General features: G+C 41.9%; 1 protein-coding gene across 4 annotated transcripts; it reads right to left on the bottom strand.

Annotated features, from left to right (window-relative positions):
• Positions 1-72,085: 72,085 nt before the first annotated feature.
• Positions 72,086-127,714, bottom strand: alkal1 (ALK and LTK ligand 1). 4 transcript variants are annotated; one of them, XM_048529795.2, is made up of 6 exons: positions 127,303-127,714; positions 126,260-126,520; positions 122,003-122,056; positions 121,815-121,898; positions 80,380-80,455; positions 72,086-73,187 (listed from the first exon to the last, which is right to left on the bottom strand). In XM_048529795.2, exons 2-5 carry the CDS (start codon positions 126,516-126,518, stop codon positions 80,391-80,393), a joined length of 462 nt encoding a protein of 153 aa, XP_048385752.1. In that variant the 5' UTR covers positions 126,519-126,520; positions 127,303-127,714; the 3' UTR covers positions 72,086-73,187; positions 80,380-80,390. The 4 variants fall into 4 exon arrangements, with proteins under 4 accessions (XP_048385752.1, XP_048385753.1, XP_048385749.1 ...); XM_048529796.2 differs by having other exon boundaries at positions 127,311-127,714; XM_048529792.1 differs by lacking the exon at positions 127,303-127,714 and adding an exon at positions 126,731-126,897.
• Positions 127,715-144,179: the final 16,465 nt, after the last annotated feature.

The following is a 144,179-nucleotide window of genomic DNA, read 5'->3' as shown; positions in this document are numbered from 1 at the left end:
AACAAGAAAGGTATTATTTGGGCAGGATAGGTAGTAATTAATGAGAGTTTGTTAAGATGCAGCAAGAAATCTTACTAGGCCTCGCAAGTAAAACAGTCTGTGAAACTTGACGAGATTGACAGTTAGCTTTAAAAACGTATAACTTTTCACCACATTTTTATCCATTAACAAGAAAAAATTTGATCAAATTATTTTAAAACAATGGCAGAAAGTAAACGTGAATTGCTAAATTATAACAAATTCCCACACTTCTTAAAATTCTCATATAATGTAGATACACACAGTAAAGGTAAGTCATAAATATCATAAATGGGGAAAAAGAAATCACAGCAGCGTAGTTTTGGGACCAGTTCAGACCGCAGACGTAAATGTGATTTCTTTGATTCTTTCAGAAATCTACTGACTCTTTGCTGGTAACACAATGTTGTGGGTATACCGAATCTCAACCTTTCATTCATTGGTTGAGAATTTGCCATTTGAGTGTGTCGAAAAACAGTCTTTCTGCTTTCATTTTGAAAAGGTGTTTGCAAAGAGAGAACAGATCACAGATGAATGGCTACATAATCACCTGTCCAGAAGTCATTTAAGAATCTATACTATGCTGGATCCTCCTAATCTCACTACAAAAATTGCCAATTTATCTGGAATTCTCCTTCTTACTGCTTGAATATCAACATTGCTGACAAGTCACAGTGTGAATCAATAAATTTTATTTTAAAACGGCAAACATCTTCTAGCACACATGCCTTGGTTTAAAGCAGTGTCTTTTTCCATTTTTACAAAACAAAGTAGTCCATGAGTGTCCATGGATCATGTTAATGTGAACTTTCAGAAGGCATTTGATAAAGTTCCATATAAGAAACTGTCAACTAAGGTAGAAGCTTGCAAAACTGAGGGAAAATTACTGACATATTTGGGAAGTTTGTTGAGTGGCATGTGACAGAATGTAGATGATGGGTAGTTACTCAAACTGGTAGGATGTGACCAGTACTGTACCACAAGAATTTGTGTTAGGGCCTCAATTATTCACATTATTTATTAACAACTTGGATAATATAATGGAAAACCCTGTACTCAAGTTTGCTGACGATATACTGTTAGGCAGCATTGTAGATACGGTGTGTAAGATTACAAACTGTATTGGTGGACTAAGGTTGGCATGGTGGATTGACGGTCATCACTGCTGCCTCACAGTCCCAGGGACCCGGGTTTGATTCCAGCCTCGGGCAAATGCCTGTGTGTGGTTTGCACATTTTCCTCCTGATTGTGTGGGTTTCCTCCGGGTGCTCTGGTTTCATTTTACAACCCAAAGATCTGCAGGTTAGGTGGATTGGCCATGCTAAATTACCAATAGTGTCCAGAAACAGGTGAATTAACCATGAGAAAAATAGAGTTACAGGGATTGGGCAGGAGGGTGGTTCTGGGTGGGATGCTTATTGGAGGGGTGATATGGACTTGATGGGCCAAATAACCTGCTTCCAAACTGTAAGGATTCAATTATTTCTATGAAGTAAATGGGAATCCTAAGGAAGATGGAGCTCAGTGTGAGATTATCCATTTGACCATAAAAGGATAGACTCAGGACTTTCTAATTGGCATGAAGTTAACTGTGGCGAATGTTCAAATTGACTTGTGGGTTCAGTTGCACAGATTTTTGAAATGTCACTATCAAGTACAGAAAATAATCAAGAAAACAAATTAAATGCTGCCCTTTTAAACCAGAGTTGGCATAGGTTTACAAGGAGAATTCATGTTTAACTAATTTCTTAGCGTTTTCTGAAGAAATAATGGAAAGTGTTGATGGAAGTAATACTTGTGACATGGATTTCCAGAAGGCATTTTATATAGTGCCTCATGTTAGCCTTGTGGGGAAACTGGTATGTCATGTTATAAAAGGGACTATGACAATGTGATAGAAAAGAGAGAGTAATGGTCAATGGATAGTTTTGAGCTGGAGGAAAGTTTGTAATAAAGTTAGAAAAATTGCAAATTTGGAGGAGGATAGTGTGGAACCTCCAGAAGGATACCAAGAAATTGGTGAAGTAGTTCATTGGGTAGCAGATGCAGTTCAATGCAGAGAAGTATGAGGTGATGCATTTTGATAGCAACAAAAATGAAAGGCAATTGAAAGTAAGATGTGCAATTTTGAAGGGGATGACAAAGCAGATGGTTGTGGGTGCATATCTAAACAAATCATTAAAGATGGCATGGACAGAGGAGATAGCAGTAAGCAAAGCGTACAGTATGCTTAGTTTTGCGAACAGGGACTTAGAGCACAGGAGCAGGACGGAATGTTGAACTTGTATCAGACGCTTGCTAGACTTCAGCTGGAGTATTGTGTACAGTTCTGGGTGCCCCAGTATAGGAAAGAATATGAACTCTTTGGAGATATTGCAAAATTTTTTTTTTTTTAAATGTGGTTCCAGCATTGAGAAATTTCAGTTGTGAGGGTAGATTGAAGAGGTTGAGGCTCTTTCCCTTGGAGAGGAGAAGGATGAAAAGAGATCCACTCAAAATTTTCAAAATCATGATAGGGTATATCAAGGAGGTAAGGATAAACTGTTCCTGCTCATAAAAATGAACGAGAATGAGAGGGCACAGATATAAAATGATTTGCAAAAGAAGTAAGCATGATATCTGAAAAAAAGAATTTTGCACTCATTGATTGATTATGGTGTGGAATGCACTTAGAAGTATGGTAGAGACATTCAAAATGATTGAATTATTATCTGGATTAAAATAATGTGCAAGTGTCTAGGGGAGAAGCAGATTGGCATTAGATAATGATAGTTATTTGAAGAGCTGGTGCAGATATAATAGGCTGATTGCCTTTTTCTTCCATTGTAAATCTTCTGTAATTTCCACATTCTACAGAAATTTCCCTCTGGGACAAATGTGAACATTTCTTTGCGGAAAGGCATGCCCCACACTTATTTGTAATGCCTCATGTAATTGCATTGCCAGCCATATTCAGTTAAAACTTACAAATGAATAATAAGCAGTTGTTCAGGCAACTACAGGACATGGATATTTACATGCATCATATGAGCCAGTGCCTCAGGAGAGGAATGGAGGATGAAATTAAGCGAGCCAAAATAATATTTGATGCTTTGATAATATATGCAGCTGCTGCTTAGTAAAACTATGATTCACTTTTGTGTGAAGTTGTGCCATTAATCTTGGAGAAAATAAAGTATGACAGCGATTAGAAACAGTAACAATAACAGAAAATACTGAAAACAGTAGGCAGGTCAGAATTAAAAGTTAACAGTTCATGTATTAATACACTAGGAAGTGGCAGGGATAGTATATATGAAAATATAGACAACTCACTGAGACATCAAAACTATGAAACTACTGTAACAAAGTATGAGAAAAATATTAATGTGAAAAGAGATAAATATGTCCTTAAAGTGGCCAACAGATTTGGCATCCCATTAGTACATCAATATTTTTAAAAGAAGATTTTTCATGGCCTCCTACGACCATTTACCATTAATATTAAGCTTCTATGACTTAGTTAGAATTCTGATTTTTAACTTTAAGTCACATGGGTAATATGCTGCATGTGACTTAGCGATGATGTGTTCCAACATTCAGCAACTTAACTAGCAGTCATTACTTGAATATTTGGTGAATGTTCCAAAAATGTACCCAAAAATTGCATTTCTATGTAATTGGGTGATTCAGGAGACTCCACAAACCCCACAAAAATATAAACAGGTGCTGCTAACACAGACTTCTCTCCTCTATTTCACATAACTGCTGAAGACCTACCTAAGGACAACCAAAGTATCTGAAATGCCTAGCATTTCCAAAGTGTGAAGCCAGTAATCTATGGCAGAGCACCTTTTCAAGATGTGCAATTTGTTGCCAGTCTGGAAATTCATCAACCTTTGGCAGCAAAAGTTCAAACTAATGGTAAAGGATATGTAGGCAATTGTGTAAATGATGAGACCTGGTGAATGGCACAAGAGGGCAAGATGGAATGTTGAGGATGGGGGTGCAGTGTATGAGGGTGGTCAGAGACAGAATTAAAACAGAGTTCATTTGAGGACATGGATGGTAATTTAAACCGCCAAAAAGGATAAATTGGGATGAAGGGTTGTTCATTTTTGTTACAAAAAAATTAATATCTTCAGCACTGTCTGAGAGCCAGAAGGTGAAACGAGCTTACACCATAAAAACCAAAATAACTGTGGATGCTGTAAATCAGGAACAAAGGAACAAAAACAGAAGTTGCTGGAAGCTCAGCAGGCCTCGCAGCATCTGTGAAGAAAATTCAGAGTTAACATTTCAGGCCCGGTGACCCTTACTCAGATCTTACCCTAGCCCACTTCCTGCACCTCCATCACATCTGGCGTGATCTAATTGAAATATTCAAGATTCTTAGAGGATTTGATAAGATAGATGGGGAAAGGTTGCCTCCCTCTGCAGGAGAGTCAAGGAACAGCAGGCAGAATTTCAAAGTAAGAAATTGCCTATTTAGGACAGGGTAACAAAGTGTGGAGCTGGATGAACACAGCAGGCCAAGCAGCATCTCAGGAGCACAACAGCTGACGTTTTGGGCCTAGACCCTTCATCAGAGAGGGGGATGGGGAGAGGGTTCTGGAATAAATAGGGAGAGAGGGGGAGGCGGACCAAAGATAGAGAGAAAGGAAGATAGGTGGAGAGGAGTGTGTAGATGGGGAGGTAGGGAGGGAATAGGTCAGTCCAGGGAAGACGGACAGGTCAAGGAGGTGGGATGAGGTTAGGAGGTAGGAAATCGAGGTGCGGCTTGAGGTGGGAGGAAGGGATCGGTGAGAAGAAGAACAGGTTAGGGAGGCAGAGACAGGCTGCACTGGTTTTGGGATGCAGTGGGGGGAGGGGAAGAGCTGGGCTGGTTGTGTGATGCAGTGGGGGGAGGGGACGAACTGGGCTGGTTTTGGGATGCGGTGGGGGAAGGGGAGATTTTGAAGCTGGTGAAGTCCACATTGATAACATTGGGTTGCAGGGTTCCCAAGTGGAATATGAGTTGCTGTTCCTGCAACCTTCGGGTGGCATCATTGTGGCACTGCAGGAGGCTCATGATGGATATGTCATCTGAAGAATGGGAGGGGGAGTTAAAATGGTTCGCAGCTGGGAGGTGCAGTTGTTTCTTGCGAACCGAGCGGAGGTGTTCTGCAAAGCGGTCCCCAAGCATCCGCTTGGTTTCCACAATGTAGAGGGAGCCACACCGGGTACAATGGATACAGTATACCACATTGGCAGATGTGCAGGTGAACCTCTGCTTAATGTGGAAAGTCATCTTGGGGCCTGGGATGGGGGTGAGGGAGGAGGTGTGGGGGCAAGTATAGCACTTCCTGCGGTTGCAGGGGTAGGTGCCGGGTGTGGTGGGGTTGGAGGGCAGTGTGGAGCGAACAAGGGAGTCATGGAGAGAGTGGTTTCTCCGGAAGGCAGACAAGGGTGGGGATGAAAAAATGTCTTGGGTGGTGGGGTCGGATTGTAGATGGCGGAAGTGTCGGAGGATGATGCGTTGTATCCGGAGGTTGGTGGGGTGGTGTGTGAGAATGAGGGGGATCCTCTTAGGGTGGTTATGGCGGGGGCGGGGTGTGAGGGATGTGTTGCGGGAAATGTGGGAGACGCGCGCAAGGGCGTTCTCGACCACAGTGGGGGGAAAGTTGCGGTTCTTGAAGAATTTGGACATCTGGGATGTGCGGGAGTGGAATGCCTCATCCTGGGAGCAGTTGCAGCGGAGGCGGAGGAATTGGGAATAGGGGATGGAATTTTTGCAGGAGGGTGGGTGGGAGGAGATGTATTCTAGGTAGCAGTGGGAGTCGGTGGGCTTGAAATGGACATCAGTTACTAGCTGGTTGCCTGAGATGGAGACTGAGGGGTCCAGGAAGGTGAGGGATGTGTTGGAGATGGCCCAGGAGAACTTGAGGTTGGGGTGGAAGGTGTTGGTGAAGTGGATGAACTGTTCGAGCTCCTCTGGGGAGCAAGAGGCGGCGCCGATACAGTCATCAATGTAACGGAGGAAGAGGTGGGGTTTGGGGCCTGTGCAGGTGCGGAAGACGGACTGTTTCACGTAACCTACAAAGAGGCAGGCATAGCTGGGACCCTTGTGGGTGCCCATGGCCACCCCCTTAGTCTGTAGGAAGTGGGAGGAATCGAAAGAGAAGTTGAGGGTGTGGACAAGTTCGGCTAGGCGGATGAGGGTGTCGGTGGAGGGGTCTGGTCGGGCCTGAGGGACAGGAAGAAACGGAGGGCCTTGAGGCCATCTGCATGAGGAATACAGGTGTATAGGGACTGGATGTCCATGGTGAAAATGAGGTATTGGGGGCCAGGGAATTGGAAGTGCTGGAGGAGGTGGAGGGTGTGGGTGCTGTCACGGACGTAGGTAGGGAGTTCCTGGACCAAAGGGGAGAAAATGGAGTCCAGATAGGTGGAGATGAGTTCGGTGGGGCAGGAACAAGCTGAGACAATGGGTCAACCAGGGCAGGCAGGTTTGTGGATTTTGGGAAGGAGATAGAAACGGGCCGTACCGGGTCGGGGAACAATGAGGTTGGAGGCTGTGGGTGGGAGGTCCCCTGAGGTGATGAGGTCATGGATGGTGTTGGAAATGATGGTTTGGTGCTCGGGGTTGGGGTCATGATCAAGGGGGCGGTGGGAGGAGGTGTAGGAGAATTGGCGTTTGGCCTCGGCGATGTAGACGTCAGTGCACCATACGATCACTGCGCCACCCTTGTCCGTGGGTTTGATGGTGAGGTTGGGGTTGGAGCAGAGGGAGTGGAGGGCTGCCCGTTCTGCGGGGGAGAGGTTGGAGTGGGTGAGAGGGGTGGAGATGTTGAGGCGGTTAATGTCTCGACGGCAGTTGGAGATGAAGAGGTCGAGGGAGGATAGGAGGCCTAGGGGTGGTGTCCAGGAGGAGGACTTGTGTTGGTGGCGGGTGAAGGGGTCAGTGGAGGGAGGGTTGGGCTCCCGGTTGAAGAAGTAAGCGTGGAGGCGAAGGCGGCGGAAAAACTTCTCTATGTCCAAACGTGACTGGTATTCGTTGATGTGTGGTTGTAGGGGGACAAAGGTGAGCCCCTTGCTTCGGACTGACCGTTCATTCTCAGTCAGTGGGAGGTCTGCGGGGATGGTGAAGATTCGGCAGGGTTCAGTGTGGCTGTCACAGGGACGTGTAGGAGTTTCTCATCTTAGAAAATTGTGAATTGGTCGAATGCTTTACTACAAAGGGCTGATTCATTAAATATACTCAAGGCTGAGATTGACGTATTGTTAATCAATAAGGGAATGAATGATTATGACAAAAAAGCAGGAAAATAGAGTTACAGATGACTCCAAAGTTGGAGGTATAGTGGTCAGCAAAGAAGGTTACTTCAGAGTACAAACGGACCTTGATCAGATGGGCCAATGGGCCAAGAGTGGCAGATAGACTTTAGTTTAGATAAATGTGAGGTGCTGCATTTTGGAAAGGCAAATCAGGGCAGGATTTATACACTTAATGATAAGGTCCTGGGGAGTGCTGCTGAACAAAAAGACCTTGGAGTGCAGGTTCACACTTGCTTGAAAGTGGAGTCACATGTAAATAGGATAGCAAAAAAGGCATTTTGTATGCTTGCCTTTATTGGTCAGTGTATTGAGTATAGGATTTGGGAGGTCATGTTGTGGTTAGGGTTAGGGTTAGGGTTATTGGTTAGGATATTGGTTAGGCCACTTTTGGAACATTGTGTTCATTTTTGGTCTCTCTGCTATAGGAAGGATGTTGTGAAACTTGAAAGGATTCAAAAAGATTTACAAGGATGTTGTCAGAGTTGGAGGGTTTGAGCTTTAGGGAGAGGCTGAATAGGCTGGTGTTATTTTCCTTGGGGCATCATAGCCTGAGGGATGACCTCAAATAAGTTTATAACATCATGAGGAGAGTGGATAAGGTAAATAGACAAGGCCTTTTCCTTGGGTTGGGGAAAATCCAAAAGTAGAGGACATGAGCTTAAGAGGGCAAAGATTTAAAAGGGATCTGAGGGACAACATTTTCATGCAGAGAGTAGTACCTGTATCGAATGAACTGCCAGTGGAACAATATTTAAAAGGCATCTAGATGGTATTTGAATAGGAAGTGTTTAGAGGAATATGGGCCAAATGTTGGCAAATGCAATTAGATTCATCTAGGATACCTGGTCAACATGGACGAGTTGATACAAAGGGTTTGTTTCCTTGTTCAACATCTCTATGACTCTATGACTGGAATTAAAGATGATAAAATTCCATTGAAGAAGAGGTTATGGTGGCAACCAGCAATCATGCTCTGGAATCAAAAAAGAGAAGGAACAGAGTGAGCTGTATTTACCTTTAAGTCGAGAATGTGCTATGGTGTCAATAAAGAAACTGACTTGAGTTAGACCATAGTAACTCTAAGCCAGAATGAAACTGTTCCAATTTTGTGTTGAGTCTCATGGTCAATATAACTTCAAGGGACACACTGAAATCATTACTCTGAGCTGAGGGCGTTGAAGTAGGCAGTATTACCATGCAAAGATAATTGACCTAGTATTCCAGAGACCCAGGCTAATGTTTTGGGAAATATTAAAACCCAACCACAACAGCTAAGTGGAATTTAAATTTAATTAATAAAATCTGGATTTGAAAGCTAGTTGCTGCCTGTTATCATAAGGCTATTGTCAATTGTAGGAAAACTTATTTAGTTCATTAATTTCTTTGAGGGAGGGAAATTTGCCGTCCTTTTCCAGTGGGACTGACATTGGAGTCCTGCTTCACACCAATCTTGCTTTCCTGTGTTTGGGCATGTCACTGAACTCTTACCTGTCCTCTGAAATGGCTTTGTCCGTGCCCTGTGAAAGAATAAAGAAAAATAAATGTTTCATATGACATCGGGCAGTACTGTGGCCTCACAGTATTGAGGCAGGGATCCATGTTCGATTCCAGCCTCGGGTGACTGTGCGGAGTTTGCACGTTCTCCCCATGTCTGTGTGGGTTTGATCCGATTTCCTCCCACAGTCCAAAGATGTGCAGGCTAGGCTGTTCGGCCATGCTAAAATTGCCCGTAGTGTTCAGGGGTGTGTGGGTTATAGGGGGATGGGCTTGAGTGGGATGCTTCAAGGGGCAGTGTGGACTTGTTGGGCCGAAGGGCCTGTTTCTAAACTGTAGGGAATCTAATCTAATCTAGCCTTATTTGGAATAACTTGAAGTATGACATGGTAGAAGAAGTATGCTACTCTTTCTAGCTTGTTTAATTTGAACCCACACACTAATGTGGCTGCAAGCTATGTTAAATGTATGGCAGATTCTTTAATATTACACTCTCTAAGTTACTTTTATGTTATGAGGGATAACCTAAGCATTGCCTTATCAGTTAAGAATCCTGCAGAAGGGAAAAACTAACATATCATGGTTAGCAGCAGTGAACATCCACAAAAAGGCTCCAAGATCTCAATTATTGATATTTGGAAAATTAATTGAAGATTTAATAAACATAAATTTTGGACATCAGAGAAGTTGGGCAATCAACAACAGCATTGTCTGTGAGTAATAACGGCCATACAGATTTGTAGATAACGCATTGACCAACTGAATAAAACTCTGAAGTTACAAATATAACCAAAACTAAAGCATGTAGTCCAGCTCAGGCCAATATTTGATACATGAATTGGAATCCTTTGGAAGCATATATTGAACAAGAATAAAAGACTAAGTCATTGTATGAAGCTTTAGTAGCAGATCAACAATAATTAATGCTTAGTATACGGCCAACATTACTGCTACGATCAACAAAACCCACTAAACAAACAAAATCTGTAACATATACAGTTTGTCACACCAATCCAGGAACTGATATCTCTGCTTCTCCGATATCTGTGAAGCATGTAACACCAAAGGACATACTGAAAGATAATGTAACCATTGTCATGTCAGGTAAAATTTCCTTACAGAGTGCTATGATGTTGTGGCCATAACAGAGACATGGGTTTCTCATGGGCTGGAATGGTTGCTGGATGTTCCAGGGTTTAGAACATTTAAAAAGAATAGGGAGGGGGCAAAAAGAGGAGGGGGTGTAGCACTACTAATCAGAGAGGGTATCACAGCTACAGAAGCTTCCATTGTCGAGGAAGATCTGCCTACTGAGTCAGTATGGGTGGAAATTAGGAACAGCAAGGGAGTAGTCACCTCGTTAGGGGTTTACTACAGGCCCCCCAATAGCAGCAGGGAGATTGTAGAAAGCATAGGTCGACAGATTTTGGAAAAGTGTGGACGCAGTAGGGTTGTTGTAATGGGTGACTTTAACTTTCCTAATATTGATTGGAACCTCCTTCGAGCAGAAGATTTGAATGGAGCTGTTTTTGTAAGGTGTGTTCAGGAGGGTTTCCTAACGCAGTACGTTGACAGGCCGACGAGGGGAGAGGCCATTCTAGACTTGGTGCTCGGAAACGAGCCGGGGCAGGTATCAGATCTTGTGGTGGGAGAGCATTTTGGTGATAGTGACCATAACACTCTCTCATTCTACATAGCTATGGAGAAGGAGAGGATTAGGCAGAATGGGAGGATATTTAATTGGGGAAGAGGAAACTATGATGCGATTAGACACGAGTTAGGAAGCATGGACTGGGAGCAGTTGTTCCATGGTAAGGGAACTATAGACATGTGGAGATGGTTTAAGGAACAGTTGTTGGGAGTGATGAGTAAATATGTCCCCCTGAGACAGGCAAGACGGGGTAAGATAAAGGAACCTTGGATGACGAGAGCGGTGGAGCTTCTAGTGAAAAGGAAGAAGGTAGCTTACATAAGGTGGAGGAAGCTAGGGTCAAGTTCAGCTAGAGAGGATTACATGCAGGCAAGGAAGGAGCTCAAAAATGGTCTGAGGAGAGCCAGGAGGGGGCACGAGAAAGGCTTGGCAGAAGGAATCCGGGAAAACACAAAGGCATTTTACACTTACGTGAGGAATAAGAGAATGGTCAAAGAAAGAGTAGGGCCGATCAGGGATAGCATAGGGAACTTGTGTGTGGAGCCTGAGGAGGTAGGGGAAGCCCTAAATGAGTTTTTTGCTTCTGTCTTTACGAAAGAAACGACCTGTGTAGTGAATGAAACCTTTGAAGAGCAGGTGTGCATGCTGGAATGGATAGAGATAGAGGAAGCTGATGTGCTGAAAATTTTGTCAAACATTAAGATTGACAAGTCGCCAGGCCCGGATCAGATTTGTCCTCGGCTGCTTTGGGAAGCGAGAAATGCAATTGCTTCGCCACTTGCGAAGATCTTTGCATCCTCGCTCTCCACTGGAGTCGTACCTGAGGACTGGAGAGAGGCAAATGTAATTCCTCTCTTCAAGAAAGGAAATAGGGAAATCCCCGGCAATTATAGACCGGTAAGTCTCACGTCTGTCGTCTGCAAGGTGTTAGAAAGGATTCTGAGGGATAAGATTTATGACCATCTGGAAGAGCATGGCTTGATCAAATACAGTCAACACGGCTTTGTGAGGGGTAGGTCATGCCTTACAAACCTTATCGAGTTTTTTGAGGATGTGACTAGTAAGGTTGATGAGGGTCAAGCTGTGGATGTGGTGTATATGGACTTCAGTAAGGCATTTGATAAGGTTCCCCATGGAAGGCTCATTCAGAAGGTCAGGAGGAATGGGATACAGGGGAACTTAGCTGCTTGGATACAGAATTGGCTGGCCAACAGAAGACAGCGAGTGGTAGTAGAAGGAAAATATTCTGCCTGGAAGTCAGTGGTGAGTGGGGTTCCACAGGGCTCTGTCCTTGGGCCTCTACTGTTTGTAATTTTTATTAATGACTTGGACGAGGGAATTGAAGGATGGGTCAGCAAGTTTGCAGACGACACAAAGGTCGGAGGTGTCGTTGACAGTGTAGAGGGCTGTTGTAGGCTGCAGCGGGACATTGACAGGATGCAGAGATGGGCTGAGAGGTGGCAGATGGAGTTCAACCTGGATAAATGCGAGGTGATGCATTTTGGAAGGTCGAATTTGAAAGCTGAGTACAGGATTAAGGATAGGATTCTTGGCAGCGTGGAGGAACAGAGGGATCTTGGTGTGCAGATACATAGATCCCTTAAAATGGCCACCCAAGTGGACAGGGTTGTTAAGAAAGCATATGGTGTTTTGGCTTTCATTAACAGGGGGATTGAGTTTAAGAGTCGTGAGATCTTGTTGCAGCTCTATAAAACTTTGGTTAGACCGCACTTGGAATACTGCGTCCAGTTCTGGGCGCCCTATTATAGGAAAGATGTGGATGCTTTGGAGAGGGTTCAGAGGAGGTTTACCAGGATGCTGCCTGGACTGGAGGGCTTATCTTATGAAGAGAGGTTGACTGAGCTCGGTCTCTTTTCATTGGAGAAAAGGAGGAGGAGAGGGGACCTAATTGAGGTATACAAGATAATGAGAGGCATAGATAGAGTCGATAGCCAGAGACTATTTCCCAGGGCAGAAATGGCTAGCACGAGGGGTCATAGTTTTAAGCTGGTTGGTGGAAAGTATAGAGGGGATGTCAGAGGCAGGTTCTTTACGCAGAGAGTTGTGAGAGCATGGAATGCGTTGCCAGCAGCAGTTGTGGAAGCAAGGTCATTGGGGTCATTTAAGAGACTGCTGGACATGCATATGGTCACAGAAATTTGAGGGTGCATCCATGAGGATCAATGGTCGGCACAACATTGTGGGCTGAAGGGCCTGTTCTGTGCTGTACTGTTCTATGTTCTATGTTCTATGTTCTAGAGGCAAAGCCCAAACCCAAGAATAGACTGGAAGTTACCTGAAGACATCCAAACAATATTTAGATGAGGAATCAAACCACACACACGTGGGTTTTCAGATTCAAAAAGACACAAAAGGTAAAGGAGTGAAATACCCCTACTTATATGATAGCTCATATATTTCTATCAACACAGTTAGGAATTCCTTCCAAATATGTTTATTTAGATTTACATCTCTACAAGGTCTGCAAGTTTCCCAAATAATGTTGTTGAGTCTTGTTAAATCAGGGCTCAAAGTGGGGTCAAGGCCCCAAATAAGGTCTTGAGCTCTAAGATATAAATGATTGAGTCATAAGAGCTGAGCTTTGGTCTATAGACACCCTGTCTGACAGCTACCCCACTCTGACCATTCCCATAGACTTCCTCGCATCCCAACTCTGTTCTTACATTTCCCCACCACATCCTTCTCACTATTTTCCCTGGAGGCTAGTAGGATTTGCTGGTTCAGCAATCCCCCAATAAATGTTGTGAGATGTTTCCAGATTACTGAGTCAAAAATAATAACATTGGTTGAAATCTTATATTTGTGTGTCTATATAAGGCCCAGGTGCTTTGTTACACCCTCTGGCCTCACTTCATGAGCACTAGTGAGCTGCAAAGAATTAAGGAGTATGCTGAGCACCTAATACATCATTTTGAACCAAGGAAAACAATGAATGTGCATGACATTGGGTCAATCCAACACTTTCGACATTCCTGAATGTTCAGCTGGCCATGTCCACAGGAGAACGCTTAGTGAGTTCGCCAACGCTGACTGTGCCTGAGAGGTGTCATGTCTAGAGACGGTCATGCTGCAGGATGCTCATGGAGTAGACACTTTGTGTGCCTGTGTCATGACAGTGCATGGGTCTCTGGCCATAATTCCTTTCCTGTGTGAGCCTAATGATTGGTGGCAAATGCAGCCCCTTCCCTCACATATCAATTCACTTGCCCTTCCCTTTCCAAGTTTGGCCACTGGCATTTTCTTCACTGAAATACTGGAAATTACAGTAGGTCAGATAGCATCCATGGAGAAATTGCCAGTTAACTTTTTGATTCTAGATGCATCTTCATGAGAGCTGATGTGAAGTGTGGAGGAGGCAGCATTTATGCTATAGATGGGCAGGGGCTGGTGAGTAAAGAGTGCTGGGGGAGAAGGGATGTTGATATTTCAGATTAAATGACCAGAATGTGAGAGTGGCAGAACAATGGTGTGTCTAACTGTCAGACTTGAAAGAACAGACAATCCCACTGAAGTGAGGGAAGGGAGAGAGTACGTGGTGACAGAGAATGTAACAAGTAAAACTAAAAGAAAGCGAAGGAATGGGATTTGGTTCACAATTTGAAGGTGTTGAACTCAATGTGAAGTCCAGAAGGCTGTAAAGTGACTAATCTTTTTAATCTGAAGATCAGATGTTCTTCCAGCTTGCATTGTGATTCACTGGAGTACTGCAGGAAGCTGGAGGCAGACAAGTGTGTATGCGAGGAGGATGCTATGTTAACGTGACTGGCTATAGGAGGATCAGGATTATGCTTCCACACAGACCAGAGGTATCCTGCAAAGTGATCACCCAGTCTATGTTTGGCTTCTCCAATATAGAGTAGGCCACATTGGGTGCAGCAAACACAGGATTGGAAGAAGTACAGGTGAAATGTTGATTCACCTGCAAAGACTGTTTCGGCCCTTGGACGATGAGCAGGGAGGAGGTGAAGCGGCATGTGTTGCACCTTCTGTGGTTACATGGGAATGTGCTGTGAGGAGGAGGGTGATGCTATGTTTGTGGAATGGACTAAGATGTCCCAGAGGAAACAATTCCTGCAAAATGCGGACGGGGGACAGAGAGGAAGATGTGTTTAGTGAAGACGTTCTGCTGGTATTTTCTGAAATGGCAGAGAATGATCCTTTGAATGTAGAGACTGGTGGGATGAAAAGTGAGGCTAAGGGGACCCAATATCACTGCTATGAGTGATGGAAAAGTGTAAGAACAGAAGTGCAGGTGATGGGTCAAATACGGTTGAGGGCCCTGTTAACCGTAGTCAATGGAAAGCCATAGCTATGGAAGGAGCAAGCCATGTCAGCAGCACTGTTTTGGAAGGTGTATCATCCAAACACATAGAGCATAGGTGAAACAACTGGGAGAAGGGGACAGAATCCTTCCAGGACATGGGGTGTGAAGACCAGTACTGGAGGTAGCTTTGGGAGTCATTGGCTTTGTAGTAGCTGGCAGTGGACAGTTTATTCCCCAAAATGAAGACAGAGAGGTCATCCTCTCTCCACTTGTCCAGACCTTGCCCATGAAACATCTGCAATTCCTCTGATGCCCTCCCCCTATTCACAATTTCCAGTTCCCTGGCCCAAATGCCTCCTGTTCACCATGGATGTCCAGTCGCTGTAAACCTCTATTCCCTAACAGGATGGTCTACAAGTTCTCGGCTTCTTCCTTGACCAGGTGCCTGAACATTCCCCATCTACCACTACTCTCCTCTGCCCAGCTGAGCTTATTCTCATGAATAATTTTTTCTTTAATTCATCTAATTTCTGCCAAGTCAACGGAGTGGTTAAGGACACCTGTATGGGTCCCAGATATGCCTGCCTCTTTATGGGGCATGTGGAAATAATCCTTGTTCTAGTCCTACTCTGGGCCTCTACCAAAACTCTTTTCTCAGTACGTTAACGACTACTTCAGTGTTGCTTCATGCTCCCACCAGGACCTTGAAAAATGTGTTCCCTTTTGCCTCCAATTTTTACCCCTCTATAACTTTAACATCATCTATTTCTTAACTTTCCCTTCCTTTCCTTGTCCTCTCTGTCTCTATTTCTGGGAATAAACTATCCACTGCCATCTACTACAAAGCCACTGACTCCCAAAGCTACAGCTGCTCACACCCCACATCCTGCAACAGCTCCATCCAATTCTCCCAATTCCTTTGCCTAGGTCGTATCTGTTCAGATGATACTGCTTGCTAAATCAGCACTGCTGACATGGCTTTCTCTTTCCATAACCATGGTTTCCCGCACTCTGTGGTTGACAGGGTCCTCAACAGCATTTGAACTATCAGACGTGCTTCTGCCCTTGCCCTTTCCCAAAAATCAGAACAGTGTGATCGGGTTCCCCTTGACCTTATTTTTCATTCCACCAGCCTCCACAGACAGCAAACCCTACCTCCCATGGCACCTTTCCATGTAGCCACAGCAGGTACACCACATACCCCTTCACCTGCCCCTTCACCTCCACCCTGTTCACCATCCAAGGCCTAAACAGCCTTTCCAGGTGAATCAGCATTTCACCTGTACTTCCTCCAATCTTGTGTATTGTATTTGCTGCACTCAATGTGACCTAGTCTATATTGGAGAAACCAAATGCAGATGAGGTGACCACTCTGCAGAACACCTCTGGTCGGTGCTCAAACATGACCCCAACCTTCCCAACTCTCGTCATTTTAGTACAGCACCCTGCTTGCATGCCCACACATCTGTTATCCACCATTTTCTTGCCCTTGCTTCACAATGTAAGGTGACCTTGATTGGTCTCTGCCAGTGGTTTACAGCTTCAGTCTGATTGAACCAGCAAAACGCCAAACATCACTATCCCATTTCTAAATGCCAATCCCATCAACCCTGCAGGTTTTACACTTCTCTCTCAAAACCTCACCCAAGCCACCGACGTACAAGAATTCCTCCTACCTTGTCACCACAACTATCCACCCTCCTCTCGTCTTCCTCATTATTTTCTATGAATAGACACCATGGCACACTCCCTTGAGTGTCCTGACTAGTCACTGCTAACCATATGTCTATGACTGTGACAACTCTCTCATTGTTCTCCCCATACCAAATCACACAACTCCCCTCACCACCACTACTTTCTGTTCCACCCCCTATGGAGACAATGGACTGACTGTGGCTCACAACTTGGAATGCAGAGTCAGGGAGCCCTCTGCAAAACTACCCTATCCAGATGCCTAACTATTGCTGAGCCCCTGCACTGGTTTGAGGTGCTGCCTTTGACACCCCCATCTCCTGGGGAAAAGACCTTGGCTATTTACCCTATTCATCCCCTGCATAACTTTATAAATGTTTATAAGGCCACCCCTTTGATGCAAACTTACTAACCATACCTCTTATCTTCACATCCAAATCATTTATATAAATGAAAAAAGTAGTGGGCCCAGCACAGATCCATGTGGCACACCACTGATCACTGGCCCCCAGTTTGTAAAGCAACCCTCTACCACCACCCTCTGTGGATGTGAGTTTACGTGCTGAGCTAGAAGGTTAGTTTTCAGATGCTTCGTCACCATTCTAGGTAACATCATCAGTGAGCCTCCGGCGAAGCGCTGGTGTTATGTCCCGCTTTTATATTTATCTGCCGGAGGCTCACTGATGATGTTACCTAGAATGGTGATGTAACGTCTGAAAACTAACCTTCCAGCTCAGCGAGCAAAGTCACATCCAGAAACTCAACCTGAGCTACAAATCTTCTCAAAACTCGCTACCACCCTCTGTCTTCTACCCTCAAGCCAGTTCTGTATCCAAATGGCTAGTTCTTCCTCTATTCAATGTGATCTAACCTTGCTAACCAATCTACCATGAGGAACCATTTTGAGTGCCTTACCGAAGTCCATATAGATCACATCTGCCGTCCTACTCTCATCAGCCCTCTTCAAAAAACTCAATCAAGTTAGTGAGACATGATTACCCACGCACAAGCCACATTGGCTATCCCTAATCAGCCCTTGCCTTTCCAAATCCTGTACTTCAAGATTCCCTCCAGCAACTTGCCTACCACCGATGTCAGGCTCACTAGTCTATAGTTCCCTATCTTTTCATTACCACCTTGCTGAAATCGTGGCACCACGTTAGCCAACCTTTGTATTCCAGTCTCTCACCTGTGGCTATCAATGATACAAATGTCTCAGCAAAGGGCACAGCAATCACTTCTCTAGCTTTCCACAAGAGTTCCAGGATACACTTGATCAGGTTTTCAGGATTTATCCAGTATTATGCCTTTTTAGCCATCTGCCACCTCCTCCTCTGTAATATGGACATTTTTCAAGATGTTGCTATTTATTTCCCCACATTCTATATCTTCTATATACTTTCTCCATAGAAAGGAAAGCTGAGAGAGTAAAATAGCATTCTAGTAATCATTATATAGAATGCACCCCAGCTGTCAGAAACAAATCCTTAACATAGGGAATTATCGGTTCAGAAAATGAGAAATTATATATCAAATGAGTTTTTCAAATGTTCCTTCCATGCTTGGCTGTAATTGGATGTTTCTAGGAGAAGCACGTGGAAGTGAAAAGTTATATGTTATCTTTGCCACCTTGTGAGGATATGTTCAACAGAGAGAAGAAAAATTGCTGAAAGCAGGAAATATGCTCTTAGTGCTAGAATGTCCTAGTGAAGCAGGAATATTATTCTGGTATTCAATTATGCAGGAAGTGTAATGAAACACACTCATTGCCAAAACCAGCTTCTCTTCCACGGGGCTGTATTTGCACTTTTCGTGGACTTGCTTTCGTGGGTAGGAAGCATATGCCTTTTGGCAGCTCTGATAATTGTTGTCTTCGTCTCTATTCTTCACTAGTGAGACTGACAATGGGCAGTGCTGCTTATTGGAGCCAATTTGGTAACCTTTGTATACTGTTGTCAAAGTCACCATTGCATTTAATTTTTCTGTCATCCATTAATTTAATTATTGACACTTGTCAGATCAGTGTCACATTAATATGAGATAACACGGTGTAAAGCTAAATGAACACAGCAGGCCTAACAGCATCAGAGGAGCAGGAAAGTTTGACGTTTCGGGTCGGGGCCCTTCTTCTTCCATTTCTGAAGAAGGGTCCTGACCCGAAATGTCAAACTTTCCTGCTCCGCTGATGCTGCTTGGCCTGCTGTGTTCATCCAGCTTCACACCGTGTTATCTCAGATTCTCCAGCACTGGCAGTTCCTACTATCTCTGTCACATTAATATGATTCTGGTTCACAAAAATAACTGAAGATTTGTTTGTTGGGTTAACACTTCAATCATTTTCTTTGTGGGACAACATATAAGAATCACAAAGAAGCTCATTCAATCAAAATTCAGCTGATCTCAAGTGCAGATGCTTTTATAGTGTCTCTTGACACAGTTCACAATGCCCAAAGTAATGGTGGGTTATGCAAAAGGGATGGATAGTTTCTTCAATACTAGACTACTGTTATTATTAGGATTGATGTGGAATTCTGTTACAGAATTTTTTAAAAATCCTTTATTGTCATGTGTACTTAAGTACAGAAGATGGAGCCATGAGAGGTAACATTGTAAACATTTTACTGGAGTACAGTAAAATGTTTACAATGTTACCTCTCATGGCTCCATCTTAGTTGTAAAGTACTCAGGTAAAAATCTTAGATACAGGTAAAGGAATAAATTACATCACAGTGATTCATAGTATAAGTTAGAAATAAGACATAGCTAAAAAGATAAAAGTTACAGTCAGATAAATAAAGAGGCTTCCACATGTGGTTTGACCAGCCTCGCAAGCTGCTGACTGCCTGCGACAGACCCCAGTACAACCAACGGCCAGCTCCACTGTATGCCTCCACCTGCTCTGCTCTGGCTCCCAGCCTCTCCACACAACTCCAGGCCTCCAGCCGGCACTGCTCTGGCTCTCAGCTGCTCCCAGGTCAGTTTTCTTATCAGAAAAAAAACACTTTCAAATATTAGTTAAAAGAAATGGAAGAGAAAAGGGGGAAAATGCTGAGGAATTCACTAGCTCCAGGCTGCTGTGCCTGAATGCTCCTTACTACGTCACTGCCGTCTTGAAATTCAATGGCAAAAGGACAAAATTGCAGATTGTCTAAAGGCTCTATCTAAATTCTAGCAAGATATACAAGAGCATTAAATCAGGACTTTTGATGACTGGACAGATCTGTAGGAGTCTAATTTTTAGTCTTCAGAAGATATTGTAGTTTATCAGAATTGGACTAGTGTTTTAAGGGTTGGCCATTGTAACAGAGGAATCTATGCAGAAAGAAGGACAGAGAATTAAGCCTATAATAATGGCTGCAGAGAAAAAGAAGATATATGGCCAATTCTGATGTGTAGACTGATGCTTCAAAAAATGACATTTGAGACTTTTAGCTCAAAGGAGAAGATTGAATCCTTCATGAAATACACTGGAGTTCTGTCTGCAGATTCTTAGCAAAATTTTAGCCAAAATCCCTTTCATACATGTTTCTCCATAACACTACTTTCAGGTCAAAGCAGAAATTTCAGCCCATCACGAAGTGAATCAGGATTCTCTCTGCAGATTCTTTAGCAACATAGTAGCCCAAATCCTATTCATATATGTTTTCTAGAACACTATTTTAATCCAAGGTATCAAACTGAAAAATTGCACATATAATATTCATGTAACACCCTGTATCCTCTGCCCTTGCTTTCCCAGTACTTTTCATTGGTGGTGGTGTGGACTGTTTATTGACAACTTCCTAACGTCATTTTCTTTCAAAATGCTTTTTCTGAGGAATAATAGAGTAGATCCACTTGCTTGCATTTTGTCCATACTCCTCTAAACATTTCCTATTCATGTTTGAGGTGATGAAGCAGTTGACTTTGTTGTCAGGCTTACCTTTCTGATATTGATGGCTATGTTTAAGCCAGTGAACTCCAGGAATTCTTGCTTTGCTTTGGAGAAAATGATGGTGTTGGCTATCATTGATTTCTTGTTTCTCAAGTTGATATTATATCCTGTTTGCACCTGCAGAAAGAGAAGGTAAAAGCGGCCGAGAAAGGTATTTGGAGATATAGTTTAGACCAAGGAAACTTGGTCAGTATTGTCAAGTTTGTCTGAAGGGTCTATTTCTGTGATTTATAACTCTATGATTCTACTTGTAAGATAAAAGCCTGTAAAGGGAAGCCCTTACTGAATGAGTTGCTCAAATCAAAGCCTGTAAATTGCTACTTAATTAATTTACTTTTAATCAGCAAAAGTAATGGAAGATGTCATTGATGCAGGAAACAAGAAACAAGAGTAGGCCATTGAATCCATCTAAACTGCCCTGCTACTTAATGTGTTTACAGTTGATCAAATGCCTCAATGATTTTTAACCACTCCCATTCCCACATCCACGTACATAAATAATAATCAAAAACGTATCGTTCTCTACCTTGAACAAACTTAAAGACCGAGTTTCTACAGCCCTTGGTGGCACAGAATTAAAAATGTTCATGACCCTTTAAGTAAAAAATATTCTCCTTATCTCAGACTTAAGTGGCACTTCCCTTCTTTTAAAGTTGTTCCCTCCAGCTCTTCTCTAAGCAGGGGAAACATCTTACTTGCTTCCACCTGTCTATCCTTTAATTATTTTGTAAGCTTCAATAATAACACCTCTCTTTCTTCAATACTCTAGAGAACGTAACCCAGTTTTCCCAATCTCTTTTCAGAGGCGAGTCCCACTATCATGCAAATAAATCTGATAAATTCTTGTGCTATAAATTACTTTGAAAATACATTTACTCAGCTAAAAAGCAGTTCATTGGTGGCCATTTGGGATTCTGTAATATAAACTCAGCTTCTTGTTACAGACTTGATGCAAACACGAAGGATTGCTGAAAGTGCCTATAATTGACATCAAAGTGGTATTTGAACAATTGTGATATCAATGAACTCTAGGAAAACGGAACTCAATGGAAAAACTTTCCATTGGAGGCACAAATAGAATGAAACTGATAATTTTAGATAGCAGAGGCTTTTATTTAAAATCCAAGACATCACTGCAAGATTTCCTCGATAATAGATCGCATCCAGCCATCTTCAAATAACATGCTAATGGCCAGGCAAGGTCCTTCATAAGGTCAGACGATACTTGTTATTGATCGCAACTTAATTTCATTTCGGATACTGAAGCAATCTCTACCTGGTTTCGCAGGTCCTGGACAATACTCAGGTTTGTTGAAAAAGTGAGAAATAAGATTCAAAGTGAGGCGCTTGGTCTCAGTGGGAAGCTGTTTGAAAAGTTGGTGTAGACTTGATGGTCTGAATGGCCTTATTCTGCACTGAAGGTACTCTATTAATCTAAGTGGTTTTGCTTGTAATTTTGATTTTATTGTCATGTGCACTGAAATACAGTGAAAAGCTTTGTTTACAGGCAGATCACAGCAAGCAAAGGATGCACAGATCAAAAAGAGATAATGTGAACTGCAGATGCTGTAGGATCCAAGATAACAAAGTGTGGTGCTGGATGAACACAGCAGGCCAAGCAGCATCTTAGGACCACAAAAGTTGATGTTTCAGGCCTAGGCCGTTCAACAGAAAAACTTTGCTATCTCGGATTCTCCAGCATCTGCAGTTCCCATTATGGCTGATACAATTTTAACCTCACTGCAAAGCCTCTTCCAGGGAGGCCTAACCTGAAGAAATTACCCTCCTCCCTCCTTTTCTGATGAAGGGTCTAGGCCTGAAATGTCAGCTTTTGTGCTCCTAAGATGCTGTTTGGCCTGCTGTGTTCATCCAGCTCCACACTTTGTTATCTACAGATCAAAAAGACTTAGTTTTATTGGGAAGAATCTTGCATTCTCATTGTCTTGCACTAGGAAGCAAGACGGGTACGTAATTAGGTCAAATGGTGGCACAGAATAATCTCACCACCTTTTTGGCAGAATTAAGTTTGGGTCAGGAAGACTCATGCCTGAACTTCTCAAGATACCAGTCATTGAGGCCTTTAAATGGCCAACTATTGACCACTTAAGAGACTCATCCTGCCGCTACTTGTATTAACCCAGCTGTTTTCACATAGTATACAAGCAGACAACTTGTCACCTCCATGGGGGTGGGGTAGTGTATGTTCCATCAATTTCACTGGGTGCCTGATACAGGGTTTAGATAATAGGAAGGGGTCACTGGTCATATTTCTTCATTGTGAAAATCCTTCTTTAATTACTGATACTTCTGGGAACTATTATTGATTAGTTATCCCAAGAATGAAGAAAAAATTTGCCCAGTTTCTGGTTTAATTTATATAGTACTCTGAACAGTAGCTTACGCAATTTTAGGGCTTTGAATGGTGATAAATGGACTTCAGAAATTGTAATTGCTTCTTCCTGAGTGCAGAATTAATCATCAGAACAATAACCATGTTTGTTCAGATTTCATGCTTTCTATAATTCTCAATTATAAGTCCTATATCAACATAAAATCAAGAGATAACAAAATCATAGCTCTAGAACGTTGACCTACTAAGCCTGTAAAAATGTTAGCAAGTTGAATGTGCTCATCTCCAACATAATGGGAAAGGTCAAATTACAGTTCTGGTTTTTAGATTTGTGAATGTTGGTGCAATCATATCCTGGAGACAAATAGAGAGCATTCCACCATACTGTTGGTTATTATTGAACTAGAATTAACATATAGAGCAGAAACAGATCAAAGGGCCTATGCCTATATCTCATTTGGTACCATCCCCCTCGCCTCATCAAATTTAAACAGTGCAGTTCCCTAGTCCATCTGTTTCATATACCATTTACCTTACTCTAAAATGCATCTATACTCTTTACCTTACCAACTCAACTACATGCCACATGATAGGAATGCTTTAGAAATTAAGAAATGAATTACTTATTGTAAAATAATCAACCTATGACTTGATTTGATCGCCTTCAACACCATAATTTCAAACAAATTCATCTTTAAAGTCCAACATCTTTGTCTTGGCAACCACCACCCCCCCATAACTGGATCCTGAATATTCTGACTCATAAACCGCATAAACTGCGGCATGGTGCTCAGTGGTCAGCACTACTGCCTCACAGCACCAGGGACCTCGGTTTGATTTTAACCTCAGGTGGCTGCCTGTGTGGAGTTTACACATTCTCCCTGTTTCTGCATGGGTTTGCTCCAGTTTACTTCCATGGTCCAAAGATGCCAGGGCTAGGTGGATTGGCCATGTTAAATTGCCCGTAGTGTTCAGGGATATGTAGATTAGATGGGGTATAGGGGGATTGGTCTGGGTGGGATGCTTCAAGGGTCATAGAACATAGAACAGTAAAGCACAGTACAGGCCCTTCGGCCCACGATGTTATGCCGAACTTTTACCCTAATCCTAAGGACTATCTAACCTCCACCCCCTACCTTATACTATCATCCATATACCTATCTAATAGCCACTTAAATGCCCCTAATGAGGCTGACTCCACTACCCGCTCCAGCAATACATTCGACGTCCCGACCACTCTCTGAGTAAAGAAGCTACGGGTCAGTGTGGACTTGTTGGGCTGAAGGGCCCGTTTTCACATTGTAGGGATTCTGTGATCCTTGTTAACAACATCTCCTCCATTATAATTCTTGACACTGGTACCCCGCAAGGCTGCATATTCAGCCCCCAACTATACTCCATATTCACTCACAACCGTGTGACCTTACTTGCACACCCTCTCCCCCACCCCAGCTGGCTCCAATTTGACATTTGCTGATGACACTACCATTGTAGAGTGGATCTCAAGCTGCAATGAGACAGAATACAGGAAAGAGATTGAGTTTTTAGCAGCACGGTGCAAAGATAAACATCTGTCCACCAAAGTCAGCAAATAAAGAAGCTGGCCATTGACTTAAGAAAATGGACTAGAGGGCATGCCCTTGTCTGCATCAATGGTGCTGAGACAGAGATGGTTGAGAGTGTCAAGTTCCTGGGAGTAATGATCACCAAAAATCAGTCCTGGTCTACCCATATTGACATAATAGAGGAGAAAGCACAACAACAGTTTCTACACATATATAAAATGAAAAACCGCCTAAGATAAACATTGATTCTTTCGAGGATGAAAAGTGGATTTAATAATGTGAAATGAGGAAAAAACTGAGGCACTGAACAGGCATTTTGTGTTGGCCTTCACAGTGAAAGACACGAATAACATGCAAATAACTGAAGACAAGAAGGTTATGGCTGGTGAAGACCTAGAAACAATTATTATCATTAAAGAGTTAGTGTTGGGCAAGCCAAAGCGGCTAAAGGTAAAACAAGTCTCCTGGCCCTGAGGGAATGCATCTTAGAGTTCTAAAAGAATTGGTGGACAAATAACTAATGCATTTGTGGTAACTTATCAAAATTCTCCTGGCTCTGGGGTGGTTCTGGCAGATTACGAAATAGCAAATGTGATGCCACTGTTTAAAAAGGGAGATAGACAAAAGATGGGTAACTAAAGGCTTGTTTCTTTAACTTCTGTAGTGGGAAAAATGCTTGAATCTATAATTAAGGAAGAAAGGACAAAACATCTGGACGAAAATTGTCCCATCAGGTAGACACAGCATGGTTTCATGAAAGGGAGGTCATGTTTAACTAATTTACTGGAATTCTTTCAGGATATTATGAATGAGATGGACAACGGGGAACCAGTGGATGTAGTGTATCTGGATTTCCAGAGCTCATTCGGCAAGGTGCAGTATACAAAAAAGGCTGCTGCATCAGACAAAGGTGCATGGTATGATGAGTAATGTAGTAGCATAGATAGAAGATTGGTTCAGTAACAGAAAGCAAACATAAATGGGGATAAATGGGCTTTTTTTCTGGTTGGCAATCAGTGGCTAGTGGTGTGCCTCAGGGATCAGTGTTGGAACTGCAATTATTTCTGATTTACATTGATGTTTTGGAATTGGGGATGAAGAGCAGTGTGTTAAAGTTCACAGATCACATCAAGAATAGTGGTACAGCAAAGTGTGAAAATACACTAAAAGCTTGCAGAGGGATATTAACAGGTTAAGTGAGTGGGCAAGGGTTTGGCATTTGGAGTACTATGTTGGTAGATGTGTGGTCATCTATTTTGGTAGGAACAACAGTAAAATTGTCTATTATTTAAATGATGTGAAATTGCAACATGCTGCTGTGCAGAGGGATCATGTGCGTGAAACACAAAAAGTTGGTTTGTAGGTGCAACAGATAATTAAGAAGGAAAATGGAATATTGTCCTTCATTGCTAGAGGGATGGAGTTTTAAAACAGGAAGGTTATGCTGCAGCTGTATAGGATGAAGGTGAGGCCACACCTGGAGTACTGTATACAATCTTGGTCTCCTTACTTGAGAAAGGATACACAGGAACTGGAGGGGGGGGGCAGAGGAGGCTCACTAGGGTGATTCTAGAAATGAGAGGAGAGAGGGTTGGATTGTGAGGACAGGTAGAGTACACTGTGACTTTATTCATAGGAAGGTGATTTTATAGAAACATGTCAAATTATGAAGGGAATATGTAAAATAGAAGCAGGGAGGCTGTTTCCACTAGCAGGTGAAATTAGACCCAGGGGGCACAGCCTCAAAATAAGGGGCAGCAGATTTAGGACTGTATTGTGGAGGAACTTCTTCACCCAAAGGGTTATGAAATTATGTAATTTCCTGCCCTGTAAGGCACTTGAGGTTACCTTGTGGAATGTTTTTAAGGCAAATGATAGATAGAGTTTTGAACAGTAAAGGAATTAAGGGTGATGGTGAGCAGGCAAGTAAGTGGAGCTGACTCCATGTTAAGATCAGCCGTGATCTTATTGAACAGTGGAACAGGTTTCATGGGCCAGAAGGCCTACTCCTGCTCCTATTTGATATATTACAACATCTCTGCATCCTCAGGACGTTAAGAAAATTTGACACTTATCAGTTTCTGTAGTTGCACCATTGAAAACATTCTATCTGGATGCATCGCAGTGTGATTCAGCAATTGCCCTGCCCAAGACTGCATGAAACTACAGAGTCATGAACACAGCCTAGTCCATCTCATAAGCAGTCTACCATCCGTTGACTCCATCCATACTTCCTGCTGCCTCAGGAAAGCAAACAATATAATCAAAATCACCTCCCACCCCCATTATACTCTTTTCCACCCTCTCCCCTCGAGCAGAAGATACGAAGTTTGTATACACATACGAATAGATTCAAGAACAGCTTCATCCCTTCTGTTATTAGGTTTCTGAATACCCTCTCAAATTTTAAATTTAATATTGATCTCACTCCCTGTGCATAGTCTCTGCAACCGCAACATTGTATTCTCCGCACTGTTCTACAAACCCAATGCCCTTTGTATGCTATTATCTCCCTGTTCTGCATGCAAAACAGAACTTTTCACTCTACCTAGGTACATGTGACAGTAATAAATAAAATCACATCATGTCTTAGACTGATTCTTTTGCCTTTGTTGTCAATAGTAAACCTTGACAACATCCCTATTGTGTTACTTAAGATTTATGCTCCAGAACTAACCATACCCAAATTACATCGTTCCTGTAGGGATACAACACAGGAAACTAGCCCCAAAAAGTGAAAGATCGTATATTTTATTCACACACAAAAACATTTAATCTGGACAGTTACCCCACCAGTAGACCGTCAATAATTAACAAAATGATGGGTGGTCTCATTGACAATGCTATAAAGTGGCATTGGTCAGCAAAACAATTTGCCCACTAACGGATCGTTTGAATTCCATCGGTATTAGTAGTTTCTGACCTCATTAGAGTTTTGATCAAAACATTGTCAAGACAGCTAAATTCCAGAAGATGAGTGAAGACCTCTGAGATCAAAGGATTTGATGAGGAATGGTGTCAGGAATACGGGTGAAACTGGTAAAACACTATCTGACAACTATGTGAATAAGTCACTTAACAAAGTGTTCACTCCACTAATTATGATCAAGTAGGCACAGGAGGAATGCTGACTGCTCACGTATTTAAAAAGTTTGGGCAGGTGATGTAGGAGTCTGCTGAGTTGATTTCACTTGCCCAAGAGTTTTGATTTTGGACACGGAGAAGAGCAATGATTCATCTGAGGCATTTAACAGGATCCAAGTTACATAAAGAGTTTCAGCTGTACAATTGGCAAGTGGCGAAGAAAAGTGGAAAAGCAATAGTGGCAGACAATTTGATAATGTGGGAAGCATTAAGGCATTTCTGTGGCCATGAATGAGTCTCTGCAATGATATTTTGCCCTCCAGCTGGCAGGCTGAAGGATATTACAGAGTAGATACAGAATGTTCTTTTGGGTAGGGTGAAGCAGGAGGGGTTATGGCCCAGAAAGGCATCAATGACAGTTAGGAATGAGGTTACATCCCTGAAATTAAAATTTAGGGATCTAGGCAAGAGACTTAAAAGTAGTGACCTTATAGGTAATAATCTCAGGATTACTGCCAGTACGATGTACTCATGAATATAGAAATAGAAGATTGAGCATTCGAACATATAGCTGGAAGAAAGGTGCTGGATTGGAGTCTTTAGCTTTCAGGGGCATTAGTTCCAGTTCAATTCAGTGAGACTTTTGAAAGGAGCACAGTTTAATAGGACTGAAGTAATGGAGAGATTTACTATGGGCTGGTTTGTTTGGGGGGGGGTTGTTAAACTAGCTTTTCAGGAGCATGCAAACTGAAGAAAGAATTCATGGGAAGTAGTAAGTCTGTAAATAAAAGTGGAAAACATCAAAAACAAATCTGAGAATCAATTATGTGATGCGTGCAATTTGAATGAAAGCAGTATTTGCAAAAATATAGGTGTATTGGAGAAGTCAGAGGATATGGTTTAATTGCCATTTTGCAGGTATAGCTGAAGAACGACCAAAATGTGAACTGAATATTAGGAGTTGGGCATACAGATACAGGAGATGAGGCCGTTCTAATAATAAAGTACAGGATCAAACTATTAGCAAGAAAGGCTCTCTGATGAGAAGAACAAGATGTGGAATCTGATTGGATGCATCTGAGAAATAACAAAGGACTGCAAATATTAGTGGAATTGGATTTCTAGGTGGCCAAAGAGTGGTGGTAATGTAAGCATGGTGAACATCAGAAAATTAGAAATGTATGTCACAATATGTGGCAGCAGCTATTAGTGACCTTGATCTAGTTATGGATTGAGTAATGTATTGAGCGTAAGTGCTGTGGATGCAGAATCCCTGGACAGTGTTCAAGGCAGTTTTCTGGATCAATACAGTGAAAAAACATCACAGGCTATTTTGAATCAAGTGTCATGGCATGAGAAAGGCCTAATTATTAATTTTGTTCAAAACTGCCTTTAGGGAATAATGAGCATGGTATAATAGAACTTTCTGTCAAGTTTGAAAAATGATGTAGCATTCAATTTCATCTGAAACTATTATCTTAAATCTGAACAGAATCACAGAATTGTTACAGCACAAATGAAGGCCATTTAGATCATGAGCGCTCCAATGAACATTAATTCTTAATGCTATTCCCCTGCCTTTTCCTTCTATCCTCACACATTGTTTCTACTCAAATTACCAACTAATGCCCTACTGAAGGGGCTCCTCCTGTGGTGCAATGGTAATGTCCCTACTCCTGGTGCAGGAAGCCCTGGTTCAAGTCCCAGCTACACCAGAGATGTGTAAGAGTATCTCTGAACAGGTTGATTAGAAAAATATGTTTAATAATAACACAAAAGCCCTATTAAATGCCTCAATTAAACTTACCTTCACTACACTTCCAGGCAGTGCATTGCAGACCTGAACCACTGAAAATAGTTTTCCTCACACATCACATTTTCAATGTTTGAAAATTACTTCAAATCTGTGTCTACTTGCTCTTGAACCTTTTACTGTTGGAAACCATTGTGCCCTACCTACCCTAACATGCGCTATCATGCTCAAGATTTTGAAATGTTCTATCAGATAGAACATAGAACATAGAACATAGAACAGTACAGCACAGAACAGGCCCTTCAGCCCACAATGTTGTGCCGACCATTGATCCTCATGTATGCACCCTCAAATTTCTGTGACCATATACATGTCCAGCAGTCTCTTAAATGACCCCAATGACCTTGCTTCCACAACTGCTGCTGGCAACGCATTCCATGCTCTCACAACTCTCTGCGTAAAGAACCTGCCTCTGACATCCCCTCGATACTTTCCTCCAACCAGCTTAAAACTATGACCCCTCGTGCTAGCCATTTCTGCCCTGGGAAATAGTCTCTGGCTATCAACTCTATCTATGCCTCTCATTATCTTGTATACCTCAATTAGGTCCCCTCTCCTCCTCCTTTTCTCCAATGAAAAGAGACCGAGCTCAGTCAACCTCTCTTCATAAGATAAGCCCTCCAGTCCAGGCAGCATCCTGGTAAACCTCCTCTGAACCCTCTCCAAAGCATCCACATCTTTCCTATAATAGGGCGCCCAGAACTGGACGCAGTATTCCAAGTGCGGTCTAACCAAAGTTTTATAGAGCTGCAACAAGATCTCACGACTCTTAAACTCAATCCCCCTGATCTCCTCTTAATTTTTTTTCTCCAAGGAATACAGTACCAACCTCACCAATCTATCATCATAACTGACATTTCTCTTCCCTAGAACCAGTTTTAAAAATCTCTTCTGCATTCTTTCTAATTTTGGTGCATTTTTTCTTAAAGTGCAGTACCCAGAACAGTACACAATATTTCAGGTGAAATCTAACAGATATTCAATTTCATCTGAAACTAGTATCTTAAATCTGAACAGAATCACAGAATTGTTATAGCACAAATGAAGGCCATTTAGATTTGCTTCCTATATCCCTATTCATAAAGACCAGGAAAATTTTCATGCTTTATTCACTACTCCCTCAATCTGTTCTGCCACCTGCAGTGATCAATGCACATACTCACCCAAAATCCTTCCACTCTTGCACATCCTTCAATGTTTATTTATTTTATTTTGTATTTATTTTGTATTGATGTCCATGTTCTTCCTACAAAATGCATCACATCACTGAATTGAAAGTCATCTACCATATAGCTCTCCAATCCAAAAACTAATTTATGTCCTTTTGGAGCAAGTTATTCAAATGTGATCTTCCTTTCTGAGATCCATGCTGGCTCTCCAAAAACCACCTCATACTTTTCCATGTGACGACTAATTCTAGCCCACATAATTATTTCTAGAAGCTATGACACCACTAAAGTTAAAATAACTAATCTGCAATTGGCAAGCTATCTTTACAGCCTTTTGTTTTCAAACAAGGGTTCAACGTCTGTAATGTTCTGACCTCTTGCACTTCACCCTTCCTACTTAAGTCATTGATACTAACATGAACCACATCTTTTGGCTGTCCACCACTTCCAAGAAGAATGTCCTACAGCCACTCTGTGATATCTTTGATGCTGGTATCAGGGAAGTAATATGCCACATTGAAATCATGGATGTGGATACAGAAACACATTCTGTTCTACCGAATAATACATCTCACATCACATTGCTCCTCCTCCATTCTTCCTATCCTTGTATAGTTGACCTGTTGATGATGCCACAAACTTGGCACTGAGTGCATTCCCTTGAGGATTCAATACCCTCATCAGCTCCCAAAACAGAAAAGCTTCTTGTGAGATAGGCCCAAGGGGATTCCTACATTACCTGCCTGCTGCTATTGGAAAGCCTAGAGGAAATCCATTTCCTTTCTGCCTCCAGGTCCTTAAGCTACGGAATGACCACTTCACTGAACATGTAATTGTTTAACTCTCAAACTCATGGATACTCCACAGTAATGTCAACCACTGCTTGAACTCTGAAATTTGGAGTTCATGATTTTGCAGCCAGCAACAGTTACAGTAATATCCCTCCTGTGTGGAAACACGCCCTTCAGCCCAACAAGCCTACACCAGCCCTCAGAGCATCCCACCCAGACCCATCCCCCAATCTACACACCGCTGAACACTACGGGCAATTTAGCATGGCCAATCCACCTAGCCTGCACATCTTTTGATTGTGCAAGGTTTCTACAGCACCCAGAGGAAACCCATGCAGACTCAGAGAGAATGTGCAAACTCCACACACACAGTCACCTGAGGGTGGAATTGAACCTAGTTCCCTGGCACTGTGAGGCAGCAGAGCTAACCACTGAGCCACCATGCCACTGCTCCTGACCATGAAGTTATCTAGGATTCATGACTTCTCTGACATATAATAGGCGATACATTCCATCAACTAATCTCGACCGCCATATCTTAAAATTATTTCCCTTACATTAATTTTACTCATCTTTGGGCTACCTGTATTCCTATTGGTTGCAGGTGTGCCCTTCTGGACCAGTCTGCCTTTGCAGGGTATAGTACCAGTGCACTGTAGGATGCCAAGATGATGGTGATGCCTTCCTGAAAGTGCCAAAGTACGTGGTGTGAAGGCACATGAAGCAAATGCTCTGACCTCCATTTTGCCTGTGATCAATATTGAACTCATGGAGAAAGTCGAAAGTTGAGCCCTCCAAAAGCTACTCTGCTTTCCCTGTCATTTTCCCAATGGCTAGTTTTTACAGCAGATTTTGTAAGATCATTACCCAATTAACATGGGCAGTTAACATGGTGTTTTACAAAAAATAAAGAGTGTCAATTGGGAACTTACTGCTCCCTCACGAGATTCCCACTGTATTACTTCAGAAAATGGGGGAAATTGGGCAAAATTACCTCAATGTTCAGACTAAAATTTCATCTGGTCCTACCATTTATATTCACCATAGCCTTCGCCATTCAGAGACTGGTAAAATTTCACACACCAAATTTTTACTATAATTAAGGTCCTGGGCCAGTTAATTAAGGACTGCTGAAAATGTAGAACTGAAATACATTTATTTTAATTTTTTAAAAACTACTGGCAAAGTTAATGGAACTGAAAGTTGACAAATCACCCAGTGAATTGAAAGAGAAGGTTAGAGTTGGTGAATGAATTGGTGATCAGCTTTCACAATTCTACTAATGTTGTAAAGTGCTTGCAGATTAGAAGGTGTAAATGTGACCTGATTATTTAACAAAGGAGGGACAGAGAAATCAAAAAGCTACAGATTAGTTACTTTGATGTCAGTAGCAGGGAAAATACCAGAAAAAAAATTGTAAAGGGGAAGTACAACGAGATCTAGGTGTTCTCATACATCAGTCAATGAAAGCAAGCATGCAGGTACAGCAGGCAGTGAAGAAAACTAATGGCATGCTGGCCTTCATAACAAGAGGAATTGAGTATAGGAGCAAAGAGGTCCTTCTGCAGCTGTACAAGGCCCTGGTGAAACCACACCTGGAGTATTGTGTGCAGATTTGGTCTCCAAATTTGAGGAAGGGCGTTCTTGCTATTGAGGGAGTGCAGCGTAGGCTCACGAGGTTAATACCCGGAATAGCGGGACTATCATATGTTGAAAGGTTGGAGCGACTGGGCTTGTATACACTTGAGTTTAGAAGGATGAGGGGGGTCTGACTGAAATGTAAAAAATAATTAAGGGATTGGACGCCCTGGAGGCAGGAAACATGTTTCCGTTGATGGATGAGTCCAGAACCAGAGGACACAGTTTAAAAATAAGGGGTAGGTCATTTAGAACAGAGTTGAGGAAAAACTTCTTCACCCAGAGAGTGGTGGATATATGAAATGTTCTGCCCCAGAAGACAGTGGAGGCCAAGTCTCTGGATACTTTCAAGAAAGAGATGGATAGAGCTCTTAAAGATAGTGGAATCAAGGGTTACGGGGATAAGGCAGAAACAGGATACTGATTGTGGATGATCAGCCATGATCATAATGAATGGTGGTGCTGGCTCAAAGGGCCGAATGGCCTACTCCTGCACCTATTGTCTATTGTCTATAATATATGATTCCTAGATATTTAGAAACTAATAGTCCAATTAGAAAGATAGAAGATGGATTTAAAAAGGGGAATCACATTTGACAAACCCTATGGACTTTTTCATGAGTGTCATTAACATAATGATGATGGGGGAGACAGTGGATATGGTGTATTTGCTTTTTCTGAAAGCTTTTCGTAAACTCCCACCGGGAAGTTAGTAAATTAAATGGAAACATGCATGATTAGGGGTAATATAAGTAGGAATAAATGGGTCATTTGCAGGTTGCTAAGGAGTGCTTCCACCTGAATTGTTCACAATCTGCATTAATGATTTAGATAATGGAGCCAATTACTTTTATTTCCAAGCTTGCAGATATTAAGTAGTGAGAAGTGTGCAAAAATCTTTCAGTAAAATTTAGAAAGCTGAATGAACAGACAAAAGCATAGTAGATATAATATAATGTAGAAATTTGAGGTGATCCATTTTGGGAGGAGTAATAAAGGTATAGAGTATTATTTAAATGGTAAAAGGTTGGCCAATGGGACTTAGATGTCCTTATTCAGAAATCATTGAAGGCTAGCAGCAAACAATTCAAAAGGCAGATTGTCTGCCTGCTCTTCCAGCGAAAGGATTTGAGTACAGGAGCAAAGAAATCTGGTTTGATTTACTGTTGTCACATGTACTTAAGTACAGTAAAAAGAAGTTTTGTTTTGCAAGCAGTACAGACAGATCATAACAAACAACTATATACAGATCATCGTGTGTTTATACAGAGTGAGGCATACAAGGTTACAACTGCACAGGAGGTGCACAAAAGCAAGGCCAACATTAGATTTGAAATGAGAGAGGTCTATTCAGCAGTATAATAATGGCAGGGAGGAAGCTGTTCTCGAATTTCTGTGTTTTTGCCTGGTAGAAGAGGTTGGAAGAGAGCATTACCCGAGTATGAGTTGTCTTTGATGATATTGGCAGCCTGTCCACAGCAACGAGAAATATAAATGGAGTCCATGGATGGGAGGTTGGCTTCTGTGATGGTCTAAGGCTATGTACGTGCCTTTTTGTGGTTTCTTCCAGTCCTGGGGAGAACAGTTGCCGTACCAGACTGTTATGAGCCCAGATAGAATGCTTCCTATGGTGCCTCGGTTAAGGCTGGTGAGTGCCATTATGGACATGCAGAATTTCCTAAGCCTCCTGAGGTGGAAGAGGCATTGATGTGCCTTCTCGACCGCTACATCTATGTATGAGGCCCAGGACACGTTGTTGATTATTGTTACGCCAAGGAACTTGACGCTCTCGACCCTCTGCACCCCAGCTCCATTCACGTAACATAGAGGAGTGTTCTCCTCCTCTCTTCCTGAAGTCAATGATCAGTTCTCTTGTTTTGCTGATATTGGTATAGATATTGTTATCATTGCACCATGACACCAAGCACTCTATCTCCTTCCAGTATTCTGACTCAACATCTTTTAATATCTGGCCTAAAATGGTAATGTCATCAGCAAACTTGTAGATGGCATTCATACAAAATTTTGCTACTAGTCATGAGTTTACAGGGAGTGCTGTAGGTGGCTATGTTTGCATCCTTGTGGTGTGCCAGAATAAGGATTATTGTGCAGAAGACGCAGTTGTCTACCTTCACTGATTGCAGTCTGTGGGTCAAGAAGTTGAGGATTCAGTTGCAGAGGCAGAACCAAGCCTTGGAGTTGTAAGATTAGTTTGGTAGGAATTATAGTGTTGAAGGTGGAAATGTAGTCGATAAGTAGGGAGCCTGACATGGGTTCTCTTATTATCCAGATGTTCCAGGGATGAATACAGAGCTAGGGAAATGACATTCGTTATGGACCTGTTTCACCAGTAGGCAAATTGAAATGGATCAGGGCAGACTGGGAGGCTAGTGTTGATGTGGGCTATGACTAACCCCTTGAAGCACTGCATGGTTATGGAGGTCAGAACCACTGAATGTTCGTTGTTGAGGTACGTTGCATGTGGTTTTTTTGGTGCTGGGATAATGGTGATCTTCTTGAAGCAAATGAGAGCCATGATGTGGAAGTGACAGTGTGGACTGGGACATGACAAGGTCAAAAATCATAAGACTTTGAAGCAAATGCAGACTTTAGATTGTAACAAGGAAAGGTTGAAGATGTCAGCAAATACCTCCGCCAGATCCCCACATGATTCTAAGTGTCTGGCTGGGGCCTTCCTCTGGGCCAGCCAATTTCCTCAGGTACTCACAAGAAGGACAATCTTATTTCTGCAGCAGTGACAGAGGGAAGAAGTGAGCCCTGGGTTGTTGAGGCAGATGGCACCTTGCCACTGGCATTCTGCTTGAACTGAGCATAAAAAGCATCAGGGAGGAAAGTGTTTATGTTCGCTATTTTGTTATGCAACATTTTGTAACTTGTTATGTTGTGTAGACCTTGCCACAGTTTGCAGGTGTCCGTGTTATTGGTTTGGGGCTCTACCTTGGCTGGTGCTACTTCCTGGCATCTCTAATGGTCTTGCAGAGTTTATATCTGGATTTCCGGTAAAGGTCTGAGTTTTGCTTCATTTTGCGTCAATTGGAAAGAACACTGGTTAGATTATACCTGGAGAATTGCATGTAGTTTTTGACTCATTGCCTGAGGAAACATATACTTTCCATGGAGTGAATGCCGTGGAAATTCTCTAGATTGATTTCTGAGCTGAAAGGACTGTCTTATGAGGAGATATTGAGGAGTCTTGGTCTGTATTCTACGGAGTTAAGAAGAATAAGAGGTAATCTCATAGAATCTTATGAAATTGTTAAAGGGATAGACAGACTAGATACAGAAAGAAAGTTTCTCCAGATAGTTGAGTTGAGAAACAGGAGACATATGCTCAGGATAAAAAGCAAGCTATTCGGGAGTGTGAAGAAGAGAACTTCTTTACTCAGAGAATGGCAAATCTTTGGAATTCTCTCCTTTAAAAGACTGCAGAGGATCTGTCATTAAGTAAGTTCAGGATAGAGATTGATATATTTCTAGTTAGTAATGGAATTAAGGTAAATGATCAGCCATGATCTAGAATGGCGCAGCTGACTGAAATGACTGCATGGCCTAGTCCTGCTCCTGTGTTCCTAGCGAGACAATATGAATCAGAGGAAATGTTGGATGGAGTCATACCTAGCACAAAGGAAGATGGTTGGTATCTTTGGAGGTCAATCATTTCACCTCCAAGACATTACTGTAAGAATTCGTCAGGGTACAAGAACAATCTTCAACTGCTTCATCAACAAACTTCCTTCCATGATAAAGCCAGAAAAGAGCATGTTCACGGAGAATTGTACAGTATTCAGTACTATTCACAACTCCTCAGATATAGAAGTGACTTATAACTGTATGTTGCACAAGGATTTCCCCGTTAAGTGTAAAACAAGTAATGATCATTTCCAAAAAGAAGGAATCCATCCCTTAGTATTTATTTGGCATTAGTGATGCTAGATCCACCACCACCATCAACATCTTGGGGGTTACACTTTGGATGTTATCAGCCAAAAGAAGCTGGATAATCAGGACAAGCACTTCCTCTCCATCACCTTCAACGGTCACTCCCTCCACCACTGACTCAGTGTAGCATTATCATGTAGAATGTGCATGGCAGCAACTGATGAAGCCTCCTTCCGCAGCACTATCGAAATCCATGGCCCTATGAAGGCCAGAAAGGCAAAGGTGGCCGATGCATGGGAATCCACCACCTCCTTCAAATTCCTCTCCAAACCCCACATCATTCTGAGTTAGAACTGCCCTGCCATTCTTTCACATTCTTCTCATCAGCACTGTGGGCATACCCACACCATGCAGATTATAGCACCATCTCCTCAAAGGCAACTAAATTATGGGCATTAAATTTTGACCCTGTAATAAATAGCGATGCATTTCAATGTTTGGAGGAGATGGTTATGCAGCCTTTGTTAGAGATGGCAACTGTTTGATATCTGTGTGACGTGAACATTACAAGGCATTTACAAGATTTAATTTTGATGCTGTCCATGGATTCATATATTGAAATTGTTGCATCGTGAAGGTCCATGATAGACATCAAACCCTCAAATATTTTAACTTCCAAAAATTCTAGTTTTAGTAGAATCTTATGAAATTTAATTTCCAATACTGAGTGTAGTAAAATATTTTGTACTGGTTAATCAAAATCAATTTCATCCACTGTCATGTGAAAATAGAAGAGAAAGAAAAATTGAATTAGTTTTCTTTTCTAGCATTAGTTGAATCATGTTCCAAGAATCTGGTTTGCATTAAGATTGCTGAGGTGAGGCTGAAAATCTTGACAGAATTGGCCATAAAGATGTGTGTACTCAAGCACAAATTGTATTGCAGAGACCAGGCCATCTGTAAAAGATCTAAGGCAATTAGAATGCCAAAGCCCAGTCAAAGAAACATTCCAAATAATCTATTATACAACAAGGGATTACAGTGTCTGGTCATGATTATGTTATATAATATTTTTAGTTTGAAACTGCAGACATCATGCTCCATCGTGAATAGACTAGGTTACTAGGTGTGACAAGTATTTTCTTTTATAACTGATGAGCTCAGAAATATTTTTACTAACAATTACAATAACAATTTGATGAGAAACTTACTGGAGTGCATCAATACAATTGATGATCCAGCATCGTGTTGAAACTAGTATTCAGAGAAATAAAATCAGTAAGATTACATTGGGTGGAGTATGCAGCAGGTCATTCTTGCTGTGATGCAGACTGAGAACAGTGTGAGAAGGGCAATTATGATAGGAGATAAAAATCAACAACGGAGACCTCCTTCAAACTGTTTCTATCTGTTGGAGCCACAGTGCGAAGTCACAGGAAAGCACTTAGGTGGGTATATACGGGTCAATAAATAGAAAGTGGGACATAACACCAGCACTTCGTCGGAGGCTCACTGATGATGTTACCTAGAATGGTGACGAAACGTCTGAAAACTAACCTTCCAGCTCAGCGAGCAAACTGACATCCAGAACTTAGGTGGGTATTTCTTATGATTTGTTAAGATATTTAAATCAGGAAGCATTATTATGTTGTGACAAGATGGTGTTGTCGTTTGTCACGAACAGAGTGCAGATGCTCTACAAAGCGATCTCCGAGACTTTGCTTATAAAGGAGCTCATCAGCGAGACCAAGCAGAGGCTCAGAGGCTGCTTTGTAGAGCACCTGCACTCTGTTCACAACAAACCACAACACCTTCCGATTGTGAAACCACTTCAACTCCCCCTCCCACTCCCTGGGCGACGTGTCCGTCCTGGGCCTCCTCCAGTGACATAATGACGCTATATGGAAACTGGAGGAGCAGCACCTCACATTCCACCTTGGGAGCCTACAACCCAAAGGTCTTAATATGGACTTTACCAGTTTCAAAATCTCCTCACCCCTGCCCTCATCCCATGACCGACCTTCGCTCTCATCCCCATCTCTTTGTCTGGACACGACCTGTCAGTCTTCTCTCCCACCTATCCACTCCTCCGACCTCACTGACCAATTCCCACCACTACCTACCTGCAATCACCTATTACCATCCCACCTACCTCCCACTGCCCCACCCCTCCTGTCTATTTATTTTGGATCTCCCTTCCCCATCTTTCATTTCCGAAGAAGGGTCCCAACTTGAAACGCTGACATTCCTGCTCCTCTGATGCTGCCTGGTCTGCTGTGCTCCTTCAGCTCCACACTGTGTTATCTTTGATCCATAACCAGGGATTGGAATGTGTGATTCTAAGAGAAGCAGTTATTGAGATCCAGAACCTTGTTCTTGTGGAACTTAGTCAATGGGTATGAGGTTCATTGCTCCTGATGTGGACAAGGGTGCAGACCACAGGAAGGATGTGATCATCATACCAACATGGACTAGATAACCAATCAAGTGGAGTGGGTGCAAGAGATAAGTGAATTGTACAGGTAATAAAAAGAGGTTGTCTAGTTAGATGGATATCATTCTCTGCAGTAAAAAGGCATGAAAACTATGTTGCTTACCTGGTGTTTTCTGTATAAATTTTGAAATTGGCTCAAGGTTGCTACTTTCAGATTTGTAAAGTGCCCAATCTACTTCTTGGAAAGTCTTGGAAATGCTAAGTGTCTTCAAAATTTGAACAGATTAAGTAAACATGCAATAACTGCAAGACCACTAATTGTCACCAACAACATTACTTCAAAAAGACATAAGATTCCTATCTGCTGCACAAATGGACAACATTGCAAATGAATTTCTGTGCCAATATGTCGGAGGCCATTTCCAATTGTTGGCTGATTGAATCAAATGACATGTTCCTCTGACTGTTCATAACAGTAAGAGAATAGACCATACTCAGCCACACCGAGTTTGCAAAACCAAAATGCCAACTGGTATTTCTGCAATTGAGCAACACATTGAACTACATTAATAATTACATTCACAGTTGATTTAAGATATTCAGCTGTGTGCATTTGGAGGCTCATTCATACTCGCTAGAAGCAATGTGCACGTAAATGTACATGGGTGCTTATCTCTGCAGACAAAAATAATATTATCAAAACTTGCATATGTTTTGGATTATTCCAGAAGCATAGTGAGCCTTTTTTGCCTCAGTGCAATGGCAGATGTTGAAATTTGAATTCAATAAATATCTGGAATTAACAATCTAATGATAACCACGAATCCATTGCAAATTGTCGGGAAAAACACATCTGGTTCACTAATATCCTATAGGGAAGGAAACTGCCATCCTTACCTGGGCTGGCCTATGTGTGACTCCAGGCCCATAGAAATGTGGTTCACTCTGAATTGCCCCCTGGCGCAATTAAGAATCAGTGATAAATGCTGCCTACCCAGCAATGCTCTTATTCTGTGAATGAATACGGAAAAAAAATCCTTCTCCTGTAATATGAATTGGTATAGTTGTTTGAAATTTGGTATTCTTGTAATTATATTGATGAATAAAGATGAAAAGTATCAGCAATCAGTCTATCACTCCTCAGCAATCTTCCAAATATTTTTGCTATCACACCCCGTTTTCAGTTTTATTAATAAATCTGTGCCAATTTTCCATTATTCAAATTCATTAATATTTTTGATTTAAGTAAAAATATATAAGCAATTATGTACCGTCAATTAAGTAAGATTTTACAAAAGGAGTTACAACAAGAATATGATTAAGCTAATACCATAAGGCATATTTTATCAAGCATGAACGTTAAATGTCCAAAGTATCCAAGTTAGCAGAAATGACTGGACAAGAACATTGAACATCTTAAAGTCTGTATCAGCCTTTGGAGCAGATTAGAGATTGTAAACAGACCCCTATACACAGGATGAGAGAAAGTCATAAGATAAAAGAAGTTCTGTTTACTGTACAAGAATGAAATGGAAACAATATATGTGTTCACATGTGATCATGGCTGGATAAAAGTTAACGGTTTCTGAATGTATCAGACAAGGGTGGGACAGATCTTCTCAGCACAGAAATCAGATTTCTGTTCAGCCAACATTAGACACTCTCTCTCTCTCTCTCTGAGGCTATTTGGATAAATATGATGTTAACCTGCATCACTGAGTCCTCTTGTGGAGATTAGCCACAACAGATATGAACTGTTATGCAGCTTTGCTGAACTGTTTATGGAAAATTTTGCATTTGCGAGTACACATATGCCTTTGAAGAGTAAGTTGATTCATACTTTTGCATCAGAAAACCAATGCAACTTCAAGAGTGAGTTACATGTCACTGCTGCTTTAAGTGCAAAATCAACTGCAATATATTTATAGCTTATTAACTGATCTGTGTACAAGCATTCACTATTTGCGTAATATAAATGAGACTTTGTAAACTTAAAAGGAATTATGCCCATCTTATCTTCAGAAGACTATTTTGAAAGATAGCTTTCCTAATAGCTTGCCACCCCCAGCTTTCTGGGGCGGCACAGTGGCTCAGTGGTTAGCACTGCAGCCTCATAGCACCGGGACCCAGGTTCAATTCCAGCTTCAGGCGGCTGTCTGTGTGGAGTTTGCACATTCTCCCCATGTCTGCGTGGGTTTCCTTTGGGTGCTCCGGTTTCCTTCCTCAGTCCAAAGATGTGCAGGCTAGGTGGATCGGCCATGCTAAATTGCTTGTAGTATTCAGGGGTGTGTGGGTTATGGGGGCTGGGTTTGGGTGGAATGCTCCAATGGGCAGTGTGGACTTGTTGGGCCAAAGGGCCTGTTTCCACACTGTAGGGAATCTAATGTTTTTCTCAGCATTTCTTCCATTTTTCAGTTCTAACTTTGAAAGAAATCCAGAATCATGCATCCCTGATAGAGTCTTGACTTATTCACTTCATCTTTAAATACTTAAAAACCTTTAAAGCATCCCATATTGGATGTTCTTGGCGGCATGGATAAGGAAGATGAACTTCCTTGAATCTTGTTCTATCATCAAAACATCGTGGAATGTTTGATGCTGGCGCTGGTTATGCACAGAAACAGGTTTTCCACTAAATGTCCATTGAATTTATGGTGGTGAATCAGGAGCAAGTTGCAAGACAATACATGATCAAGTTTTCTATTTATTTTGTTGTGATGTTTCCACTGTCATGTTATCACTGTGTTCATTTAAGGTACGGAATAGCTGACATTTCTCCTACTTTCATCAGTGAGAATTCATGGAATTAATTCTAGACGGTCAAGTCTTATTTACTCCATTTTTCTCAAGATCAGTAATCCATAACACACAAAAGATATTGTTTGACACAGGCTGTCTAAATATAGAAATTACTTAAAGAGATTTCCTAAAGTTGGGCATAGTTGTCTTTCCATTTTTTGTGTCTACTTTAGTTTAAGTCATTACAGGACTTTAAGTTCTGTCTGTAGTAGTACTGCTAAGAGTTTGCATCGAGGTGAGACATCTGTGTAAGCCTAATGCTTCAAATCTAAAGGGGTTCTTCTAGCAGGGTGGTAAGGTCCCTACCTCTGAACTAGGAGGCCAAAATTCATGTCCCACTACTCCAAAGGTGTGTAATCACATCTCTAAGCAGTTTGATTAGAACATATTTAGGGGTGTATTGGTATGGGACAAAAGTGTCTGATCCAGAAACCCCAAACTAATTCCTTGTGGCATGGGTTCAAGTTGTACTCTACCCAATGGTGAAATTTAAATTTATTAGGACTCTTTTAGAGTAGTGACATTGTCCCAAAGGGGCTAGAAGGCTGAGCTCAAGCCCCACCAATTCTAAAGGTGTGTCATAACAATTCTCTGCAGGTTGATTAGAAAATATCTAAAGCTCCCAATCAAGGCTTTTGGATAAATGTATGTCAGGATACCTGAGTATAATCAACAGCAATCAGGATGTTAACTATTGTTTGGATGGAGAAATAGAGAGGAAAACCCAATGAATTCATGTTCAATTCTCAATCTGTGCTAATATATTTTCACCTATTCCATGAGCCTATATTTTATTTATTAATCTTCGACATGTATTCAAAAGAAAATTTCTGAAGATCTAAATGTATCACATCTATTCTTCCTTGTCAATGCTACAAATACCATCCGCAATGAATTCAACAAGTTTGTCTTTTCATAAATCTATGTTGATTATCCCTCCATTTAACGCTCTAAATGTCTAATTAGCACATCATTTATAATAAATGTTAACATTCTCCCTGCTACTAATGTCAAATTATCAGGTCTGTACTTATCCTTTCTCCTTTATGTAGCAGTTACTACTTTTCAATCTGCAGGAATCTTCCACAAGTTATCAAATTTTGAAAGATAACCACTAATGCATTCATTATCTCTCTAATTAGTTCCTTAAAAATACTTGAATTACCTGATCTAACTTCAATCCAGCTAATTTTTCAAGCACTATTTGGGTTCATTTCTAATTTCTCCTCAGTTTCAAAAGTCCTTTGGTAACCTATGTTTTCTGGAAGATTTTCTGTATCTTCTATGAAGATAGACATCAAAGTAAGTTTAGTTTCTCTGCCATATCCCAGTTTTCCACCATAAATTCCACTTACCCTACTGTCTTAAAAAATTATTGATTTGACTTTTTTCTGTCACATGTATCCAGATACAATAAAGAGTATTGTGCTGTGTGCTAACCAGAAAAATCATATGTTACATCAGTACATCTGGTTAATAGAACAGAATGCATAATATAGAGTTATAGCTATAGAGAAAGTACAGAGAAAAACTCTTAATATGTGAGCGGTCCACTCATAATTCTGATAACAGAATGGAATTTATTGGTACATGTTTTCAAACATTTGCGTCTTTTGCCCGATTTTAGAAAGTGGAAAAGAGTATAACTGGGATGGGTGGGGTTTTTCATTATGTTGACTGCTTTCCCTGAGCAATGGGAAGTGCAGATAGAGTTAATGGAAGGAAGGCCGGTTTTCTTGATGAGCTGGTCTGAGTTCAAGACTCCCTATGACTTCTTGCAGTCTTGGGCAGAGCAGTTACCACACCAAGCTGTGAAGCATCCAGATATGATGTTTTGTATGGTACATCTATAAAATGTGCAACAATCACTGTAGACATGACAAATTTCCTTAGCCTTCTGAGGAATTAGGGGTATTTGGTGCTTTCTTGACTGTAGAAATGACATAGATGATCAGGATAGATTGTTGGCGATATTTACTCCGAGGAACTTCGAGCTCTCAAACACCTTCACCTCAGCACCATTGATAAACGCAGGGACGCATTCTCCATTATTCTTCCTGAGGTTGATGACCAGCTCCTTCGTTTCACTGACATTGAGAGTCTTTTATACCATGCCACTAAGCCTTCTCTCTCCTTCCTGTACCCTGTCTTTTCATTGTGATTTACATGTGTGCGATTTATAGATGCTAAATATCACCAATTTTAGAGTTTGTGGCTGTCAAGAATCTGGAGTTGCAGCCACAGTCAGATTAAAATGATCTTAGTGAATGGTGGTGCATGCTAGAGAGACCTTATGGACTATTCTTACTCCTAATTCACATATTTATAGATTCTGCTCCTCCTCTAAAACTAGTTCTGTGAAAAACACAATAAGATAACAATGAGAACTCAAGCCATTCAACAGGAACACCAGCACAACTAACTCCATAGATTACTGTTGTTGTATAAACACAACAAAAATTGGGTTGGAGTATCCTCCGCGCTCTTTACCTGTGTTTTGCTTTTCATGCTCTCATGGTTTTCCATTTCCCACAACTGCCATAAGGCAACCTTCACAATCTCCATTCACCATCAAGGTCAAATTGTGGAGCTATGACACAACAGCCCTCAGTCTGAGACATTTCCCTGGAGTATGCATTCTCTTCTCCTATGGTTTGAAGAAAGAAAGGTTTATGAGTAAGTTGCTTTCTCTCATCTTTTCCAGTATGGCATTCACATGAGCTATTGCACTTGTTAGTGCTCTTCACTGTTTAAGAGCATCATTTGTGATAATGTTCCTTATGCATCAGTGATTCAATTGGTCACTTCATCTGACAACTTTAACAGGAAACATGGGTGCTCAGTCTGCTCAGTTCATGTACATGCTGGTGTCTAAATAAGTTAGAGGCCTATTACCTGAGTATCACTACCCACTTAATTTTCTAAATCTTAGCAGATTATTGAAGCCTTTTCTGTATTGAACCCATGGCTTTCTGGAGACATCCCATACAGGTAGCTGCTGGTGCACTCAGGTACCTACTGCATGACTGTATCACTGAATGGTGAATCCAGACATGGGTGCTACTCAAATTTTGCAGTGTCTTCTATTGGCATTCAAGCTAAAAAAAACTCCACCTTCTCAAGGAGGGTTAGAAGTAGCCAACAAATACATCTCAACAACACTTAATTTCTTTACACTGTTACGTTATTCCAGGAAAATTTTGGAATTAAATGCTTACGCATGTGCATACATAAATATCCTAACTGACAAATCAGCAATTACTGTATTTAGATCCGTATGTCAAAGCAATGCAGGTCTTCATCACAAGGTATGCTCAGAAAAATTAATTTGATGAGTTCCATCATTTATGTTTAAGAATGTGGTGGACAACCCAATGAATAGTGTGGGTTAGATGGGCTTCAGATTGGTATAACAGGTCGGCACAACATCGAGGGCCGAAGGGCCTGTACTGTGCTGTAATGTTCTATGTTCTATGTTTGATAATTTCCTAAACTAAGCCATTACTTGGGCTTCCTAAGCCTTGACGCATCCCAATATATAAACAGGGTCAACTGCTCATTTTAGAACACTGCTTACCACTTCATTCTTCAATCTCTGGGAAGTTGCTGGAGAATATTTTAGTCTGAATGGCATCAATCAGCATTACAAAAGATATTTGGTGTGACGAAGGCTGGTATTTCTTTACCTCATGATTTTAAAGAAACTGTCAGTACCTCTTTACCAAATCAACTTTGGTAAGAAACTTAGCACAGTAACTTTATCAATAAATAACCCAAATGATGATTGGGCAGGAGTCTGCCTTTGTTGGTGTATTGAACTTTCTGTAGTCTGAGCTGAATCTGATTAAACCATTAAGTTGAGGCATGAACATGACTGCTGAAGTCATGCTACTTGGAGTTCAATTAAATGGTTTTCCAATGTATACAGGATTTCTGCTTTTATCTGGGCCTATTCTGCCGGGCCTAAACAATAAGAATGCTAGCTTATAATGAATGTTTCTCCTACATCACATACGACTGTAGGTCATAAGATATACAAGCAGAATTATATCATTTGGCCCATCAAATTTATTACACCATTCGATCATGATAAAAAAACTTTCTCCACCTTATCCTCATGACCCTTGATACCCTTACTAACCAAGAACCTAGCTATATCAGTCTTAAATGCACTTAATGATTTGGCCTGCTCAGCCTTCTACGACTTAGATAGACTACTTTGTGGGTGAAGAAATTCCTCCCATATCAGTTCTAAGGAGTTGTCCCTTCACACTGAGGCTATGCCCTCGGGTCCTAGCCTCTCCTACTAGTGGAAACATCTTTTCCATGTTTGCTTTATCCAGGCCTCTCAGTATTCATCATGCACGGTTAAAATTTATATCCTCATCTGTCCCTACAGATCACTGTAAATTTTGTGGGCAGTCTTGTTAGGTGTCTTTGTTGTTTTTGCATTTAAAAGTGAAAACATGAAATTCAACTTCCTTAATAGTTGACTGTTAGCTAACTGGATAGTAAGTAGTTCAATGTGGAAATTGCCTCAGTCTTCTTTGTGTCTCAATCCACTACTTCTTTCATCTTTTACTGTCCTAATTACCAGACATTCCTGTGTTTGCTTATCTTTCTCCAGCCTGGTATGGCATTATTTCAATATATTGTTACAATACAGTCAATTCTTTTTCTGGTAATCTGGGGTGCCAGTCAAATAATTTACTGTACCAATCATTTTGACTACTGAAATGGATCACTGAATCATGTTTTCAACAGTTCACCTTGTAAAGTGACTTGGAAAAATGCTTGAGCTCCACCATTCCCAGGGTCATCACACAAGTTAAAAGTTTAATCAAAGTGTGAAATGTTTCCAATTTATATATCTGATGGAATCAGGTTAACAGAAAACACTGATCAGATTCCTACACTTAGCAAGAACTACCGTTTATTAAAAATGAACAAGCTCTAGCAACAGGTAAACAAAACTATGAATTATGAGTTTTTAACTCTACTAGTTTACTGTGAAGAGATAGAAGCACAGAAACTGCACTTCCAGTGATATGGAGGTTTCTTCTAATCTATTGTAAACCCCCAGCTTGCTCACCAGCCCAGAAACTAATCAGAGGGCTGTCACCCACAACTGGTCACAATTGCACAAACCTATTGCTGGATGAATTTCACTTTGCACACATACCCCCATGGGTATTATCTTGTCTCCTCCATTGCTTCTGTAATCACAACTCACAATTTGTTCTAGTCACTTGTTTTCAAAAGTGCAACAATTCATTCCACAGTTTTTGGTCCTTTTTTCCATCACAGTCGCTAAGTATAGAAAGTTTAAAACATGTGGTTTTTACAAAAGACAGTAATGTCAGCACATCATCCACTGATTGAAATATCCTGGTCTTGGCGGCTTGCCTGTCCATTCTTCATGGTTGTTTGTGTAAAATGTTCTTAAGTCACCTAACAGCTTCTTTAAGACACTTTTGGAAGATGAATACATTATCTAACATGAAGGATTTGTCCCTCTAGTCAACAGGTTTTTCTATGATTAGTTTCAGATGACTTCATACCGTATGGTCATAAACTAAATCAAAAATACTGAAACAATTAGACGCTTTAGGTGAAGATCAGGTAACAAAAAAAAAGTCCGGCCATTTGAGCCAATCATGGGAATATTCACGACAACGCCTTGGTCATTGCTTGAAAGCTTGATGCCACTGTTCTAAACCTGAAAGGTCTGTGGGTGGTATGCTTTGGATTTAATTGATTTACATCCAGACAATTCGTAACTTTCTGAAATACTTCAGACTAAAATTGGGATGTTGATCTAACAGATTCTTCATTAGTAATTCAGAACTGGGTTAACTTCTCGACCATTACCCTAGCAGTATTTGTTCTCAAGGGCATGGTCTCTGGGAACTGGGTTGCCAGATCCATAATAGTCAGAATAAACAGGTTTCCTGCTTTTGTTTTTGATAACAGTCCGGTAACAGCTCTGAAAATTTTTCATCAGAAACCTGCATGTGAATTAGAGGTGTTGGTTTGCTTTCAGATTGTGGCTCTCTCACAAACTGACATGCATGGCGTGTTTTACAAAACCGCACCGCAACTCTCTGCAGGCCCTCAGTAAAATGCCAACTTCTATGTCTTTGGGCCTGCTGGACTCCGAAATGTCATGGCATGATAATTTATTTGACTATTCTTGATGTTTCCTGATGTTTTTCAGTGACATTACTATCAGAATCACTTTTTGTGAACCATTTTAACTCCCCCTCCCATTCCTCAGACGACATGTCTATCATGGGCCTCCTGCAGTGCCACAATGATGCCACCTGAAGGTTGCAGGAACAGCAACTCATATTCCACTTGGGAACCCTGCAGCCCAATGGTATCAATGTGGACTTCACCAGGTTCAAAATCTCCCCTCCCCCCACTGCATCACAAAACCAGCCCAGCTCATCCCCTCCACCCACTGCATCCCAAAACCAGCCCAACCTGTCTCCGCCTCCCTAACCTGTTCTTCCTCTCACCCATCCCTTCCTCCCACCTCAAGCTGCACCTCCATTTCCTACCTACTAACCTCATCCCGCCTCCTTGACCTGTCTGTCTTCCCTGGACTGACCTATCACCTCCCTACCTCCCCACCTATACTCTCCTCTCCACTCATCTTCTTTTCTCTCCATCTTTGGTCTGCCTCCCCTTCTCTCCCTATTTATTCCAGGACCCTCTCCCCATCCCCCTCTCTGATGAAGGATCCAGGCCCGAAACGTCAGCTTTTATGCTCCTGAGATGCTGCTTGGCCTGCTGTATTCATCCAGCTTCACACTTTGTTATCTTGCCTATATTCCTTATTAGCTCTCTGCAATACCAATTTAGCTAATCCTGCTATCTGGCCCTTTCACTATAGCCTCACAATGCATTTCCTTTCCGGCATTTATTCAATTTCCTTCTGAAAGCAACAACTGATTCAGCTTCCAAGCTCCACACTTTGTTATCTCGGATTCTCCAGCATCTGCAGTTCCCATTATCTCTAGTGCATTCTGGATTGTAACTGCTTTTGTGCAAAAGAACTCATCCTACAATCAGCAGTCGTTCTTCGCAATACCTTTAAATCTTTATCCTTTTATCCTTGCCTTGTTCTCCCTCTCTACTCTATTTAGCCCTTGCATCAATTAGAACACCTCTATACTGTCCTCCCATTTGCCCTGGAACATAACTACATGTTTCCACAAGGCTGCTGACAGCAGGTCACAATGTGAGCCCTTTTTTAGATGTGGTGTGCAACAGAAAATGATGATGAGATTAGATTGTGATTTATTTTTCAAAACATCAGAGAAATTAAAAACTGAGGTAGATTGTGCCACACTTTTTGAAATGCATTTATTAATTTTGAATGAAGTCTTAAATCACAATGGAAATGGCAGAAAGAAAAATTTGCAAATTGCATGGAAATTCTTTTCCTGAGGCAGCAGAGGTGATCCTCCAGATTTCAGAAAAATCAAGGCCATAGCAATGAGATTCACAGATTGAGAAACTGACATTTAGATGTTACCATTGAAATGGTTTCAATCAATGTGTCTCCCATTCTGGTTGAAGTGGTACATCTCTTGGAAAGTCAGTCATATTGAAACAGCTTGCTGTGAAACACAGCTTCAATTTACAGTCAAGCTCCGGGTTTCTGTTGTTTTGGAAGTAAAGACAGTTTAAAAGCCTAGAGGTTGTTACTATCAACCAGGAAAATGCTGGTTTATACTTCATCATCATAATTTGCTTTTGTCTTTGATCCGACTGCAATTGCGTTTATTATCTTGGAAACAGAAATCAAGAGATTTCTCAGTCACATTCCCCGATAAAAACTGGTGGGGAATTGACTGGTTATTCCAATAACAACATTTAGTCCAGTTATTCCAGTATTAAATCAACTATTGTTAAGGTGGAATATGATACATCTTGTTAGTTGCCATTAGTAGGAAGGAACAATACCTTCCTGATAGAAGGAATTGGCTAAAGAAACTACAACTAAATTGGCTGAGTTATTTGCAGTAGAGATAACTGATAGTGAGGAAGTTCTAAAGGAATATAAAATGTTCCTTAAGAAAATTATAAAACCGTGTATTCGGATGCTGAAGTTAAGATAGAGGTAAAGCACAACTAGCATTTTGCAGGACTAAGCAAATATCAGCCAGAGAAATTAATATAAAACCCACATGAATATGATGTTCCATAAAGTGGTTAATTATGTTGTGAATAACAGGCCTCAAGATGAGCTGAGAAATTACCAAACAAAAAAATTCTTGTCAATTTAGGATCAAATAGAAGAAATCTATGAAAATGAGTACACGTTGAGACCTTTGAACTGGAGAGGGAAAATGTATGTTGTTTCGTTCAATAACTACCTTGAGAGGGTAAATGTTGAAATTATGGAAGTTTTGAAAAGTTGTTCTGCAATTTATGGGTACAGGTATCGTTATTAGGCAATGACCTAGCACTTAGCCAGAAAAGTTTGAAATATTTTTGAGTAAGAAAAGAGACGATACAGTTCAAAATTCAAAATTTTCCATGTGACCTAGCATTGAATGACAGTGTAAAAATATGTAACGTATACAGAATGTGAAGAAGTCTTTGCTGATGTATTTGCTAACTACTATGGGTGGAATATTCTGCTGTTGATTGTGGGAGTTGAAGGTGGGAAAGACAGATGTGAAGAGATGACATTGCTGATCTCCATTACTGACAGCTCCACTAGATTTATGTTCTAGATGGGAAGGCCCATGGTTGACCCAACCACTGTCAACTGAGATGCTTAAATGGCAAATTAATGAACATTTATAGGCCTCATATTGCTGCCGCTGGGTTTAGTCCAGCTGCAGCCGGGTTTGTCGCAATGCAATATGTACAGCAAGTGAAACTGTGCAAGACATTTGTTAACATGGTGAGGTGTGGAATGAGTCACAGAGTCATCGAGATATAGAGGATGGAAACAGACCTTTTAGTCCAACTCGTCCATTCTGACCAATATCCTTTATAAATCTAGTCCCATTTGTCAGTATTTTGCCCATATTCTTCCAAACCTTTCTTATTCATATATCCATCCAGATGCCTTTTAAATGTTGTAAACCTGGCAGCTCATTTAATAGAGATAACAAAGAGTAGAGCTGGATGAACACAGCAGGCCAAGCAGCATTTTAGGAGCAGAAAAGCTGACTTTTCGGACCTAGACCCTTCATCAGAAATTTAATATGTGCATCACCTCCTGTGTGAGACAGTTTCCCCTTAGGCCCCTTTTCTATCTTTTCCCTCTCATCTTAAACTGATGACATTTAGTTTTGGACTCCCCCACCCTGAGGAAAAGACGTGCCTATTTCCTCTATCCATGCGCCTCATATTTTATAAACCTTTATAAAACCACCCCCCAGCCTTCAACACTCCAGGGAAAATAGCCCCAGCCTGTTCAGCCTCTCCTTATAGCTCAAACCCTCTAACTCTAGCAACATCCTTGAAAATCTTCTCGAAACCATTTCTAGTTTCACAACATCCTTCCCATAGCAGAGAGACCAGAATTGCATGCAATTCTCTAAAAGTCGCTGAACCAATGTCCTGTGAGGTGTGAGTGGAGAAGAGGGTGGAAGCCTGATGTTTGCAGAAGCAAAAACGGACTGCTTGACTCAGGAACTGGTCAGGACATTGGGTAGGGGAGACCTGAAGACAGCTAACTTTGCCCACTGTATCTCTCTCCTCACAGCCATACCCAGCAAGCCCTATGACCTACTTTATTTACTCATTCTCAATGATCTTAGGACCTCAGGGCATATTCTTCCATCAAGATCCATGGCTACCTCAGCAGCTTTGCTGGGTGGAAGAACTGCTGGCCTCTGATAAGTTTAACCACTCTCTATTCCGTGTTGCACATATACAATCTGCAGTTTTTTTGATTCTGTCTCAAACATTTTTGCCTTTGATGTAAAACTCTTTTAATACATCTTGGGCCAATTGCTATTTCAAACACTCAAGGATACATTTACGCAACATTAAACTTAATACTACAGCTAATGGAAAAACAAAGCAGTTTAAAGAGACATAGTCATATAGCACAGAGCAGACCCTTTGGTCCAAATTGTTCATGCTGAACATAATCCCAAACTAAACTAGTCCCACCTGCCTGCTACAGGCCCACATCCCTCTAAACCTTTCCTATTCATATATCCTTCCAAATGTCTGTTAAATGTTGTAATCATACCCAAATCCACAAGTTCATTAAGAAGTTCATTCCACACGGGAACCACCCTCTGTGTAAAAACAATTGCCCATTATATCTTTTCTAAATCTTTCTCCGCTCACCTTAAAAATGCAACACCCCCCCCCACCCCCACCAACCCCAGTCTTGAAATTCCTTATCTTAGGGAAAAGACAACTACCATCAATTCTATCTATAGCTGCCATTATTTTAAAATCTTCTATTAGGTCATGACTCAAACTCCAATGCTCCAGTGAAAATAAACCCCAGCCTTTCCATCCTTTCCTTATAACTTAAACCTTTATACCCAAGGATAGTTGAAGCACCGTCCAGGATATTGTATGTAAAAATAATACTTTCAGTATGACTATGTCAGGTTGTTGGTTAATTAGTCTGCCAGACAGGGTCTCCCAATTTTGGCACAAGCCCCCAGATGTTGGTAAGACTGAGATTGCCAGATTTAGAGGGCTGGGAATGCTGATTTCATTTTCGGTGTCTAAGTGAATGTTGGGTTGTCTGTCTGGTTTCATTTCTTTTTGGATACTTCTAAGCGATTTTGGTTTGATACAATTAAATGGTTTACTGGGTCATTTCAAAGGGCAGTTAAAAGTCAATCGCATTGCAATAGCTCTGGAACCACATGTAAGTCACTCCAGGTAAGAAAGACAGTTTTTCTTCTATAGTACATTATGAACTTTATCACCCCAATTGCACATGTGGTACTTGGTAAGTGTTGTTTGGTGTAGTTCACTATGCCAATCCTCCTTTGTTTTAGTTTGTCCTTAGGCCTATGTAGTAGTTAGTGAGAGAGGATACATCACCATAGAGTATCTGCAGCAGAGGCACTGTTTTTAGATGGCAAAGGAATTTATTGCATGATAGCAAGAGGTACAACTACAACTGGTCAAGCGTAATGCCTAGGACCTTAAGGAACTGGTACAGATCCATCAGCTCCCTGTTAAAGCTAAAATGGAATTGTCTGGCTCCACCCACAGACAGTGACATCAATAGAAAGGATGCTGTCAGGGTAACATGAATATTAACCCTTTCAGACTGTTACCTTACACAATATCATGTTCCTGTCCCCCTCAGTATAAATATAGTCATTGCCCTCTGTAGCTGTAGAATTTTAGTTTTTATATTCTTCAAAAGCATATCAATTTCACAGTGACTAAAATGCAAATTCCAATTTGGCAATACCTAAATACGAGGAGGATGGAACAAACTGGGCATGAAATAATTTCCCACATTAAAATAGGTACACATGCAAAGCTGATATTGTGCAATTAAAGTAAATATATCAACAACAAAGCATGTGAGCCAGAATAAAATAATAACGAGCATCTTATTTTGAGTCTGGTATGCATTCAAGCAATTTAATCCTTTTTGAAATGCTTAATTCAAATCCACCAACAATTCTAAAATATTTTGTTGTGATCATTTAGGGAAGTTAAAAGAAATCAAGAATGCCAATTACCTTTCAGATCTCCGGTAGATTGCTTATTTTGGTGCATGTGTGAACTGTACCTAAGCCCACTTCTGACCGAAGTGGTCAGTAAAGATATTTCGAGTCATGCAGTCATAAAGGTGAGCAGAACAGAAACAAACCCTTCAGTCCAACTCATCCATGCTGACCAGATACCATAAATTAATCTAATTCCATTTGCCAGCATTTGGCCAATACCCCACTAAACCCTTCCTGTTCAAATAGCATCCAGATATCTTTGAAATGTTGTAATTGTACCAGCTCTCACCACTTCTGGCAGCTCATTCCATCCACATGAAAGGATTGTCCCTCAGGTCCCTTTTAATTCTTTCCCTTCTCACTTCAAACCTATGTCCTTGAGTTTTGCCCTCTCTTACCCTGGGAAAATGCCTTGGCTACTCAGTCTATCCCTGTCCCCAATGATTTTACAAACTTCTGTAAGGGTAAGACTCAGCCTCCACCACTCCAGGGAAAGTACTCTCAGTCTATTCAGCCTCTCCTTATAGCTCAAACACTCCAGCCTTGGCAACCTCCTTCTAAATATTTTCTAGAAACCTTCAAGTTTAACAATATCTTTCTTATAGCAAGCAGACCAGAATGAGAGCACAGTATTCCAAAAATAGCATACCCAATGACCTGTATCTGCAACATGACCTCCCAACTCTTACGCTCAATGCACTGACCAATAAAGGCAAGTGTGTCAAATGTCTTCTTTATTGCTCTTTCAACCTGCAACTTTTCCTTCAAGGAAATATGAACCTGAACACCAAAGTCTCTTTTGTTCGGCAACACTCCCTAGGATGTTAACATTAAGTCTATAAATCCTGCCCTGATTTGCTTTGCCAAATTACAACACTTTACATTTATCTAAATTTATTTGCATTTGCCGCTTCTAGGACAATTGGCCGATGTGATCAAGGTTCAATTGTACTCTGAGATAACCTTCTTCACCCTCTATTGCACCACCAATTTTGGTGTCATCTTCAACCTTACTAGCCATTCCTCTGATATTCACATCAAAATTACTTATATTATTGACAAAAAGCAGTGAGCCCGGCACCGATCCTTTTGGTACACAGCTAGTCACAGGCTTCCAGTCCATGAAACAACACTATTATATCACCCTCTGTCTCCTACATTCAAGCCAATTTTGTGTCCAAATGGCTAGCTCTCCATGGATTCCTTGCGATCTAACCTTGCAAATTATTCTACCATGCGGAACTTTGTTGAATGTTTTGCAGAAGTCCCTACAGACAACTTCCACTGCTCTGCCTTCATCAATCTTCCTTGTAATTTCTTCCAAAGACTCATCAACTTAGTGGGATGAAATTTCCGCTCACAAAGCCATGTTGACAATCCATAATCAGTCCTTGACTTTCTAACTGCATGTAAATCCTGTCGCTCAAAATGCCTTCCAACAACATTCCCTCCACTGCTGTAAGGCTCACGGTCTATAGTTCCTTTGCTTTTCCTTACAACTTATCTTAACTAAAGGCACCACTTTAACCACTCTTCTATCTTCCAGCACCTTACTCATGGCTATCAATGATACAAATCAATCAGCAAGGGGCCCAACAATCAGTCTCTTGCTTCCCACAAAGTTTCCACATGATCATATCCCAGCGATTTATCCACCTTTATGTGTTTTAAGAAGTCCAGTGCCTCCTCCTCTATAAAAAGACTCTTTTCAAAATATTACTATTTATTTCTCCCAGTTCTCTATCTTCCATATCCTTTTTCTCAATGAATATTTGCTGTGAAATACTCATTTAGTATCTCACTCATCTCCTATGGTGATGCGTGAGATAGACAGTCTTGTTAATCTTTAAGGGATCCTATTCTCACCACTCTTTTCTCCTGAATGTATTTGTAGAATCTCTTTGGATTCTCTTTAATACTATTTGCCAAAGTTATATCATGCCCCCTTTCTGCCTCCTGATTTCCTTCTTGAGTATACTCCTACCACCCTCATAATCCTTGAGGAATTCAAGCTATCTCAGGTTGAGATATACCTACCATACGTCTTTTTCTTTTTCTTGACCTGAGTCTCAATTTCTTTAGCCATCCAGCATTCCCTACACCTACCAGCATTGCCCTTCATATTAACTGTCCTGGACTCTCATTATCTCATTTTTGAAGGCCTGTCAGTTTCCAACCAACTCTTTACCTTTGAAAGTTCTCAGCTCATGCCATCAAAATTGACCTTAATCCAGTTTAGAACTTGTGCTTTTAGATCAGGTCTATCCTTTTCCACAACAATTTTAACAATAATAGAATTATGATCACTGTCCCCAAAGTGATCCCCCACTGATATACCAATCACTTGCCCACCTTATTTCCCAAGAGAAGGCCAAGCTTTGCTCCTTTTCTAGTAGGCACATCCATATACTGAATAAAAAACTTTGCTTGTATGCACTTAACAAATTATTCTTCATCCAAGCCCTTAACACTATGGCAGTGCCAGTCTGTGTTTGGAAAGTTAAAATCCCATACAATTACTACCCTATTATTAGAGTCACAGAGTCATAGAGGAATACAGCATGGAATCAGGTGCTTTGGTCTACAATGATCCATGTTGACCATGGTGCCCACTCAGCTAATTCCAATTACCTGCATTTAGTCCATATTCCTCTAACTCTTCCCACCCACATAGCTATCCAAATTTTTTTTTTAATGTTGCTATTGTACCTGCCTCAACCACTCTATCTGACAACCCATTCTATATATGTACCACTCTCTGCATGAAGATGTTGCCCCTCAGGTCCTTCTCAAATCTTTACCCTCTCAGCTTAAACATATGCACTCTCGTTTTCAATTCCTCATCCCTGGGACAAAGACTATATGCATTCATCCTATCTATGCCCCACATGATTTTATACACCTCAATAAGGTCACCCCTTTTTCTCCCTCGTTCCAAGGAATAAAGTCCTATCCTGGCCAAGTTCTCCCTATAACTCAAGTGTACTAGTTCTGGCAACATTCTCATAAATCTTCTTCGCACATTTTCCAGTTTAACCATGTCCTTTCTATAACAGGGTGACCAAAACTGCCCACAATACTCCAAATGTGGCCTCACCAATGACTTATACAACTGCAACATAACGTCCCAACTCCTACATTCAATGTCTCAACCGACAAAGGCCAGCATACTAAATATCCTATTCTTACAGAGAACTGAGATCTCCATTCAAATTTGCCTCTCAATATCCTGCTGACTATTATGAGGCCCACAGTATAACCCCAATAAGATGAGCATTCCTGTCTTATTTCTCAGCTCCATCTAAATAAGTTCACTGGATGTACTCTTTGAAATATTCTCCATAAGTACAATTGTAATTTTATGCCTAACCAAAATGCCACTCCCCCTCCTCTCTTGTTCCCCTTTCTATCCTTCCGATAGCAACTATACCCTGTAACATTGAGCTGCCAGTTCTGTCCACTCCTCAGCCATGTTTCTGAAATAACTATATCCAAGTCCTATGTTCCCAACAATGCCCTGAGTTCATCTGCCTTTTTGTCAGGCTTCTTGCTTTGAAATAAATGCAGTTTAATTTATCAATCCTACATTGCTCTCTGCATTGCTCCTGCCTGCTTTGGCTGTTTGACTTGCTCCTCCTCTCAACTGAACCAACCACAGACTGATTTCTTTTCTCGCTATCTCTATGCTGGCTCCCTCCCACCAACCTCCACCTTATTAACTTAAAATCTCCAGAGCAGCTCTAGCTAATCTCTCCGCTAGTACGTTAGTTCCCTTTCAATTCAGATGCAACCATTCATCTTATACAGGTCTCTTCTACCACAGAAGAGATTCCAATGATCCAATAATGTGAATCCTTCTCCTCTGCACCAGCTTCTCCGCCACACACTCATTGCTCTATCTTCCTATTCCCACTCTCACTATCATGTGGATCATAGCTACCTTCAAGGGCCTACTTTTTAACTTGCTGCCTAATTTCTTATATTGTCTCTTCAGAACCTCATCCTTTTCTCTTTCTGTCAATGCGATATCACTTGGTATCAATGTGTACAACGACCTCCTTCTGGTCACTCTCTCCCTTGAGATTATTCAGCATTGTCTATGAAATACCCTTAACCCTAACACCAGGGAGGCAACATGCATTTCTGATGTCTCACTGTCAGTGGCAAGAACATTTGTCTATGCCTTTGATTAAAGAGTCCCCTATCATTATTGCTCGCTTGGAACCTAACATATCCCTCAGTACAGTAAAGCCGGCCTCGATACTAGAAACCCAGCTGTCAGTGCTATATTCCCTTGAGAAACCATTACCCACTACTTTTTTCCAAAATAGCATACTTGTTTGAGATAGGGATAACCACAGGAGATTCCTGCACTACCTGGCTACCACTCCTACCTTTTCCAGAGATATCCACCCAAATTTATCTGCAATTTTTCTACCTTCCTGAAGCTGCCATCCATTACACCCAGGGCTCCTGCAAATTCCTCCATGTCTCTAACTGCTGCTCCAACCAATCCATGATATCAAATAAAATTCACAACCAAACACGCTTACTGAAGATATGAAAATACCATACGATCATGTAACAAAATTGTAGGAAATATATTGCTTACTATAGGAATAGCTTTCTATCTTACACAAAGAAAAGCACACACTACAGCTTCCTGGGCTTGCAATAAATCATTGTCTCTTCCAACATAGAAACAGGACCATTAGTCAGCCATTAATCAGTTAAGCCATTCAATGTGATCATGACTGATCCTCTACCTTAGTGTCATAACCCTACTTTTTTCCCCAAACTCCTTGATGTCTTTAATTTCTAGAAAATGTTACCCCCCTTCCTTGGATATATACAGTGACTTGGTTTTGCCAGCCTTCTGTAGGAGAGAACTAACTACATTTTGGGAGAAGACATTTTTTCTTTATCTCAGTACTAAGTGATCTACCATGTATCTTGAGACTGTGTCCCCTTGTCTCTACCAAGTGAGGGTAAATATCCTCCCTGCATCCAGTCTTCCCAGCCCAGTTAGAATTTTATGCATTTCAATCAGCTCCCATATATTCCTTCTAAATTCTAGTGAGTACAGGCCGAGTCAAACCAATCTCTCCTCACAGGATAGGTCGGTTCCACACAAGTACCAAGCAACTTCACAACAAGAGATATTCTAACCATCTCTCACTAATATTTAATGGCCATACTATCACTGAATATGTGATGATCAACAACCTGCAGAATTACCATTGACCAGAAATTGAGCTGGAGCAGCTTTATTAATACTGTGGCTGCAATAAGGCATCAGAGGTTGGAAATTCTGTAACATGTAACTCATCTCTGATTCTTTAAAGTCTGGCAACCATCTGCAAAACACAAGTCAGGTGTGTATCGAATATGGTCAATTTACCTAGAGAAGTCCAGTTGATGCAACAGTGAAAGAGCACAACAGCACCCCCAGGACAAAACAGCCTGCTTGATTAACAACGCACACATCACCTCAAATACTGACATACCATTACAGAGTGTGTATCACTCACAATATGCACTGCAGCAACGCAGTGTGAGTCAACCAACAGAATCTTCCAAAGTTGTGATTTTGGCACCTAAAAGAGCAAGTGCATTAAACAGATGAGAACATCATTATTTGCAAAGTTCACTCCAAGTCACATATCATTCTGAATTGGAACTACATCCATCAATGCTTCACCAATGCGGTGTCAAAATCCTGCACCTTCCTTCCTTCTGTCATAGGATGCACTGGCAGTATGCATGGACAAATGTACTGCAGCAGTTTAAGAAAGCAGCTCACAACTCTTTCTGTGGAGCAATTAGAGCTAATCGACAAATACTATTTTTTCTTATAGAACATGGACATAGTTTGCTGGCCAGCATTTATCACCCATACATAGCCGCTCTTAAGAAGGTGATAGGTAAGCTAACTTCTTAAACTGGTGCAGACCATATGCTGTAGGTAGACCACTGGTAGACCATGAGGAAAGGAATTCCAGGATTCTGAACTACAGACAGTGAAGTTGTAGCAATTCCAAGTCAGAATTATGAGTGGTTTGAGGGGATCTGTCAGGCATTTCCATGTATCCGCTGCTCTGTCCTTCTCCATGGAAATGGTTGTGGGTTTGGAAGGTTCTGTCCAAAGACATTTGGTGAATTTCAAGAGTAAATCTTGTAGATAGTATATACTGCTGCTAATGATTGTTGGTTGTGGAGGGAGTTGATATTTGTGGATGTAGTGCCAATCAAATGGGCTGCTTTGTTCTGAATGATGAGACATTTCTGGGGACAAAGATGTTTCTGCAGCCAACAACTAGATATTGTTATGGTATGTTGCCTCCCCGGTGCCAGGGTCAAGGATGTCTCAGAGAGGGTGTAGAGTATTCCTGAAGGGAAGACTGACCATCAGGATATTATTGTACATGTTGGTAAGGGAGAATATGGGAAATTAGGCAGGAGATTAAAAAGTAGATCCTAGAAGGTAGTAATATCTGGATTACTCCTGTGTCATGTGCTGGCGAGAGTAGGAGTAGGAGGATAGAGCAGATGAATGTGTAGCGGAGGAACTGGTGCAGAGTGCAAGGTTTCACATTATTTCATCATTTGAATCTTTTCGAGGAATAGAAGTGACCTGTTTAAGAAGGCGGGCTGCGCCTGAATTGGAAGAGGAACAATATCCACCAGAGAGATTTGCTGGTATTACCTAGGAGTCTTTAAGCTAGTAAGGGAGTGAATGGGACCCAAGAGATAGTGAGAAAAGAGACAAGTCTGAGAATGGTGCAGTTGAGAAGAGAAGCAAACACTCAAAGAAGGCACGAACAAAGCAGAAAACAAGGCAAGGCTGATAAATTGCATTTACTTCAATGCAAGTGACCTGACAAGTAAGACAGATGAAGTTAGGACATGGCTGAGACTGGGATATCATAGCTATTACAGAAACGTGGCTCAGACAGCTTAATATTGTTGAATATAGATACAATAGGAAGGATAGAAAAGGGGTCTAGAGAGGCAGGGGAATGACGTTTTTGGTTACAGATAACATTACAACTGTACTTAGGGAGAATATTCCTGTGAAGTTATTTGGGTCGATCTGAGAAATAAGAAAGGGATGATTGCCTTATTGGGATTGTATTTTCGGCTCCACCCCAGCAGTCAGTGAGAAATTAAGAGGCAAATTTGGAAAGAGCTCTCAGATATCATTGTATGATAGCGTTGTAATGGTAGAAACATAGAATCCCTACAGTATGGAAGCAGGAGATTCAGCCCATCAAGTTCACAACAACCCTCCAAAAGGTATCCCACTCAGTCCCACCCCCTCCCCCATCCCTGTTACCCTGCATTTCCCATGGCCCATCTACTAACCATGATGTCTCTGGACTGTGGGAGGAAGCCAAGCACCCGGAAGAAACCCATGCAACCACAGGGAGCACATGCAAGCTTCACACACTGTTTCCTGAGGCTAGAATCGAATCCAGTTTCTGGCTCTGTGAGATAGCAGTTGGATGTTGTTGTTGTCCTGAAGGAATGCCAGTATAGTAATATCTGGATCACTCCTGGTGCCACATGCCAGCCAGAGCAGATGAATGCGTGGCTGATGGAAATGGAGCAGGTGCCAGAGATTCACATTTTTGGATTTGTTAATAGGGTTTTAACTTTCCAAACATAGACTAGGACTGCCATAGTGTTAAGAAGTTGAATGGAGAGGAATTTGTTAAGTGTGTACAAGAAAAATTTCTTATTCAGTATATGGTTGTACCTACTAGGGAGGAGCAAAACTTGACCTTCTCTTGGGAAATAAGGCACGGCAAGTGATTGATGTGCCAGTGGAGGAGGACTTTGGGGCCAGTGATCATAGTTCTAGTTGTTTTAAAATAGTTGTGGAAAAGGATGGAATTGACCTACAAGTTAAAATTCTAAATTGGAGTGAGGTCAATTTTGATGGTATTAGGCAAGAACTTTCAAAAACTGATTGGGAGATGCTGTTCACAGGTAAAGAGATGGTTGAAACTGACAGGCCTTCAAAAATGAGACAGGGAGAATCCAGAGGCAATATGTTCCAGATAATATGATGGGCATGGCTGGTAGGTGCAGGGAATGCTGGATGACTAAACAAATTGGGACTCTAGTCAAGAAAACAAAAAAAGGCATATGGCAGGTATATTTCAAGCTGAGATCGCTTGAATCCCTCAAGCATAAAGATAGTAGGAGTATACTCAAGAGGGAAATCAGGAGGGCAAAAAGGGGACATGATATAGCTTTGGCAAACAGAGTTAAGTAGAATCCAATAAGATTCAACAAATACATTCAGGAGAAAAGAGTAACGAGGTGAGAATAGGACCCCTTAAAGATCAACAAGACTGCCCATGTATGGAACCACTGGAGATTGATGAGACACTGAATGAGTAATTTGTGTCAAATATTCGTTGTGGAGAAGGATATAGAAGATAGAGAACTTGGAGAAATAAATAGTGATATACTGAAAAGCGTCCATGTTACGGAGGAGGAGTTGCTGGACGTCTTAAAACACATAAAGGCAGATAAATCCCTGAGATATGAACTTTGTGGGAAGCAAGGGAATGATTGCTGGACCCCTTGCTGATTGAATTATAACATCAGTAGCCACAGGTGAGGTGCCAGAAGATAGGAGAGTAGCTAATGTGGTGCCATTATTTAAGGAAGGTGGTAAGGAAAAGCAAGTGAGCCTGATGTCAATAGTGGGTATGTTGTAGGAGGGCATTTTGAGGGACAGGCTTTCTGTGTACTTGGAAAGGCAAGGACTGATTATGGGTCATCAACATGGCTTTGTGTGTGGAAATTTGGTCCCACTAACTTGATGAATGTTTTGAAGAAGTGACAAGGAAAATTGATGAAGGCAAAGTGGTGGGCATTGTCTATATAAGCTCTGTATTGAAGATTGATTAGCAAGGTCAGAACACATTGAATCCAGTGAGAGCTAACTATTTGGAAGGCAAAAATTGGCTTGAATGTAGGAGGCAAAGGGTGGTAGTTGATGGTTGTTTCTCAGACCTGTGACCAGCTGTGTGCCAAAAGAATCAGTGCTGGGTCCACTGATTTTTTTCATTTATTATGAATAATTTGGATGCAAAGATCAGAGGAACGGTTAGGAAGATTGCAGATGACACCAAATTTGGTGGTGTTGTGGAGAGAGAAGAAGGTTACCTCAGAGTGCAATGGGACCTTGATCAGACTGATTGTCCTAGGAGTGGCAGATGCAAATAAATTTTGATAAATGTGAGGTGTTGTAATTTGGTAAGGCAAATAAGGGCAGGACTTATTTACTTAAGGGTAGCATCCTGGGGAGTGCTGCTGAACAAAGAGATCTTGGTGTTCAGGTTCATAGTTCCTTGAAGGCGGAGTTGTAGGTTGAAAGAGTAACAAAGAAGACATTTGCTAAACTTGCCTTTATTGGCCAGGGCATTGAGTGTAAGAGTTGGGCGGTCATACTGTAGCTGTACAAGACATTGTTTAGGCCATTTTTAGAAGATTGTGTTCAATTCTGGCCTCCCTACTATAGAAAAGATACTGTTAAACTTGAAAGGGTCCAGAAAGGTTTTACAAGAACGTTGCCAAGGCTGGAATGTTTGAGCTATAAGGAGAGGCTGAATAGACTGGTGCTACTTTACTTGGAGTGGCGGAAGCTGAGACGTGCCCTGACAGAAGTTTATAAAATCTTGAAGGGCATGGATAGGGTGAACAGCCATGGTCTTTTTACCATGGTAGGAGAGTCCAAAACTTGAGGACATAGGTTTAAGGTGAGAAAGGAAATATTTAAAAGGTACACGAGGGGTAACTTTTGCACGCCTAAGGTGGTACGTGTATGGAATGGGCTGCCAGAAGAGATGGTGGAGGCTGCAACAATTACAACACTTAAAAAGCATTTGGATGGGTATATGAATATAGAACGTAGAACATTACAGCACAGTACAGGCCCTTCAGCCCTCGATGTTGCGCTGACCTGTCATACCGATCTCAAGCCCATCTAACCTACACTATTCCATGTACATCCATATGCTTGTCCAATGACGACTTAAATGTACCTAAAGTTGGCGAATCGACTACCGTTGCAGGCAAAGTGTGCAATACCCTTACTACTCTGAGTAAAGAAACTACCTGACATCTGACATCTGTCCTATATCTTTCACCCCTCAATTTAAAGCTATGCCCCCTCGTGCTCGCCGTCACCGTCCTAGGAAAAAAGCTCTCTCTATCCACCCTATCTAACCCTCTGATTATTTTATATGTTTCAATTAAGTCACCTCTCAACCTTCTTCTCTCTAATGAAAACAGCCTCAAGTCCCTCAGCCTTTCCTCGTAAGACCTTCCCTCCATACCAGGCAACATCCCAGTAAATCTCCTCTGCACCCTTTCCAAAGCTTCCACATCCTTCTTATAATGCGGTGACCAGAACTGTACGCAATACTCCAAGTGCGGCCGCACCAGTGTTTTGTGCAGTTGCAACATAACGTCTTGGTTTTGGAACTCATTCCCTCTATTAATAAAACCTAAAACACTGTATGCCTTCTTAACAGCCCTGTCAACCTGGGTGGCAACTTTCAAGGATCTGTGTACATGGACACCAAGATCTCTCTGCTCATCTACACAACCAAGAATCTTACCACTAGCCCAGTACTTTGCCTTCCGGTTACTCCTATCAAAGTGCGTCACCTCACATTTGTCTGCATTAAACTCCATTTGCCACCTCTCAGCCCAGCTCTGCAGCTTATCTATGTCTCTCTGCAACCTAAGCATCCTGCATCATTATCCACAACTCCACCAAACTTGGTGTCGACTGCAAATTTACTAACCCATCCTTCTACGCCCTCATCCAGATCATTTATAAAAATGACAAATAGCAGTGGACCCAACACCGACCCTTGAGGTACACCACTAGTAACTGGGCTCCAGGATGAACATTTCCCATCAACTACCACCCTCTGTCTTCTTTCAACAAGCCAATTTTCCGATCCAAACTGCTATATCTCCCACAATTCCATTCCTCCGCATTTTGTACAATAGCCTACTGTGGGGAACTTTATTGAACGCCTTGCTGAAATCCATATACACCACATCAACCGGTTTACTCTCATCTACCTGTTTGGTCACCTTCTCAAAGAACTCAATAAGGTTTGTGAGGCACGACCTACCCTTCACAAAACCGTGCTGACTATCCCTAATCAAATTATTCTTTTCTAGATGATTATAAATCCTATCCCTTATAATATTTTCCAACACTTTACCAACAACTGAGGTAAGGCTCACTGGTCTATAATTACCCGGGTTGTCTCTACTACCCTTCTTGAACAAGGAAACCACATTTGCTATCCTCCAGTCGTCTGGCACTATTCCTGTAGACAATGATGAGTTAAAGATCAATGCCAAAGGCTTGGCAATCTCCTCCCTGGCTTCCCAGAGGATCTGAGGATAAATCCCATCTGGCCCAGGGGACTTATCTATCTTCACACTTTGTAGGATTTCTGATACCTCTTCCTTGTGAACCTCAATCCCACCTCGTCTAGTAGCCTGTATCTCAGTATTCTCCTCGATAACATTGTCGTTTTCTAGAGTGAATACTGTCAAAAAATATTCATTTAGTGCTTCCCCTATCACGCTGGCTCCACACACCACTTCCCACTACTATCCTTGATTGGCCCTAATCTTACTCTCGTCATTCTTTTTATTTCCTCAAATACCTATAGAGAGCCTTAGGGTTTACTCTGATTCTATCTGCCAACAACGTCTCATGTCTCCTCCAGGCTCTTCTGAGCTTTCTCTTTAGGCCTTTCCTGGCTACCTTGTAACCCGCAAGCGCCCGAACTGAGCCTTCACATTTCATCCTAACATTAGCCTTCTTCTTCCTCTTGACCAGAGATTCCACTTCCTTCGTAAACCACGGCTCCCACGCTCTACAGCTTCCTCCCTGCCTGACAGGTACATACTTATCTAGGACACACAGGAGATTTTCCTTGAATAGGCTCCACATTTCTAACGTGCCCATCCCCTGCAGTTTCCTTCCCCATCCTATGTTCCCTAAATCTTGCCTAATCTCATTGTAATTACCTTTCCCCCAGCTATAACTCATGCCCAGTGGTATACACCTATCCCTTTCCAACACTAAAGTAAACATAATAGAATTGTGATCACTATCACCAAAGTGCTCACCTACTTCCAAATCTAACACCTGGCTGGGCTCATTACCCAGTACCAAATCTAATGTGGCTTTGCCCCTTGTTGGCCTATCTACATACTGTGTCAGGAAGCCCTCCTGCACACACTGGACAAAAACTGACCCATCTATAGTACTCGAACTATAGTGTTCCCAGTCAATATTCGAAAAGTTGAAGTCCCCCATGACAACTACCTTGTCTCTCTCACTCCTATCGAGAATCATCTTTGCTATCCTTTCCTCTACATATCTGGAATTATTCGGAGGCCTATAGAAAACTCCCAACAGGGTGACCTCTCCTTTCCTGTTTCTAACCTCTGCCCATATTACCTCAGTCGACGAGTCCCCAAACATCCTTTCTGCAACTGTAATACTGTCCTTGACCAACAATGCCACACTTGCCCCTCTTTTACCATCTTCGGTGTTCTTACTGAAACATCTAAATCCCAGAACCTGCAACAACCATTCCTTTTCCTAATCTATCCATGTTTCCGAAATGGCCACAACATCGAACTCCCAGGTACTAACCCATGCTGCAAGTTCACCCACCTTATTCCGGACGCTCCTGGCATTGAAGTAGACACACTTCAAACCAACTTCTTGCTTGCCGGTGCCATTTTGCATCCCTGAAACTTTATTTCGGACCTTCCTACTCTCAACCTTTTCTATACTCGAACGACAATATTGGTTCCCAACCCCCTGCTGAATTAGTTTAAACCCACCCGAATAGCCTTAGCAAATTGCCCCTCCAGGATATCGGTACCCGTCTGGTTCAGGTGAAGACCATTCTGCTTGTAGAGGTCCCACCTACCCCAGAAAGAGCCCCAATTATCCAAGAATCCAAAACCCTCCCTCCTGCACCATCCCTGTAGCCACGTGTTCAACTCCTCTCTCTCCCTATTCCTGGTCTCACTAGCACGTCGCACGGGCAACAAACCAGAGACAACAACTCTGTTTGTCCTAGCTCTCAGCTTCCATCCTAGTTCTCTGAATTTCTGCCTTAAATCCCCATCTCTCTTCCTACTTGTGTCGTTGGTGCCAATGTGGACCACGACTTGGAGCTGCTCCCCCTTCCCCTTAAGGATCCTAAAAACACAATCAGAGACATCACGCACCCTGGCATCTGGGAGGCAACACAGCAATCGTGAGTCTCTCTCTTCCCCACAGAACCTCCTATCTGTCCCCCTAACTATGGAGTCCCCAATGACTACTGCTCTGTTCCTCTTCCCCTTCCCTTCTGTGCAGCAGGGACAGACTCTATGCCAGAGACCTGTGCCCCACCGCTTTCCCTTGGTAAGTCGTCCCCCCCAACAGTATCCAAAAAGGTATACTTATTGTTGAGGGGAATGTCCACAGGGGATCCCTGCACTGCCTGCCGGTTCCCTTTCTGTCCCCTGACCGTAACCCATCTGCCTTTTTCTTGTACCTGAGAAGTGACTACCTCCCTGTAACTCCGCTCAATAACCCCCTCTGCCTCCCGAATGATCCGAAGTTCATCCAGCTCCAGCTCCAGTTACCTAACGTGGTTTTCGAGGAGCTGGAGTTGGGTGCACTTCCCACAGACGTAGTCAGTAGGGACACTAGTGGTGACCCTTACCTCCCACATTCTGCAGGAGGAACATTCAACTGCCCTGACCTCCGTTCCCATTGTTCTAAATTCCCAAAGAGACTGTTAAAAAATAAAGAATCAAAAATAAACTTGATACCTTACCAATCAGGCGCACAGAACCTTTTTTTTTGGTTAGAGGAGGAGGATGGGTGGGAGACACTACCCGAGTAGTGAATACGATGTGTTTAGAGGGATATTGGTCAAATGCTAGCAAATAGGACTACATTAATTTATCATTGTGAAAGGCCTGTTAATCTGAACTTTTTATTTCTTCATTTTTCTTATTTATTAATATGATTTTGTAATTTTGAAGGTGTGTCATACTGCTCTTTTCATTTCTTTATTTTTCCAATTTTTTCCCCTAAGAATTTGCATTCAAGAATCTTTACTTTTGTACCTAAGATGGTGCCGTAAGTGGCAACCTTCAAATTTTTCATTGTACGCATGTGAGCACATGTGACATAAAACAAATTCAATTCAGTTCTGGAACATAGACCTTTAGTACTATTGCCAGAATGCTCTCATAACCCACAGCCTTTGCAGTATCCAATGCCTCCAACCACTTCTTGATATCACATGGAGTGAATCCTGTTGACTAAAGGCTGCCATCTATGATCTGAGATCACTAGAAGAGGTCAAGATAGATAGATCACCTACTTGGTACTTCTAGCTGAAGATTGCTGCAAATGTTTCATCCTTACCTTTTGCACTGATGTGTTGGGCTCTTTCATCATTGAGAATGGGAATATTGTAGGCTGTCCTTCTCCAGTGAATTGTTTAGTTGTTGATCATTATTCATGACTGAATGTGGCAGGCCTGTGGAGCTTAAATCTGATCTGCTTGTTGTGGGATTGCCTAGCTGTGTCTATCACTTGCTGCTTGTACTTTTTTGGCATGCAAGTAAATGTTTGGTAGTTTTACCAGGTTGGCATCTCATTTTATGTATGCCTAGTTCTCCTTCAGGTATTCCCTCCTGCAGTCTTCATTGAACCAGGGTTGTTCCCCTGACTGAATGGCCCTAGTTGAGTAAGGGATAGGCTGGGGAAATAGTGTTGGACTACGATTCTACTGCTGTTGATAGCCCAAAGTGCCTCATAGATGCACAGTCTTACGTTGCAAGATCGTTTGAAGTGTGTCACATTTAGCATCGTGATAGCACTGCATTTTATTTCCTTTATTCATTAACAGGATGAGGGTGTTGCTGGCTAGGCAGCATTTATTACCCATCCCTAGCTGCCCAGAGGGCTGTTCAGAGTCAACCACATTGCCGTGGGTCTGGAGTCACATGTAGGCTAGACAAGTTAAGGATGGCAGTTTCCTTCCCTAGAAGGACATGAGTGAACCAAATGGGTTTTCCCTACAATCAACAATGGATTCATGGTCACCATTAGATACATAATTCTAGATTTTTTATTATATTCAAATTCCACCAACTGCCGTGGAGGGATTTGAAGACTGGTCCTCAGAACATTATCTGGGTCTCTGGATTAACAGTCCAGCAATAATACTACTCAGCCAATGCCTTGTCCTTGTATCGCGATGGAAAATATTCTCAATGTGAAAGAGGGTTTTTCTTTCCACAAGGATTGTGTGATGGTCACTTTTACTGATGCTGTAATGGATAGATGCACCTGCAGCAGGCAGATTGGTGAGGATGAGTTCAAGTATATCTTTCCCTCCACACCTGCTTCTGTTTCAGATCAAGTCCATCTAGATCAGTACTGCTGCTGCTGAGCCACTTTTGATGGTTGATATTGAAATTAGTTCAGGGAGGATGGTAAGTGGTAATCAGCAAGAGATTTTGTTGCCTAAGTTTAACCTGATACCATTAGACTATGTGAGTCAATGAACAGGAATCTTGGTGCAACTCCCTCCTTGTTATATCTGACTGTGCTACATAGGGTACCTTTCTTGGCTGCCACTGGGAGAGATATATCCAGGGATGGTGATAGTAGCATTGTCTGTAAAGTATGGTACCTTGAGTATGGCTAGATTGTTTGAACTCTTATGTTAGTAAGGAAGATTCTGCAGGGTTGATTGAAGGGCATTAATGAGCCAGATGGTTTCTGACATTCATAAATGGTTTCACGGTCATCATTAGATTTTTATTGCCAGGTAGTCTATTGAATTCAAACTCTATTCTCTCTTGCTGGGATTTGAATATACATCCCCAGAATGTTAGATGAATTTCTGGATCTAGTGATAATGTCACTAGGCCATTGCCTCTTTTGCCATTGTAGCACTGGATTAATTACCTGGCAATTGTGAATTAGTAGTAAATCAATAAATCAAGTAATTAATGAATGATGACCAGGAAATAATCATAAAAGCTTCTGGAGTCTCATACATGTCACTGACGGAGATGCAGCGTCTAGTGGGTTGTCTGACAGAGATGTCAGAGACCATTCACAGACAGAGGTGACAGATAGAGGAGTCGGCTCACGTTCTGTCTGAAGTCATGGAATGCGAGCAGAGTCTTCTTCCACAGAAACGGTGGTGGCTGCCATGGAGAACCAGGCCCAGCAGAACAGTAAACATTTCCCAGATATGCACTTGGACCTTTTCTCCATTGCTTCAGCTATTCATTCACTGGCTTGGAGTAAGGGATTCAAGGGGCCTTGGCCTCCTTTGAAGTGCCCCGCCTCATCAAGGAAGGTGCCATTCTAGATCCAGGCAAAACGATAGACAAACTCCATGGGATTCTCCACTCCGGACACTAGAGGTGCCTTGCCACACCACTTTGCTTCTGCCTGAGAATCATACGGCTCCGTCAACTCAGGCTGGGAAGGTTTTACCTGACTCTGAACACTGGGCCAACAGAGGACACCTGTTAAAGTCACCTGTGGAAAGGAAGCCAAGAAGTCAGCTGCTTTCAGCAGCTCTTCTATGATCGCCAAGGGAGCACCCAGGTCTACTGGTGGGAAGGCAAGATGAAAGAATATTAAAGTCACTTTGGGTGTGTGGGTATCAATATTTTTTAAAACCCTGACAGCTGCATGTGCAGGAAGTGTGTCCATCTGCAGCTACTGGCTAACTGCTTTTTGGAGCTGAAGTTGTGGGTTGACTCACTGTTGAGCATTGGTGATACTGAGAATATTGTGGACAGCAAGTTTAGCCAGTTGGTTACGCTGCAGGCGAGGATTATACAGGCAGAAAGAGAATCGGTAGCCATCAGGTTAAGTGAAAGGCTCAGGAAGGAAGTGCAAGAGTCCCTAGTGGTCATCCCTTTTCAAACAGATATATCGCTTTGGAATCTGTTGGGAGTGGGGAGGGGTTAGGTGGGTGGAGTGACCTTTCAGTCAGCCACAGCCAAGCTCATGACACCATAGACAGCTCTGCTGCACACAAGGGCAGGAAAGAGAGTGGCAGGGATATAATGGCATGGAATTCAATAGTCAGGGGTACAGACAGTGATTTCTGAGGCCATAAACATGAATCCAGGATGGTATGTTAACTCCCTGGAGCCAGGTTCAGGGATATCATGGAGCAGCTGCAAGGCATTCTGGAGCATGAGGGTGAATAGCCAGTAGTTGTGGAACACATAGATACCAATGACATAGCTAAACAAAGGGGTGCAGGCATGAATATAGTTAGGTAGGAGATACATTAAAATGCTAGACCTTAAATATAATAATTTCAGACTTATTCCGAGTGCCCCGTGCTACGAGAGCAGGAATAAGAGGATAGATTAGATGACCACATGGCTGGAGAAATGGTGACCCAGACAGGAATTTAGATTTTTGACGCATTGGGGCTGTTTCTGGATAAGGTGGAGCCTGTATAAGCCTGATCGGTTGGCCCTGGGCAAAGCTGGGATAAGACTCCTCTTGGGGCCTTTCACTAGTTCTATTGCTGAGGTTTTAAACTAGTATGGCAGGGGACTGGGAACCAAAGTGCAGGCTGAGATGGATCTGATTCAGATTAGCAAATGGTAGGTAGACTATTCGTTAGTGACGCAGTCAGCAGCTCAGAATGACAAAAGAAAAGAGAATTAAATGAGGACCAATGTTAGCAAAGATGGAAAGAATCAGGTGAGAACTGAATGATGTAAGGCCAGAAAGTAAATTTAGTATAATGTTAACCCTGGATGAGATGGTTAAAATGAAACATTTTTCTTCAGATTGTAGCCAAAGTATGTAAAAATCTTTATAGTTCTCAGACTATGAATGTGCCATACATCTTTTTCTTTATCCTTCAAGGTGAAGATGACCGTGTTCATCATCTGGAGTATTCGGGAGCTTTTCGATAGGTATGCAAACGTTTTCTAAGGCTGATCTGTAGCTGGAAGAGTTTGCAACATTAGAATAAAATATCAGAGTGATTGAACCAACTTTGAATGAGTTGTTGGTTTGGGGCCTCCTCTCTCTGCATTTCTGAAATATAACCTATTCAGAGATGTTAAGTCACATTTCTGGTGCAGGTGAGACTTGAACCCAAACTGCCTGGCCCTCAGAGTCTCTGATATATGCTTGTTTCCAAAGGCAGCTTACCCAGTTGCATCAGGTGCAAGGTCCTGGGCAAGCTCCTCCAGGACTCAAGGTTGATATCAAAACTGCCAAGTTAAGCATTTAGAGTACCTTTTGATCACCATGATGTGCAGACTTAAACACTACATAGAAAACATGGCATAAATACAAAATACCAAAAAGCATTTTTTTCATTAATTACTATAATTTATTCCATAAACTGCTCTGTAGTATTCCAGTCTTTGCTTTATCTACACTATTTGCAACATTTTACATTAGTGCCCGTACCATTGGTAATTCATAAAAGCTACAAAATACTACTCCAAAGCATAGTATGGTTTGAGCTTAAATTCTAAATGTGCAGTACATTGCAACAGAACTTCAGAACTAAAGTAACGTACCAATATCATTTGTTACCTTTTGTAAGGAATAATGTTTATTTTACAGCTCCTATTGAAAGGGAATTGCATTGCATTCAAGATCAGTGCAAATAATGAAAACAAGTCTAAGCAAAACTGTAGAGGACCAATACAAATGACATAAATCGTTTGAAAACAAAATTAGCACATCATCTTGGCTGATTTCAAATTGTGAAAAATCATCAAATTTAAAATACAATAATCAAACACTGACTACCTGTTGTGAGGAATGTTTTAAATTAGCAGCATGAAGACAAATCACTGAAGAGGGGTAAATCATTGACATCACTTGGGGAATGTATAAAGGGAACACATCTTCATGCACTGAATTTTTATTGTGGTAACTACAGTGCCTTCATTTCAGTCGATCTCGGTAAGCTTTGAGAATCTCAGATCTCTTTAATACATAAGGAAGAACGGAAGAATGATTTATATCTCTGGAAGTCTCAACTTTATCTTTCTCTCTTTTAATTAGACTACTACTATATATTTGGCACTCCTGTTAAAATAACTGATGATACTGAATTTCATAGCCTTGGTCTCCTGCTGGCATTTTCTTTAAGCCACAATGATAAAATGAGAACCTGTAAAGGCTATCACGTCATATCACAGAGATTTTCTGTATTGATTACAATAGCTCATCAGTGCAGATCATTATATACAAAGTAGTTCAATAAATAATTGGTTTGTTTGAATTCTATGTGATAATATTAGAAATCAAAGATATGTTTAATTAACACAAAAAGTGGAATGTTTTTGCACACATATGAAAATAAAAAGCATTCAGTAATTTAACAAACATTGCTGTAAACCAAAACATATCAACTGTAATTCAAATCCATCTTGGGGAATTCTCAAGGCACTTCCTAGGCAAATAGCATTTCCATCTTAAATGATTTTGGTCTGCAAGAAAATGGAAATCAGCAATTTAGGTTGCTACACCATTGATGTAATTTTAATTTATATAAGCTGTGCATGCATTTATTGCATCTCCTTTTTTCACAATGTAGCATCAAAATGTTAGTTTATTTGAGATCTCTGAACAGAGTGCTGGTGGGAGTTCTGAGCTAGTGGGCTTGGCCTATTCATTCAGAGTTGGAAACCAGCTGGAGATGAAACTGGATTGTGTATATTTTGCCAATATTTTCTATGCTGTAATTCCACACGTTTTTCTTTCTTCTATTCATACATCTTGTCTCCCTTTTCAATTTTTTTTACATGTTTTTTCTACCGTGTGTTTTCATCATCTCCACTACTTGCCATTTCTTTTGTTTCTTTTACGCCTTTAAATCACCCGCCCTTCGAGCTTTCATAATATCCAATAGTGTTTTAGGAGAATAATTTATTGGTCATTCAACTCATTTGGTGACCAGAGTACTGATTATTCCCTTTTCATTCTTCTTTTCTATACTGTTTTCCAACTAACTATCTGGTATGGAGTGAAAGTGGGCAGATGGAACCGAGATACTGATCAACTAGATTAAATCAACAAATCAATTCCATGGCATTTATAAAAATAGAGATTTATACCTGATATAATAGAAGTATTTAAAATTATGAAGAATGCGGCAGAGTAGAAAGGCATTGATGAAAATAAATTGGACTGGCACTGGAAGGCAGCATAAAGTTGGTTACAGGCCAAGAATGCACACCAAAATGTGAATGTCTGAGGGTTACTGTGTATTGGGAACACAGGAACAGGAATAGGCATTCAGCACCTTGACTGTGCTCAGCCATTCAATGAGATCAAAGCTGATCTCTGGCATAGCCCCATTTGGGCTCATGTCCCTTGATATGATTGCTGAATAAAAGTTTGTCCATTTCAAATTTAAATTTAACTATTGAATTAGCATTGACCTCTGTTTGAAGAAATGAGTTCCAAACTTCCACTACTTTTTGCATTTAGAAGTGCTTTCTAACATCTCTCTTGAATGGCCTGGTCCAAATTCTCAGACTATGCCCCCAGACTCTAGAATCTTCAACTAGTGAAAATAGTTTATCTTTATCTATGTTTTTTCCCTGTTAAAATCCTGAAAACCTTAACTAGTTCACCCATTAATCTTCTAAATTCTGGACAATAAAGCCTTAATTTGTCCAATCTCCCCTCATAACTTGGAAGTCCATAATTTCAGCCCTTGAAGTCCAGGTATAAACCTTTTAAAATTGAGCCAAACTCTCTCCCAGGCCTAAAAACATTCTACCTGAGGCATGATATCCAGATCTGCTCACTGTGCTCTAAATGGGGTCTAATTAAGATTTTGTATAACTGCAGCATAATGTCTGCATTCATACACTTCAGCCATTAAATATGAAGGCCACTATTCCTTTAGCTTCCTTGACTATTTTCATATCTGTTTGTAACATTTTAAACAGATATGGATCTGAACCCTCAAATCTTATTTGCCATCCACTGTATTTACTTTTGTGCCTTCTAGAAAACCCTGATCTATCCTCATCTAAAGCATTCTAGAAGTACATGTAAACTTACTTTTGTCCACCACCTCTGTCACGTCTTCAAAAACTCAATGAGGTTTGTCAGACATGACCTACCCTTCATGAATCCATGCTGACCCTCCCTGATTGACTGAAATTTTATGAGGAAATCAGTTCCCTAACTTTGATTATGGACTCCAACATCTACCCCCAAAAGAGGTATCAGGCTAATTGGTATGTAATTCCATGGTTTCATTCTGTCACCATTCTTAAAGAGAAAAGTGAAATGAACAAATTGCCAATCCTGAGATGCAACTCCTGATCTCTGAAAGACTATGGTTAGAGAGTGTATTTGTTTTTAGGTCTCGTCAGTGTAAGACAAATGAACTGCATATTGCTCTCAGGATCACCACTCATGGTCATCACAAAATCTGCTGGCTTTGGCATTGAGTGAGTTCATAGGTAAGCTCTGAGTAAACAGAAACAAAAGGAAAAAGTAGAAGTATTGTCTGTCGGTTCTTCGCATAGCCACTAATTTGCCTTTGAGAAAAATATATTGTAAATTGCTCTTAACTTTGAAATCATTGACATGCAGTTTGCAATCCTATGTTTGTTTTTGCATTCTTTTTCAGTTCTACAATTGTTTGCTCAATAACACTACAGATAGAAACATCTCCATTCAGAGCCAAGGAAAAAATGTTTAGAGAGAATTTGAACTACTCATATAGCTATACTTTTTGAAGCATCGTTTTTTAGGCCATGGCATTTCTTTTATTACAGCACTGTACATCACCATACATTATTTTTCCAACATTACCATATACATTTTTGTAATCTGGAAAATAATGATTACATCATTTTAATTTTGTGAGAACTTAGAAAGATAACATCTATTTATGTAAAGCCCTGGCCAGAACTTTCCTGAGTTGCAATCACCTCGGTAACTCTCCCAGAGGTAATGTAGAAACCTTATTTTCTACCAGGTCTTTCCGACTCCCTGCCAATAAAACATACCTACAGCAGATGTTTCATTAAGTGAGTGTGAAATTATGGTCAGTTGGTCTTTGTTATGTAGCTACTTGCAAATCCTTGGAAAACACCTTCAAAAATTGCTTAGACAACAAGACTGTTCAGTCCATCTGATTTATGCTACACACAAATCTTTACGTCATCTGAGCCTTCAATAAATTAATCAACTGCCAAATGTTGTAAATGTGCTACTATATGTTATTAAATCTATTAAAATTACCAACAATAACTCATTTCTTCCAATTAAAACATTAGAAATCAGGGAAAATCGGTTAAACAAGTGCACGAATCATAATGCAGGATTAACTGAGAATTAAGGGTCACCGGAACTGAAATGTTAACTCTGTTTTTCCCCTTCACAGATGCTGCCAGAACATTTCCAGCAACTATGTTTGTGTTCCTGATTGATAGCATTTTTATTTAGTATTTACCCTTCTGCCACATCTCTTGTAGGCATACACACCTAGAAGAAGTTCTGCTCCTCTCTCCAACAGGATTTCCATTCCAATCTTTCTTCTTGCCCACTGACATTAATTTCATTGTCACTCCTGGTGTTTGACCAGGTATTTGCTAAAACTCGTTTCCACAGCCATATCACATTCCTCAGTGACTGCCTCCGGGTCAGACTCACCCCATGTGGATTCCAACTAAATTTTCATCCTTGGTATAACAAGGTATAGAGCTGGATGAACACAGCAGGTCAAACAACATCAGAGGTGCAGGAAAGCTCATCCTTCATGTTTTGAATCCTCCCAGGATCACAGATATCTCCGTGATGTTCAACATTCCACAGATAGCTGCTCTCGCTGCATCCTGAGATCCATACTCAGTGTTATGCGGCACCACATGCACACTCTCATCCTTTCTCTCCAACAGCATTGCAACACACTGGCTCAGGGCTGCACCTCTCCGCAGTTCCATGTCATCCTCTGGCTCATTCGTCATGCTTACAAGAAACTTTTTCTTTTCCTTTCAGGCATCAAGGCCCACAAGATACATCAACTCAGAGATACCCATGGCCCTCTGGAGCCTTCCTCTCCTCCCCTTCCCTCTGACTCCATCCTCTTTCCGCAACCTCACCTCATATCAGATATTCAGCGTCCCCCTTAACCTTCCACTCTACGATGCTGAATGCTCTGTACTCAGCAAAGGCCTCAGCTTTATACTTCTATGTCCCCACCTGAACAAATTTTGGGCACGGCATGATGCCAAACTCTTCTGCCGTCTTCACCTCTGTGCTCATTTCTTTGGACAAGACACCTCTTCCCATCCCATAGATCCCTTTGCCCAGCTTCAACACTCTCTCTCCACCTGGACCCCTCCCTCCAGCGTTTTACCTGTACTCAATCTGTTCATTGAAAACTGTTGATATGATATTAGTCGCTTCAATTTCTCTACCCCTCTCCAACCTATCTCCCTCCAAACCCTGACCCTGACTTTGTTATTAAGCCTGCCAGTAAGGGTCATGCTGTTGTAGTCTGGCTTACTGACCCCTACCTTGCAGAGGCTCAGCACCAACTCTCAGATACCCCCTCCTACCTTCCCCGGACCATGACCCCACTATGGCACATCAGACCATTGTATCTACTACTGTAACTGATCTCACTTCATCTGGTGATCTCCCTGAACTGCTTCCAAGCTGATAATTCCCCAAGCCCAAACAGCTCACTGCTACCTCCTCCCAAAAACCCACAAACAGGCAGACCCATTGTTTCAGCCTGCTCCAGCACTACAGAATTCATCTCTTCCTACCTTGACTCAGTCTTCTCTCCCCTGGTCCAATCCCTGCCCACTTGCATCCATGATTCCTCTGATATCTTATGCCGGTTTCAAAACTTCCAGTTTGCTGGTTTCAGCTGCCTCCTCTTTACCATGGACATGCAATCCCTTTACATGTCCATTCCCCACCAGGAGGGTCTTAGGGCTGTCCACTTCTTTCTGGAAAAAAGACCTGAACTATCCCCACCCAAAACCACACTCCTTCACTTGGCTGAGCTCGTCCTCATTCTCAACAAATTCTCTTTTAGCTCCTGTCATTTTCTTCAGGTAAGGGGGTGGCCATAGGTACCCACATGGGTCCCAGTTATGCCTGTTTCTTCATGGGGTACTTGGAACATTTCTTGTCCCAGTCCTATTCTGGCCCCCACCCACAACTCCTTCTCCAATACATCACGGATATCATCAGTGCTAATTCTCTTTCTCGTCTGGATTTGGAAAACTTCATCAATTTCGCTGCCAATTTCCACTCTGCCCTGACTTTCATCTTGTCTATCTCTGACTTCTGCCTTCCCTCTCTTGACATTGTTGTTTCTTTTTCTCGGAATAGACTGGCCACTAATATCCACTACAAACCCACTGACTCCCACAGCTACCTGGACCAAACAGCCGCATACCACACTTCATATAAAGACTCCATGCCATTCTCTCAGTTCCCTGTGTCTGTCATATAGGTTCAGATGAGGCCAACTTCAACAATGGAGCCTCCAAAATGTCTACCTTCTTCCTCAACCGAGGATTCCCCAGCTCCGTTGTCGACCTGAACCAGGTTCAACCCATCTCCCGCACTTCTGCTGTCACCCCTTCTCTTCCCTCCCGCAACAGCAGTAGGGTTCCCCTTGTCCTTACCTACTATCCCACCGGCTTCTACATCCAAGAGATCATCAGACGCCATTTCCGCTACACCCAGCAAGATGCAACGACTAGACACATATTCCCCTCCCTTCCCTTGTCCACGTTTTGCAGGGACTGTTCCTTCTGGGACACCCTGGTCCACACTTCCTTCACCCCCAACACCTCCCCACAGCCCTATGGCACTTTTCCCTGTAGCCAGCGAAAGTGCAACACCTGTCCCTTTATCTCCTCCCTCCAAGGACACAAAAATACCTTCCAGGTGAAGCAGCACATTAGAATCTACTCTACTGCATTCGCTGCTCACAATGTGGTATCCTTTACACTGGGGAAACGAAGCGTAGACTCGGTGACCGCTTCACAGAACATCTATGTTCTACTTGCAAAAAAGGCCCTCAACTACCTTTTAAAAACCAAAAGAACTGCGAATGCTGTTACAGGGTTAATAGGAACTGCAGATGCTGAGAATTCGAGATAACAAAGTGTAGAGCTGGATAAACACAGCAGGCCAAGCAGCATCTTAGGAGCAGAAAAGCTGACGTTTCATACCTAGACCCTTCTGAAATGTCAGCTTTTCTGCTCTTAAGATGCTGCTTGGCCTGCTGTGTTCATCCAGCTCTACACTTTGTTATCTGCAGATGCTGTAAATCAGGAACAAAAATGAAGTTGCTGGAAAAGCTCAGCAGGCCTGGCAACATCTGTGCAGGGGAAAACAGAGTTAACGTTTCGGGTCTGGTGACCTTTCCTCTGTTTTCTCCTAAACTACCTGTTGCCTGCCACTTTAACACACCCATCTGTTCCATGGCCAACATCTGTGTCTCTGGCTTGCTGTAGTGTTCCAGCAAAGCTCAATGCAAGCTAGAAGAACATACCTTATTTTCCACATGGGGACCCTACAGCCCTCCGGACTCAATATCAAGTTCAATAATTTTAGGGCCTAAACTCCCCCAAGTCCCAGCCCCCTATGCAACACACCAGGCCTTGTTACCACATAGCTTGCCACTATACACCACTTGTAGTTAGTCACTAATAGTCCCCATTAACAAGTATTCACCCTCCCAGGCTGATAATTATCAACTCTGTCTGTCCAGCTGCTCTTCTCTCTCTTTAGTCTCTATCCTATTGTTTACTCCTTACCCCATCCCCTCCCATTTTTCTGCATATAAATTGACATTTTCCAAGCTACCATCAGTTCTGAGGATCAAGGATCACTGGACCTGAAATGTTAACTCTGACTTTTTCTTCACAGATGCTGCCAGACCTGCTGAGCTTTTCAGCAACTGTTCCTAATTTACATCATCCACACTTCTTTTGGTTTTTAGTTAAGGATAACAACCTGATTTCCAGAAGCTATTCCAAGAACAGCAATTACAACTAAGGTAATAATGGGAAGATTAATTTTTTTTTGTGAACTACCAATTCATTACAATTGGGTCAGGGATTTAACTTTACATCTAAATTTTTTCAGGACAAAAGCAGCAATCCGCAATTGAAATGTACTGTCTGTCATCTGCAAACATGATACTTGACTGAGTTACAATCAGGCACTCAAAGCAATGAATAAGTTATATTGTCACAAATACAGAATTAGGACGAAAGATTAGATTTCTGAACCTTTGCTACCAGTGCTTCCCTGGTTGAATCTGCCAGATTTTGTCTAATCAACTTGATCTATGGTCATGAAATAAACAATTTGTTAAAATTGATTCAGGAGAAATTCTCAAGGCAAAGGGATGAATCATCAATGTTGGATAATGTGTCTATGTATCTACAGGGCCATTCTAGAGTGACACTAGTGTTTATCTTTTATGGAAAAGACTGACCAGTTGGTATCCAAAATAAAAACCTAGTAAATTTAGCACCTTTTAGAGTTATTCACACTAACACCTCCAACAACTCCAGCAGCTTTGCCCATCATTGAGATTCCAGGTTCAGAGTGCTCATATGAGAGCGTCAGGGAATTTCAACACCTATAGCTAAGATCATGGTGTACATGTATACTTACGTGGCAAATATTCAGTGTTGAGCACACAAGGGGCTCATAGCTAATCTTGTTAGTAACCTTGCACATCTTTTATAGTCTGAAAAAAAGCACACAATAGAATTATCTAATTAATTACTTAGACAACAATTTCTTCTATGAACAATTTTATTCAAAAACTAGTGGAATTCCTGAACATTTTTAATCAATTGCTAAAGTTCAATGCAAAACTGAACTGGGTCCAGAAAGCTAAACTCCAGAGAAAGTTTTGAATAACCTTCAAAAAGTATTGGTTGTTTGCCATTTGATATTTAGTATCCACTTCCAGACACCACATTTTAGGAGGGCGTAAAGGTTTCAGAAAGGGTGTAGAAAATATTTCCAAGAATGGTTCGTGAATGAAGGACTTCAGTTATAAGTATGGGTTAAATAAACTGTGGTTTATAGCCTGTTTAGAAGTGAAGGTTGGGAGGAAATTTGATCGATGTGTTCAAAATCATGAGGAATTTGAATAGAATACATCCGGAGATGTTTATTCCTATCTATAAAATGTTTTAGCACCAGAGAATAGACATCAGTTTAAAACGTTTTTCAAAAGAACCTTAAACCAAATGAAGAAAAGCATTTTGCATAACAAATTGTCATACATTGAAATGCTGTATTCGAAAGGATTACGAAGAAAAAGTCAAATATTGAATAATTAATTAGGTACATGAAAGAAAAAAAGTGCATAGCTACAGGAAGGGACTGAGAATTTGTACTTGAGTAAACTATCCTAAAGGTAAAGTCACCACAGTCTTACTAGACCACAGGGCTATAGTCTCATTAGAGAGACAGGGAGAACCGGTGAAGACCTGAGGGTCACTACACCTGAGGTGAGGGAAAAGGTTAAGTAGAATCTTTCATGAGAACCTCAACCAGTGTAGGAATTGAAATTATGCTGTTGGCATCATTCCATGTTACAAACCAGCTATCCAGCTAACTAAGCTAAATGACCCACTAAACTATTGAACAGAATATAAAACAGAATCTTTAATTAAAATAAATGGGTCAAGATCTATTAAATTTGAAAACATACGTATGACTTTCACACGCTCAGAATGTCCCTGATTGCTTTTTAATGAAGTAATTTTCAAGTGTGTGGTTGTTATTTTTAGTGTGTTACTAAATCAGCAAAAGCACTTTTTCAAGCACACCATGAAGGAGATGCAACTTACACCTTATTTCCAGCAGAAATTATATGATGCATAGACAGGTGTTAGCCTGAAATCCAATCTAAAATCATGAAACTTGAGAACTGTGGACAATAGTTCATAATGCAACTTCTTGTTGAGACCTGGCAAATTCCAACCAGTTCTGTCATCATCTGTCTGGTAGATCTTCAGATGTGAGGGAAAGAACTGGCAATGACGACTCTGTCTGGCAATTATTAGAGTATTTTGTAATGCCAGAGGGAGCACTCTTACCCTTTTGGGCTTTTCAGAAAAACAATATAGATATGGCATATGGACATACATGGAATAGTGTAGGTTAGATGGGCTTCAGATTGGTATGACAGGTCAGCACAACATCGAGGGCCGAAGGGCCTGTACTGTTCTGTAATGTTCTGTGTTCTATATGATCAATGTCATTTTGAAGTGACATTCCCAGCCCCATTAAAGATGATGGGTTACAGTGCTGGAAATTGGGACACGGGATGTACAAGTCATACACGGTCCAAATTTGCACTAATATCGATTCGGTCCTACATTCTCATCTTTGCGATCCCAAATGCCTAATTCAAGCAAACACCCTGTTCTCCAAACATTGTCAGCTATACATTTCATACCCAGTGCATTTCCGGGAGTGAGTGAGCATGGTTGAATTATGTCCAGATCCTAAAGAACCAAGAAGGTATCATACAGAGCCTCCAACACTAACAGATCATAAGTTGTAACTCAAGATAATAAAATGTGAGGCTGGATGAACACAGCAGGCCAAGCAGCGTCTCAGGAGCACAAAAGTTGACGTTTCGGGCCTAGACCCTCTGATGAAGGGTCTAGGCCCGAAACGTCAGCTTTTGTGCTCCTGAGATGCTGCTTGGCCTGCTGTGTTCATCCAGCCTCACATTTTATTATCTTGGAATTCTCCAGCATCTGCAGTTCCCATTATCTCTGATAAGTTGTAACTCATCCAGTTTTTTTGTAGACTGGCAAGAACATAATTTCATAGCAAATTAATTATTTCTAAATTGCCCTCCAACCTGTAAAAATTTCAGCATCAACAACAACTTAAATTCAAATTTGGAGGTATACTGCAGTTTCCTTGTCATCATTTGGGCTGTATCCTGGAATTCCTTATCCGATATTCTAGAAGAATTATTATGCGGGAGGCACTATTACCTTAGATGTTGCAGTGGTTCACTGAGGCATCAAGTAAGTGAGACATCTTAACCTCAGGTGCTCATGCAGGTTATGATGATTGTCCTGAGGGTTAGAATGCAGGAGAGCAATGCAGGGCAGTGCTATTGTGAGTAAACATGAAACATATGTAATGTTCTCTTCTTAAAAATCATTGTCTGTTAGGGCCTGTGGAGTGGTGAAGGTTGTCCAATGATAAAATGGGTGGTATGGTGGCTCAGTGGTTAGCACTGCTGCCTCACAGTGCCAGGGACCTGGGTTCAATTCCAGCCTCAGGTGACTGCGTGGAGTTTGCATATTCTCCTCATGTCGGTGTGGGTTGCCTTCAGGTGCTTGGGTTACTTCCCACAGTCTAAAGATGGACCAGCTAGGTGAATTGGCCATGCTAAATTGCCGGCAGTGTTCTGGGATGTGTTGACTGTATGGGTTATAGGGGAATGTGTCCAGGTGGGATGCTCTGAGGGTCAGTGTCGACTGTTGAGCTGAAGGGCCTGTTTCCACACTGTGGAGATTCTGTGATCTGTTGCATTTTTATTGCAAAGAATCTTTTTGCAAAACAGATAAAATGCCAATGACACAAGTTGAGGAAAACATGCAGCACCACACCCTGAGGCATTGTTACTTAATGAGTTGGAATGGGATAAGGATCAATAAATCTGGATTTCAACATTGTTTAGCATAATCCATATAAAAATGACATGTATCATGATATATTTGGCAAAACACAAGGCAGTTGAAAGGTACTGTCTCATACTTGTGGACAGAAAAGGTAGGAGCATGGCCAGGCAGTCAAAGGCATAAGGGTCAGTGAGTTCAAATAATGACGCAACTCCAATCTGTCCCAAAGGTATGTCATAACAAGCCTGAAAAGCAATTTAAACGACAGGAGATGAAGTCCGTATGAGATGAGTACAGTTTGTTCATCAGATATTTCTAATCAACCTGTTGAGGTATGTCAGGAGGACGATGAGCTTTGGCCCGAAACGTCAGCTTTTGTGCTCCTGAGATGCTGCTGGGCCTGCTGTGTTCATCCACCCTCACACTTTATTATTGATGAGCTTTGGAACCTGGTTTTCAAGCTCAGAAGTAGAAACATCTCTACAACAATGTGGAGACCACAGAATGTTTTGTACTCTGTTCGGATTGCAGGAAAAGTACTTTTAAATTGCATTTACCCTAATTGTCACACACTTAAGGAATATAATGACTTGGCACGAAGATGTCATATTGCTGCTATGCTATAGTATCACTTTGACAACTGGTATTTAGTCACACCAGCAGACAGAAACAAATTATAGTGCTTGTCCGTATCAGATTATCTTGGAGGGGAAACAAGGCATAAGATCATTGATAATAAAATGTGAGGCTGGATGAACACAACAGGGCCAGCAGCATCTCAGGAGCACAAAAGCTGACGTTTCGGGCCTGGACCCTTCATCAGCGAGGGGGATGGGGTGAGGGTTCTGGAATAAATAGGGAGAGAGGGGGAGGCGGACCGAAGATGGAGAGAAAAGAAGATAGGTGGAGAGGAGAGTATAGGTGGGGAGGTAGGGAGGGGATAGGTCAGTCCAGGGAAGACGGACAGGTCAATGAGGTGGGATGAGGTTAGTAGGTAGGAGATGGAGGTGCGGCTTGGGGTGGGAGGAAGGGATGGGTGAGAGGAAGAACAGGTTAGGGAGGCAGAGACAGGTTGGGCTGGTTTTGGGATGCAGTGGGTGGAGGGGAAGAGCTGGGCTGGTTGTGTGGTGCAGTGGGGGAAGGGGAGATTTTGAAGCTGCGAAGTCCACATTGATACCATTGGGCTGCAGGGTTCCCGAGCGGAATATGAGCTGCTGTTCCTGCAACTTTCGGGTGGCATCATTGTGGCACTGCCGGAAACCGATGATGGACATGTCATCTAAAGAATGGGAGGGGGAGTGGAAATGGTTTGCGACTGGGAGGTGCAGTTGTTTATTGCGAACCGAGCGGAGGTGTTCTGCAAAGCGGTCCCCAAGTCTCTGCTTGGTTTCCCCAATGTAGAGGAAGCCACACCGGGTAAAATGGATGCAGTATACCACATTGGCAGATGTGCAGGTGAACCTCTGCTTAATGTGGAAAGTCATCTTGGGGCCTGGGATAGGGGTGAGGGAGGAGGTGTGGGGGCAAGTATAGCAATTCCTGCGGTTGCAGGGGAAGATACTGAGTGTGGTGGGGTTGGAGGGCAGTGTGGAGCGAACAAGGGAGTCACAGAGAGAGTGGTCTCTCCGGAAAGCAGGCAAGGGTGGGGATGGAAATATGTCTTGGGTGGTGGGGTCGGATTGTAGATGACGGAAGTGTCGGAGGATGATGCGTTGTATCCGGAGGTTGGTGGGGTGGTGTGTGAGAAGGAGGGGGATCCTCTTCGGGCGGTTGTGGCAGGGTTACGTGGAACAGTCCCTCTTCCACACCTACACAGGCCCCAAGCCCCACCTCTTCCTCCGTTACATTGATGACTGTATCGGCGCCGCCTCTAGCTCCCCAGAGGAGCGCGAACAGTTCATCCACTTCACCAACACCTTCCACCCCAACCTTCAGTTCATCTGGGCCATCTCCAGCACATCCCTCACCTTCCTGGACCTCTCAGTCTCCATCTCAGGCAACCAGCTTGTAACTGATGTCCATTTCAAGCCCACCGACTCCCACAGCTACCTCGAATACATCTCCTCCCACCCACCCTCCTGCAAAAATTCCATCCCCTATTCCCAATTCCTCCGCCTCCGCCGCATCTGCTCCCACGATGAGGCATTCCACTCCCGCACATCCCAGATGTCCAAGTTCTTCAAGGACAGCAACTTTCCCCCCACAGTGGTCGAGAACGCTCTTGCCCGCATCTCCCGCATTTCCCGCAACACATCACTCACACCCCGCCCCCGCCACAACTGCCCAAAGAGGATCCCCCTCGTTTTCACACACCACCCCACCAACCTCCGGATACAACGCATCATCCTCCGACACTTCCGCCATCTACAATCCGACCCCACCACCCAAGACATATTTCCATCCCCACCCTTGCCTGCTTTCCGGAGAGACCACTCTCTCTGTGACTCCCTTGTTCGCTCCACACTGCCCTCCAACCCCACCACACTCAGTATCTTCCCCTGCAACCGCAGGAATTGCTACACTTGCCCCCACACCTCCTCCCTCACCCCTATCCCAGGCCCCAAGATGACTTTCCACATTAAGCAGAGGTTCACCTGCACATCTGCCAATGTGGTATACTGCATCCATTTTACCCGGTGTGGCTTCCTCTACATTGGGGAAACCAAGCAGAGACTTGGGGACCGCTTTGCAGAACACCTCCGCTCGGTTCGCAATAAACAACTGCACCTCCCAGTCGCAAACCATTTCCACTCCCCCTCCCATTCTTTAGATGACATGTCCATCATGGTTCTCCGGCAGTGCCACAATGATGCCACCCGAAGGTTGCAGGAATAGCAACTCATATTCCGCTTGGGAACCCTGCAGCCCAATGGTATCAATGTGGACTTCACCAGCTTCAAAATCTCCCCTTCCCCCACCGCATCCCAAAACCAGCCCAGTTCGTCCCCTCCCCCCACTGCACCACACAACCAGCCCAACTCTTCCCCTCCACCCACTGCATCCCAAAACCAGTCCAACCTGTCTCTGCCTCCCTAACCTGTTCTTCCTCTCACCCATCCCTTCCTCCCACCCCAAGCCGCACCTCCATCTCCTACCTACTAACCTCATCCCACCTCCTTGACCTGTCCGTCTTCCCTGGACTGACCTACCCCTCCCTACCTCCCCAGCTATACTCTCCTCTCCACCTATCTTCTTTTCTCTCCATCTTCGGTCCGCCTCCCCCTCTCTCCCTATTTATTCCAGTTCCCTCTCCCCATCCCCCTCTCTGATGAAGGGTCTAGGCCCGAAACGTCAGCTTTTGTGCTCCTGAGATGCTGCTGGGCCTGCTGTGTTCATCCAGCCTCACATTTTATTATCTTGGATTCTCCAGCATCTGCAGTTCCCATTATCACTGATAAGATCATTGACTATGTCCTTGTTTGATGCTTCCACCTGTATTTGAATCATAAAATTATACAAAACAAGAGACAATTTAGTACATCATGTGTAGTCCATTCTTGCAAAAACTATCCAACTGGTCGCACCATCCGAAGCACTGTTTTCATCTCCTTATAACATATACAAAACCATGCATTCTGACGAAATAAATAAACGAACTGATGATGCTGAAAATCTGAATCAAAAACAGAAATTACTTGAGAAACTCAGAAGGTCTGAAGAAGTGCAATTAAATTTGAAAAATTACGCTTTCTCTCCAAAGATGCTGTAACACCTGATGAGTTTCTCCAGCAATTTCTGTATTTGTTTCTGCTTTCTCACTTCTGGCTGATGCAGGGATTTCTACTGTTAGAAAATCTAATCTTCCTAAGATTAGAGGCAAAGTTGATTCCAAACACAGCTAGTACTCTTGTGAAATCTTTTGGTTTAAAACATTCCCTTCAATGAGTAATGATGTTGTAGCCATTTGAAACTGGAATAATGTGAGAGCATGTCCTATATTATACAATAAGTTTGACAAACCAAAAGTTACAATACAAAGGAAAATCCATTTGCAATGTGCAACTTACAATGGTTGCATCATGCATGTAGAGTGAAGTGGGAGGAGAACACTTCATTTTAAATAAAAGCAGTATTGTATAAGGACATTGTGTCTTCACAACATGAAAGCCAATAGGTCAAATGGCTTCCTATGTGGCTTCTGTTCAGACAGGGACAATATTTCGAGGAAGTTATTTAAAAATATAAATAGAATTCCCAGGTGCTGACTACTCTTCACCATTTTTATGGAAAAGATTTTAAAAATGATGACAATGAGATTTGTTGACCCCATGAGGCTGAAAGTCATTCAGTGACGATGGTCATAACTGCAAAGCTGATTGACTGCCAAGCATTCACCCATTGTGTTTTAACTACATTGGCTCCGAACCACTGTGTGGACTAAGGGATACATGGCCTGTGCCAGAGTAGAGTAGAACTTTAACAGCTCTTCAGTGTCCTATTCATCGTTGATAAGGGGTCAGATGAAAAGTCTGTCAGGCTAAAACAATGTTCCCTTGAGTATATAATGGAGAGAAGCTCAATAGTGAATGACACAGACATGGCCTCTATTTCTCAGGTGATGGCTCCAGTCCTTGTACACATGGCTGTATGAATGAAGGGCAAATATGTCTGTGGCCCTCTGGGAGGGTATTTCATGATGTTGAAATAGGTTAAATTCAAGATTTGATCAGGGCAATACACAAGATGTTCCACTGACAAAAGTGCTCAGGCTTGAGGGGGGAGCTGCAAAGTATATGCTAAACAGATTGGTCCCTGTAATTTGTTCACAGCTCACTTCATGCCATCTGCAAAGTTCAGAATTTTGCCCTGTTCTTCAAGGTTTAGAGTATTAATACATATCAGGAAAAGCACTGAGCAAAGTCTCAACACTGAGCCTTGGAAAATTATGCTACATACCACTCCAGCTGAAAAACATCAATAACTATTTCGTAACACCAACCAATTTTGTACTATTTTTGTAAACTTTGCTAATATCCCTTTCTATTCACGAGTTCCAACTTTGCTCATGGGTCCATTGTGTGGCACAGTTTCAGGAAGTCTTTATACACCACATCAAAAGTAGTGATCTGATCAATACTCTGCTCCATTTTAAAAAAATTCTAGTGAGTAGCTAAATATGATCTTCCACTATGAGATCAATGCTGGCTTTCTTCAATTTCACACCTTTGATTCATGTAACTATTATTTTGTCCCAAGTTATTGTTTCAAGATCTTTTTCAATTACCAAAGTAAAACAAAATGGTTTGTATTTGCTTGGTTTATCCTTGCACATTTTTTTCAACAAGAGCTGAATGTTTGCAATTTTCCAGTCCTCTGGCACTAAACTGAGTCTAAGGAAGACTGAAAAATTATTGCCAGTGTTCTTGACTTCTACAGTGTCTCCTCACACTTCCTCAGATGCACCTCATGCAGATTTGGTGTATCGTCAACATGAAGTACATACAGTCTGTCCAATACCTCCTTTTCAGTGCCTCACCAAGACCCAGGCAGTAATTCCCATGAGAAAGAAAGATGCAAAGTATTTCTTTATTGCTTTAGCAATGCTTTCTGCTTCCTTGCTTTAAAAGCTGATTTTTGGTCCCTAGTTAGCACTACTTCTCCTTTTGCCACCATTTTACTATTTATACACCAATGAAAGACTTTAACATTCACCTTGATGTTAGTTGCTACTACTGTCTTTTCAGATACCCCCTTTGCTTCTTTATTTGGCTTTTCCAACACATGTCTGAATCTTCCATTTTCAGCCCAGTCCTTGATTGTATTTTTTGACTGGATATCTGTCATAAGCACATTGTTTCTTCTTTGTCATAATTTTATACATTTCTGTCACCCAAGCTCTGGATTTGTTTGCTGTACCTTTCCCATGTAAGGGATTATGTTTTCAAGCTGCCAGAGCAATATCCTGGTTGAAGGTTCCTCTAATTTTCCTGCCAGATTTTGATTATACTTTATTTAACATATAACCAGGCTTAGTCCACCAAGATTGGCTGTTTGAGCTTGCCTCACCAGTCAGTTAGATCATGGCTGATCGACCTCAATGATACTCTCCTGTACTTTCTCTATGTCTTAATGGTCTTTGACGCCAGAAATTTATTGATTTCTATCTTCAACATGCTGACACAGCTCTGTGAGGTAGGGAATTCGTAAGATTCATCGCTTACGCTCTCGGCAATTGCAGCAAGACATCTCTACTCCTGCACTCAAATCCCTTTGAAATGTATGCCAATATGCTGTTTCCCTTCTTAATTGCTTCCTGTACCTGCCTACTAGGTACAAGTGCTACTTCTAGTGACACATGGACAAGTATACCTAATCCCCGGCAACACATACAATTCCGAGACTCTCACCATTAAAGAAACATTCTGCTTTTCTGTTACATGTTGGCAAATAATTAACTTTACACTCGTTCATGTTATATTCCATTTTTCATGTTCTAACCCAATTACTTACCCTGTTCAAGTCCTTTCAAAGTCTCCTTGTATGTTTCTCCCAACTTAAGTTTCCACCCACTTTGGTGTTATCAGCAAATTTAGAAATATTAAAATTGGCAATGTTATGAACCAAGCTCTTGTTATTAAAAGGCAAGTCAGAACCAGGACTGAAATCTAGCTTAGTAAATAACTAATTTCTTGGTTTTATCAAGGTGGTCTTTCAGTGAAACGCAAATACACAGTGGTGTAGAGTCTGTTTTAGAAATGAGACATAAGATTATGAAGCAAAAGAGATTAAGATAAAATGGAATAAACCAAATTATTTGCGTACAACACACAGCTTTCAACATTTTGAAACAAACAGTAAAATTCAATTCCATTCATCCCAAAAACATCCATATTTGGTAATCAAACACCAAATAGAATTCTCTTCTCTATCACACAAAGGGTTTAACTTCATGTGATTGTAATTCCCAATTTGGAGTAGGCGATTGCCTCTTCCTTGAGGCTTCATAAAATTGAATGGAAGTTTCTCAGCTTCAAGTAATATTTGGCTTTGACCAAATACTTTTGATCTGGAATTTTCAAACTAAACAGTATACACAGAGGTGATAATGGGAACTGCAGCTGCTGGAGAATCCAAGATAATAAAATGTGAGGCTGAATGAACACAGCAGGCCCAGCAGCATCTCAGAAGCACAAAAGCTGACGTTTCGGGCCTCGACCGTTCATCAGAGAGGGGGGTGGGGTGAGGGTTCTGGAATAAATAGGGAGAGAGGGGGAGGCGGACCGAAGATGGAGAGAAAAGAAGATAGGTGGGGAGGAGAGTATAGGTGGGGAGGTAGGGAGGGGATAGGTCAGTCCAGGGAAGATGGACAGGTCAAGGAGGTGGGATGAGGTTAGTAGGTAGGAGATGGAGGTGCGGCTTGGGGTGGGAGGAAGGGATGGGTGAGAGGAAGAACAGGTTAGGGAGGCAGAGACTGGTTGGACTGGTTTTGGGATGCAGTAGGTGGAGGGGAAGAGTTGGGCTGGTCATGTGGTGCAGTGGGGGGAGGGGATGAACTGGGCTGGTTTTGGGATGCGGTGGGGGAAGGGGAGATTTTGAAGCTGGTGAAGTCCACATTGATACCATTGGGCTGCAGGGTTCCCAAGCGGAATATGAGTTGCTGTACCTGCAACCTTCGGGTGGCATCATTGTGGCACTGCAGGAGAACCATGATGGACATGTCATCTAAAGAATGGGAGGGAGAGTGGAAATGGTTTGCGACTGGGAGATGCAGTTGTTTATTGCGAACCGGGCGGAGGTGTTCTGCAAAGCAGTCCCCAAGCCTCTGCTTGGTTTCTCCAATGTAGAGGAAGCCACACAGGGTACAGTGGATGCAGTATACCACATTGGCAGATGTGCAGGTGAACCTCTGCTTAATGTGGAAAGTCATCTTGGGGTCTGGGATAGGGGTGAGGGAGGTGGTGTGGGGGCAGGTGTAGCATTTCCTGCGGTTGCAGGGGAAGATGCCGGGTGTGGTGGGGTTGGAGGGCATTGTGAGCAAACAAGGGAGTCACGGAGAGAGTGGTCTCTCCGGAAAGCAGGCAGGGGTGGGGATGGAAATATGTCTTGTGTGGTGGGGTCGGATTGTAGATGGCGGAAGTGTCGGAGGATGATGCGTTGTATCCGGAGGTTGGTGGGGTGGTGTGTGAGAACGAGGGGGATCCTCTTTGGGCGGTTGTGGCGGGGCCGGGGTGTGAGGGATGTGTTGCGGGAAATACGGGAGACGCAGTCAAGGGCGTTCTTGACCACTGTGGGGGGAAAGTTGCGGCCCTTGAAGAACTTGGACATTTAGGATGTGCGGGAGTGGAATGCCTCATCGTGGGAGCAGATGCGGCAGAGGCGGAGGAATTGGGAATAGGGGATGGAATTTTTGCAGGAGGGTGGGTGGGAGGAGGTGTATTCTAGGTAGCTGTGGGAGTCAGTGGGCTTGAAATGGACATCAGTTACAAGCTGGTTGCCTGAGATAGAGACTGAGAGATCCAGGAAGGTGAGGGATGTGCTGGAGATCGCCCAGGTGAACTGAAGGTTGGGGTGGAAGGTGTTGGTGAAGTGGATGAACTGTTCGAGCTCCTCTGGGGAGCAAGAGGCGGCGCCGATACAGTCATCAATGTAACGGAGGAAGACAAGGGTGGCGCAGTGGTAGTATGGCACACTGACCTCGACATCGCCGAGGCCAGAAGCGAACTCTCCGACACCACCTCCTACCGCCCCCTCGATCATGACCCCATACCCGAGCACCAAACCATCATCTCCAACACCATTAATGACCTCATCACCTCAGGGGACCTCCCACCCACATCCTCCAACCTCATTGTTCCCCAACCCCGCACGGCCTGTTTCTATCTCCTTCCCAAAATCCACAAACCTGCCTGCCCTGGTCGACCCATTGTCTCAGCCTGCTCCTGACCCACCGAACTCATCTCCACCTATCTGGACTCCATTTTCTCCCCTTTGGTCCAGGAACTCCCAACTACGTCCATGGCACCACCCATGCCCTCCACCTCCTCCAGGACTTCCAATTCCTTGGCCCCCAACACCTCATTTTCACCCTGGACGTCCAGTCACTATACACCTGCATTCCGCATGCAGATGGCCTCAAGGCCCTCTGCTTCTTCCTGTCCCGCAGGCCCGACCAGTCCCCCTCCTACCGACACCCTCATCCGCCTAGCCGAACTGGTCCTCGCCCTCAACAACTTCTCTTTTGATTCCTCCCACTTCCTACAGACTAAGGGGGTGGCCATGGGCACCCGCATGTGCCCCAGCTATGCCTGCCTCTTTGTAGGTTACGTGGAACAGTCCCTCTTCCGCACCTACACAGGCCCCAAACCCCACCTCTTCCTCCGGTACATTGATGACTGTATCGGCGCCGCCTCTTGCTCCCCAGAGGAGCGCGAACAGTTCATCCACTTCACCAACACCTTCCACCCCAACCTTCAGCTCACCTGGGCCATCTCCAGCACATCCCTCACCTTCCTGGATCTCTCAGTTTCCATCTCAGGCAACCAGCTTGTAACTGATGTCCATTTCAAGCCCACCAACTCCCACAGCTCTCTAGAATACACCTCCTCCCACCGACCCTCCTGCAAAAATTCCATCCCCTGTTCCCAATTCCTCCGCCTCCGCCGCATCTGCTCCCACGATGAGGCATTCCACTCCCGCACATCCCAGATGTCCAAGTTCTTCAAGGACAGCAACTTTCCCCCCACAGTGGTCGAGAACGCTCTTGCCCGCATCTCCCGCATTTCCCGCAACACATCACTCACACCCTGCCCCCGCCACAACTGCCCAAAGAGGATCCCCCTCGTTCTCACACAGCACCGCACCAACCTCCAGATACAACGCATCATCCTCCGACACTTCCGCCATCTACAATCCGACCCCACCACCCAAGACATTTTTCCATCCCCACCATTGTCTGCTTTCTGGAGAGACCACTCTCTCCGTGACTCCCTTGTTCGCTCCACACTGCCCTACAACCCCACCACACTCAGTACCTTCCCCTGCAACCGCAGGAATTGCTACACTTGCCCCCACACCTCCTCCCTCACCCCTATCCCAGGCCCCAAGATGACTTTCCACATTAAGCAGAGGTTCACCTGCACATCTGCCAATGTGGTATACTGCATCCATTTTACCCGGTGTGGCTTCCTCTACATTGGGGAAACCAAGCGGAGACTTGGGGACCGCTTTGCAGAACACCTCCGCTCGGTTCGCAATAAACAACTGCACCTCCCAGTCGCAAACCATTTCCACTCCCCCTCCCATTCTTTAGATGACATGTCCATCATGGGCCTCCGGCAGTGCCACAATGATGCCACCCGAAGGTTGCAGGAATAGCAACTCATATTCCGCTTGGGAACCCTGCAGCCCAATGGTATCAATGTGGACTTCACCAGCTTCAAAATCTCCCCTTCCCCCACCGCATCCCAAAACCAGCCCAGTTCGTCCCCTCCCCCCACTGCACCACATGACCAGCCCAGCTCTTCCCCTCCACCCACTGCATCCCAAAACCAGTCCAACCTGTCTCTGCCTCCCTAACCTGTTCTTCCTCTCACCCATCCCTTCCTCCCACCCCAAGCCGCACCTCCATCTCCTACCTACTAACCTCATTCCACCTCCTTGACCTGTCCGTCTTCCCTGGACTGACCTATCCCCTCCCTACCTCCCCACCTATACTCTCCTCTCCACCTATCTTCTTTTCTCTCCATCTTCGGTCCGCCTCCCCCTCTCTCCCTATTTATTCCAGTTCCCTCACCCCATCCCCCTCTCTGATGAAGGGTCTAGGCCTGAAATGTCAGCTTTTGTGCTCCTGAGATGCTGCTTGTCCTGCTGTGTTCATCCAGCCTCACATTTTATTACCTGTATACACAGAGGTAACTTTTTTTTAACAAATCTAAACCATTTCCTTTTTCAGGAACAATTGTTTGACAAATGCAGCTTCAGCAAAACATTCTGAGAAATTTGTTTAGACTAGGTTCACTACAGTGTGGAAAAGGCCCTTCAGCCCAACAAGTTCACACCACCCCTTGGAGCATCCCACCTAGACCCATCCCCCTATAACCCACACACCCCTGAACACTACAGGCAATTTAGCATGGCCGATCCACCTAGCCTGCACATCTTTGGACTGTGGGAGGAAACCAGAGCACCCACAGGAAACCCACGCAGCACGGAGTGAATGTGAAAACTCCGCACAGACAGTTACCGGAGGCTGGAATCTCCAAACTGAAACCTAAAAGCCTTTTCCAAGCTAATTGTCTTTCTCCTGATTGAAATAAAAAGAAATCCAGTGACCGTCTAAATTGAAAGCCTAATGCACAATTGTGCAAATCTGTCCCAATGGAAACAATACATGACTACTCACCGGAAAACTTCCGTCATTGTTATTAAAAAGAAATCACTATAGTTACAGAAATAGCTACAAATTAATCATGAGATAACTTCAAGCAAACACAACACCCAGATGCAACCATCACAAATATCATATACCTATGTCAAATTCCCCACATTGAAATAGCATCATAGCCTCATAGAGCTGTACAGCACAGCAATAGACTCTTCGGTCCAACTCGTCCATGCCAACCACATACCTTAAATTAATCTAGTCCCTTTGCCAGCGTTTAGTCCAAATCCTACCCAACCATGTGCCTTTTAAATGTTGTAATGGTACCAGCCTCCGCCACTTCCTCTGGCTGCTCATTCCATACACATATCACCCTCTGCATGAAAAAGGTTGACCCTTAGGTCCCTCTTAAGTCTTTGCCCTCTCACCTTAAACCTATGCTCTCTAGTTTTAACTCCTCCCACCTGCAGGAATAGACTTTGGCTATTCACCCTATCTAAGCCCCTCATGATTTTATAACCTTTATAACGTAATGCCTCAACATCTGATGCTCCAGGGAAAATAGCCCCAGCCTATTCAGCTTCTCCCAATAGCTCAAACCCTCCAACCCTGGCAACATCCTTATAAATCTTTTCTGAACTCTCTCATGTTTCACAACATTCTTCCTGTATCAGGGAGACCAGAACTGTATGCAGTAATCCAAAAATGGCCTAATCAATGTCCTATACAGCCTCAACATGATCTCCCAATTCCTATACTCAATGCACTGATAAATAAAGGCAAACATACCAAATGCCTTCTTCATTATCCTGTCTACCTGGAACTCCACTTTCAAGGAACTATGAACCCGAATTCCAAGGTCTCTTCATTCAGCAATACTCCCCAGGACCTTACCATTAAGTATATAAGTCCTGCCTGATCTGCTTGTCCAAAATGCAGCAGTTCACATTTATCTAAATTAAACTCCTCTGCCACTCCTTGGCCTATCGGCCCATCTGATCAAGGCTCCGTTTGTACTCTGAAGTAACCTTCTTCGCTGTCCACTAAACCTCCAGTTCTGGTATCATTGGCAAACTTACCAACCATGCCTCCTATGTTTGCATCCAAACCATGTACATAATTGACAAGAGTGGACTCAACACCAATCCTTTTGACACACGTCTCGTCCTACAACCCTCCTCAACCACACTCTGCATTCCGTCTTCGGGCCAGTCTGTATCCAAATGGCTAGTTCTCCCTATATTCCGTGTGATCTAACCTTGCTAACCAGTCTGCCATGAGGATTCTTGTCGATTACCTTACTGGAGTTCATATAGATCACATTCACCACTCTGTCCTCATCAATCCACTTTGTTACTTCTTTAAAAAACTTAATCAAGTCAGTGAGACATGACTTCACGTGCACAAAGCCATTTTGACTACACCTAATCAGCCTTTTCCTTTCCAAATAAATATAAATCCTCGCCCTCAGGATTTCTTCCAACAACTTGCCCGCCACTGATGTCAGGCTCACTGGACTGTAGTTCCCTGTCTTTTCCTTACCGCCTTTCTTAAATAGCAGCACCGGATTTGCCAACTTCCAGTCTTCCGGCACCTCACCTGTGGCTCTCAATGACACAAATATCTCAGCAAGGGGCCCAGCAATCACTTCTCTAGCTTCCCTCTATGGTACACCTGATCAGGTCCTGGGGATTTATCCACCTTAGTGTGTTTCAAGACATCCAGCACTTCCTACTTTCTAATATGGACACTTTTCAAGATGTCACTATTCATTTCCCCAGGTTTTCTAGCTTTCATACCCTTCTCCACAGTAAACATTGATGTAAGATACTTGTTTAGTATCTCATCCATCTCATGCAGTTCCACATGTAGGTGGTCTTGCAAATCGTTAAGGGGCTGTATTCCCTCCCTTGTTATTCCTTTGACCTTAATGTGTTTGTAGAATTCCTTTGGATTCTTTTTAACCCTAGTTGCCAAAGCTATCTCATGTTCTCTTTTTGCCGTCTTGATTTCCCTCTTCAGTATAGACTTGCCTTTGTACTCTTCCAAGGATTCACTCAATCCCTGGTCTTTGTACTTGACATGTGCTTCTTTCTTATTCTTGACCAAAACCTCAAATTCTCTAATCATCCAGCTTTCCTTCAATATTGTATATAGATTGAGAATAGTTGTGACTAAAACACTGGCCCATGTGATACCACACTAGTTAAGTGCTTACCATGCTGAGAATGATCTATTTATTTCTAATTTTTGCTTTCTATTCGCCAGTTCTCAGTCAAATTGGTGTATTCTCCCATCCCATACGCTCTAATTTTATTTACTAACCTTCTGTGTGAGACCTTATGAAAAGCCTTCTGAAAATCCAAACATACTGCAATCACTGATCCTCGTTTGTCTATGCTACAAGTAACAACCTCAAAAAGTCCCAGCAAGTTTATCAATATAATTTCCCTTTCATAGGTTCATGCTAACTACGCAGTTTAGCCCTTTTCTTTCTAAAATTCTCTGTTTCCAACATTTTCCTTACCACTGTCATCAAGTTAACAGGTTTTTAGTTCTCCACTCACCCTCTTTCTCCCTTCTTAAATAATGAAGTTACATTTGCTACCTTCCAGTAAACAGTAACACTGTTATAATCTATAGAATTGTGAATGATTATTACCAACCCATTCTTTATCACTGTAGCTACTTTCTTCAACTCTTTAGGATGCATCTCATTTGGTCCCAGAGATTTATCAACACTTAACCCAACTAATTCTTCAAGTAAAGCTTCTTTAATAAAACTAATTTTCAACTACATAAATCCCTTGATCACTCAGTATTTTTGAGAGATTTTCTGTACCTTCTTCCAAGAAGAGAGACGCAAGCCACTATTTAGTTCTCCTCCATTTCCCTGTTCTCCAGTATAAATTCAACAAGCCTCCATTTGTAAAGGGTCTACATTTATCCTTGATAATCTTTTCTTTTTCAATTATTGATTACAATATTTGAATCAGGCTTTCTGTATCTCACTAGCTAGCATTCATAGTTTCTCTTCCTTTTCTATATCAGTTCACTAGTCCTGCTTTGCTGAGTTCTGAAGTGCTCCTAATCTTCATGCAATTTTTTAAAGGTACTTATTTTGATATAATACAATTATTGATTTATTTTGGTCACAGTTGATTCACCTTTCTCTTTGGATATTTGCACATTGTAGGGAAGTAGACTATGTAGTATTTCCTTAAATATTAGCCATTGGCTGCCAATCATCATATCTTTTAGTACCTTTTCACAATCCTCCATAGCCAACTTGCCACTCATTTGTGTATAATTAACACCTGAGTTTCAGAATGAACAATGCTGCATTCAATAATAATGTAAAATTCTTTGTATCTTATTTTCCAAAGTCTGTCTTATGAGTTAGGTCATTCATTAGTGCTCTCTCTTTATACAATTCTAAATTCAAAGCAGCCCAATCCACAGTGGCTAGTCAATATGCTCCCTGAGACATTGTGGGTCTACCAATAGCTATTGAACTCAGTGGTTCAAGAAGGCAGCTCACCACTGCCTTCTCAAGGTCAATGAGGGATGGAAAGTAAACACTGGTGCAACTATTGACGCCACATTCCAAAAATGAGCTTAAAAAGAAGATATTCATTCCAGAAATTCATTTCATAGTCACTTCAGGAATTTTCCCTCCACAGCATTAGTACTGACTTGGTTAAACCAGACTGTATGAGAAGTGAAGAGATAATGGGAACTGCAGATGCTGGAGAATTCCAAGATAATAAAATGTGAGGCTGGATGAACATAGCAGGCCAAGCAGCATCTCAGGAGAACAAAAGCTACTGAGATGCTGCTTGGCCTGCTGTGTTCATCCAGTCTCACATTTTATTATCTTGTATGAGAAGTGAAGTTGCAATTTCCTGATTTATACCATGTTCAACATTCACACAACATTTTAGTTGCCTGTGAATAATTCCCACAGATGTTCTATTCCCATCGCTGTTTCTTAACCTTACCCAGACTGTAACTATGTCTTGATCATTTGATCTAAGAAAATGATATTCTAATGTACTGATCTCATTTTTTAATAGGAGTAATATCTCATCTCATTTTCCTTTCACTTATCATTCCTCCATATAGAATAGCTTTTAATATTCAGTTCCAAATCATGGTTACTCGTAGTCACACGTCTATAATGGCAATTAAATCATACTCATTTACCTCAAACAGTGAATTAATATCAACAACTTTTTTAATGTGTTTCTCCATTGTGATTCTGTTTGATGCTTGCTCCTGTTTCATGTGTCTTTTTTTTTAACTTACAATTCTTGGACTTCCTTTCAGTAGTTTATCTTCCCTTGATTCTGAGCTCTCTTTTCAATTTGAAACTCCCTGCCAAACTGTTTTTAAATGTTTCTCAGCACCACTAGCAAATCTCGTGAGGATATTAGTTCTAATCGTGGTAAGATGCAGCTGTCCAACTTGTACCCCCCTCCTCCACCGCATCCCACAACCAGCCCAGCTCATCCCCCCCCCCACTGCATCCCAAAACCAGCCCAACCTGTCTCCGCCTCCCTAACCTGTTCTTCCTCTCACCCATCCCTTCCTCCCATCTCAAGCTGCACCTCCATTGCCTACCTACTAACCTCATCCCACCTCCTTGACCTGTCCATCTTCCCTGGACTGACCTATCCCCTCCCTACCTCCCCACCTATACTCTTCTCTCCACCTATCTTCTTTTCTCTCCATCTTCGGTCTGCCTCCCCCTCTCTCCCTATTTATTCCAGAACCCTCTCCCCATCCCCCTCTCTGATGAAGGGTCTAGGCCCAAAACGTCAGCTTTTGTGCTCCTGAGATGCTGCTCGGCCTGCTGTGTGCATCCAGCTCCACACTTTGTTATATTGGATTCTCCAGTATCTGCAGTTCCCATTATCTCTTGTACAGGTCACATTTGTCCCAAACCAGTGTTAATGCCACAGGAATCTGATGCTATCTCGTATGCACTTGTTAACCAACTGCATATTCAATCATAACTTTTTGCTTCAATGCCCACTAGCACATGACTGGAAATAATCCTGATATTATTGTTTTGGAGATCCGGCTTTTCAATTTTTTTCAACTTCCTACCCGAGTCATTCCACTTCCTATCCAAGTCATTGGTCCCAACTCAACCAACCTCTGGTTATTCACATTTCCCCCAGAAGAATGTTCTGCAGCCAGAACGTGTCTCATTCTTAAAATGAAAGCAAAATTGCCTTTTTGTAATTTTTGTCCTTGTACTTTGCTGCCTTTACTACATTTTGCCGGTTAGTCCACTAATACTCTGTTTCATTCTCTTAGTTTTTGTGGACTTTGGCATTTCAAGTTTACATTAGTGAAAATTGCATGTCATTGAAGTGCGAACAAAAATGTGTGCATTCATCTACAAAGTGAAATGTACATTTCACAGACATATTAATTTTTGTCAGAAATCAAACCTCACTATAATAATTCTGAAGGGTAAAAAGAATTGACATTGATTTTAGTACATGAATATTTAATAAGTTTATATCATATTCACCTCCCTGCAATTAATTGCATTCTTTTAAAAGTGCTTTACTTATGAGAGTAGGTCTAATATCATTACTCCATCTGGAGGGCATCTTATTTAAGATACTTGAGCTGCTGACAAAAACAATGTGTCAAATGTGTACCATTAATATTGGTAATAGTGTTTACCATTATGGGGAGGTGTTTGAATGATTGGGTTTAGATATAACCAGAAATAAAGCAAATAAGCATAGGGTTTCAAAACGCGAAACTCCAAAAAATGTTGTCATATGACAAAAGCTCACACACCACTGAAATCAAAACAATGGAAGGAAATAGTGCCAAAACTGAGTTACGTTTCAGTTAATCAGAAACTGTTGCAAACGTAATGAATATTTAATCAATGCCATAAAATCTGAAGACAATTTTGGAAAAGTTGAAGCCTTCTGATACGAGTTGTACAATTCCAAGCATCTAAGTTTCACTCTGAAAGTAGCCACTTGATTTAATTGAACTTTCTTTAAAAATACACCTGTTGTTACCACCCCTGCCTTTATCTGTTTATTTATTTCTGCAGGTTGTGGAACATTTCAGCCTTATACATCAGCATGCCTAATGTTTTACAAAAATAATAATGAACCGATTGAAGAAATTAACTTTTTGGATAATTAGAAAGACCTACATTGTATCATCCATGTGCAGCAAAATGGCACCAAAAAAGGTTGAGTATCACCAAGCGTCAAACCTGGTGAATGATCCTTTTCCCGTGAATACAAGCAGCTTACCAAAACAAAGATTTAATAATTAGTGTAATCAGATATATCTATTTAGGTGTTTGCCATTAACGTTTTGCACTTTTGCATACTCCTACTTTGATTCTTGGATAATTACAAAACATCAAATGGTTTATAATCAAGTGAGAGTTCTGACCAAGGAGAAGGATTTAATATAGAGGACAACAGCAAGAAGTAAATACAAAGAGTATGAAACTATGTATATCAAATGCTGGAGACCTGAAATAAAAGTAGAAAGTGCTGGATAAACTCAGCATCTACATTTGGAGTCCAATGAACTTCAGAACTCTGAAGAACAGCCATATTGAACTTGAAAAAGTTAACTCTGTTTCTATCTCCTGCCAGTGCTGCTGAATTTCTCCAGAACTTTCTGGATAACTGTAAAGGGCTTAATTACCATCATTTATGAACCAAATAGTAACAATGCTGTGTGGCTCTTGAGGTGCATCAGTGATGTAAGTTGATTCAGAGGCCTCACCCCACATAGGAAGTTTTAGGCCTTAATGTCTATAAACAATTAATATCCTACTGAGCTGTAGAACTTTGTCTCAAGCCTAAATTGATTATTTTCAAACTCATAAGTTATCCTTTGATACCTAACACATGCTCATGAGACTCAAGGATGAATTTCAGTAACGTAGAAGGTAGAGTGAGGGTGGTGCCCGGATCCATAATGTTGACTTAATCAAAAAGAAATTTTCTGGTTATTAATAGGCTGTTTACAAGGCCTGGCTGTGAACAAATTAGTTGCTGTTCATTGAGAATTAAGAGCAATAACAATGCATCAGAAGGAATTAATTGGCCCTGACTTTTGGCCCAGCATCAAGGCATTGGCTCCTGATGTGCTTCCAAAAATTGTTCCCAAAATAATTTCCAACAAACTTTCTTTAACAGAGGCCTTGTTTTGTAAGTATGTATTGTTTGATTAAAACTACAAAGTTTAACTGGGGTACTGTGTAGTGATAGGAGTAATAGTGGGGCCTAATTCTAGTTAACTGATATTCTGAAGATGCTGAATATTTTTTTAAAGAATACAGTCTGCCTCCTAAATCAAGCCGAAAAATAAAGAAGGAATTGAGTCTTTATTCCAAAATTGTATATAGGAATGTAGCAAGTGTGGATAGATTCTGACGTGCATCCCACTCTTGTTTCTGTCAGTACACAGTACCTCAGGTTTACTTTTCAAGGTTCAGTATTTATCGCGTGTAAACACATAAGCCATACTACAAACAAGGACACTATTAAAGTAAACTTGTTGTCTGTAATTTATATAAATCATTTGGATGAGAATATAGGAAGCATGGTTAGTAAATTTGCCGATGACACCAGAATTGGTGGCATAGCGGAAAGCGAAGAAGGTTATCTAAGAGTACTACAGGGTCTTGATCAGCTGGCCAATGAGCTGAGGAATGGCACATGGAATTTAATTTAGATGAATGAGAGGTGTTGCATTTTGGTAAGACAGACCAAGGTAAGACTTGCATAGTTAATAACAGGGATCTGGGAAGTGGCATCAAACAGAGAAACCAAGGTGTTTGGGTACATAACCCCTTGAAAGTGGCATCACAGGTAGACAGGGTGGTGAAGATGCATTTGGTATGCTTGCTTTCATTGGTCAAAACATTTGGGATGTCATGTTGCAGCTGTACAGGACATTGATGAGGTCACTTTTGGAGTACTGCGTACAGTTCTGGTTATCTTGGTATAAGAAGGATATTATTAAATTGGAGAGGATGTAGCAAAGGCTTTCAAGGATGTTACTAGGACCAGACAGTTTGAGTTATAAAGACAGGCTGGATTGGTTCCCTGGATTGTAGGAGGTTAAGGTGAGAACTATAGAGATTTATTAAATCATGAGGGTATTAAAAAAGGTGAACAGCAAAGGCCCTTTCCCTAGTCGTAGAGTCATACAGCACAGAAATAGACCCTTGAGTCCAACCAGTCCATGCTAAACATAATCCCAAACTAAACTAGTCTCATCTGCCTGCATATGGCCCATATTCCTCCAACCTTTTCCTATTGGTGTACTTATTGAAATTTCTTTTAAATGTTGCAATCGTACTCATACTCATTCTTCTGGAAATTCATTCCACACACGAACCACCCACAATGGAAAACATTTGCCCCTCATGTCTTTTATAGATCTCACTCCTGCCACCTTAAAAATGTGTCCCATAGTCTTGAAACTCCCCATCCTAAGGAAAAGACAACTACAATGAACTCTATCTATACCTCTCATTATTTTATAAATATATATAAGACAACCTCTCATCCTCCTACGCTCCAGTGGAAAAAGTGCCAGCACATCTAGCCTTTTTTTATATCTCAAACATTCCATACCCAGCAACATCCTGGTAAATCTCTTCTGAATACATGCCAGATTACTAATATCTTTCCATAGCTGGGCAACCAGAACTGAACACAGTATTCCAAGTGAGGCCCATCTGATGTCCCATACAACCTCAACAGGACTTCCCAACTCCGATACCCAAAGGACTGAGGAATGAACGCCAAGGATGCCAAATGCTTTTTTAACCACCCTGTCTATATGTGATGCAAACTTCAGACCATTATGTATCTGAATCATGGTGGGGGAATTCAAAACTAGAAGGCATAGTTTAAAGATGAAAGGGTAAAGATTTAAAAGGAACCTGAAGAGAAACATCTTCTCACAGATGATGATACGTTTATAGGATGAACTGCCAGAGGAAGTGGCAAATGCAGGTACAGTTACAATATTTAAACAACATTTGACAGCTACATGAAGAGGACCAAGCACAGGTGAATAGGACTAGGTTAGTTTGGGAAACCTAGTTGGCAAGAATGAGTTGGACCGAAATTTCTGTTTCCACACTGTATGACCATATGACTCAATAACATCAATATAAAACTAACGTTTTTCATTTGCTATGCTTAACACAAAATGGAAGAAAATAAAGGATAGTGATTAGTGTAAGCTCAAAATAAAAGTCCAAGGAACCAACAGAAATTGGTTCTCAGATTGAGGGTGAGTTGCTGGATCAAAGGGAGAACAGCATTTAGAAGCTCTGCCAGCAGTCATTTCTGGGATGAGGGTTAGGACAGTCATGACTGAGGTGATTGTAACACTCTTAGAATGAGGGAACTCAAGAGTATTTGGGGGTGACAGCAACATTGCATTTCCTGATTTCACAAGAAGCATGTGAAACATGAAGAATGTAGAGTTTTTAGTCCTGTCTTTGTTCATTGATTCATTGCTGTAAAGAACCCCTTGAAATAGTCTTTTCTACATTCATTGTAGCTTAGAGATTTAATGTTGATATTAGGAGACCTTAAAAATGGCTATATGAATTTAGTAGTAAGACCACCACTTGTGAAGATTGAATGAAGACTGCATCATTGCTGAGTTAAACAGGGAAACAATGGCCTAGCAATGTTATCACTGGACTGTTAATCTAGAAACTTAGCTAATGTTCCAGGGACCTGAGTTCACATTCCATCAGGGCATGTGGTAGAATTTGCATTCAACAAAGTATCTGGAATTAATGATTATTGTGAAACCATTGCCAATTGTCAGGAAAAACCCATCTGGTTCATTAATGTCCTTCAGGAAAAGAAATCTACCATCCTTACTTGGTCTGGCCTATATGTGACTCCAGACCCACAGCAATATGGTTTACTCTTAAGTGCGCTCTGGGTAATAAGGGGCAGGCAATAAATGCTGCTCCAGCCAGAGACACCCACACCCCATGAGTGAACGTAAAAAATATTAGCAAGCTCTACAGCCATTTAAGACTCAAGAAGTAAACACAATGCTTGTCAACGGCTACAAATCTCTGCAGGTACATAATATTTTGTTTAGTCTTTTCTTCCTAGCAATTATATATTTATACAAGAATGATAAATCATTTGTTTTTTTTAAGATTTTTTTTCCCTTATACCTTATATTTTGCATTATTTTGCACAAGAGCATATTCTTTCTGAGCTGCATTCAATAATACAATATTCATAAGGACAGATGCAGCGGGCACTCCAGCTTATACTAATCTCGTTATCGACTCAGACTAAGCAATTGGGATGTGTTTAGTACAATTCTTCAGTATAAAATAGCTGAATTATAGCAACTCACTATATAATAGGATTCATAATAACATATTATTAGGTCTTACGTTCAATTTAACGCAAACTGTGCTCACAGAGACCTACCGCCATTAACAGCTGCAGATATGCTGAGGCTTCTGCTTTTCAGTGTGATCCCACAACCATCCAATGTAATGTCAAAGGGGATAGGGAGAAAGAGTTAGGGTTTTCAACTCATTTTCCAAATTCATTTTCAAAATGTCAGTATTGCTGACAAGATCAGCATTATTTCTCTATTCCTAATTAGCCTTGGGGAAGTGATAGTGAGCCAACTTCTTGAACTGCTGCAGTCCTTCTGCAGAAACACAGGTAAGAGAGTTCCAAGTTTTGGAAGCAACAGTAGTGTAGGAAGTATGATAAAGATCCAGGTCAGGAAGGTGTTTCTTATAAATACAGATAAACCGAGTCTACACCTCACCAGGGGCTAGGTTTGCAGCCACCATCATCTTTAAATGAGATCGACTGGGTATATTTGGTCCATTAAGGTATTAAAAAAAAACTTACTGAGAAAACTGGAAGATGCTCTTGTATTGAACAGAAGTAGTTAATCATAATAGTTTGTTGCCAATTATGCAAACAGTTAAAGTTTGTATTTATATGGTAGCTACTCTATGAGGCAACGAAATGAAATCTGCACCACGGCTCGCCATGTTGCATGTACAATTAAACTGAGTCTGCATCTCACTATGGATTAGATTTACTGCCCCATCCTTTCTTCAGTGCAGGGATCTACATGCCTGCTTTGTCTAGTCTAGGTAAAGAATAAGCACTTACTGGCATAACTAGAAGAGGTTCCTGTAATGAACATATTAATAAATGTTAGTAACTAGTTACAGGCCAAATCGATATGATAAACATTGCTACAGAGCTTAACATGTTAGCTCATTAGTTCTTGCTAGTACTTACTCCTCTGAGATCCTAAGCTATTCTCCACACTATAGATGCGACATCATCATCATGCTGCTTAAGATGTTCCATTGGGTAAATACATTCAGACACTTATATCCATATACAACTGTGTTTGGCTCTGAGGGGAACTTGTAGTTGGTGGTGTTCCCATATATCTCCTGTCCTTGCCCTACTACATGAAAGAAGTTGCAAATTTGGAGTATTTTAGTTGCTAAATTACATCTTGCAGATAGTACGAGCTGTATCATTCTGGAGCTAGTGAATGGTTTATGTTGTCGATGGGATGCTAATTAATCAGCCTGCTTTATCCTAGATGGCTTTTAGTTTCTTGAATGATTTGGAGCTGCACTCTCCCAAAACGTGGCACATATTCCATCACATTTCTGATATGTGTCTTGTAAATAGTTTTTGGCATGTCAGCAAGGGAGTTACTCGCCATAGATTACCCAGCCTCTGATATACTGTTGTAACTGTGGTATTTTTATGACTAATCCAGTTCAGTTCTTGGCCAATGTTAATTCTTGATTGTTGATGGAGGGATTCAGCTTTGGTAATAGTAATGGTAGACATACCTGATAAAATGTGAGGCTGGATGAACACAGCAGGCCAAGCAGCATCTCAGGAGCACAAAAGCTGACGTTTCGGGCCTAGACCCTTCATCAGAGAGGGGGATGGGGGGAGGGAACTGGAATAAATAGGGAGAGAGGGGGAGGCGGACCGAAGATGGAGAGCAAAGAAGATAGGTGGAGAGGGTGTAGGTGGGGAGGTAGGGAGGGGATAGGTCAGTCCAGGGAAGACGGACAGGTCAAGGAGGTGGGATGAGGTTAGTAGGTAGCTGGGGGTGGGAGGAAGGGATGGGTGAGAGGAAGAACCGGTTAGGGAGGCAGAGACAGGTTGGACTGGTTTTGGGATGCAGTGGGTGGGGGGGAAGAGCTGGGCTGGTTGTGTGGTGCAGTGGGGGGAGGGGATGAACTGGGCTGGTTTAGGGATGCAGTGGGGGAAGGGGAGATTTTGAAACTGGTGAAGTCCACATTGATACCATATGGCTGCAGGGTTCCCAGGCGGAATATGAGTTGCTGTTCCTGCAACCTTCGGGTGGCATCATTGTGGCAGTGCAGGAGGCCCATGATGGACATGTCATCAAGAGAATGGGAGGGGGAGTGGAAATGGTTTGCGACTGGGAGGTGCAGTTGTTTGTTGCGAACTGAGCGGAGGTGTTCTGCAAAGCGGTCCCCAAGCCTCCGCTTGGTTTCCCCAATGTAGAGAAAGCCGCACCGGGTACAGTGGATGCAGTATACCACATTGGCAGATGTGCAGGTGAACCTCTGCTTAATGTGGAATGTCATCTTGGGGCCTGGGATGGGGGTGAGGGAGGAGGTGTGGGGACAAGTGTAGCATTTCCTGCGGTTGCAGGGGAAGGTGCCGGGTGTGGTGGGGTTGGAGGGCAGTGTGGAGCGAACAAGGGAGTTAAACAACATTATCTTCAGAATACAGAGTTTAATTTAAAAATTTACAGATGACACAGGATATAGAAATGATATAAGCACAAAGAAGCGCACCAATAGATTTCATGACACACTAACTGGTGCAATTGGAAGACTGAAAATCAGTTCAATTTAACATAGACTAATACATTTTGGTAAAGGAGTCGCTCTATGGTCAAATAAGACGACCGTGACTTCACCTTTTCCTATCATCAGGATACTGAATTCTCCTCCCAGAAAACCACGGAGACAATGTCATTGAAAGCTAGAGAACAACTCCCTTGTTCGCTCCACACTGCCCTCCAACCCCACCCCACCCGGCACCTTCCCCTGCAACCGCAGGAAATGCTACACTTGTCCCCACACCTCCTCCCTCACCCCCATCCCAGGCCCCAAGATGACATTCCACATTAAGCAGAGGTTCACCTGCACATCTGCCAATGTGGTATACTGCATCCACTATACCCGGTGCGGCTTTCTCTACATTGGGGAAACCAAGCGGAGGCTTGGGGACCGCTTTGCAGAACACCTCCGCTCAGTTCGCAACAAACAACTGCACCTCCCAGTCGCAAACCATTTCCACTCCCCCTCCCATTCTCTTGATGACATGTCCATCATGGGCCTCCTGCACTGCCACAATGATGCCACCCGAAGGTTGCAGGAACAGCAACTCATATTCCGCCTGGGAACCCTGCAGCCATATGGTATCAATGTGGACTTCACCAGTTTCAAAATCTCCCCTTCCCCCACTGCATCCCTAAACCAGCCCAGTTCATCCCCTCCCCCCACTGCACCACACAACCAGCCCAGCTCTTCCCCCCCACCCACTGCATCCCAAAACCAGTCCAACCTGTCTCTGCCTCCCTAACCGGTTCTTCCTCTCACCCATCCCTTCCTCCCACCCCCAGCCGCACCCCCAGCTACCTACTAACCTCATCCCACCTCCTTGACCTGTCCGTCTTCCCTGGACTGACCTATCCCCTCCCTACCTCCCCACCTACACCCTCTCCACCTATCTTCTTTGCTCTCCATCTTCGGTCCGCCTCCCCCTCTCTCCCTATTTATTCCAGTTCCCTCCCCCCATCCCCCTCTCTGATGAAGGGTCTAGGCCCGAAACGTCAGCTTTTGTGCTCCTGAGATGCTGCTTGGCCTGCTGTGTTCATCCAGCCTCACATTTTATCATCTTGGAATCTCCAGCATCTGCAGTTCCCATTATCTCTGATCTCTATGGTAGACATACCTGCCTGTTTTCCATAATCCTTTTAGCTTTCAATGACATTGTCTCCGTGGTTTTCTGGGAGGAGAATTCAGTATCCTGATGATAGGAAAAGGTGAAGTCACGGTCGTCTTATTTGACCATAGAGCGACTCCTTTACCAAAATGTATTAGTCTATGTTAAATTGAACTGATTTTCAGTCTTCCAATTGCACCAGTTAGTGTGTCATGAAATCTATTGGTGCGCTTCTTTGTGCTTATATCATTTCTATATCCTGTGTCATCTGTAAATTTTTAAATTAAACTCTGTATTCTGAAGATAATGTTGTTAATATGTATTAAAGAACAGCAATCCTAGGAATACTACTCTATGCTTTCCTCCAACCTGAAAGTTTATAGTATACCACTGCACTCTGCTTTCCATTGTTTAGTCAACTGTGTGTGCCCTTTAATTATAACGGGCTTTAGATTTGCTCACCACATAATTCAGAAGTACTTCAAATGTCTTTTTAAACTTCATATTCACAACGGCACTACCCTCTGCTACTTCTCAAAGCATTCAATCAAAATAGCAAAATTTATTAGCTCCCACTTTTCCAAACATTTATAAATTTTGTCACAGATAATAATTAGAAATGCTTCTCCACTGTTGTGTTTGGCTGATGAGATTGCAGTTGCCAGATTTATTCTTCTCCCCTTTTTGAAATAGGAAATAACATTTGTAATCTTTGCAATCGCTGGAACTACTCCATGTTTGGAAAGTTTGGAGGATTATGGTGGAGGCAACAATTTTCTTTTGCTCCTCTTTTCACTTGCAGCATACCTGATTGTCCCTCTTCTTGTCTGACGTTTGCTATGTCTTAACCCTTAATGAGATGCTCAGAGACCTTTTGGTATGTGGAATTAATGATGTAACCATGTAAAAGTGTCTGCTAGCTGAAGCCCAACTGGACTTCAAACAGGCACTACAACTGCTTTGTCATTAGAAAATGCGGCATGTGGAAAGAGTAAGTTACAGGGTATGCTAATGGAAATTGACACCCTTACCAGGCTGATTAATTGGTCAAATTAAGAAAGGAAACTAACAACAAAAGTACATGAACACCAGCTGGCTACAAAAAGGTATGACCAATACTCACTCATCTCAATCCACATGGACAAGGAGAACCACAACTTTGGCTGGGGCAGCACCAAGATCCTGGCTTAGGCTAGGCAGAGAGAAGCGCAAGGATTCCTGGAAGCATGGCACTCCATGAAGCATGCTATTAATAAATACATTGAACTTAATCCCATATACATTCCGCTACGGAGGAAACCCGTAAGTGAGGTAATCCGTCGCAACGGACTCCAGACTTTAAAAAACAGACAGGAAAACGCACTGATGCTTCATCAGAGGCTGCACTGAGGATGTTACCAAACTAGGTAATGAAAAGTCTGCAGAACAACACCAGCTCGACGAGCCAACCAACCTCAACAGGCCTATTAAGATTGGGGGATATCACTTGAGTGAAGGCAATGCATAGCCTCATTCTGGACATATCCTGAACAGAGGGAATCTAGCTCAGCCTACAGCAAAACCCCAAAACAAAGCCAAGCCTCAGCCAAACAGTTAGCATTTTCTTAGGTCCAGATCTGCAAGGCATTGTAGTTACTGCCATGATGTAGACTTGACATAGCAGAACAGTCCCACTAAGCCTGAATTGAGTATGGGAACTCACAGGCCGGTATCCAGAACAGTGCGCACCCTGGAAAGCCCACCTACATCTGGTTGGAACAGTTAGGTTACTTAGTGACAGTCAAATCAGAAGCAATCACAATAAACATCTGGTTAAACCGTCACTCAGTTTTAATGGCAGTTGAAAACATCACAACTGTATCAGCAATCACAGAACCAGTCTTTAACAAAATTCACACTGGACGCCAACCCTTAAGTTTGCATGAGACCTTGGCTATATTGAGAACTCATAACAGGGAACCTTTACAGACTAGGGGTACAACTTTGATTCCATTCTTATATCAGAGGCAGCTAATTCGGTTACCACTGATTGTAATAAATGACTCAGGCCCAAGCCTGAGAAAGATTCACCTTGATTGGCTGAACATTTTTCAATTGTGTCATGGCTACCTAGCCCTTATTAAATACCCAAAAGCTTTTCAAGAATGCCTAGAGACTGTCAAAAGAGCCAAATCCACCTTGCATGTTGACCAGGAAACAGTTCCATGATTCTGCAAGGCTTGCCCAGTGTTATTTCTTAAAGTACAGGCAGAAATCAGGAGGCTGGAAAACAAAGAAATCATCAAACTAGTAACAATTTGCAGAATGAGCAGCACCAATCATTCCGATTGTGAAGTCCAGCGGGCATTTTGAACAAAATGGTAAACCACTTCTTCCAGCTGGATAAATATCCAATCCCTCACATAGTGGACTTATACACAATGTTGGTGAGGGAGCTGTTCGTCACTAAGCTGGACATGAGCCATGCTTACCTGCAATTGGGGTTACATGATGATTCCCAGAAGTATGCTATAGTTAATACCCATAAGAGTTTGAACCAGTATATGAGACTGTGATTTTGGCATCATCAACCTGTGCCATTTTTCAGCAGATGATGGAGAACATTCTACAAGATCCACACCAGGTTGTCATTTATCTGGATGATGTGTTAAAAACAGGGAAGCCAATAAAGAGCATTTGGAGAACTTGCACATAGTTCTTAGACATTTCTCCAAAGTAGTTTTAAACCTTGGAAAGGAAAATTGTGTGTTCCAGGCATCGCTTGTGGCCTACTTGGGCTACAGAGTCAATAAGACCAGGAAGTTAAAGTGAGGGCAATCAAAACTGCCCTGGCTCACACGTCTGTACCAGAGCTTAGGTCTTTTCTTGGATTGGTAAATTATTAGAGAAAGTTCATACATATCCTGGCCTCTATCCTGCCACCCTTACATCTGCTATTGAAAAAGGGTCAGCCTTAGAAATGGACTCGTAGCAAAGTGAAGAAGCAACTATAATTGTTTAAGGTGTTGGCACACTATTATCCCAAGTGAAATCTGGTGTTAACATGCAACGCCTTCCCATTTGGTATTGGGGTAGTGTTGGTTCACAGATCTCCCAACGATAGGAACATCCAATTGCATATGCTTCCTGGACTTTGGTTGATGCAGAGTGCAGAAATACCCATATAGAGAAGGAAGATTTGGCAATCATCTTTGGTCTGAGAAAGCTCCACTGATATCTTTATGGATGTAAATGTGTAATAGTAACTGACCACAAACCCCTGCAAGAGCTACCAAAGAGGATAAGATTGTGTCACCCACAGTTTCAGGTCGAATTTGGCAGTGGGCTCTCTTTCTAAGTGCATATGATAACCAGATCAAACACTGTTTGGGTGGCAAAGTGGCCAATGTGAATGCCTTCAGCTGCCTCCCACTTGTAGATTCACCACTAGTGAATGAGTCCATTCTAGTTTTAATCTTTCTAGACACCCTCCTGGTCATCGCTGACAATATCAGACTGCGGACACAAAAAGATCCAGTTCTGGCAAAACTAAAAGAGTTAGCAGTGATGGAGGAAATAAAAAGACCATCACCACCAGAAATGAAACATTTTTGGACCCAGTGAGACAAAATCACAGCAGAGGACTGTACTTTATTATGGGGAGCAAGAATTATTGTCCCAAGTAAAGGTTGTCACCAGATACTGGCTGATCTCCACCAGCGTCATCCAAAATGAAGGTATAATGAGATGTTACGTCTGGTAATCAGCAGTGGATACAGTCATAGTCACATTGGTGGGGCAGTGCTCAGAGTTCCAACAAAGACAAAAATTACAGCCAACAAGTCCCCCAAATTCATGGGAATGGACAGGTAAACCCCGAACTCGGTTACATGTCAACCAATCCAGCCTTTCATGGGCTCAATATTCTTAGTCATTCTAGATGCCCATTCAAAGTCACTGGACATGCAAACATTTCATTCTTCAAACACAGGAACGATGATAGAAAGGCTGTGAGCATCTTTTGCAACCCATGGGCTCCTGGGAGTGTTGGTCACTCTGCATCAGATAATGGGCCATTGTTTATCAGCAGGGAATTCATGTATTTCCTAAAGTCGAACAGCATTTAGCATATAAGGACAGCTCCATGCCATCAATTGTCCAATGGTCTGGTGGAAAAGAGCAGTACAAACTTTGAAGGCAGGCTTAAAACAACAGTCTGCACCTTCACTCGATACTAAACTGTCCAGGTTCCTATTTGATTATTGGACAACCATTCATGCAACTACATGGACAGCTCCAGCAGAGTTGCTAATGCGGAGAAGACTCTGCACTAGGTCATCTGATCTTCCAGAACCTGGGGGTGGGGGAGGAGGGTGGTGGGGGTGTTGAAAAGACATCAGAAACACCAGTACCGGACACAAGACTCCTCTAAGTAAGAGACAGTTTACTTCAGAGGAACGTTTGGTGCTGAAACCAAGGAAATGGCCCTGCATGGTTAGGAAGTATGGTTGACGCAAGGTCAGGTCCAGTCACATACAAAGTTCAGGTAGGTGAGGCAGTCCCGAACAAGCACGTGGACCCTATGAAAGCTGCAAATTCACAAACAGGTAGGAGCAAAACATACCCGCCCCCTCGGAACACCCGGAAAGGTTTTTGAGACCCATGGGGTTCTCCCCTTCTATCTAGCATCGAAGAAATCTCAGAGTCTGAGATGGACACGATGGATGTCACATCCTTGATGCCTTTACCGCCTGAAAAAGAGGATGAATTTCTTTGGAGATGCTCTGGGTGCAGGAAGTGGGCTGCAATCTGGTGCATGATGCCTGTATCAGAAACTGAGTCGTTGGAATCAGACCCGGTGCGAAATCGTCCCAGGAGAGGCTACAAGAAAAAGAGCATGCCTATGTCCCCAGACTTAGGAGGGGATTGTAATGTGGTAGAATATGAGTTCCCTGATTGGACCAGGTTAACAGCCCCAGTCAGGGAGCTCTAGCTGACAAGTATAGACAGGAGTGATAGAGGTTCTGATCACTCTGAGAGCTGGCTCTGAGGAAGCTGACCAAGTGTACATAAAGGGTGATTTGATGATGGGATACCGGCCTTTGTGGAGTTATTACATCCGCTGTCTCACGAAAGCAGCGAACATCAGCAAAGATACCTCCACCCTGGTTATATTCTCTTCTACCCTCTTCCATCAGGCAGAAGATATAAAAGTTTGAAAACACATACCAAAAGATTCAAGAACAGTTTCTTTCCAGCTGTTTCAGACTTATGGACAAATGTCTCCTACATTGGAGTTGATCCTTCTCCGCACTTTCTCTGTAGCTGTAAAACTGTATTCTGCAATATCAAGGTGCAGAACTAGATGAACACAGCAGGCCAAGCAGCATCAGAGGAGCAGGAAAGCTGACATTTTGAGCCTAGACCCTTCTTCAGAATATTTTCTGAAAAGGGTCTAGGCCCGAAATGTCAGCTTTCCTGCTCCTCTGACGCTGCTTGGCCTGCTGTGTTCATCCAGCTCTATGCCTTGTTATCTCAGATTCTTCAGCATCTGCAGTTCCTACTATTTCTCAAACTGTATTCTGCATTCTGTTCTATTACCCTGATGTACTTTTGTAAGGTATGATTTGTCGGGATAGCAGCAGCACAATACTTTTCACTGTGCTTCAGGACGTGACAATAATAAATCAAATCAAACTTATTCCTATTACCATTGTCAAACCACATCAATGATATCATTATTTCTCTTAAGAATAATACGTAAGTATTAAAAAAATATTGGGCTGGAATTAATGCTATTTGCACTTTGTGTAGAGGCCGGCATACCCAGCAATGACCAATCACCAGTATCTACCATTAAGAAAATACAGCAGATAAAGTTCTGATTGGGCATTGGAATGCTGTTAAATTGGCTTCTCAGCCCATCAGGTGCTTCAACACTGAAGTCTCATCATCACCTGAAGCTGCTGGCCAATCAGAGGCTAGCATCCTCTGAGAGCTGGCAAGCATCACCGGCGAACCAGGCACTGGGTCATGAAGAGCTACACTGGCATAAGGATGTTTTTTGGTGTGACTTGATTTGATTTATTTGTAGTCATGTGTACCTATGTAGAGTGAAAAGCTTAGTTTGCAAGCAGTACAAGCAGAAGATAGTAAGCAAGGACATGCAGATCGGTTACACTGCACAAGGAGTTCAACATTAAAAAGAACATTATTGATAAATTTTTCACACTTAGAATAAGATCTGCTGTAGAGAGCTGGCGAGAAGTTGCCTGGCGTCGGTGCCATCTACTCCCAAATGTTTTGTTTTTATGGTGTTTGCATGGTAGGTGTATCCAAAGACTCAGCACTCTGAGAGGAAAAAAAAGCCTAAAGATTTGTTTTACATAGGTGACTCCTGGCTTTTATACAATGAGCCCTAGTTCAAGATTCTCCAAAAATAGGAAGTGTTTGTTTCCACATCTACCCTATCAAGACCCCCACAAGATGTTATATGTTTCTATCAAGTCACTCTCACTCTTGCAAACTTCAGCAGATACAAGTCTAGCCTGTCTAACTTTTCTGAGTAGACAATCCAGGGCAGCACAGTGGCACAGTGGTTAGCACTGCTGCCTCACAGTACCAGGGTCCTGTGTTCAATACCAGCCTTGGGCGACTGCCTGTGAGGAGTTTGCACATTCCCCCTATGTCTGCATGGGTTTCCTCCCACAGTCCAAGGATGTGAAGGTTGGGTGGATATGCCATGCTAAATTGCCCATAGTATTCAGTGATATGTAGATTGGGGGATGGGTCTGAGTGGGATGCTCTGAGGTTTGGCGTGAACTTGTTGGGTCAAAGGGCCTGTTTCCACACTGTAGGGATTCTGTGCTTCTATGAACCCCCATTCCATATATCAGTGTTGCAAGACTTCTCTGAACTGCCTCCAATGCATTTACATGCTTCATTAAAAAGGTGGACAGTGATGCTCACATTACTTCAAGTACATTCCCAGCAGTGCCCTACATCATAGAAGCAGGACCTCTCCTCTTCTATATTCAATTCTTTTCTCAATAAATCATAACATTCTATTATCTTTCTTAATTACTTGGTGTACCTGGACACTAACCTTCTGCAATTCATGCAAGAAGATATCTGCATTCTTCAGTATCCTCGAGCTCTGCAATTTCTCACCACTTAGGTAGAATACTTCTTTATTCTTCCAGCCAAAGGAGACAAAGTTCACATTTTCTAACATTATATTCCATTTGTAAGATCATTGTCTTACTTTCAATATCTTTTTGTAACCTCTTTGTTTCTCTTCAAAACTACTTTCCTACCAATCTTTATATCATATTTCCTCTCGCTACATCTATGTCATTGTTATAACTTTTAGCAACATTAAATTGTTGAGCTTCGAATATCAAGCCTTGTAGAACACTATTTGTTACATGTTGCCAATATGAAAAAGATCCACAGATGGCAATTGCTGCTTCGTGTTAGCTAGCCAATATTCCACCCATGCCACGATGATACTCTCTACACAATGGCTTTTATTTTCTTTTGATCTGGCACCTTTTCATATGCTTTCTGGAATAGTGCAATAGACAACAGACAATAGGTGCTGGAGTAGGCCATTCGGCCCTTCGAGCCAGCACCACCAGCAGTACATAAACTAATTCCCCTTTATCTGTATCATGTGTTACCTCCTCAAAGGCATCGAATAGATTGCTGACAGTTTCACAAAATAATTTTGACTCTGCCTAAGTAACTTAAACTTATCCAAGTGCCTTGTTATCACAGCTTCTAATATTTTGCCAATGATAGATGTTAATGTAATAGGTCCATAGTTTTCTGCTTTCTGTTTGAATAAAGGAGGAACACTTGTTTTCTTCCCATCTCGCGGGCAATCCCTAATTCAAGATACTTCTGCAAAATTAAAAGAATACCTCAACTGTCTCACTGGGCAATTTTTATAAGACCCTAGGATTAAGATTGTCAGGACCCAAGCACTTGCCAGGCCGCAGCTCAATTTATTCAATTCTACTCCTCTGGTAATTGTAGCTTTGCTAAATTCCCTCATCCCTTTAATTTCCTGATTTATTGCTGGTGGGGTGTTACATATATCCTTCATAGTGAAGGCTGATGCAAAATATTGAAAAATGTGATTTCCTTATTTTCCATCAGAATTCTCCACCCACAATTTCTGTTGGAACAACATTCACTTTGTTAGTACTTTTCTTCTTTAACTATTTATAGAAACTGTTAAAATCAATTTTATGCTTCTGGCTTAATTTCAGTCATTCTCTAAAATTTCCCTTTTTTTGTTCATTTTTAATAGAATGGCTACTCTTCTGTCCTTACATATATCTTTGCACATTCTTTTTCCTCTTTTAGATCGATGCTATCTGTAACACTTCTCATTAATCATAGAAGATGGCTCCATCTCTTGAAATTTTCTACTTGTTGAAATATACCTTCTCTTTTTATTCTGAAATAATCCCTTACATGTCTGCCTCTACCTCTCTATAGGCCTAACCTTGAAGCAAGTTTGCTAATTACTTTTGACTGCTCTGCTTTCCTGCCCTTATAGTTCCTTTCAAACAATTTTTAAAAAATAGTCTTGGACCTGCTTTTCTCTCTTTCAAAGTGAAAGTAAAATTCATTCATTATATGGTGACTGCTACCCCAATGTGCTTTTACTGTAGTATCATTCATTCATGTCATCACAATACATAACACCAGATCTAGTTTAGCCTGTTGTTTGGTCGATTTCAGAACATGCTGTTCTAAGAACTGAAACCATACTATGGATTTCTCATCTAGTATACCTTTACCAATTTGAGACTTCCAGTCTGAAAGTGAATTAAAATCTCCCATGATTATCACCATGTCTTTCTGACAAGCTGTCATTATTTCTTCCTTTCTGCCCTGCATTATTTTTGTGTGGCCTGTACACCAGTCCCACAAGTTTTATTATTCTTCATCATAGTCAAACTGGTTCTACGTCTTGGTTTCCTGGGCTTTGGCTAATCACTCAAAGGAGGGAACAAGCCAGCCCCTTGAAGCATACCACTGTATAAACATTCCCATTACCAGATGTGCAATGGGGCGGAGGGTAGTGGAGTATTTTTGTTTTTGGTTAATAAACATATAACATCACATTGAACTCCACGTTAGAAATGTAGCATAAAATTGCAAGTCTATATACAACTTATTATTGCACTGCTTCTGGAGTCACCATTACCGTGTCTAAAGAGTGCTGAGTGCCACCAATACAATCCTAAAGGAAATAAACCAATCCAAAAAGGATGACTTGGAAGCTGTAGCAAGAGAAAGAGATTTTTTTGTTTTTGCATCACTGGACACTACTCACGGTTTAAGTGAAATGATACGTTTGCTCACAGTGCACTATGGTCCAAAACGTCACTGCACTTCCACTTGTTTAGACTTTGCCCCTTCTAGCCTGAAGCATCTTGAAATTCCAAGTTCCCATATTACAGGATCCTCCCTGTTCTTGCATGTCTGTTGCTAGATGCATCACTTGATTGCTGCTGGCTTAGAAATTCAGTGCAGCTGCTCACTATCACCTAGAGTTATTTATTTTGTTCTATTAAAAATTGACCTATATTGCCCTGAAAAGACTGGTCCCAGTAGAGGTTCCAGAAATAAGTTTTAGAGGTTCCAGGTTTGGAATTCATGGCAAGACAATGGATTCATTTGTTAGAAATAGCAAAATTAGTGGACTAGTGTTAATTGAGTGGTACATAAAAGCTAATCTTTATCTTTCATAGCACATCATAGGTCCAACCTGTCTTTGAAACTTAGGTTGCTTTTGTCTCATCACTCTTTCTTGACACTGAATAATAATATATATCAGTTGACCTTAATCCATAAGAACCATGTTATTAAAGGAAAGAGGCAAAAGAACATGAGGAGAAGTGCGATGATGACATTTATTTTCTACTACGTAAAGGGATCAAACGACAAAAAAGGGTGAAAACATATGCAGCTATAATTCATACAAAAGGAGAATATTACTGATGCTGAAAATCTGAAATAAAAACACGAAGTGTTGAAAAATCTGCTAAACTCGGCAAGCCTGATATCATCAGATGAGACAGAAACAACTAGTATTTCGAATTCAGTTTACTTCTTTAGAGCTGAAGGGAAGTCGGAGCCAGGCTGTCTCCATTTGGTTCCTATCCTGTGTCATTTTGGTTTCAAAATGTTTGTTCCAACCATGACACAATTGAATAATGCAGCAACCTCGATGGGCTAAATTGTCCACTCCTGTTCCCATGATGTTGAGGAGAGAAAAGTCCTTATATCTTATCAATTGATAATGACAATAATGATGTTGAGTAGAAGGATGAGGATGAACATCCAATTTCTTGTTCCTCTATTGTTCTTGTCTGGTTTATATTAATTTAACATCCTTGTCATCCTTATTTCTTCCTCGAATTAACGTGAAAGGAATTAAATAGCAGGAATAAGGAAATATCAACTAAGTCACTGAGCTTGAAGGCGATGGAAACAGAAGATGTGGATGGGAAAGGGGCCATTCCTCAGCAAAGGATGTAGAAATAGTTTCCCTAAGCTGAGAAGGCAGCAGCCTCAAATCTCTTAGACATTCCTATGAAGACATACATTGTGCGCATGCATCAAGATATACTTGGTCACTGAACAGGATGTTGACTCAAGTCATCTTGTCTCATATGCATCCATATTAGGGAAAGGTTTTCCTTCTGTCAGACATTAACGAAGTATGTATTAACTGTATTTTCCAATCCTGCCCTCCCCACCCCTCACCATAGCAGCGTCCAAAACAAGTCTGTACCTTATCTTGTTACAACTGTACAGGCAATTGCTGAGGCTGCACTTGAACTGTGTACAATTTTGGCCCATGTATGTAAGAAAAGATACACTGGCACTACAGGAAGTTCAAACGGGATTTACTAGTTTAATTCCTGGGAGGAGAGGGTTGAGTTATCAATGATGGTTAAACAGGATAAGCCTTTATTTATTCAGTTTAGAAAAATGAGGAGTGATCTTATCGAAACAGAAAAGATTCTGAAGGTGCTTAACAAGATAACTGTTGAGAAAATGTTTCCACCAGTGGTGGAATCTCAAACTAGGGGACATGGTTGCTGAATGAGGAGATGTTCATTTAAAATGAAGATGCAAAGGAATTTCTTCTCCCAGAGTGTAGTAAGCATCTAGTAATCTCTACCCCAGAGAGTTGTGGAGGACACATCACTGGAAGTATACAAAGAAGAGGTAGATAGATTTTTGAAACATCAATGAGTTGAGAATTATGAGAAGCTCACATGAAAGAAAAAGTTGACCTGGAACAAATCAGCCATGATCTTGTTAGATGGATGGACAGGCTTGAAAGCTTAAATGGCTTACTCTTGCTTCCATTCTTATATTTTTATCCTCATCATAAGGACAGTCGTCAGCACTTAGGAACTGGGTGGCAAGTTCTTTTAACTCCTTTTGTGTATTTTTTTATGACACATTACATGAATTGGTTAAATGATGATGACCAATATGAGGTTTGTCAGTCAGTGTCTCCCAATGCCACTGATTGGATGAAATATCCTGACTATAAATACATGTTACAAAATAAACTACTACTAAACCACTGTAAATGAAATGCAAGCATCATGATGAACATAGTATTTCAGTCAGAATACCTCTGATATATAATGACTGCTCTTTATATTTTGTGCTTTAATTATACCCTATAGTTTTCCCCATCCTCTTTCATTATATGGCCTAGACTTTCCTTAGCAACTGATCATTTTCTACATTTTATGTACTTACTCTCAAGCAATCATGAGATCACAAATCCAGGTCTAAATTTCCAGCATATGCTCCCAAAGTGGAGCAAAACTTCACATAACATATCTGCATATTTAATATTCCTTGGATTAAATCTATTTTTGATATATGGAAGCAGCGTATTTGAACAATTTTGATCAACTGTAGTGCACGAAATAACAATTAGCTCAGCACAGCAGTACAAAAAATGAACATACGATTCTTAATAGACTATCACCAGACAATTTTGATCACAATTTGAGAATAAAATTGAATGCACACAAATCTTGATTGCAGATTGAGTCAATACAGGTCAAGTCAAGGCCCAAGTTTTGATCAGTGACCAAATAGTGTCATAAAGCTATTGCCTGTTATTATGACCACTGCAATTGAATTCTCTGACATTTGAAATCAGAAGACAAATTTGACTCAGTGTAAGGAAGAAACAGCAGAATATGGGGAGCCCTGAAAAATGAGGTCTTGGAGATTTTCCAAAAACTGAAAACTGGAAAATTCACTGAAAGATCACTGGGACCCACTGAAATCACCCAAAAAGTAAGTACAGAATGTGAACTTGCTAGGAGGAACCGAAATGTTCATTATTCATTCGTGTGAGCAAAACTCGAAAGAGGCCCATAGTAATCTTGTGGGCAAGAAGAGCTCTCTTTTAGTGGTTGTAAAGCATTTAATTATTGCTCTGGGCTTCATGAGGCCTTCTTTTTCAGTGTTGTCATTTTTGACTGGCAGGTTTGAGACCTTGTGGCAGTTAGCCATGTCTGCTGATAAAATGGTACACATATCTGATGACCCCACTGAGTCATGACATTGCCACTTAAATTGGGATCCTGCCTGCCAGAGCTGGTGGTCCATGCCTAATGCCAGGCTGGTTAATATGCTGGGGATTATCTGAGAATTGTCATTTTGTGCACCACAGTCAAAGTTGTTTAAAATTTCCAAGTAGTTTTAAAGACAGTTGAAAATAGCAGTCAATATTATCACTAAAAAGTAAAATTGGAACAAATTTTACTTATTTAGGCACAGACAATGACATACACTCAATGACACCTGGAAACAACATTCTGTCACCCACTAATCATTGGTTGAAGATTAATATCCAGAAGTGTCAGCTTTTTGTTGATATTTAGTTACTGTTTAGCCAAATATAAATTTTCACTAAATTAGTATTTCAATTTTAAGTTCATAATGCTACATTATAAAGCTTTAAAATAAAGAAGACACCCTTTTATAAGGAATAAGCTCTTGATAAATAAAGAAGCGTTTAGTACTCACAAGCTGGTGTAGAGCAATCCCTTGTGTTATAATAGAGGCGGTGAAATTGCTTACTGCATTCAGATGAGAATGAGATTGGTCCTGCTTGATAATTAGTGGAAGTTTTATAAGATTAGTTCAGTCACAGGAAATGTGTTATTTTAATACATCTTGATTAATTTAATACAAAATATTAACTATATTCCTACCTGCAAAATGCTTTATGAACTTTTCTTTTGCATTAGGGTCTCTACGGACAACCTCTGAAAGAAAATTAAAAGATGATCACATTGCTCGTCCTTATGCTCTTATCGGAATAATAATTGTAATATGTTTTGTATAAGTATACATTGATGAAAAAAATGCATGACACATATTTTCATTATCTCAAATATCAAAAGTACATTTTTGAAGAAAAAGATTGGTTACTGTTCACAAAGTGACTTACACCGAGGCTGCTGCCTGAGACCTATTTGTTTTAAAGAGCCGCCAGTCAAATTGGAAACCCATGGAGCTTGACTTACAAAATGGAAACTTTAAATGCTGGAAATCTAAAGTGAAAAGTGCTGAAAAAAGCCTAATTGTTCTGACAGAGGGTTTCTACCAAAAATGTCAACCTGTCTTCTTATTGAAAGATATTGGGTTACCTGCGTAGTTATAGCATTTTCGGTGTTTTACTAATATTCTTGATTATTTGTTGTATCTTTAAAATGAATTCATTGTATTCTTGAGATTTTTCTTCTAGTTATGGACATATGAATAAGAGAAGTCATGTTGTTAATTTACTGATGTGGCTGTTAGAGTGTTATATTTTGGTTACCCAATCTATTCCTAATGTTGGAGCAAGTTCATTGAGATAAAGTCTCCATCTGACTGATGAAAAATAAGAAATTCTAATGAACTCCAGAGGATATGAAAACCATGAACAGCAAGTGCCTTCTCTAACCATTTCTACCCACGAACTCACACATGTATTGGAGAGAAGTCAACAAATAGATATGGCAATTCACTAGTTTTTGAGATCAGCAATATTCCACCAATCTTCATATCAGAAAAAAAAATAGGTCAGCCTAAAAAAAATGTTTTTTTTAACTAGATGGGATTGGTTAGTACTGCTGCCTCACAGCACCAGGGACACGGGTTCAATTCCACCGTCGGGCGACTTTCTGTGTGGAGTTTGCACGCTCTCCACGTGTCTGCGTGGGTTTCCTTCGGGTGCTCCAGTTTCCTCCACAGTCCAAAGATATACAGCCGAGGTGAATTTGTCATGCTAAATTGCCTGTAGTATTCAGAGATCTGTAGATTAGGTGGGTTATAGGGGAATGAGTCTGGGTGGGATGCTCCAAGGGCCAGTGTGGGCTTGTTGGGCTGAAGGACCTGTTTCCTCACTCTAGGGATTCTAAAAAAAAGTTAATTCATAATTTGCAAGGGAAAAAATGAATATGTAACTAAGCTGAAGTTATTCAAGTACTTTGTAAAGTTATTTAAAACTTTGTAATTACTTTCTAGCAAGGGGATATTTTTAGCATCATGTCTCTTACATACAGGTTATTTCCACAATTTCAGTCTCTCTGAAGTGATGATTGATGCAGTGTCAGCTTTCTGATCCAAAATACAATCATGACAGTTGCATAAAATATTCATATATATTTAGCCTGCCAATATTGAAGCAAAGATGCAAAACTTTAAACATTTAGATTTTGAAACCATCACAACCATGCAAATATTGGTATCAACTGCTAAAGCCTTTAGTCACTAACTTCAGAAGAGATTGGAACAGGGATCAATAATTTCCTGTTGGATCTAAAATTTTATAAAACGTTGGATCAGTTTGGTTTTTAGTTATATTGTTTTTGTTTCTACAAGTCATACAGAGGACAATGAAGTAATCCTATGAGCAAATTATTGCAGATGCTGGAATCTGTACCGAAAACAAAAAATGCTGGAGATCACAGCAGATCAGGCAGTATCCACGGACAGAGAACAAGCTAACTTTTCAAGTCTAGAGCCAGATCTCTGATGAAGAGTCATCTAGACTCAAAATGTTTGCTTCCTCTCTCTCCATGGATGCTGCCTGACTTGTGGTGATCTGCAGCACTTTTTGTCTTCAAAAAAGGTATCTTACAATTCTGAAATTAGTCAATAGAGGGTAGTATTGTTGTAAATTAATATTGCGAATGATGGCTTTCAAGCTGTTAATAAATATAGTCACCAGTTCATGTACAGTGTGTTTGGAAAAATTGACTAAAGGAAGGAACTCTTTTTTTAAATCCAAAGATGTCCTGGTTGGATGGATTGGCCGTGCTAGATTTGTCTATAATGTCTAGGTAGACTAGCCAAGGGAAATGCAGGGTTGCAGGGTTAAGATAGGGGATTCAGTCTGGGCTCAATGCTGCTCAAAGGGTTGGTGTGGACTCAATGGGCAGAATGGGTTATTTCTATTATTCTATGTAATATAGAACGTCTCCAGCTGTACAGCCACTGGCCTAAGCTATGTCAGAGCAGGCAGGTGAGACTAAGTTTAGTTTCATAGAATCCATAGAATCCCTACAGTGTGGAAACAGGCCCTTCAGCCCAACAAGTCCACACCGAGCCTTGGAGCATCCCCCCAAGGCCCATCCTCCTATAACCCACACACCCCTGAACACTATGAGCAATTTAGCATGGCCAATTCACCTAGCATACACATCTTTGTATTGTGTTTGGAAATGTGTTTGGCATGGACTGGTTGGACTGAAGAGTCTGTTTCCACGCTGTATGACTCTATGACTCTATGTGGTGCCCATACCCAATTCAATACTCTCTGTTCAAAATAATTTATGTGGGTGCAAGCAGAGAGGGAATAACTGGGTTTCCAACAAACAACACTATTCCCATCTGCCTCCTCTTTGCACCCAGAATAAAAAGCAACAGGACAAAAGTGGCCAGTATTCCTGTTATCAGGATATTTCATTATGAGAAAAGAGGACTGAAAATTGAGTGTATTACAGACCCCACCAATCATCCCTTTTAGCCTTCACCCAAGTTCAAGAATTTCATGATTAAACATTCTTTGAGACCACAATTTTCTTAAATACAGACATGTCTCCATTAAAACAGTAGATCAAAGGTTTTTGTACACCATCAAGTTTTATTTTATTGTAATTAAGCCTGCTGTTAGATTACACAGTTAATCTATGAGTTCAAATTATAGTGCCAGCATTCAACCACATCCCAACTGCCTAGGCAACTGATACCACTAACCTGCCCACTGGGAGAAAGCTCTATTCTTTGGAAATTTTTGTTTGCTCAGGGACAAGCAGAATTCCCATATTTCTGGATCTGAGCTGCAAAATGGGATTGGATCCGGTCCTATTCCGCATTTTTTATTTTTCATGAATTCAGCTAAACATGCTAAAATGACTCTGTCAGATGTACTGGAGTTCCTTTAGGCATTTTAACACAAAGAATAATTGAAAACTGAATATTTGTGAAGTTTCAGTAGTTATGAATTTGAAAACTAAATTTAACCTAAGTTCCCATTTAACAAAACATAACATTAAAGCAATAATAACAAATCCAAGCTCAAAATGTGACACTTGATTGATCCCAACTTGTGTTTTGTCATAAGCTTGGAAGTATGTTACTGTACACTGTTCAGTAAATTTATTTTCCAGATTATACACTAAAAAATATAAACTATAACAACTGTTAAATGGCCAAAACTTCACAACAGGTCCTTTTCAAACAGGGTCATTCCTACTTATATCGGTGAAGACTTTGTAATTGTGTTCAGAATTTACATTATCTGACTTTCCAGCCGTCTTCTGTCATGATCACAAGCAGACCACTGAGGTGCACCCAGATGAAATAATTTGTCCTGTAGACATGGAGCACATGACCCTGCCGTGTGTCGACACTGTTTCACAAACTAAAAGGGGACAGCTTTCATTTTATTTGTTTTATTTTTGGCAAAGGAACACCACATACAATATTTTTAAAACTTGTAATAAAATTCAGAATTTTACATTTGACCTGTTTTAAGACGCACAAGACAACATGGAGATCAAAAAACAACAAAAATGTGTCTAAGTCACTAGCCGTGACTTCTTGCGAAATGTATTAATAAATATTGGCTCTGATGCTTGAACAGCGCAGACGAAAAACATCATCTGATTTCAGGTCAGGCAGGACCTAACGGATAGAACCGTAACGCATGAGTTGTGATTCTACAGTACAAGTACAAATATTTATTTCAGGCTGCAGAAACAATAATTGATTCATCCTGGCGTGTTTTAATGCCACTCCTAATGAACAATGTGCCTGCGGTTGTATTTTTATACCTACCATTATGAGTGGAATGGTCCAAACACCTCCACATACTCAAACATGATAACCCGGGATTAAAGTCTTTAGTGTTGAGAGGCGGAGGACACCGCGTGTAACAGAGACATGAGCAATCAGGCACCTACCCTTTCAGCTCTTACCTATTGGTTTGTCCAACCTCGGGACAAACGCGGCTTTTTCTTTCGTGAAGTGCTTGTAGTCTTTGTCGTAGGCGTATAAAGTGCTGTATCGTTTGGCTATTTGCCTGTCCCCGTGATTGCTGTCTCTCATGCCTTGTAAAATGAGATCTAGAGGTGATTGTCTCGCTTTCTGCCTCGATTCTGCTCTGCGTTCACAGTGTCCCACAGTGACCAACAAAAGCACGATACCCAGCAAGGTGTGCCAATTTCTTCGGCCCATCTCTAAATAAAAGAGAGGTCGAGAGAAGATTAACGTTTCTTTCAGAAGCTTTTTGGAGTGCAAAGACAATCACGAATTCTCTCCTAATCCTGCCAGACAGCTTGCTGACCGAAACAATGTTCAGTTTTGCCCGGGGTGGGTTAAATCCGAAGTAGCGGAGCACAAAGTGAACTAGATTTTTTTTACATAAGACTGCTTAAATCAAATCTAACCCTTCTCATCACGGGATGAAGTGGTGTCACAAGGACAACTCAATCTCCACATTCCTGAGTTTTTATCCGGTTCTACATCATGCGAGCTGTCGCTCTGACCCTCCCCGTAACACTAGCTTCGTTCCAGACTTAATATCTGGTGAGCTCACATTTATAGACATGGATTAAGAAAGGTACTGCCAAAGCAGCACATTGAAATCCAGGCTTTAGTTCAGATCTACTTTGCACGCATCTTTGGATCGATCCATTTAACAAACTAGAGGAGGTTTCTTGGGGTTAGAAAAGCTTGTAAATACGACCCGAAATCTACACGGGAAATCACAGTGTAATTTTAAATATTTACGTGTTGCCTATGCAGAATATGCATCCCTCTGTGTAACTGTTCTTTCACCGTTCGAATATTTCACTCCAAAGTCATACGTTACATGAAATGGCTCGAAGTATTTCAAAATTTAAATTGAAAGCCATTTTTTTTCAAATCTATCTATACATAAATCAGCCATTCGAGCATTTCACCCAGTGCTTGGAACTGCTGTAATATATGTACATATACACATATAAAGCAAGCTCACCTGCATACCAAAGAAATTGTCTTGGACTACTGTCAACTTTCTTCCGAAGAATAAAATGACTCAAAAAGGTATTCCAGTGTTTTCAAATTACTCTTTTGCACTAAGTAGATCCAATGGTTCGAAGGAAAACGCACAATATTCTGCATTCATCCATCCACAGACCAGGCTTATATAAATGAGCCAACTGTTATTTCAATATGATACTATTGACTTTAGGTGGGTGGCAGGCAATGAAAACATCTCCTGGTAATCTCCCTTCAGAAGTTCCCGCTGGCACACGTACTCTTTCTCCCGGTGGGCTGTCATTGAGGGCCATCAATTAGGATCGATCTGAAGTCTTCTGCAAATTGAGATTTCCCCAAGAACAGGAAATGCCTGTCTAGTTATTTGCAAATCTGATCAAGCGCGGCTGTGTCGTGTTGTGCAAGGATTATGTTCACAATTTTGGGATTCCCTTAAACCTGCTGACGTCAGAGATGTCTGGTGAAGCCGGCAGAGTTTTCAGCAATTTTAAATATGAGACCAATCTGCAAGTAACAAAGGAGGTTCACTAAATAAGGACAATAAGTCTTGGAATTATGAACTAGGACTGTACTTAATTTAAAACAATCTGGGGAATCCTTGTGAAGCTACATTGATTACAAGTTTACAACTTCAGTGAAACTAGTTTCTCTATCAGTTAAATTTAGCCTCCGAACAACGTGTGCTAATACAAATAAAACCATTCAGCCCAACGAATGAAATCAGTTTTCTTCTGAAATGTCACCTCTTCAATAAATTCGCCTTGCAAACATTCATAAATGTTGTTGGTGTAAATGAGTTTGTTAATGGCTTGAAAAAGCAGTTTGTGCCTAACTGCTGCTCACTTGCATTTACCAGTTAGGCTGAATAACAAATTCGCCTCCAGCAATATAATTGGGAAACACTCCTGCAAACCTGAATTTAAACAGATGCAATAATCTGCATCTTTGGAATGAAAAAATAGATTTGTAATAATCCTAATTTGTGATCCCAGCAGAATGAAGACCCCAAATCGGTCAATGAAGACCCCGGTCGGGCATGGAATTTCACTCTGCTGGGAGTTTGAGGCAGGTTTTCCTCAGATTCACATGTCCAGCTTTGGAAAACTTGCCCTGTGCGACACAGTTTTCATTCTGGGGTGGGGTATGTTTGGGATTGATTTGCTTGTCTTCTGCTACTTCTGTTACTTCAGTTGGCATTGTGCTAGCATCACAGACTAACGTCCGGATTTTACTACCATTTCTATGGCCATGAGCCGTTGAAATGATAGTGCTGATAATGAACAACCATGGAGGCCATTCAGAGGTAGAAGTGAGTCTAAATAAAAAGAATGGTATTTCACACCTAGGCAACTTCAATGGGTTACAATGTACTACAGTGTGTAAAATGAGCTGTGTATCAGCTGAACTACATTGCACCCTCATCCTGCATGGCCACCACAGTCAATTTGCCACAGCTGTTATCTGTGTTTCATGTTTCAGTGACCATGGATGGCCCAGCAAAATTGTAGGACCACCACCCTCAGGTAGATCCCCACTGGGTCCCTGCCTCAAGAGGCTGTCTCCCATATTCCTCAATGCCCTGCAGTTGGATAGGTCAGTGGCCTGTGTCCACCTCTGCCAATGGAACAAGAAGACAATATGTAGATATGTTTGCAAGTGCAGGACAGCACAGTGGTGCAAGTACTGATGGGTTCACTTTAGTGTAATTTCTCACATTGCATATACATGCATCTTCATGCCTTGACACTGCATTCTATAATTTAAACAATGGGTGTGTTGTTCTGTACTTACTGGATCACACAGAAATTTACCAGATAAACATAAAACTGCATGTTCTTACAAGTGGCAATCAAGATTGCAACTTGATTTCCATCTCTCAGTCATGTGACACTATTGAACAGTGTGACCATGCATATCCATCAGAGGAAGGACAGGACCTCATTAGTACTCCAGTTCCGTTAGTAGTCTGCTCTTGATGTGGATGATTTAATTTCTTTAACTATTTGATTTCAATCCTTAACTGTCTTTGAGGAGCTAGTATTGTGGCCTGATGCTGCTGTAGTGGGAAAACAAACATGAGGCCTTGTGGGCAGTCTACCTTGAAGAGGCTTTTAGGCTTGGCCCTCAGTCAATGACCCATCTACCAGCTGCAGCATAATTGGCAGTCCCTCAATCTGAAAATTATGTCTAATCAGGATCATTTGTTTCTTCCATGGCTCTTCATGTGATTGAACAGGCCAGTTCTCAGTCTGCATATATTTGGGCACATATTTGAGGACTTGATGGAATTCAGAGTAGAAAATTTGCTTTTATTTATTTTATTCGCTGCTGTCACTCTGTCTCAGCTTTAAAGCATAAAATGCCGTGGACTGAAATTGCAATACTGCTTGACAGAAAAATTGTCACTATTTTGAATGATTTGTTGTAACCTCTTCCCTGACATTAATGGTAATCCTGTCATGCTTCGGGGAGAGAGTGGCATTGAAGCATTTTGTTTGTCACACAAAAGCTGTTTAAAAAAAGGGAACTGTCTTCCACAGATGGCAGTGATTTACATTCAGTTATTAATTAATAGCTAAGTTCTAATTTTCTACAATGGGGTTAGATGGGAATTATGGAATATGGAATTATGAATTATGGAACATTATGGAATAATGGGGCTATGGGGCAAAGGCAGAGTTGATATCATTCGGTGATGTTGGAACAGTCTATAGGAAATAACCAACCTACTCCTGTTTCTATGCATTAAAATAAGGCAGAAATTATTCTCCACTTGTTCCACTTCATCTTCTATCTTTAACACTTGCATTATTAAAGATATAAAGGATGCTAACTACTGTTGGAGCAGGTCTGGGATCAGAGTCAGGTGATAAATGTCAATTTACAGCAAGAGCTAGCAAGAACTGCAGATGCTGGAGTCAGAGACATCCCAGTATGGAGCTGAAGGAACACAGCAGGCCAGGCAGCATCAGAGGAGCTGGAAAATTAATGGTTTGAGTTGGGACACTTCTTCAGAAAAGAAATATTTTTTGTGTCTACATTATTTTGTACTAGGCAGCAAGGTGTAGAGGTTAGGTATAGGAAAAATTGTTTTCTCTCAGTTATTTCCCTTTGGAGTCATTTTGTTTTGGACCCCAGTGTTACTTACTAGAAATGCAAAGAATGGGAAAGAGGACCAAGCAGCATCTTAGGAGCACAAAAGCTGACGTTTCAGTTCTAGGCCCGAGATGTCAGCTTTTGTGCTCCTAAGATGCTGCTTAGCCTGCTGTGTTCATCCAGCTCCAAACTTTGTTGTCTCGGATTCTCCAGCATCTGCTGTTCCCATCATCTCTTATCTGGGATGGGAAAGAACTTCCGGATGCTAGGAAAGTGAGACAGCATCATTTAATCAAATCCTTTGCCCAGTGCTAGCCACTTCCAATATAACTATATGGAGCTTACTATAAACTTGTCATTTGATTCATAAGAGAGGGAGTCATAAAATTATCCAGTATGCTGTAGGATGACAGATAACAAAGTGCGGGGCTGGATGAACACAGAGGGCCAAGCAGCATCTTGGGAGCACAAAAGCTGATGTTTCGGGCCTAGATCCTTCATCAGAAAAGGGGGATGGGGAGAGGATTATGAAATAAATAGTGAGAGAGGGGGAGGCGGACTGAAGATAGATAGATGAGAAGATAGGTGGAGAGGAGTGTATGGGTGGGGAGGTAGGGAGGGGATAGGTCAGTCCGGGGAGGATGGACAGGTCAAGGGGGCAGGATGAGGTTAGTAGGTAGGAAATGGAGGTGCGGCCTGAGGTGGGAGGAGGGGATAGGTGAGAGGAAGAACAGGTTAGGCAGGCGGGAATGAACTGGGCTGGTTTTGGGATGCAGTAGGGGGAGGGGAGATTTTGAAGCTGGTGAAATCCACATTGATGCCATTGGGCTGCAGGATTCCCAAGCAGAATATGAGTTGCTGTTACTGCAACCTTCGGGTGGCATCATTATGGCACTGCGGGAGGCACAGGATGGACATGTCGTCTGAGAAATGAGAGGGTGAGTTGAAATGGTTCGCAACTGGGAGTTGCAGTTGTTTACTGCAAACCGAGCATAGGTGTTCTGCAAAGCAGTCCCCAAGCCTCCGCTTGTTTTCCCAAATGTAGAGGAAACTACACCGTGTACAGTGGATGCAGTATACCATATTGGCGGACGTGCAGGTGAACATCTGTTTGATGAGGAAAGTCATCTTGGGGCCTGGGATTGGGATGAGGGAGATGGTGTGGGGGCAGGTGTAGCATTTTCTGAGTTTGCAGGGGAAAGTGCCGGGTCTGGTGGGGTTGGAGGGGATTGTGGAGCGGACAAGGGAGTCACAGACAGAGTGGTCTCTCCGGAAGGCAGACAAAGGTGGGGTTGGAAAAATGTCTTTAGTGGTGGGGTTGGATTGTGGATGGCGGAAGTGTCGGACGATGATGCGTTTTATCCGGAGGTTGGTGGGGTGGTATGTGAGGACTAGGGGGATTCTCTTGGAGCAGTTATTGCGAGAGCGGGGTGTGAGAGATGAGGTGCAGGAAATGCGGGAGACACGGTCAAGGGCGTTCTCAATCATTGCGGGGAGTTGTGGCCCTTGAAGAACGAGGACATCTGGGATGTGCAGGAGTGGAATGCCTCATCCTGGGAGCAGATGCTGCGGAGGCGAAGGAATTTGGAATAGGGGATGGAATTTTTGCAGGAAGGTGGGTGCAAGCATGGCACTGGAGTTGACAACTCCCTTAAACAGTTTTGACTCAGGCTCTTTTCAGATAGAACATTTATACTGAATAGTGTTAGTGTAGGACACATGGATGATATCTGATTCATGACAGTAAGCAAGTATATGATTTTCCCTACTGACAAAAGTAAATAATAGAGGAGACATAGATTGAATTTTGCTACATTTTGGCTAAGTGTTAACTTTGGAGAATTTCTCACATAATCCTCAACTGTTCACCTTATTTTCAAGGCAGCCTACCCAACAATGTTCTCGCTCAACTTTGCATTCAGCAGTGGATGAAAAACTTGCAGGTGCTGGGATCAATCAACAGTCGCACCATATTTAACAGTTATGCAACAGTTGAAACCTTGCTAGCTGCAAACTATCTTTCTCTGTGTATTGCTAAATATTTGGAAAGGTTATGTCAAAGAGAGGCAAATTGGCACCTTGCTTTGACAACAGGAACCTTGAGATTTTGGTGGACAGGGTGGAACAGAAGTGAGCAATCTATTGTCCCCAATACTGCCAAAGAAGACCACAATACCAGGATCTGCCAACCTAGTCTGAAGTAGCAATGAGGTGTCCACGTTCCTGAGGAATATGCAGCATTACTGCTAAGCAAGTGAATGACCTGCTGTGGTCCACAAAGGTAAATACCATCATTTTTCCTCTTTCCCTCTCTGTATGTATATAAATAACAAAAAATGTTTGTCTGCCCACTCTCACATTCCTATTTGTGGGAGTTTGCAATGTACAAATTAGCATTTCCTCGCTGTGTTTCACGTGTATTTAATTGGCTGTATCCCTCCTTGAGATGTCCAGTGGTTATGAAAGATGCAGTATAAAGGCATTTATTTCTTTCTTGTCTCCCTAAAGAAGCTGGCACATGCCCATCAATCCCCAATCCTGTAGTACTACTGTTCCCCTCAATAATCAGGTTCTCATTACAGTTATCTAATTCACCTTACGAGGCACAGAGTTGGCACCTCATTCAGAAGGGCAATGGTGTAGACAGTTTTTGTGGGTGGGTGTGTGGTGTTTGGAAGGAAGCCTTTCAGATTAAAGTCAATTTTCCAAATTGAAATTTCAAAATCTTGTCCAGAAAGAAACATTATCCCTTCCATTAAATTAATTGTTCTATGAATGAAAATCAAAATAATGAAGTAAGCATTTTGGACAAATCATGAGGTCCACACACTGGCTAGGTGTCGTTAATTTATCAACAACGATGCTACTCATCTTCTAACTCAATTCTGATAATGCCCAATCCCCTTTGCCAACTTCTCATGATGGTTTCCATTGCTCTGAACAGACTTTACATGTAAAATATGTAATTGGAAACATGAGTGATTAATTGATGAGTAGCAAACCATGGGTAATTTGATGATGGAAGGAAATAAGAATGCTACTAGTCACTGCATTGTGTCAATGATGATTCAAAAGCACAAGCTTGTTTGATTGCTTTCCAGAGGTAAATACAGGGTTATTGCCAGAGAATTATAAACATCAACCCCTTGTGCAAAAACGGTATAAGGGTGTCTAGCAATTTAGAGACTTGTCAACTTAACCTTGTTGTTGGGAAAAATGTTAATTCAGGACCAAAGTAACAGTCACTAAGATAAATGTGGACTAATAAAGGAAAGATTAGATTAGATTCCCTACAGTGTGGAAACAGGCCCTTTGGCCCAACAAGCCCACACCACCCCTTGAAGCATCCCACCCAGGCCCATCCCCCTATAACCCACACACCCCTGAATGCTATGGGCAATTTAGCACAGCCAATCAACTGAGCATGCACATCTTTGGACTGTGGGAGGAAACTGGAGCACCTGGAGGAAACCCATGCAGACATGGGGAGAATGTGCAAACTCCACACAGACAGTTGCCTGAGGGTGGAATCGAACCCAGGTCCCTGGCACTGTGAGGCTGCAGTGCTAACCACTGAGCCACCATGACGCCCCAACTTAAAAAGCTACCATGAATTTGTTAGGAACTGATAAAAATAAATTAAATTAAATAGAACTCAATACAATTAGAAGGTGAAGGTAAATTAGAAACATTGCAGGCTTTGAGGAAGATAGTGGTATACTCCAAAAAAAGGTACACTTAGACTTGTGGAATGAATGAATGAACGAATGAGCGAATACGTAACATTTGAAACTTAGTATGAACAGAAACAGAAGATGCTTGTCAAACTCAGCAGGTCTGGCAGTGTCTTTGAAGAGAAAAACACAGTTAATGTTGTGAGTCCATTGACTGTACTTCAGAACAGATAACAGACAGGGAAATAATGGCATTTTTGCTGGTGGCAGGGGGTGAGGAGGAAAAGAGCGAATGAATAGGTGGAGAATGAGCTGAGAATTAGAAAGAGACAGGAGAGAAATAGGAGGCAGACAAAGAGATTGTTGATAGTAAAGTCAGGGAAGATGACAAGCTAGGTAAGTGATAATGGGGGCCATGAGTAGGTGAAAATGGCTTAGCTACATTGAAAGCAATCCATTTAATCATAGGACCTGGAGCGTTTATGATCTAAAATTGCTAAACTTGATGTTGAGTTCTGAAAGCTGTAAGGTCTCCAAGGGGAAGATGAGACATTACTCATCCAGTTTCTGCAGTACACTGCAGTAAGCCTGATACAGATATTTAGTACTGAGAAGTGTGAAGTGAAACAATTTGGTAGGAAGAACGGGGATAGTTAGTATAAACTTTAGCATATAATTCTAAACTGGTGGGGAAATGTGCACAAATTGTTAATTGTGCAGGGCAGATTATGAAAATAATTAATAAGGCAATCAGGATTCCAGGTTTTTTAAACAGAGTACAAAAGTCAGTTCGTGAAGCCTCTTCAGAGCATTGTGCTCAACAGTTTAATAGGGATGTGAAAACATCACTAAGCATACAGAAAAGATTTGTGAGAATTATTCCAGGGTGAGGAATATGAATTTTGTATGCATAGATTGGGAGCTGTTCCTTTTGGGAAAAAGAATCCTGAAATGAGGAAAACATGAGACAAAAACATTCTAGGCAGCAAGTGGTTAAGTGTGAGAATCTACTGATTGACAGTACAATGGATACAGTTCCAATCATGGTTTTCAAAGAGGGAGGAAAGGAAAAAAGAATACAGGGCTGTAGCAAAAAAGCTGGAGAATGGAACCAGCTGAATTTCTTTTGCAGCCAGTCAATGGGGAGTCATCAGAATGTTTTGATCTGTGCTACAATCTTCCAATTCTTCAGTGGTTCCTAATTGTTGTGTTAATTAGGTCTGAATGAACAAATCTCCCAATGCAATAAGGCACACAAAAAACCGAAAGAGCTATGGATGCTGTAAATCAGGAACAAAAACAGAAGTTGTTGGAAAAATTCAGCAGGTCTGGCAGCGTCTGTGAAGAAAACATCAGAGTTAACGTTTTGGATCCAGTAACCCTACCTCAGAAAATGCATCCCAGTCTGATCTTCTTCCTCTTCGTCATTGTTATAGTCTTATGTCAAAAACGGGGTAAGTAAAAAGCCCCTAACTCCTTATCATCTTTATGTTTCTATACCCTCCCTACCCCAACTTTGTTGTGGTATTCCTCCTAAAGTAGGTAGTTTATAGAAATGGATGTCTTTGGGTTTCAGGATATTTAGAAAGAACATATCCATGTAGCATCACAGCAAGATGCCAGGACAATGGAAAACATGCCCAGTTATTAATCTGGCACTATCAAGATATTTCCAACATTATCATTTTCAAAGGCATCAGACAATTGAGTGCTCAAGGTTCTATGGTCTTGTCCTGAATAGAGGTGAGGGGTTTTAAAATGTTATTTAAAACATCTTTATAATGGTTTACAGCTGAACAATTGCACCTAGATAATTACTAATAAATGAAGTTGTTTTGGACAAATACATTGTATTTAAAATAGGAACCATATACGTACTTCACTCAACTTGCCAAGAAAGAAAACACAATAGAAAAAATTAATTGATTCATTGCCCATCGTGTCTGAATAATGACAGACAACAATGAACAATGTAAATACTGCTTTGGTTTTCAGTGCCAAATCAGTTTAGCTTAAATCTCCAAAGTTCATGTTGAACTTGTACAGTTCACAGATGGGTTATTCCTAAATAGCTGTATTCTAGTTTGATCATTGTAAGTCAAGAAAGGCAGTGCAGAGAAGATCAATGAAACAGTTCAGTGGTGTGAAAGGAACGAGCCGTAGACATATTTGTTAAATTGGGAGTATTCAGCCTCAGAAACTGGAATATCAGAGGCAAACCTAAGAGGTATATAAAGGGAATAAAATGTGAGGCTGGAAGAACACAGCAGGCCCAGCCTCATCTCAGGAGCACAAAAGCTGACGTTTCGGGCCTAGATCCTTCGTCAGAGAGGGGGATGGGGTGAGGGTTCTGGAATAAATAGGGAGAGAGGGGGAGGCGGACTGAAGATGAAGAGAAAAGAAGATAGGTGGAGAGAAGAGTATATGTGGGGAGGTAGGGAGGGGATAGGTCAGTCCAGGGAGGACGGACAGGTCAAGGAGGTGGGAGGAGGGTAGTAGGTAGGAGATGGAGGTGCGGCTTGGGGTGGGAGGAAGGGATGGGTGAGAGGAAGAACGGGCTAGGGAGGCAGAGACAGGTTGGACTGGTTTTTGGATGCAGTGGGTGGAGGGGAAGAGCTGGGCTGGTTGTGTGGTGCAGTGGGGGGAGGGGACGAACTGGGCTGGTTTTGGGATGCGGTGGGGGAAGGGGAGATTTTGAAGCTGGTGAAGTCCACATTGATACCGTTGGGCTGCAGGGTTCCCAAGCGGAATATGAGTTGCTGTTCCTGCAACCTTCGGGTGGCATCATTGTGGCACTGCAGGAGGCCCATGATGGACATGTCATCTAAAGAATGGGAGGGGGAGTGGAAATGGTTTGCGACTGGGAGGTGCAGTTGTTTATTGCGAACCGAGCGGAGGTGTTCTGCAAAGCGGTCCCCAAGCCTCCGCTTTGTTTCCCCAATGTAGAGGAAGCCACACCGGGTACAGTGGATGCAGTATACCACATTGGCAGATGTGCAGGTGAACCTCTGCTTAATGTGGAAAGTCATCTTGGGGCCTGGGATAGGGGTGAGGGAGGAGGTGTGGGGGCAAGTGTAGCATTTCCTGCGGTTGCAGGGGAAGGTGCCGGGTGTGGTGGGGTTGGAGGGCAGTGTGAAGCGAACAAGGGAGTCATGGAGAGAGTGGTGTGGCTTCCTCTACATTGGGGAAACCAAGCGGAGGCTTGGGTCACAGCTTTGCAGAACACCTCCGCTCGGTTCGCAATAAACAACTGCACCTCCCAGTCGCAAACCATTTCCCCTCCCCGTCCCATTCTTTAGATGACATGTCCATCATGGGCCTCCTGCAGTGCCACAATGATGCCACCCGAAGGTTGCAGGAACAGCAACTCATATTCCGCTTGGGAACCCTGCAGCCCAATGGTATCAATGTGGACTTCACCAGCTTCAAAATCTCCCCTTCCCCCACTGCACCACACAACCAGCCCAGCTCTTCCCCCCCACCCACTGCATCCCAAAGCCAGTCCAACCTGTCTCTGCCTCCCTAACCCGTTCTTCCTCTCACCCATCTGTTCCTCCCACCCCAAGCCGTACCTCCATCTCCTACCTACTAACCTCCTCCCACCTCCTTGACCTGTCGTCTTCCCTGGACGGACCTATCCCCTCCCTACCTCCCCACCTATACTCTTCTCTCCACCTATCTTCTTTTCTCTTCATCTTCAGTCCGCCTCCCCCCTCTCCCTATTTATTCCAGAACCCTCACCCCATCCCCCTCTCTGATGAAGGGTCTAGGCCCGAAACGTCAGCTTTTGTGCTCCTGAGATGCTGCTGGGCCTGCTGTGTTCATCCAGCCTCACATTTTATTATCTTGGATTCTCCAGCATCTGCAGTTCCCAGTATCACAGGTATATAAAGGGATTTCTTTTCTGAATTTATCCCCCTGGCGTTCACTTTATGTACTGAAAGTATGTCTCTTTCCCACATGAATATCCACCTATTAATTTTAATTAACTATAGTAAATTATATACATCGCCATTCAATTTGAGTTGCCAGAGAAAATAACCTCAAAATCCTTTTTCATTGCCATCAGTAGGCAGTGGGAAGAAGAAACATATTGAAGTTCATGTAGGATTAAATTAGGTCAGTCTTTATACAAAGAATAATCAATTGCTAGAATGATCCACATAGCATGTAAAATGATATAATTCTGAATTTTTGCCACTTCAGTTGAAGGATCTTCCAAAAGGACAAATCTTAAAAAAAAATCCATCACAGCCTGTTTCTTCACAGTGGGACTATGAAGAATTTCTTCTTCCCCTGTGATGTGGCAAAACTGCTTTCTTCAAAAACAGAATCTGAGTAGTTAATATAAATATCAGATGGTGTTATCTCTTTCCACAAGGGGAGAAGAAAAAATTGTGATAATAAAAGGGTTAAAGAATTCTAGTGGATTAATTCAAAACTATTAATGTGAAGGATGCCATCTACTGGGCTGTGTTGACATAGGACAATGCACGTGAGGCCGCATTAAGCAAGTTTCAGAAACAGCTGCGTCCTTACATCCAAAACAATATGAATGATTAGATATTTGAGGCTGCAAGCATTTGCTGAGCACCAAGGTGATAGGACAACATTTAATAATGACATCTTTCATCCAGCTATTCAAACAGCTGCCAGCATTTCAAGGGGAGAAGATGGTACAAGCAGTGGATAGCTTGCATCCAGAAAAAGAACTGAGATCATAAGCTACTTTTAAAACATGAAGATAAAGAAGATATTCAAAGGAAGAAAGGGTTATTTGGTCATCATGTTCATGAGAGCTAGAGAAAAAAGTGATACAGAGTTATGATCATAAGAAGATGCAGCATTGGAGCAGAAGTAGGCCATTTGGCCTGTTGAATCTTTTCCATCATTCATTGAGATCGTGGCTGATATCTCAATCCTCTACTCCAATTTTTTGCCTTATCCCCATAACCCCGAGTCCCTCAATGACTACAAATCTTGAATATATTTAATTGTCCAGCCTTCAATAGCTGTCTATTGTAAAGAATTCCATAGATCCACCACCTCTGATTGAAGATATTCCTCTTGATCTCCATCTTCATTCATGACCTTTTATTCTGAAGTTACACTGTTTGGGTCTAGCCTCTACCAAAGGGGAAACAATCTCTCCACATTTATCTTGTCAGGTTTCATGAGAATCTTACATATTTCAATAAAGTTGCTTCTTATGTTTCTAAACTCCAGCATATACAAGCGAAATTTATTCAACTGCGCCCAATCAGAAAATCGCTCGATATCATTGATCAACCTAGTGAACTTTCCCTGGGCTGCCTCCAATGCCGGAATATACTTCCTTAGATAAGGTCACAAAAACTTTTCACAATATTCCATCTGAGGTCTGGCTAGTGGCTTTTATAGTTTTAGCAAGACCTCCTTACTTTTATACCTCAAGGCTTTTGAAATAATGGGCAAAATTTAATTTGTCTTCTGACTGAACTTGACTGCTAGCTTTTTGTGATTATGCACAAAGATTCCCAAAGTCTGCCACATTGTAGCTTTCTGCAGGTTTTCTCCTGTTAAATAACATATGGCTACTCTATTCTTGCGAACAAAGTGAACACCCTTGTAATTTCCTACATTATGTTCATCTGCCAAGTATTTACTCATTCTCTTAACCCGTTTATATGTCTCTGCAGACTTTTTGTGTCTGCTTCACTAATTGTCTTCCCATCTAATTTGTGTTATCCACAAACTAGGCAATAGAACATTCACTTTTCTCGTCTGAGCCATTAATATGTATATTCTAAATAATTGTGACTCAAGCACTCATTTATATGGAACTTCACTAAGTACAGATTATCAATGAAAATGACCCATTTATCATAAATCTGTTTTCTTTCAATTTTCCAACCCTCATTCCATGCTACCCCAACACCATGTGCTCTTACCTCATAAAACAGCCTCATATGTAGAAACTTTTCAAATACCCTTTGAAAATCCAAGTACATTACACCAATCAGTTCCCCTTTATCCAACCTGCTCAATGAACTGTAATGAATTAGTCAGCAAAATTTTCTCTTCATGGAGCCATGCTAACTTTGCTTCATTATATAATGCATTTCTAAACAGTCTGTCATTATATTCTTTATAATAGACTTTAAGCTTTTCCCAAAAATAAACAGTAATCGAACAGGCCGAAAGTTACCATCATTTTGTCCCCTTCCTTTTGCGAATAAAGGTGTTACAAATTACAGTTTTGCAACCCTTTAAAAAATTTTCAGAAACTATGGGTAGCCTGAGTAGAAGAATTAGATGGAGCTATTGGAAAGATAGCAGGATTGTTGTGAGCAAGTCCCTATGCCATTTCCTCTCAATACCTGCATGTTGGATAGGTACAATAAAATATGTTCTTCAAACCTCTAATAAAGTATATTTATTCTAATTTAACTTAATCAGATGTAGAAATGATATCTTCCCAATGTAAACTCAACTCAAAATTAATATAGTCTGATTAATATACTTCTTCTTAGCCAGTTTTAAACTTCTAACTCAATTGACTATTTTGATTGCATGTATGTTTAGCTTTTTACTTCAAATACAGAGTTTCCTTTTTGTTTCCAACTAATGTGATTGTTTAATTAAGTCGCAATGACCAAAAGTAAATAAACATGATATAATATTCCTAGTACAGGAAATGTTAATACTTAACAAAGGGGGCTGCCTTTAAAGGTTTTATCGATCTTTATTACTCTCATGTGAAATCAAATGTGTGAGAAAATTGTCTATTTATAAAAGTGATTTGTTTTCTCCACCCATCCCTGCCAAAATGATAGAAACAGGCTATGTACAACTAAGCAACATATCATATTTGTACAGCTCCTGTAACAAAATAAAGCATTCAAAGTTTCTTCATAAGAACATTATAAAATAAATTATGAACACCGATCCATGTAAGAAAATACTCAATTAAATGATCAAAAGCTTGATCAGAAATTCAGGTATTATGCAGTGCCTTAATGGAGGAAGTGAAGTGGAGAGATGAAGATGTACAGAGTGGGAATTCCAGAACTTTGGGCCTAGGCAACTGAAGGCTTTTTAATGCATGGAGTCATCGGCATAGAAACTACCAAGCCTATACTGATCAACAAATGTCAAACTATACAAATCTCATTAATCTGCACTTGGTTCATCACCAACTATGATGTGGCATTTTGAGTACTTGCAGATCAGCAATGAGAATCGTGGATACACCGCAGTCTAGAATTAGAAGCATGCACATATCTTAGAAAATTGTGGGCTGGAGGAGATTACAGAGCAAGGGAAGGGCAAGCCTTGGGGTGATTTGAAAACAAGGGTAAGAATTTTATCCCCAAAATATTCCTCGACCAGACTGGTCAGCCAGCAGAGGAGTGAGAGGGTAAAGAGGTTTGTTATGAGTTAAGGCAAATATCGTAGAGTTTTAGATGGCCTCAAATTTATGGGGTGTATTGTGTGAGAGACCAGCCAGGTGATGGTTCACCTAATCAAGTCGAATGGTAACCAAAGTATGTGCTCTGAGCTAGAAGTAAAGTCAAGGACATTGCAATGATAGAAGGTAGTCTTAATAGTGACCGAAATACGGGGGGTCAGGATCTTATATGGATGTTAAATGTGCAAGCAAGCTTGAGAACTAACTTGTATAATCACAGATTGTCAGTAACAGTAACTCCAGTCTATACCGAGGAAATGGAGCTTGGAGTGGGGACTGAAAATTATGACTTATCTTCCAAATATTTAATTGGATGAAGTTGTTGCTCATCCAGTACTGGATATTGGATATGTCGTCTGATGATTTAGCAACAATAGGGTGCTTAAGAGAGGTAGTGGAGAGGTACAACAAGGTGTCATCAACTTACTTATAAAAATTAACCCTGTGCTTTCAGAAGATGTCTCCAAAGGGCAGCATATGGGTAAAAAATAGGAAGGCCCTGAGGGCAGGTCCTTGGGGATAAAACTTGGAGTTCCAGAAAAGGCAAAAATGGTACATTGTAATTAATGTTTGCCTAGGACGTTTTCCTTTTATGACATGTTTTGATCCCATGTCACCTCTTGCTGAAATAACTGTTTTTGTTCTATTTCTGTTCTTGAAGTGATAGGATGTGCTGGGACTGATGGCTGATCTGTGATCTGATTCATTGATTTATTGCTGTCAAATGTACTGAGATACAGTGAAAAGTTTTGTGTACTATACAGGTAGATCATACCATACAAAGTGCATCAGTTCGCAGAGCAGAGTGTAAAATACGGTGTTGCAGTCACAGAGAAGGTGCACACAGTGAGGGAGAGAGAGAGATCAGAATTAACATTTGAGAAGTCTGTTCAAAAGTTTGATGACAGCTAGGAAGAAGCTGTTCTTGAATCTATTCATACACATATACAAACCTTTATATCTCAGCCCAACAGAAGAGGGTGGGAGGGGTCTTTGCTTGTGTTGACTGCTTTCCTAATGCTGCGGGAAAAATATATGGAGTCAATGGATGGAAGGCTGCTTTGTGTGATGGACAGGGCTGTGTTCACTACTCTCTGTAGTTTCTTGTGGTTTTGGGAAGAGCAATTGTCAAAATATGCTGTATGGTTTCTACGGTGACTGCTCTCTGTGGTGCATCTATTAAAATTGATATGGGTCCTTGTGGTCATGCCAAATTTACATAGCCTCTTGAGGAAGTAGAGATGTTGCTGTGCATTCTTGACAGTTGTGTCAATGTGGTGAGCCAGAATGATGTGTGTTGTATCTTCCTGATTAGGCACCTACAATGAAGGAACAGTTTCTTTCGCTGAATGTATGTGACAGTGATTGTGCAGTATATGCAGTCATTCACTTCTACTGTAAGAGAACAAAGTGTGGAGCTGGGTGAACACAGCAGGCCAAGCAGCATCTTAGGAGCACAAAAGCTGATGTTTCGGGCCTGGCCCCTTCATCAGCAAAGGGGGATGGGAAGAGGATTCTGAAACAAATAGGGAGAGAGGGGGAGGCAGACCGAAGGTCGATAGGGGGAAGATAGGTGGAGAGGAGAGTATGGGTGGGGAGGTAGGAAGGGGATTGGTCAGTCCAGGGAGGACGGACAGCTCAAGGAGGCAGGATGAGGTTAGTAGGTAGGAAATGGAGGTTCAGCTTGAGGTGGGAGGAGGGGATAGGTGAGAGTAAGAACAGGTTAGGCAGGCTGGGACGAGCTGGGCTGGTTTTGGGATGCAGTAGGGGGAGGGGACATTTTGAAGCTGGTGAAATCCATATTGATACCATTGGGCTGCAATGAAGGGCTCCCAAGCGAAATACAATTTGCTGCTCCTGCAACCTTCGGTTGGCATCATTATGGCACTGCAGGAGGCCCAGGATGGACATGCCGTCTAATGAATGGGAGGGTGAGTTAAAATGGTTCGCCACTGGGAGGTGCAGTTGTTTACTGCGAACCGAGTGTGGGTGTTCTGCAAAGCGGTGACCCAAGCCTCCGCTTGTTTTCTCAAATGTAGAAAACCACACTGTGTACAGCGGATGCAGTATACCACATTGGCGGATGTGCAGGTGAACATCTGCTTGATGTGGAAAGTCAACTTGGGGCCTGGGATGGGCGTGAGGGAGGTGGTGTGGGGGCAGGTGTAGCACTTCCTGTGGTTGCAGGGGAAAGTGCTGGGTGTGGTGGGGTTTCCCGGGTGTGGTGGGGTTGGAGGGGAGTGTGGGGCGGACAAGGGAGTCGCGGAGAGAGTGGTCTCTCCGGAAGGCAGACAAGGGTGGGGTGGGAAAAAAGTCTTTGGTGGTGGGGTCGGAATGTAGATGGCAGAAGTGCCGGAGGATGATGCGTTGTATCCGGAGGTTGGTAGGGTGGTATGTGAGGACAAGGGGGATTCTCTTGGGGCAGTTATTGCTAGGGTGGGGTATGAGGGATGTTTTACAGGAAATGCAGGAGACACGGTCAAGGGCGTTCTCAACCATTGCGGGAAGTGGGGGGGGATGGAAGTTGCGGCCCTTGAAGAACAAGGGCATCTGGGATGTGTGGGAGTGAAGGAATTGGGAATAGGGAATGGAATTTTTGCAGGAAGGTGGGTGGGAGGAGGTGTATTCCAGGTA

The sequence above is a fragment of the Stegostoma tigrinum genome, chromosome 5 (genome assembly GCF_030684315.1).
Source record: "Stegostoma tigrinum isolate sSteTig4 chromosome 5, sSteTig4.hap1, whole genome shotgun sequence".
Classification (NCBI taxonomy): domain Eukaryota; kingdom Metazoa; phylum Chordata; class Chondrichthyes; order Orectolobiformes; family Stegostomatidae; genus Stegostoma; species Stegostoma tigrinum.
The sequence above is the reverse complement of the archived record's forward strand: the minus strand, read 5'-3'. Positions and strand labels throughout refer to the sequence as shown.

Coding starts and splice junctions, on each gene's coding strand:
- alkal1 (XM_048529792.1), bottom strand. CDS start 126,782: ATGTGGAGATTGAGTTGTCCTTGTGACACCACTTCATCCCGTGATGAG. Junction 121,899..122,002: donor GTTCATAAAGCATTTTGCAG/GTAGGAATATAG, acceptor CTAATTATCAAG/CAGGACCAATCTCATTCTCA. Junction 80,456..121,814: donor GGATTGCTCTACACCAGCTT/GTGAGTACTAAA, acceptor GCTTTTTTTCAG/ACTATAAAAGATGTGCAAGG.